The following is a 144,179-nucleotide window of genomic DNA, read 5'->3' on the forward strand; positions in this document are numbered from 1 at the left end:
GAGAATTACAGCTGGTACAAACGGGTGGGAACATTGATACGAGTCAAGTGACCGGTACAAGTAAGTAGAAGAAATGATGGCTCAGCTAGGGTTCCCGTGGTCGTCAATCCACGCTTCTAAGGCGAGAACTTTCCGATTCCCCTTTCATTCACCTCGTATGGCACGCAGGGCATACCGTGGATGCAAAACTACCGCCCCCGCCTATAGGGGGAGCTTCAAATGTCTGTAGAACAATCTTGATCTCCTGGACATAAATGCTTATTTTGACGAATAGTTGACCGAGATTGGAATGGTTCCCGGTCATGATATGTCCAATAAAGAGCATGAGTAAATAAGGTATAATCTCGGATGACAATATTTACTCTTCTTTTTTCTCAAAGCGATGAATAGACTATACATAGTAGGGAGTATATTATTTATCCTTTACCATTCATCCGGGCTTTTCGAAAGAAGAAACTGCTTCGTTGAATATTTGGAGCCAGTAATCATTGACCTGTATTCTGTCCTACCGGGGGAGTAACTGATAAGGTGGGCGTACTCTGTGGTTTAGTGTTACAACCCATGGAGTCGCGCTCTTAATCAGTACGACCATTAGACTACAGTCCATCACCATGTCGCCTGTAACCCTGCTGAGCATTCCGGTTTTACTGCTTTTTATTGCAGGTAAGTCATCCCCATCAAATTCCCACACAGCGCGTAACAGAGGCGTAGCAAATATCTTCACCATTCAGGACTGGCAGAGAAACACTAAGAGGATGTAGCTTGTCAATACAAATAGTAGTGTCTGCTGTCATAATCCTTTCCGAATCACACTCACAGTTACGCAACATTCGCCATTTACATGTGAGTACGGTGGCAAGCGTGTCACGCAAACTACAATACACGGGCACTGTAGTAATATTAATAATAATGCCGGGCTGAGTGGCTCAAACGGTTGAGGCGCTGGCCTTCTGGCCCCAACTTGGCAGGTTCGATCCTGGCTCAGTCCGGTGGTATTTAAAGGTGCTCAAATACGTCAGCCTCGTGACGGTAGATTTACTGGCACGTAAAAGAACTCCTGCGGGACAAAATTCCGGCACCTCGGCGTCTCCGAAAACCGTAAAAGTAGTTAGTGGGACGTAAAGCAAATAGCATTATTATTATTAGTAATGATCACTGTATGGCCTCAGCAACCGTACACAAGCATTTTGATCTGATACCTTGTAGGGTGCTTGGGAGTCAATTTTGATGTGCATAGATAGGGGCATGATCTTTTCCTCATTAATTTAAGTTCGGCTTCGCGAAACAACGTTTCACGTTATTTCGCGAAATACGACTGATCACATCGCTTTAATTTCGCGTTAATCATTTCCTAAAATTATTCATAAAAATTTTAATTCGTGAGATTTGTGAATTATTTATGTGAAAGATAAATTAAGAGAAACAATATTGATAATCATTCATTATTCCTTATGTAATCTTGATTAGAACTATAATATAGCCCTCACCAACATTACGTAACAAATTACCCTTTCACCCTACGTGGCCGTAGCTTTCACCCTATACGGCCAGATTATTAAGGTATTTTATAGAATATTAATACGAAAAGATACTTCTGCAGAAACGAGAAATTCTTATTCTGTCGTATGTTTCCCTTCACACACGTGATATTGGAATACAATTTCAATGAATATTGCGGCGTTTACGCACTTATCGCAAAATAAGTAAATTTTGCTTTAAACTGACTTTGTCGCTTTAATTCGCTGTAATTCGCGAAAACAAAATCACTAATTTATTAACCAGAATCATATGATTCGTTAAGATATCTCAAAATCTCAAAATCGCTTCAAAATATTTCTGTCGCGCTCATCGTTAATGCGAAAAAATCATGCCTCTATCCGTAGGTAATATGAGATAGTACCAAACACAAACCAACACGTCGTAAGTACTGAAAAATAAGTGTACAGAATTTTGACTTCTAAAATATCTTGACAGTGAGCGCCCCAGAATTTATTCATGATACTGCTCCACAGGGAACCTTACGCCGTTAGGCAAACCAACAACACCGTGTCCGGAAACCTTCACGAGGGGGGAGGGGGTAAACCTGATAATCTGGGCAGTCGCGTGTTATCTGTGATGAGGGGCGAAAATAAACTATCCGTGAAAAATAGTCAATCTCGAATCATTGAGCATTGAACTAACCTACAGAATGTATTTACTGTGGTGCTAAACGGCGTCATTGATCAGATTCAGTAAAAGTCATTATGGAAAGTTATTAAATTCAGTTAAACAGAAACATTATTATTATATATAAATATGATTAGCCATGAAAGCCCTTGAAGAAGTGTAAGGTAAAGGCTTCTTACTATTCGTGACTTCGGTGCTATGTGACAGATTAATTCTAGGCCCGATCGACGTTATTGCCAGCAATTGGGGCTAGGTTGGGTGAATCCCAGGGCAAATTACGCCTCAATCAGTGAAAATCTCTCTAAATTGTCTTCTTAATGATGGAGAATCGAGCTAGTTATATTGGAAAGATGTCTTCTGTCATAATCATGTTATGTCATTGGCTGCATATTGAATACTAGCTTCTTCTTCTTCTTCTTCTTCTTCTTCTTCTTCTTCTTTCTTTGCGGCTTTTCCTACACTATAGAGATTCGTAGGCGCGAACTCTGTTGTATATGTCGATTTACCCAATTTTTACGATCAGATTCCCCTTCCGGTGCAAAATCCTACATGAAGGTGTTTATTGGTCTATTATGTGTTTCTGAGATGATCAGAAGTATAGTTTGCAATTTGTGTTGTAAATGAAAAGCTGTGCATTAGAAAAAACGTAAACACCTTTTCCTCAAGCCAGGAAATTGATCCCAGGACTCTTTGAGCCGAAGGTTTCAACGTGATTTTTCAGCCTAGGAGCTGGACAATCAGTTAATTTAGACACATTGCTGATATAAAATTTTTGCTTCCCACTGAGCAACCTTGCATTCTTTATGGAGTGACCCACTGAGTTGGATACGCTATTTGATCAGTTTATCTGTGAGTTTAAATTCGGAAAATGATGCGTTCGAATCCCACTATGGCAGCCCTGAAGATTATTTTCTGTGGTTTCCCATTTTCACACCAGACAAGTTCTGAAGCTGTACATTAGTTAAGGCCATGGACATTCCGTTTCCATTTCCAGCTCTATTCGATCTCATCTTCACCGTAATAATAATAATAAAAAGCAAATAGAAGAAATTTGTAACAAGGAGACCCTACCCGAAGATTGTAAAATAGCTTTGATCCATCCATTACACAAAAAAGGCAGCATGAAGAACATCAACAACTACAGAGGAATATCTTTGCTACCCGTGACTTACAAAATTTTATCACTTGCCATCCTAGAGCGTTTGGAAGCACAAGTCGAACATCAAATAGGTGAATACCAAGGAGGGTTCAGAAAAGGTCGCTCAACAGCTGAACGGATCCAAAATCTCAAAACGATCATCAGATATTGTGCAGTAAGGTTCAAGCAGTATGTGTCTGTCTTTGTGGACTTTAAGAAAGCGTACGACTCCATTGACCGGGAAGTCCTGCTAAACATCTTAAATGAATTTGGAGTTGATTTGAAACTGCTGGCATTAATTAGAGCCACCCTGACCGATACAAAATCCAAGGTGAAGTTCCACGCATGTCTCTTCCTTTAACATCAAAACAGGTGTCCGACAAGGTGATGGGCTATCCCCGATACTCTTCAACTGTGTTCTTGAAAAGATCATCAGAACCTGGCGGGTGAGATTACAGGAAACCAACTACAGTCCATTGAGAATAGGAACCAAATCCAAGGGGATCGCAACAGACTGCTTAGCATTTGCCGATGATATTGCTGTTCTCTCAAACGACATAGAAACCGCTAGAGCTCAAGTTGAAATTTTAAAGGAAATTGCCGAACAAACTGGTTTGCAGATATCGTTTGAGAAAACAGAAGTAATAACTAACATCAAAGAGGCTCCACCAAAACTCCATACAAAATACGGGGACATCACCCGAGTAGACAAATTCAAATACCTGGGTGAGATCATCATGAAAAATGGACTGGACAAAGAAGCACTTCAGGAACGAGTACGCAAACTGGAAATAGCCTACCAAACATCCCGCACAATCTACAACAAAAAATGCCTTTCCCAAAACACCAAGATACGTCACTATGAAACAGTTCTGAAGCCAGTAGTTCTATATGCAGCCGAAACCCTGTCTCTAAATGCCAACAAAGGACTCCTTGAAGAACTGGAGAAAAGAGAACGCAAAATTGTGAGAGGAATCTTAGGATCAAAGTACAGAAATGGAATCCATCAAAAGAGATCCAACAAGGAAGTCTACAGCAAAATAGAGAAAATTACCGACACAATCAGAAAAAACGATTTTACGGTCATCTGAAAACAATGGACGAAAGAAACTTAACTAAAGAAATATTTCACTTTTTTGATTCAAACCCCAAAACCACAATTACCTGGTTCAGAAATACCAAAGAAGACCTGCAAATGCTACATATCTCAGCTGAAGACGCCCTTAACAGAGATCTCTTCCGCAAGAAAATATTGACGAACGGGCTAAACCGAGACGAGCAACTGAAGAAAGACACGGTGCCCCTTGGGCAGAGGAGCGTAAGCAGGCCCACTTTCAAAGAATGAGGGAAATTTGGGCTCTAAAGAAGGCCAAGTTCAGTGTCAAATGCAACAAGACTTAACGTGGTCCTTGATGGCACCAGCGAATTATATATAATAATAATAATAATAATAATAATAATAATAATAATAATAATAATAATAATAATAATAATAATAATAATAATAATAATAATAATCGTATGGCCTCAGCTACCGTTTGCAGACATTTCAATTTGAAGCCATCTGGCTGTCAGCTCATTAATTTTGACGTTCCGTTTTACTCTAGCCCTACTAGATGCCAGACCGAGTAAACCGAAACTCTCTTGGGCGTCTGTGGCTGAGATTTAATTAATTTTGTCAGGTAAACACCAAATGTGTCACCAGAGATCTTTTACATGCGGACATCGTACGACACGGCCGCTTCCTTCCAACTCTACGCTTTTCCTCTCCCATCGTCGCCATAAGACCTACAGTACAGTATGTGTGTCGGTGCGACGTAAAGCCAATTGCAAATAATAATAATAATAATAATAATAATAATAATAATAATAATAATAATAATAATAATAATAACACCGGGCGAGTTGCCCGTGTGGTTAGGGGCGCACAACTTTGAACTTGCATCCGGGAGATAGTGGGTTCGAACCCCACTGTCGGCAGCCCTGAATATGGTTTTCCGTGGTTTTCCATTTTCATACACGCAAATGCTGGGGCTGTATCTTAGTGAAGGTCACGGCCGCTTCTTTCCCATTCCTATCCCATGTCGCCATAAGACCTATCTGTGTCGGTGCGACGTAAAGCAAATAGCAAATAATAATAATAATAATAATAATAATAATAATAATAATAATAATAATAATAATAATAATAATAATAATTTCGTGTGGCTATTTCTAGCCGAGTGCAGCCCTTGTAAGGCAGACCCTCCGCTGAGGGTGGGCGGCATCTGCCATTTGTAGGTAACTGCGTGTTATTGTGGTGGAGGATAGTGTTAGGTGTGGTGATAATAATAATAATAATAATAATAATAATAATAATAATATATTAAGGCCTCAACGCCTGTGTGCAGATATTTTAGTATCACACCATTTAGGCTGCCTGCGTGTCAATTTCGACGTACCGGTTTATTCTACCAGATGGCAGAGATGTAAGAACAGACATTATTGCTATCCACCAACTAGCATGAACAATGGTGGTGCTTGATCCAATGATCCACTTTGAAAGTGACATAATGGAGGCCATGGAAATTGGTAGTTATAAGAAACATTTGAGCTTTGCATTTCATAGTTAAGTACACACATACAGTACATCTTCCTTGTAAACTATTATGCCTTTCAGCATTCAGTCTGCAAGGCTCTATGAATTTATTAGTCGCCCCCACAATCCTCTAGGAATATTGTTAATGATTCTCTACCTTTGTGCCTCGTTTAATTCCATACCTCTTATTTTTAAATCATTAGAAACCGAGTCTAACCATCGTCATCTTGGTCTCTCTCTAATATCTTACCCTCCATGACCGAGTCCATTATTCTCCTAGGTAACCTATCATCCTCTGCTCGCCTCACTTGACCCAACCACCGAAGACGGTTTTGAGTACAGCTTCATCAGTCGAGTTCATTACGAACTTAGCCTTAATCTCCTCATTCCGAGTACCCTCTTGCCATTGTTCCCACTTAATTTGTTCCAGCGATCAATCCACAGCACGAAGTAAACAACTACCGTATCCTAAAGTTTTGAAATTACACGACAGTTCCCGCAAGTACAACGCAACAAACAGAATCCATGTGTAATGCATCGTATAATAACCTCACAAGGGAGTTACAAGACTGATTGTTTTGATTCACAGCACGAGGTGAACTGTAAAATAATATGGCCTCGGCTACCATGGTGCAGACCTTCTGAATTGGTGCCAACTAGGCGGCCTGCCACCCAGTTCCAACGTTCCTATTGTGCTGCAATTTAGTAAAAAAAAAAAGGAGAAATTCTACTGAAACGGATACTACGGGTGAGTTATTTAATTTTGTTGAGTGACACTGAGTGCGCTACGAGAGATCCTTAACATGCCAACAATAGAGATATGACCAGGAGAGTTGGCCGTGCGGTTAGGGGTGCGCAGCTGTGAGCTTGCATCCGGGAGATAGTGAGTTCGAACCCCACTGTCAGCAGCCCTGAAGATAGTTTTCCGTGGTTTCCCATGTTCACACCAGGCAAATGCTAGGGCTGTAGCTTAATTAAGGCCACGACCGTTTCCTTCACACTTCTAGGCCTTTCTACCCCATGGTCGCCACAAGACCTCTCTGTGTCGGTACGACATAAAGCAAAATTTAAAAGAAATAGTGATATGGAGTGCCAAGATTTTTTACACCTTTCTTCAAAAATTGACTTCCTCGCCCGGGATTGAACCCACGAACATGGGATAATGAGTCGGACACTCCACCACAGATTCACTGAGGCTATTCCATAACCTGAAACCTTGGATTACTTGAAGCTACAATCTCAAGGAATTCTGAAATCTCACCAGGGTCACAATATCATAGCTTCAAGTCATTTCTGTAAGTCCAATACTGAAAATAGTTGCAGTAAACTACAGTGAAGAAACACATAGATAAAATTCAGTAACAAATAGGAAAGCACTGTATTTTTAAAAATCGAGCAATAGAAATCCAGAGACACTGACGTTTAAACATGGGAAAGACCAAAGTAATGGTCATAAGCCAATATGTCATTCAACCTGTTGACTTTACAGTAGCCGGCATATCACTGGAGCATGTCCAATGCTTTAAGTATCCCGGAAGCGTACTTGACCACAGCTTGAACAGGCTAGGACTGAATTCAAGAGAATGCAACAGGGACTTAAAAATCAATATCCGTCTCCGTTTACTTCGATATATTGTATTATCTCTCTCACTTTACGGTGCTGAGACTTGGACCCTAACAGAGAACACCATAAGAAAACTTTGATCCTTTGAGATGTGGTGCGACCGACGCCTGTTCATAATACCATGGGTTGACAGAATGAAGTACTCCAACACAGGAACAAAGAGCTAGAGGAAATGGTCGACATCAAAGGGGGAAAAAACGTGAGTACTTGGCCACATCATTCGAAATAATAATAATAATAATAATAATAATAATAATAATAATAATAATAATCGTATGGCCTCAGCTACCGTGTGCAGACATTTCGATTTGACGCCATCTGGCTGTCTGCTCGTCAATTTCGACGTTCCGTTTTACTCTAGGTCCGCTAGATGGCAGACAGAGTAAACCGGATCTCTCTTGGGCGTCTATGGCTGAGATTTAATTAATTTTGTCGGGTAAATACCAAATGTATCACCAGAGATCTTTTACATGCCGACATCGTACGACATGGAGTGTCGAATGGACTTTTTTCCGACCTTCAAAAATCCGACTACCTCTGCCGGGTTTGAACCCGCTATCTTAGGATCCGGAAGCCGACACTCTACCACGGATCCACAGAGGCAGCTTCATTCGAAGTGATAAATATAGACTACTTCAGCTTATCATATAAGGTAAAACTGAAGGAAAGAGAACAAGAATCAGACCGCCTTGATGACAGCCGACGTCCGATGAGGATAAGGTACGAGAAGAAGAAGAAGAAGAAGAAGAAGAAGAAGAGACTCTATAAATAGCAAATACTAAAGGAGTAGAAATTGCCACAACCTTAGCCACATAGCCTAACCTCTCGACGAAATATACATCTGTATGCAAAAGCATGTAACGATTGAACAAAACAAAAAAAAAAAAAATAACCACATACATCGGTTCAGTAGAAACCACACACGAACTGTCCTAACGGCCTTATGCTTTAAACGTGCCTTAGGTGCAGATCTAGATAAAGCGAGTTGGATGGCATTGATGCTACCCGAGATTATCGAGAATTTGGATTATACGGCAATAAGATTTGGCGATTACTGAAAATATTGACTGTTCACTTATTTTTGCGAAGATATTACTGGCATGTGAAAGGAGATAAATAAATGTGTGTTGTGGAAAACTCTGAAATATAGTGCCAAGTTACTAATCAATGAACGTATTCCCCGGAGCACAAATGTTTGAAACCAATATAGTGGCACAAGTATCAGCATTATTCTAGTACAGTGGTTTCCTAACTTCTTTTGTTTCATGTTTTTCCTTGTCCCCCTTCTATTGATTCCTCTTCCGCATGTATCCCCGGGTTGTGACGTTTATTGTTGTTTCAATCATCGGTCGATAGACTGGTTCTATGCAGCTCTCCATGTCATCCTATCCTGTGCTAACTTTTCACTCTACGTTTTTACAATTTGCGTTACATCGCACCGGCAAATAGGTCTTATAGCGACGATGGGATAGGAAAGACCTAGGAGTTGGAAGGAAGTGGCCGTGGCCTTAATTAATTAATTAATTTGCCTGGTGTGAAAATTGGAAACCACGGAAAACCATCTTCAGGGCTGCCGACAGTGGGATTCGAACCCACTATCTCCCGGATGCAAGCTCACAGCTGCGCGCCCCTAACCGCACGGCCAACTCGCCCCGTCATTTCTACGCAACTGCTGCGTCCAACATCTGCTATAATTTTCTTGTCATATTCATATTTTGGTCTACCCTACCGTTCATACTGCCTACACTTCCCTCAAAAACTAACCGAAGAAATCCTGGGTATCTTAAGATGTGTCCTATCATTCTATCCATTCTTCTCGTCAATTTTAGCCAAATCGATCATCTTTCACCAATTCGATTCAGCATCTCTTCATTCCTGATTCGATCTATCCATCTCACTTTCAGCATTCTTCTGTAACACAACATTTCAAAAGCTACTATTCTTTTCCTTTCTGGGCTAGTTATCATCCATGTTTCACTTCCATACAATGCCACGCTCCACACGAAAGTCTTCAAAAAGGATTTCTAATTCGTATATCAGTGTTCGAAATGAGCAAATTTATTTCCTTTAAAAAAGTTCTTCCTTGCGTATACTAGTCTGCATTTTATGTCCTCCTTACTTTTGCCATCGTTAGTTATTTTACTATCCAAGTAACAATATTCATCTAATTCATTTCCTAATCTAATATTACCTGCATCACCTGACTTCGTACTACTGCACTCCATTACTTTTGTTTCGGAATTATTTATTTTCATCTTCTACTTCTTACCCAAGACTGTGCCCATACCATTCAGCAATTTCTCCAGATCTACTGCAGTCACAGATAAAATAACAATATCATCCTTAAAATCTCAGGGTTTTGATTTCCTCTCTTTGGATTGGGATTCCCTTTCCAAATTCATCTTTGATTTCTTTACTGTCTGTTCTATATAAACTTTAAAAAGGAGGGCGAAAAACTACAGCCTCGTCTCACTCCTTTCTGCATCTTTTTCAAAGCCCTCAATTCTTATCACTACAGACTAATTTTTATATAGATTGTATATAATTCTTCATTCTCAGCATATTATCCTGATCACCTTCAGAATCTCAAATAGCTTGGTCCAATCAGCAATATCGAATGCCTTTTCTACATCTACGAACTCCATGTACATGGGCATGTCCCTCTTAATTCGGTCCTCTAAGATCAGACGTAAAGTCAGGATTGCTTCACGTATTCCTACATTTCTTTTGAGGCCAAGTTCATCTCCTCCCAACTCATTTTCAACTGTCTTTCCAATCTTCTGTAAATAATACGCGTTAAAAGTTTGCAGGCATGAGATACTAAACTAATGGTGCGGTAGTTTCCACACTTGTCAGCACCGGCTTTTTTGGGAATAAGTATAACAACATTCTGCCGAAAATCGGATGTCATCTCTCCTGTCTCATACATATTACACACTAAATGGAGTAACCTCTCCATATTGGTTTATTCTATGGCAGTCAGTAATTCAGAGTGAATGTCGTCAATTCCAGATTCCTTGCTCCTATTTAGATCTCCCAAAGCTCTGTCGAATTCTGACCTCAATATTGGGTCTCTTCTTGTTCCAATACCATATCATGCGCGCCTTTACATTGATAAAACTGTTGGATATGTTCCTGCCGTCTTTCTGCCTTGTCTTCTTTCCCCAGAAGTGGTCTTCTATCTGAGCTCCTACTATTCATACACATAGATTTCCTTTCTCCAAAGGTTTCCGCGATTTTCCGGTATGCAGCATCTATCTTTCCTAGAACCATACAACATTCTTCCATAGCTGCCCTGCACTTTCTATCCCCTTCATTCTTTAATCGCTTGTATTCTTTCCTGCCATCCTCACTTTTTTCATTCTTGTGTTTTCGTCGTCCATCAATCAGGTCTAGTATCTCATGAATTATCAATTGATTGTTGCTTTTTCCTTTCTTCCTAATATTTCTTTAGCAGCCCTACTGACCTCATTTCTGACGATTGTCCATTCTTCCTCTATTGTGTTTCCTTCAGTATTTTAATTTCGTCCGTGTGCAACATTTACCTTAAAACAATCACTCACACTCTTTTCTTTCAACTTATCTAGAAGCCATCTCCTAGCATTCCTTCCTTTCTTCAATTTCTTCATCTTCAGGCGGCATTCCGTGACTAACAAGTTGTGGTCGGTATCCACGTCTGCTCCTTGGAAAGTTTTGCAATCCAATACCTGGTTTCTGAATCTCTGCCTATGCATAATGAAGTCTATTTGATACCTTCCAGTGTCTCCAGGTATAGTCCACCTACACAGCCGCCGTTTGTGGTGTTTGAACCAAGTATTAGCAAGGACTAAATTATGATCGGTACAGAATTCAACAAACCGAATTCCTCTTTCGTTTCTTTGTCCCAGTTCGAATTATTCTACTGTATTACCTTCTCTTCCTGGGCCTAGCATTGCATTCCAGTCTCCCTTCACAATTAGATTCTCGTCACCTTTTACATATTGCATTAAATCTTCTATTTTTTCATACTAGCTGATGTACCCGTGCTTCGCTACGGAATTTTATATTGTATACAGAATTCTGGGTTGGGTAGTGTACTCGTTGTGAGCAAGATTACATTAAATTGCATAGCTCTTAACGTTACCCTAGAAACGCGACTGGGAAGTCACCAAACGTCTTTTCTCATATGAAGAATGAGTTAGGGAATTTTCATTGTAATGGTAGTCCCGCTTGCCTACCATAAATCACAATCACTCTCCACCTGCATTTTTAAATCCTCAGAAATACTGTATTAGTGGTTTTCCCAAATGAAATGAACATACGTCATTACAATCACGTCAGTTGGAATGGCGCGATTAAACGCAATGCCTTCATATAAAATACTCGATCAAACGAAAAACCACACATTTTCTCACTTTTAACGAGCAGGACTACGCTGCCGATCTAACAGTCCAAAGTTCCAGGGCTGGAATGACCAAAGCCGCAGACAGCCGTGATCCACTAATCTGATTCCTAAGAGTACTCGATGAGTCGGAATATCTTAATTCTTACTACACTGGCGGCGGAAAAATCTATCTGACTTGGAGGCAAATTCTTCCTCCATGCCAGAGAATAAACCCCCTCTTCACTGCTAATTTGGAATAAAATGAATATATAATTTAATAAAAGTGAAGAAGAAGAAGAAGAAGAACCTTTTCTTAAGAAACGGCTCTTTTCATGGTTGAATTTTGAGTTATTTAGTGAATTGTGGTGCTATAGTTTGAAATAGGCCTAAATTGTTATTCTAGACCAGCCCATACTACCACTACTACTACTACTACTAAGTAAGCTTCTGCCTTAAATGTGCACACTGCTCATTCAAAACAGCATGTCAGAGTAGGGATCGAATAGCTGGAATACTACGATGACCAATGTGTTACGTACCACCAGTATCAGAAAATGTATGAACCAGAGGAATGGCACGCTAAAGAATAAAGTTTCCTAACTCCCCATTTATTTCCCGCCAATATTCAGTCAGACTGTTATACTCGGTACGCAGCAGTAGTCTCATCTATCGGAGTTGAGAGACAGCACAAGGGACAACGAACATCACAACAAACTATGGTCAAAGTCATGTTATTGTTGATCAATGTTATGCGCTTTCGATATTGTAGGCCTTCACATTTAGTTTTCTTCCGACTCTGAAATACCACTCTTAAGATAATCGGTAAGGTAAAACTGAACAAAACATAAATTATCGGAAATTGCATTCTCTATAACTTTTGTTATGTAATACTTTTCGATAGGACCAATAACATACGTATTTAAAAATTACATTTTAAGCGCTTTCTCCTAAACTACAATTTCGTCCAGGGTGAATAAATTTTTTATATCTTAGACTGTTGTTTCTTATTCCCTGACTCTATATACCGATTGTCATTAAATTCTGTTAACCCATTTTCTCGTGGTTCGGCTTTGATATGGACTTAGCAACAAAATTACAAATTCATGAATATCTGTGTTATCATAGCAGGTACGGTAAAATGTATAAGACATAAATGGTCGGAAATTTAATTCTATATAAGTTTAGTTATGCAGTATTTATCGATAGGACCACTAATATCATACATATTTGAGAATTAAATTTTAGGCCTCCCCCTAAACTACCATTTCACTCAGTGTGAATAAAATGATTCATAGCATAGCTTATAGTGGCTCATTCTACGACTATGCATACCAATTTTCATTGAGATAGGATCACCCATAACGTAAATATTTAAGAATTAAATTTGGACCTTCCCCTAAACTAACATTTCACTCAGCGTGAATAAAATTATTTATAATTTAGATTGTAGGGACTTATTTTTCGACTTTGCATACCAATTTTCATTAATATAGGACCACTAATATAATAATTATTTGAAAATTAAATTTTAGGCCTTCCCCTAAACTACCATTTCTATCAGCGTAAATAAAATTATTTATGGCCTAGATTGTAGCAACGTATTTTCTGACTTTACATACCGATTTTCATTAAATTCTCTTTATCCGTTTTCTAGTGATGTGTGTACAGACAGACAGACAGACAGACAGACAGACAGGCAGGCAGACAGACAGATATTACGGGAAAGTAAAAAGCGCATTTCCTTGTTACTGTGGACATGACCGATAGAGAAATAACATTCGTTTCAAATTCTGAGCAATGTACAGACAAAACTCTTATTATATATATAGATGACGGATAAGCATGAGCACGTTGAAAAGTGCAGACCCCCACTTCGAGATTCATACCTCCTAAATGGTGCACGATATTAACAAACGGTTTACACCATCAGACGCATCATTTATCGCTCTACATATTTGTTTCTAAACCATTTCCTCGTATCTCCCATATTTATGGGGTAAATTCAAAAATTTGAATAGGGTGAAATTTGGGTACATTGTTAACGTTTTACATTACATTTGCCTACTTATGTACAAGCTAGAATCATGAAATTTGGTCCACATATGGACCTTGATCGTGTCAATGTGCGTACCCCACTTGATGATCCTATCATTCCTATAAGTCCGTCAAACGGTGAAAAATACTTGAAAACATCAGCAAATTTACGAACAATGCAGAAATACAACCAAATCTAACGTATAAGGGAAAGAGATACGACAAAATATCATAGGACCAAAGTTGTATATCACTCCGAATTGAAGAAAGATTGTGCCATCCGTTTTGTGATACGACTAACCATTTAGCCAACAAATAGCTCAAAAGGAATGTCTGTACAGTCATTAAAATTGTCTGCATATTTCGATATCTTTGGGGGTAAAAAGTGAAAAATTTGAACATCTTGGAATTTTTCCGTCCGTTAGGGACCAAAAGCTGTAATTTCACCAAATTTCAATTTTCTACCTCGTCTGGAAGTTTGTGCCGCCATCTTGATTTGGAGGGACGGGGGATAAAAATTAGGAAATTCCTGAACATTTTTAAGCCCACGAAACCTATAGGTTGTCGCTTTGGACAAATTATACGACTGCATCCTTATGCTCAGCCCAAAATTTGAGGCCCCCCAGCGTGCCCCCTTCAGGGAATTTTGAGAATTTTCGATTTTTCTAGGGATGCTGGGGTCATCAGCTTCTCCCGTACCAAGTTTCAAATTTCTGAGATATCTGGAAGTGCCTCATTAATTCACGTCTTTTTTCATTCTTAAATATTTATATATACATCGCTCCAGACCGACTTGCTTGCATATATATGTTTTCGATTTCATTGTCCGCTGAACTACTAGGCATATAGATCTGCACTAGTATGGTGGGCATTGGTTTGGTGTCTATCTTGACAACAATAATCTTTTCACCATTCTGGTCGTAGTAGCTTACCCGATGCCCTATTTCCTTATTCATTATCAAACCAACTCCTGCATTTCGCTTGTTTGATAATTTGTTGATAATTCTGTAGTCGCCTGACCAAATATCCTGCTCTTCCTCCCAACGTACTTCATTTATACCAACTACATCTAATTTTAGTCTATCAATCTTCCTTTTCTGATTCTCTAACCTACCACAACGATTCAAACTTCTAACATTCCATGCTCCGACTCGCAGAATGTCAGTGTCCATCTTCCTGATGATTGCCCCTTCTCATTTAGTCCCCACCCGGAGAGGGGCTATTTTACCTCCGGAATATCTTACCTGGGACGAAATTATCATCAGTCCATCTTCCATACAGAGAGAGCTGCATGTTTTCGTGAGTTAGTCCCGTTGCTTGCAACCGTATAGCAGTATCAAAGCAGCTAAGCCATATTGAGTATTATTACAAGGCCATATCAGTAAATCATCTAGACTGCCACCCTGGCAACTTCGGAAAGTTTGGTACCCCCGTTTCGATGAAATATTCCTTAGTCTGGTCGCTCGACCGATATCCATCCAATATGGTTGCACCTGCGGTTCGGGACGCGCAAGCCTCCCCCACCGCGGCAAGGCCACATGGTTCACAGGGGAGGGTTAAGATGGCATGTTTTTAAATATTTTCTTTCCTTCCCATCTAATGTAATCATTTACTTAAAGGTTTTGGACAGATGTTTTTGTCGTGACCACAAATATATTATTCTTGTTCAAATCGCCACAAAAATGGATCTAAGGTAATCCAGTGGGTATCAGCGAAGGGGTATAGTGCGCATTGGTATCACCTAAATATCACTATAAATTTTGTCACAAATGGAACATAATTATTACTTTTACACATATCAAGTGAAAAATCCCTGGCAAATTAAGAAATATATGTTTTTTGGAGAATATTAATACGTACTTTACTACTTTACAACTACATTTGGTGTTGCGCTCGCAGCGACACACGTATGTCTTTTGTCTTACACTTTGAACAATTTCGTGTGTGATATCTGTGTTCACTGAAGTTCTTTGCTTTCGTTTCATTCTTCACTTGTCAATGACATCATTTCATGAATTGTATCGCGATATGCAATATTTAATAGGCGACAAAATGATATGGCCAATGTACATAAGAAAAATTCAGTGGACTAGTGATTTATTGGTTCGTTCGAACAGAAATAAAAATATTTATTGGCCCAGGGATCATGCTATTTTTCTTTTGACCTCCATTTTGCTGTTTGTACTGGCCAAAGATAATGAGAATCTACAGACATAGCACTCCCATTCCACGGTGCTAGCCCTGGACCTGAAGAAAGTAACAAAAGACGGCACCAGCAGCGGAGTACGACATAAACCAGTCCTGTCTACAAGCCTTAAGTATGTTTTCATATTTCTCAAATAACGACGGCATTTCTTAATTTGCCAGGGATTTTTCACTTGATATGTGTAAAAGCAATTATTATGTTCCATTTGTGACAAATTTTATAGTGATATTTGGGTGATACCTTTGCGCATCATACCCCAGCGAAGAACTCCCTACCTTAATTTCAAAACACTGGAAATTAAATTAACATAATGACTAAGGCAGGTGTAGGGGATACCTAAAATGGGTGGTAAAGGTGTGCCCGGTTCTCATAGAAGGCCGTAAGTCGAAAAAAGAAAAAATTGAGAACTAAGGCTTCATCTTCAGGAGAGTCACATGCGTTTAGTCAGTCTGCACTAGAGATGGACTGTTGGAAGCCTTTACCTTCCACATCAGTACGTCCTTCCACGGCCTGTATGGAGATGATTTGTTTCAGCTTATCAAAGTAATAGAGTGCATGGTTTTACAGCTCTGGTCTGTGGACAGCAATCCTGTTCAGACAAGTCTCAGGTCATCACGTTGAAGAAAAATTTGCTCTGTGGTTACGACAAATCTACCCGACCAGTCAAGAAACACACTGACAAGATCAACGTATATCTCCAATTACACATCAAGAACTTTAATTTCGTAAGTATCACTTTGTACTCATATTTTAGTGTAAAATTTGAGGCACTTTTATGTTATTGTTTTATGTGTAGCTTTAATTTCCGATTAGAAAAAAAAATCGTTATTCGCAACTAGCTTATAAATAAGGCTGAGTAAAGCGAGACTGAGTTTGAGTGGCTCTATTGTTCGTCAGCGTACTCATATACAGAGTGATTCAAAACGCTGTGTAGAAACTGAAGTTTCCCATAGAGGGGTCGAAGTGCAACAACTTTAGAATAGGAACGAATAGTCTAGCACGTAATCATTAGTCAGGGTGACGCCTGCGTTGAATGTAGTGGGAATCAGCTCGAACAGCTCTTGTAAACAATGTTCAGTCCCCAGTATCTTCACTGTGTACACAATTGACTATGATTATATTGATTGTCAGTTCCCAATAGTGTTGGAAAAATAAAAAATGAAATGTCCATTATGTTGTTCCTGACATTCCCAGTCAGTTTAAATTTGTAGTGTAGTTATTTTATTAGTACCTTGCTTGCCTTATTGTTGTATAATACTTTCGCTATTTTAGCATTTAACTTAACGGGAGTTTTCATCCCTGTTAGAGTGTAGTAGATTACACTAAAAATAAATAATATAATTATCTGTTTACGTAATTAAGGGCCGATGACCGAGATGTTAGGCCCATTTAAACAGCAAGCGTCATATGTATTTAATTAAAATATTTTTGTGTTGTTTCAGCTGCCCAGTTATTCTTACTATTTTATAATTAGGATATGCTTAAATAGTAATATAGTATATTTACTTTATCACTAAATATCTTCCTTTATTGTCGTGCAATCCTTGTGTAATATTCATTTTTTTAAATTCATGGAATGTGTTATTTTTGTTAATTTTTCTCAATATTTCATATTTCGGTGAAGAAGATTAAATGTGGAATGTAGGTGCAGGGACTGTGGATGTGAGCGGGTATTTAAGAGTATAATGGAAATGACGGAGGACAGGAATGAGGATAGGGCCACATCAAAAAACGTGCAGGACCTGAATGGTTGGTAGACAAGGAGGAGAATGATGAGGAGAAGTTGTGGAAGATAGATGGGCAAATGTTTACAGGGAAGAAAATTGAGAGCCACGGAGTCTAGTCGGGGAGGGGGGATTTCAAGACAGACATGAGGAATAGTGAAGTATTTTTGAGGAGGGGAAGGTAAGATTAAAGGGAAATTTAGAGTAGAAGGTAGGAAGAGGTAGGTGGAACAGGGTCATGAGAGGTAGGAAAGGGAAGAGGAAGTAGGTATTGCAGCCATCAGGAAAGATAAGGAAGAACAGAAACGGAGGACATCAAAAGAGGTGGGCGGGGTTGAGGCTCTAATCACATAATCCGTTGTTGGGCACGTACGAAAAGTATGTAGCGGAAAGGGAACCAGAGTGGAGTGTTATGAAGGAATTAGTTTAATGCAGATGTTGAGGAAAGTGGAAAGGAAGGAGAAGGGAAAGGAAAAGGTGATAGTTTTTCATGCCAACAAGATAAAGCAAGCAGGAATAGGTACTACCAGATACGTAGGGCCTGATTATGTCAGCGCAGGAGAAGTTTAAGGGAACAGAGATTGTTATCAGTGGGATCTTCTGTAGGAGGAATGCTAACTGGAGGGTGGTCGGGGATTTTAATGAGACCATGGAGTGAGTCTGTGGGGAAGTGGGAGTGAGATTTGTGGATCATAATGGGCTGGTAGGAGATAGGGATCTGCACTCAGATGACTTTCCCTTGAATCACACAGCTAAGTATAAGTTAGGAGGTTTGATTAGAAGTGTTATCGAAAAGTACATTCAGGGAAGCAGGGTGGACTAGGGAGCGGTGATGAGAGTATAGAGAGCTGGAAGTCAAGAAAGGACAACATAAAGTTGCTCGTGATAAACTGTGGAAGTACTGTAGAAAAAGGATAGAATTAAGCAATATTTACTATATAATGTAATAGGAGTTGAATGGTGGTTAATAAATGATGTTATGGATGCGGGAATTTTCTCCCGGAACTGATTTATCCTAGAGATGGGGTATAATTGAAGGGAAGTGGAGCAATCATACAGGTAAAATAATTAAACTATGAAGACGTTAAGATGAGATACACGAAATTCTAGGTGTAAGGCTTATCTCTAAAGATGATAAGCCTGGAAGAGGTGACGCTGATGCGGAATTATTTCATGTGGGGAACGACACACAAAGAAAGGTGATAGTCGCTGGTGATTTCAATTTACCAAATGTTAACTGGGAATGTAATAAGAATGGTGGAAAACATGGCCAAAAAATGACAAATAATTTAATCTGGGAAGGACAGCTGAATACAGGAAGTGACGGAAACGACTATGGGGAATATTCTTATTCTTGACATGTGTGCTAATGAAACCAAATGAGCTCTGCGGAGAAACGGAAGTGAAAGATGGTATAAGTGACCATGAAGCAGTTTTAGTTGTAACTTAGTTAAAATTTAATGTATATAAAGGAAAGTAATAAAAATAGTACTATTAAGCAGTACCATATGGTTTATAAGACTGGAATGAAAGAAATTTTAAAAATTTATAATGATCCATGATTTTCTTAATAACGTAAATTTCCTTCAGAATATATTTAAAGTAATTTGTGAGGAACCTGATTCAGTTCGATGGTATTTGAAGGTGCTCATATACAACAGCCCCGTGTAGGTCGATTTACTGGCACGTAAAAGAACTCCGGGTAGTTAATGAGACGTAAAACTCGTAACATTATTATTAGTTTTTGATGAGTTGAAAACAGGCACGTGGCTTTAAATGTGCTAAGAAATGGTAAAACGAGGTGCATGTTTAAAAAGAGTTTGGATTAATTATGGATGTAAGGAAAGGTTGAGGACCTTACCTAGAATTTAAATTTAATGAAGAAGACAGCTAAGAATAACAAGATAGCAAGCATATTTGGTGCCTATTCCTGTGAATTTTAGAAAAAAATAGAAGGCTATGTATAGATACATCAAGGTGGAAAAAGATTTCAGGAAGAACATGTGTGTATGCGAAAATTTGCTGGAGGCTGAGGCATTTAGTCAACAGTATGTAAAGATTGTTGGATATAAGGAAGACGATGTCTCTAATATTAGCAAAGTCCTGAAATTTACCTGTAATAACATTTTTTTTAAAGACTCAAACGTTGAAAACTAGAACAGCAGCTGAAACCGATAAAATTTCTGGGAAAATTCTAAAGGCAATGTGTTTGGATATAGTATCATACCTGAACTAATTTGATTACTGTTTGCGTGAAGGAGCTATAACAAATGAATTCAAAGTTGCTATAGTAGGCCTAATATACACAGCAATAGGAGATAAACAAAAAGCTGAATATGCACCTAACCCTATTTTGAAAAAGTGTGGGGTAGACCACTCTGATTCTCAACGACTCATATAAGCTCTGGGAAACAATCCTTCTGTTTATATTAAGCACATATGAAATATTCCCAACTGGTTTCATACATGGCAGCTCGGATTGAGTAAAGATTACTGCAATGAGGATCAACTTGCAGCTAGAGCAAGATGGCGCAGGTATTTCAGATTCGTATGATCAAATGGACAGCATCGCTATTTACAAATGGGAGACTGCTGAGGAACATGATGGCTATTGGACTAGACAAAAGAGTGATTGAATGAGTGGCTAAGCTCCTAGAAAACAGTTCTCAGATAAGCATTATCTGAACCTGTGATGATAAAAATAAACGCTTGTCCTCACACCGAGGTGGTGCAACATTCTTCAGGCACACCCCCAATAGAGGTGAGCTTCATGTACCATTTCAACCTCAAATCAGCCCTCCTGCCATTCTTAAATTTCAGGCACTACCGGGAATCAAGTCCGGGTGTCCGAAGACGGCAGCTAATAGTTCTAACCGTTACGCTACGGAGGTGGACTCCTTAATGGTAGAAAGGTGGGTTTCGCAAGGCAGTATTATTGGAGCATTATGTTTTCCTCCGTCTCTCTCGCTCTCTCACTCTCTCTCTCTCTCTCTCTCTCTCTCTCTCTCTCTCTCCCCCTCAGAGATAATAGGTTGACAAAAAACTACCCTTCAAATTCCCCTTCATCGTACCACTAAATTTAACAAATCTTTTGTTTGCACTGCATCCCGTATCTTCAATGTCTTTAACCTTCACCGTTTCGCAAATGACAGGAACTGCACCCAACTAAAGCAGTCCTTAACATCTATCTTCCTGGAGGAGTACGCAAGGGGCTGAGATCAGGTATTCTTGTGTCCAATAATAAGAAATATGTATATTTCTAAGAAAATTGTTTCTGTTTTTTATATTCCTGAGATTCTTGTAGCCTAAAATATTAAAAAATCGAATGATATGCTTTATTACTTCTTATATGATTTATGTTTTAACTTTGTTGGAATTGGTATCTGTATTTTAATTTTAAGTTTAATTTTAAGTTTAATGTTTAATTTGATATTTTAATATTATAAAATGTAGTTAGTATATTCATAAACTTGTATTGTGTTATAAGTAGACGCTACATAAAGGGGCTTTTCAGCCTCAGTGGCATGTATATCATCATTATCAATAAATTCAATTCATATTCAATTCAATTCTCTCTCTCTCTGTGTGTCACAGATAAGGCTTGTTGCGGACGATGTTATACTGCATACAGCAATAAATAAGGTGCAGGAGTGTGAGCGACTGCAAAAAGACCTCCACAAATTTGTGAGACGGACAGCAGTAAATGGGATGAGAAGGTCTTATCGCGACGATGATATAGGAAAGGGATGGGAGTGAGAAGAAAGCGGCGGTGGCCTTAATGAAGATACAGCGGAAAACCATCTTCAGGGCTGCCGACAGTGGGGTTGGAAACCACTGTCACCCGACCGCAAGCTTACAGCTGCGCGAAGCTAACCGCACGGCCACTTGCTTGGTGGTTGTATCACCAAAAGGAAAAGTCCTGTGTGTTAATTAGTGGGGAAAAACTCATGGGGATCCCTTGAAGTACCCAGGTGTTAATATAAGGAAATATTTTCATAGTGCTATTTACATTAACGAGATAGTAAACAAAGGTTACGAATCTCTTCATATGGTTATGAGATGAAGCTATTTAAGGGTTCTATAAAGGATTTGAAAGAAAGGACGTAAAAGTCCGCAGGTCTGAGTGGCTCACTCGGTTGAGCCGCTGGTCTTCTCACCCCAGCTTGGCAGGTTCGATCCTGACTCAGTTCGGTGATATTTGGAGGTGCTCAAATACGTCAGCCTTGTGGCAGTAGATTAACTGGCACGTAAAAGACCTCCTGCGAGACAAAATTCCAGCACCTCAGAGTCTCCGAAAACTGCCAAAAGTAGTTAGCTGAACGTTAAAACAATAACAATATTATTATACAGGGTGATTATTTTAGAAGTTCAGAGCGGAGTGCCGAGGATTAGGCGCGCTGGGAAGCGGAGACAGCGAGCCCAGTGCCCGCAATGACAAGCAGGCATAGTAGGCTCAAAGAAGCGGCATGATTACGCTTATAGAAACTAAACGAAACTGAGCTCCCCGGCTTTATAGATGCTCTGGACAAATAAGTAAATGAATAAATAAATAAATCAACTAGGAAATTAAACTGAACGCACCAAGCAATAAATAAATGAATAAGTAAACAAATGAATAAATCAACTAGGAAATTAAACTGAACTCACCAGTATTTACAGACGATGCTGAAAGTGATCTCCTTCAGTTGCAATGCAAGCTTCACATCTTGTAATGAGATTTCGAAACACAGTGTGTAGTTCATGGACACCGATAGAACGCACAATGTTCCTAGTTTCAATTTTTAATTCTTCTGCAGTTCGAGGATTATCGAACACTTCCCGTAACCGTCGCATAGAGCTACGCGCCGTATGGGCCGTTGCACTATCTTGCTGGAAATAGCCGTGCCTTTTCTCTTCTTCAGTCAGTTCAGCAAAAATGGTTCCAGAATGTTGTGAATATAACTGTCAGAAGTAATCGTGTCTTGAAAAAATACCGGACCGATAATTCGACGGCCACTGATAGCGCACCACACACCCTCGTTCACATCGTGCAGATGTCACGGCTGTAAAATGTGGGGGGTTGTCTGTATCCCAGATTCTATTGTTCTGTGAATGGACATATCCACTCAAACGAAACCAGGCTTCGTCGCTCATAAAAAGAAAGTTCGGATACACAATACCGTCGCGGACACTATTCGTTAGCCAATTGCAAAATCGTATTCTTGCATTGAAATCTGTAGGCAGTATGTTATGGACTGAATGAGTCCGAAAAGATCGTAAATGTAACAATTTTGTTGCATTGCGTTCTGAAGAAGGTGAAATACCATTTTCCTGAGCGACCTATGAGGACTGACCTGGAGTCTTGCCTGTATATCTTCTAACCTCTCCCGTGAGAGAGCTGTTCTCCTTCGCTTCTTTTTCTTATTGCTTACGGAACAAGTACTACGCCACTTGTAAACGCGCTGATGCACGTAACGTTTTGATGGTACTGTCGCACCGGGAAATTGTCTATGGAATTTTAACCTTTTAACTGGTTTCTTCTTCTTGTGCAAATAACACTCGACCAAAAATATTCTTTGCTCTATAGTACATTTAACCATCTTGATAATAACCTCACAACACACCAGTAGTTTCTAGAAAACTGAGGGACAGAGTGCTAAACAGCTGCGCGCTAGCAGTGAACACTTCTTATCTCGCCAGTGTTGACAGAAGCCATATGGCGCTCGCTCGGAACTTCCCACGGCATGCGAGAAGAAGTCTGAACACTTAAATTATTCTCCCTGTATTAAGTCACTGGCAACACACTGATTATAGTACGGTTCCAGTGAATGGGACACTGACCTAGATTACTTGATTCGGGAACTAGAAAAGATCCAAAGGAAAGCAGCACTATTCGTTCTGAGTGATATGCGACAAAAGAGTAGGGTTACGAAATGTTCCGAGCTCTCTGCGGAGAGATAGCGTAGAATGATATCAGTAGGAAATAAGACTTAAAGAAGTTTTTAAAGTAGAGAAGATCATAATATGAAGATTTTTTTTTAATTGGCTTTACGTCCCACCGACACAGATAGGTCTTAAGGCGACGATGCGATAAGAAAGTGCTAGGAGTGGGAAAAAAACTGCCGTGTCCTTAATTAAGGTAAAGCCCCAGCATTTTCCTGGTGTTAAAATGGGAAACCACAGAAAACATCTTCAGGTCTCCCGACAATGAGTTTCGAACCCACTATCTTTTTTTTTTGCTAGGGGCTTTACGTCGCACCGACACAGATAGGTCTTATGGCGACGATGGGATAGGAAAGGCCTAGGAGTTGGAAGAAAGCGGCCGTGGCCTTAATTAAGGTACAGCCCCAGCATTTGTCTGGTGTGAAAATGGGAAACCACGGAAAACCATCTTCAGGAACCCACTATCTTCCGAATGCACGATCACAGCTGCGTGCCCATAACCGCACGGCAAGCTCGCTGGGTAATATGAATATCAAGTTGTACTTCAAGAGGACAAATCGGCGAAATACCCTTTTATGAAAATGGGAATTAGGGACTGAAATTAATTACCAAGTAAGACATTACATAAATTTCCAGCTTCTTGAAAATCTTTTAAGAGAATATTAGGTAAACAAATGATAGAAAGTCTGCAACTTGGGTGACAGCCCTACATGGAGGTCAAAAGTAAGTAAGTGATTGATTGATTGATTGATTGATCGATTGATTGATTGATTGATTGATTGATTGATTGATTGATTGATTGATTGATTGATTGATTGATTGATTGATTGATTGAATGATTGATTGATTGATTGATTGATTGATTGATTGATTGATTGATTGATTGATTGATTGATTGATTGATTGATTGATTGATTGATTGATTGATTGATTGATTGATTGATTGATTGATTGATTCTTTCTTTCTTTCTTTCTTTCTTTCTTTCTTTCTTTCTTTCTTTCTTTCTTTCTTTCTTTCTTTCTTTCTTTCAACTTTCTTTCAACTTTCTTTGTCTTTATACCAATTATCTTGGTTTGATACTGATGTGGATTAGGCCCAGTTTAACAGCCTGGAGGGCGGATCCTTCCTGACAATCAAAGTTCCAGTTCCTGTGGTGTTCTGTAGTGTTATGCACCGCATGTAAATGGAGATGTGTGTACTATCACAGAGCTACAAGAATTAACCAAACGCGGCTAAAATGTTTGGCCCAACCGTGATAGGACATGGGTCTCCCTGAATCGAAAGCCGCTACGCTGACCATTCAGCAAAGCAGTCAGACTTCATACGTGAGCTAATTCTGTAGTTTTATTTTAAATAAGAGGAGATTTTTTTGCTAGTTGCTTTACGTCGCACCGACACAGATAGGTCTTATGGCGACAATGGGATAGGAAAGGGCTAGGAGTGGGAAGAAATCGGCCATGGCCTTAATTAAGGTACAGCCCCAGCATTTGCCTGGTGTGAGAATGGGAAACCTCGGAAAACCACCTTCATGGCTGCCAACAGTGGGGTTCGAACCCACTATCTCCCGGATGCACGGCCAACTCGTCCGGTAGGATTATTATTATTATTATTATTATTATTATTATTATTATTATTATTATTATTATTATTATTGGCTGCCTGGCCGAGGCAGTAAAGGCGTGCTCGTTTCGCCGGGAAGGACATGGTTTCGAATCCCCGTCAGGAAGTCGTAAAAATTTAAGAAACGAGATTTCCACTTCCGGAGGTGCACATGCCCCTGAGGTTCACTCAGTTTACATCAAAAATGAGTACCAGGTTAATTCCTGGGAGCAAAGGGGGCCGGGCGTAGAGCTAATCACTACCGCATCAAGTGCTGAGGCCATCCAAGGGCCTTCATTGCCTGTACGGAGATGACTTTGCTTTTGCTATTATTATTATTATTATTATTATTATTATTATTATTATTATTATTATTATTATTATTATTATTATTATTATTATTATTATTATTATACAGTCTTTTACACCTGTGGGGTCGCCGGTGGGAACTGTGTAGCACATGTTGATTTGGCCCTGTATTAGACCGGATACCCTTCCTGACGCCAACCCTACGTGAATTGATGTAACCACTGTTGTATGTTTCTGTGGTGGTGGTGGTGGTGGTGGCGGTGGCGGTGGTGGTGGTGGTGGTTAGTGTAGTGTAGTGTGTTGTGCTGTGTGAATATGAAGAGGACAGTGTTGGGACAAAAATGAGCACCCAATCCTCGAGACAAAAATATTAATCAACGGGGTTAAAATCCCCGACCTTGCCGGGAATCGAAGGCACCCTCGAGCCGAAGGCCTCAACGTTGACCATTCGGCCAAGATGTAGGTCTAGTGATATTGCTACTTGGGATAGTTTAAGAATTAATATCTTGAAACTCTCCCGTCCAGTTAGCAAGAAGAGTTCGTGTTTAAATACGCGACATTAGATTCCCTGTCTATATACTGTACATATGCTGTTATTAAAGTGTTATCTCCTCCATGGCTAAATGGTTAGCGTGCTGACCTTTGGTTACAGGGGTCCCGGGTTCGGTTCCCGGCAGGGTCGGGAATTTTAACCTTAATTGGTTAATTTCGCTGGCACGGGGCTGGGTGTAAGTGTCGTCTTCACCATCATTTCATCCTCATCACGACGCGCAGGTCACCTACGGGAGTCAAATAAAAAGACCTACATCTGGCGAGCCGAACTTTTCCTCGGACAGTCCCGGCACTAAAAGCCATACGCCATTTCATTTTTCCTCAATAGAGTTTCGCCATGTGAACGTTTCACTGACCATTCATTCACCCAATATAATATTTCCAAACGTACATTCTGTACTATTTCTTATTATTGTAAGTTCACTTTGTGATCGAGATTCTTAACGAACTTAATTTACTGTTTCAGGAAGAATACAAAAGCACTTTAAGACTGAACACATGGACATATTGGGTAAGTAAAATTCTTAATACTCTTCTCATAATCAATTACAATATTTTTTGTATTCAGTAGGCTCTACTAGAAGCTTCCCCGTTGTCCCCGTTTTTACCATCAAGGTAATTTGCCCCAGACTAGTCAGCCGATCCCAGGTGTGCTCAGTCCGAAATATGATTTTAAAAATGCCCTAAAAGTATTATCTGCGCACTTTTTATCGATAGATTTGTGTACGGGTTTGAGGAGTAAGGAGGGAGCAATTCCGGTTCCGTAAGTACTACCAACTGAATGGAAATGAAATCTGAATTGAATTGATAATACGATCGATCGATATGAATTTTGCTAAACCTTTGTTGTCTTAAGCCAACAACTGTGTCACACACACATTATATAACATTATATAACATTTCTCGATTCGAATCTTATTCCTATAGTTTGGCTTTGCTGTGTAAATAACAACAGTACTAGTACGTAAAGTGTATGCCAGATGTCGCACAGCGATTCATAAGCGATTCATAGTTTGTGTTTCAAAGGCTGCCAGTACGAATCTCGAAGATTGCCGAGGTCGACCAATTCAGCACTAGGGTGTAAATCTATCCAGAAAAGGTGCGCAGATAATGCATACACCCTGGATCTTGATGGGGGAACATATAACTAAATACGGACACGGTGAGGTCAATCAAAACCACAAATAAAGCAAGGCGAAGCATGACGTCAGTTTTGGAGGAAAATCTGTTTATTAAAACTAATAAGATAAATATATAAAAAATAGCAAAAGTATCAAATAATCCAGATTTACATCACTCAGATTATTGTTTTCAAATGGATAAAGTCCATCTTGAGAATCAGAATATATTACAGTGTATGCCGACACACATACTGAATATATCAAATCAATTTTTAAAGTGTTTTTATTTATTTTAACACATGGGCTTGCGTGCTCGCACCACGCTCCTGGCTTTACTTTTTGTTAACACTTTTAACTGTAGATGAGTACTTTCCCCATTTCTGCACACTTGAAATTGCAGTGGGGTTCCTAACCTTAAGAAAATACGTGATCTAATGCGCAAAAGGGGGGGACAAAACTAACCTAACTGTACAATATATAAAACACGCTGAGTGCTAAAACATCCTACGCACAAAATATATACATCCTGGAGTCATGAGCAATCTCATGAGGACAACAAACAATGTGGAAAGGAACCACACCAAACAAAACATGTAAATGGCAATATATACATTCAAAGAAACAAAAACATGATATCATATTTTCCAGGGTTCACCAAGGAAAGCATGCGGCATTCACGCAACTCGCATTCACTTAAAGCCTCTACGAAAATAAAAGGAAACATAATTACACGTTAAGCAATACTTCCTATTCAACGCAGGTTCCTGTAAAATGATACATGGCACAAAATAAATAAACAGGTGGACTTTACAGTATCACGCACACAATCAACGTGGATTCCTGAAATGAAATTTTGTGATACAAATACACAAAAATGATCTAATTCAACGTTGTACCCCGGAAAAGATGACATGACACAAAATATTCCTCACCGCGGTTCTATCGTAAAAGAAAAACCGGAACAAACGTCGCGATTTAAAACTCTCGTCAACTACAACAACCGTAGAGACATGGACAGAAACAGTACAGACCTCTCAAATAAAACTCTCCTCGGTAGACAAACATATCATCCTCGCCAACACAGGACGGAATGACTCAAAGTGGACATCCACGTTTCCCAAAAATAAAGCAGCAAATAACAAAACCACAGGGCCCAAACCTTTACACACGCTGCTCAACAGTCTACCCGAGGCAAGTCTCACAATCAAGAAAATGCAGGCCCTTCAAATGAGGAACGCGCCCTCTTATGCAAAATCACAAAATAACATCTCATGTCCTTAAGTTGCGTAAAACTAAAGGAATATCAAGGACGTCGTCTAACATTCGCTCCTATGAAAGAAACACGACCGCGCTGGTCACAAATACAAGCACTCACGCACAAAGTAAACATGAATAATAAAGTGGCCAACTCTGTAATAAATATGATAAACTGAAACTAAAAAATTGCCACATTGACAATCGATCATATTTGAACATCGGAAAGTTACTGAAATACCTCAATCCAACATCGCGAGAAACTCATATTGATAATAATAATAAAAAATAATAAATTGATAATAATAATAATAATAATAATAATAATAATAATACATTTTACAGAAATTTTATTCTAATATTCTGAACTCGAAATACGAAACAGCGTTCGTGGAACTCGTGAATTAATTACTAATTTACAACCTAGATATACAAATAGTGGTGAAGATGACGCTAACAACTTCGTGGATACACACTCCACCGTTTACACACTCTCATTCACACATCATGCAATAAATCCCAGAAAACGTGACGGCATGTTTCCGTACACTTTGAGCTCCCATTAATAATACTTTAATCTAGTCCTTCCTGACTTTAATTTGAATCCTTACTTACATTTACAACTACGCCCCGAGACGTACACTGCGTCTCAAACATCAAAGCACACAAATAAAAAAATATACAAGGCTAAAATAAGAAACTGACTCGTAAAGAAATGACGCTAACCACTCAGCTAAATAAATTAGAGTAAAATGTTGAAAGCAAACTGCGACATCTTGCAAACGGGCCACATTTATGTTACAATTATATTTACATTAACAAGCTTCCTATCATTTACCGTAAATAGGACGTAGTCCTACCAAACCAAGCTACATCTACAGAAATTAAATATCAAACTAACCCATCCCCTTTTTGCAACATTAAACACGTTCACACTCGCATAATTACATTAAAACTCTGTACTCATCTGTTATGTTGACTTATGGCCGCTCGTCTTCAGGAGACAGCCGACCCCATCTTGTTTTTAGCCAGTCATTTCGATGATGATGCTGCCTTCAGGAAAGACTTGGATCAGTCCTTTTGTCTCCATCGAGGGGTAGAAAGGTGATGTCGTATTTTCCGTTGCTGCTTCTGCTTCTGGATGTCGTCCAAAACATCCCCTCGTTCACGATGTAGAAACCAGGTCAAGATCAACCGGCCAGTTACTAGAATACTACAGCCGGGGGCAAATTCCACCGACCGTGAAACCAGTTCCCATTCAGTAGCGGAACCGCTTCTCCCGTAACTAGGTCAAATATTTCCCATTTTATAAACGGCTGGACTGAAAATTGTAAAGTTTATGCCCTCGGAAAACTATTTACACAGGCAGGCTACTATGCATTTTGAAATGATTAAATGGAACTGTTCTCTCCCTTTGGTAATCGCAAGTTAAATACCACCCTCCCAGTATTAGAAAACTTGAGTATATCAAATGTAGACTGAGCGTCTTCCAACAAAATCTTACGAGTCCCCACACGATCACTCGCGTAAATAACAACTTTTTCTTACGATGTTACCTGCACAAAATCTCGCCGAATAATAGGTAACTAACTGACGCTGTATTCGTTTTTATTAACTCGTCCTCGAAGACGCCGTCGTATCCTCGATTAGGGCCACCTCTTCCCTAGACCAATGCCTAACCATATCGACGGTGGCTCTATCGTTTCATTGGCTCAACACATCGCGTACCTGACGCTAACTTCAAACATCTCAAATAGGCGACCCTAGCCTCTCGCCCGGGCATCCGAATTGTTGTCCGTTGGAATTCTATTGTTCCCTTGTTCGGCTTTGTGTGTGTCATGTCGAAATTCCACCTTCCAAACTTAGCTGGTGAGCAAACAAATCCGAGCTCCAAGCTCATTACAGAAATTTCGACATGTGCTGCTCAGTGTAAATGTTTCCTGCCAGTTACTAGTATTTAATAAAAATGGAATATTCTCCGTACATTCGAATAAATGACTGATTAATTAAATGAGCACTTCAATAAGGGTTCACCGTATCTCAGGCGGCAGCCCGTCGGCCTCTCACCGCTGTGTTCCGTGGTTCAAATTCTGGTCACTCCATGTTTGATTTGTGCTAAACAAAGTGGAGACGGGACAGGTTTTTCGCCGGGTACTCCGGTCTTCCATGTCATTTTTCATTCGAGCACATTGGCTGTGAGCTTTTATCCGGGAGATAGTGCGTTCGAATCCCACTGTCGACAGCCCTGAAGATGGTTTTCCGCGGTTTACCGTTTTCACACCAGGCAAATGCTGGGGCTGTACCTTAATTAAGGCCACGGCTGCTTCCTTCCAACTCCTAGGCCTTTCCTATCCCTTCGTCGCCATAAGACCTATCTGTGCGACGTAAAGCCACCAGCAAATTAAAAATAATTATTGCCCCAGAGGAGAGCGCCTAGATGGGGACTTTATTTTTTCATTCCTGACCCGGTAGAATTATTGGAAACAGGCTGTGGTTTTTCATTTTCAGCTGGCCCCACTACATATATTTATCAAAAATAGTTTACATTTTCCCTAAAGTAGGGTCAGTGGGTTGCTATCTTGAAGATCCGTGCACAAACCGAAGAAATGCCCGTTAGTTATTTGTAAACATCCTTGTTGTTTTAAGGGGCTATTTGTAAACATAACTACATCTATATGATACATAAAATAAGAATTTTATCTGTACATTGTTCACAATTTGAAAGCAACGGTATTTCTGTATCGGTCGTGTCCACAGTAAAAAGGAAATGTACTTTCTAACTTCCGTAATGTCTGTCTGTCTGTCTGTCTGTCGTGTACACTCATCACGAGGAAACGCCTGAAGAGAATTTAATGAAAATTGGTATGTAAAGTCGGGGAATAAATCGCTACAATCTAGGATATAAGTAATTTTATTCACGCTGAGTGAAATGATAGTTTAGGGGAAGGTCTAAAATTTAACTCAAATATTTATTTGATTAGTTGTCCAGTCGATAAATACTACATAAATAAAGTTATACAGAATTAAATTCCCGAGCATTTATGTCTGATACATTTTTACCGTACCGGTTATGATAACAGTGATATTCATAAATTTTGATTCTTTGTTTACTAAGTCCATATCAGCGCCGAGTCACGAGAAAATGGTAAACAAAATATAATGAAAATCGGTATGTAAAGTCGGGGAATAAGAAACTACAGACTACAATATAAATAAATTATTTTAGAAGACGCCCTAATATCACAGATTCGAAACAAAACTAAATGTGAAGGCCTACAATACAGAAAGCTCATAAAATTGATCAACAATAACATTACATTGACCATTGTATGTTGTAATGTTCTTTGTGTCTTCTGTTGCCACTCATCTCCGATAGATGGGATTACTGCTGCGTACCGAGTATAACAGCCTGCCTGTATATTGGCGGGAAGTAGATGGAGAGTTAGATCTTTCTCTTCTTTATCATGCCATTCCTCTGGTTCATAAATTTTTCTAACACACTGGTTCATCATAGTATTCAAGCTATTCAGTCCCTACCCTGAGGCGCTGATTAGAATGAACAGTGTGCCCATTTAACGAAATAATGGCAGAGGAGTGTTCACGGCTGTCTGCAGCCTGGTCATTCCAGCTCTGGAACTTTGGACTGTTCGTTAAAAGTGAAAAAATGTGCGATTTTTCATTTGGTCGAATATTTTATATAACATTGCTTTAAATCGCTACATTTCTACTGACTTCATTGTAATGATCTATGTTGACTTCAGGTGGGGAAAACCACAAAGACAGTCTATCTGAGAATTCCGTAGTGAAGCACGGGTACATCAGCTAGTTTACATATAAACAGAATGACAGGCAGGCAGAGTGGATCTCGGCCCACAAATAGCCACAGCTAGCCCATGGTCCGACAGCTCTGCACACCGGCCAGCTAACCGAGCAGAGGAGGGGTGCCCACGGCTCGACGCCTCTGTATTCGGGAGACGGAGACGGGCTGGCCCCCACCGTAGGCTGTCCTGAGAATGGTTTTCCATTCTGCTGAACTAAGGCGAATGCCGGGGCAATTCCTAGTATAGGTCACGGCCTCTAACCCTCTCACCTTCTCCGATACAAATCTCCTAGCCTGAGTGACGGCGTCTCCATCTAGGAGGCCTGCCTCCCCCATCAGGGGAGGAATGAAAACATTTGGTAGTATAAGTAGAATTCAGATGAAGTTGTAGCACCAGTAAAGAAGCAGTAGTGTAGTTCATGATGACAATGACAGCATTCGATCGAGTTCGCGTAACCTGTTTACGTCAAGAACTGTTTCGGAATAACTAGCAGTGTTGATGAGTTATCACATGTAACTTCAACTCAAGAATAAGTGGGTAGAGCACATTCTATGCTAGCGAGTGGGTATCGAGACACAGTTGTTTACTAGAGTGCGGTGTCGGCTTCTGTATTGTATTACGAAAGAATGAGATGGAATTCTAAAATATATTCATTCACTATATTCATTTTTCTTTTCCCCTTAATGTTAAGAATAAAAGGTAGATCGCTAGAATAATTTTAAGAATAAGAGTAGTTACAGTAAGTTACACTACAGTATATATATTATTGTTATAGTAACAATAAGTAGTTATAGAGTTTAATAAGAGGTAATGATTTTGAACTGTTGACGATGAAAACATTAATTTGTATATTTATAAATATTGTTGAATAGGTTTTAAATATAACTACACCAAGAATGTTTTGTTTCCAATCAATTGATTTTGTATACCTCTGATATAGCGTGCGTTTATTTCAAAAGTTCCCGCCTTCAATTTATTTTACAATTGGCTTTACGTCGCACCGACACAAATAGGTGTTATGGCGACGATTGGATAGGAAAGGGCTAGGAGTGCGAAGGAAGCGGCCGTGGTCTTAATGAAGGTACAGCCCCAGAATTTGCCTGGTGTGAAAATGGGAAGCCACGGAAAAACATCTTCAGGGCTGCCGACAGTGAGGTTAGAACCCACTATTTCCCGAGTACAAGTTCACAGCTGCGCACGCCTAACCGCACCGTCAAATTACTGGGTCCGCCTTGAATAAGTGTAATGGTTCTTATTTTGGTTTTTATTCTTACAGAAGAAACACATCAATTTAGTTTTCAAGAGAGACGCTCGAAACCATTGCTGATTGAATGTTATGTACCACCCCCTGAATTGACGTGCTTTTCCTCAAAAAGAACCCAATAACCAAAATAACACACATTACATTTATTCAAGGAGCAAAATTTTAAAATGAACGCATGGTATATAAAGTGTTAAAATTAGTATAAGTTTGATTTGCCTATGTGTGAAGAAATATGTTATCTTTCTTATTATACGAAAAATACATTGATAATTCGATCGATATTACAAATGTGCATTTAAACATAAAACAGAAAATTAAACAGTACGCCATTTTCACAGTTATTCAAAGTCTACTGAGTTTAAGCAACGAAAGAACAGTTGAAATATATTTTTCCTTCCTGGCCATGTAACTGATCTTGAGATACTTTTAATTAATTTTCAAGTACGTCCATAGCAATAATATAATATAATATAATATAATATAATATAATATAATATAATATAATATAATATAATATAATATAATATAATATAATATAATATAATATAGTAGTAGTAGTAGTAGTAGTAGTAGTAGAAGTAGTAGTAGACATTACTTGGCCATACTGGACGATCTGCAACCTTCAAACCTTCAAACGATTCTATATATTACCTTAAGATATTAAACTGTAGATAATTTAGTGTATATTTAACTCTTCATGTAGGTGTATGTATGGTCGGACAGAATAGCAGGCTTCATAGCCAGAGTCCCGCCATATGAAACAAGACAACAATAAATAAATAAATAAATAAATAAATAAATAAATAAATAAATAAATAAATAAATAAATAAATAAATAAATAAATAAATCTACTTTTATGCATCGCCGCTTTAACTACAATTCTGAAATACATCGGTCCCTCTCCCTAAATCTAATGAGATGCGTGATTATGGCCAGAAAATAACAGGAATCGTGAACGCCACTATTAATTAATTACTTATGGGTATCTCGAAAGAACCAGTAAAACGAACGCAGCTACGAAGAACTCGTTCCTAACAACAGGAGGAGCACACACGGACAAGGAGCAGGTATTCTTTATGCTGGGAACGCGTTGAATGCCAAGCCTCGTGGTAGCTCACATGGAAAGGATACGGTAGGAGACGTGATAGTGGACAGTAATCGAATGTTCGTATCTAAGGCAAATATTATTATCGCCATTGGCTGGGATATGGTAAGTGTGTATACTTGTTAGGTTTCACAGACTTGGCCCGTATGTATCGTGGCATAGGGTAAGGAGCTAAGATGGACGAGAATAAAGAGGTGATGGTCTGTGGCGAGGATACAGGCAACAAGATAGCTACGTCGTACATGTTCCAAGCTTCGTAGGCCACACGTAGGACAAAATGTGCCCCATTGGAACGACAAAAACCTGCGATGGCAGGTAGGTATGTAGCTGCGTGATCCATCAGATCACCCGATCATACATCCCTGGATTTTTTCTGTGGGGCCATGTAAAACGGCCAATCCTTGTCACCATAGAGATCCATCAGATCGCCCGATAATACATCCCTGGATTTTTTCTGTGGGGCAATTTAAAACGGCCAGTCCTTGTCACCATAGACAGCTCATCAACGAGACATGCTGATTCGTTACGTCGGAAATGTTACAACATGCCAGACGGTCCTTACAACATCGCGCGCAAACTCTGTGTCGACAACGGAGGTCGTCAGTTCGAGCAGGTGCTGCGTTAAACGACGTAGGTAACTTTATCCTGTCACATATTTCACAGCATCCTACAACCCATCTCCGGAACATATATCACCTTACCAACGGCCCTCTTCAGGGATAAATAAACAAATCAGTCTGTGGAAACTATTTAGTATGCAACCTTCCCACATCCCATGCAACGGGTAAAAACAACACTTGCGTTAGATTAGAACCTTCTAACCCTCGAGCACTGTCCACTTTCAGATCTCCGACCGCACTCCTGCCAAGTGAGCTATCGCGAGGCTTAGCATGCAGCGGGCAGTTCCCAGCCTATACAATACCTCTTCCTGGTCTGTGTGTGGGTTCCTGCGGGTTGCTTATAAGGAATTAATAGTGGCCCACACGATACCTGCTGTTCTCTAGCCCGTAACCACACATCTCGTTAAATCACCCCGGTTTACGAAGAGAGGCCGATGTATTTCAGAACTGTAATAAACGCGGTGGGAAGCATAAAACTAGATCACAAGGGACGGGTAAACCACCTGGTATATACCACGGGGCCCACCAGCCCCGTATTTTTTACTTATAAGTGTCCCACATTTACTAATGATAAATGGGATGCCTAATCGCTGGTTTACGAAGGAGCGCTACAATGTGCTATATTTCGGTTGTCAAACAAATTGCAGTCATTTTACTACACGTTTTCAAAAAGGGTGCTTTTGTAAATACGACAAAGATGCACAAAATAAAGTGTAATAACTCATTCATTTTTATACGTACAGACATTCCACTCTATCAAAATGTTATTTATATGTACCTTGAACGATCCATTAGATATATTTGAAGAAATATGTGTATCAGTTAGGCGGTTATTTGGAAAATCCTGCGCATACCGTCTGCGAGCTTCGGCTGAATTCCGACCAGATTCTCCATAGTTTAAGATTATACCCGTGTGTTCGTTGTTGCTGAACACAACAGCCATTACCGATATGTTGACAACAGGTGCAGTGTTACTGTGCTATTATGTGTTCGAAAATAAGGCTTACTAACGCAAGGGGGCACATTGGGTGGGTAGCACTGAGAAACATGCAGTGAGCGGCCGTCCGGTTGTTGTCTCTTCGTGTTCTCACTTAACCTACCTACAGACAGTAGCACCTCTGTGAAAATTAGTTATTAAATATCCCGCGAATCACTAGTGGATGCAGTACATTTATAAGTAGAAAGTACGGCGCTGGTGGCCACCTGGTAGATATGCAACAAGATACATGAACACTTACTTGAGTGACTTTATAAAATCTGAGAACAATCGAATTTACAACGTGTATGTTCTAGAGATGGAACGATGACCTGCTGACATGGGATCCAAAGGCGTATGGTGGCTTGACTGAAATTCGACTAGAAAGTGACAGCATATGGGTGCCCGATATCATCATGCATTCCACGTAAGTATTCCCTTCTAATTTTTGCCATAAATACTGGCCAAATTCAAGTAGAACCAATTTAACCTACGATAGTATTATTTCTTAGTCTTTCCAATGGTGGTAATATCGTTCGAGGTTGAATGAGTTGGTCACGCGGTTGAGTCACTTTCCTATCAGTTTGAATTCTGAAGATAGTGAGTTCGAGTCCTATTGTCGGCATCCCTGAAGGTGGTTTAACGGAGTTTCCTATTTTCACGCCAGGAAAATTCTTGGGCTGTGCCTTAATTAACTCCACGTTCACTTCCTTCCAAGTCCTACTCGATAGTAATAAAACAAGTCTGAAACGGTGGGACATAAAACAACTTGCATATCGAGAATTTAAACTAAGTGATACCTACTGAGAGAAACAACTGTATTCAACAACAAAAGTGAGTCTGTTCCATTCAGGAAATGCAATGTTGAATAGCTTGCTGATCACTTAAAATCTAGAACCGAAAATAAAAATTAAATGTACTTATGTTACAGTTTGTAACTACAGATAGGTAAATATTTGGTCTCAAGTCCCGTATATATGGTGATAGATGATTTTGATAGAATCTGTTACGATAGTTTCACAAATGCCTAATAGTTCCTGTTCACCTAGTTTAGACTCTTTGAAAAAAATGAGAACAGCATCTTAGACCGTTCCTCTTGCTGCAAAAAGAAGACCATAAACTTCAAACTTTTCAAATCATGTCAACGTTTTCCGGGCTTGTAGGCCGTGGTCCAGGAGCGAGTGAATGTCCCGACGTTTCACCGAAGACTGCGTTGGGCATTGTCAAGGGTTCCGACTGACTTCGATAGCAGCGAAGCTCTCAGTGGAATGAAAACGCTGACATGATTTGTAACGCCGGCCGTGAAAGCCTCAATTGCTTCAAACTTTCCATTTCCATAAAAGTGAGAGAATCTTTTGTTGTAATAATCTTCACATTTCCTGTATATTGCTGGTTTGTCTCTTTCAACTCAAGTAGACTGTTCAGGATCATCGTTTTCGAAACGCATAGTCGGGTTCACAGAGCCATTTTTTGAAAAGATATCCATCACAATCCACTGCGAAGTCTCCTTCATAGCAATCAAATCCTTTATTAGTCAGTAGTTCCTTAAGTTTATTTTTTATCTGGTGGTGGCGAGAGTTAATAAGTAAACCATTATGCAACTCATCTGCATCTGTAGCAGAGAGTAATTTCACTGCCCTCACTACGAAAGACACAGATTTAGCTCTTACATTAATTTAGACCGAAACATAAAACCTCTATTGTCTTATTTTTCTAACACCCAAGAAACATAGACTACATTTAATACCTGTCATTCTCAATCCCTCTCCATATGACAGTTTTGTTCCTCGAAATATCTCTACTGGCTAACGATATGTCGATGTCCCCTTCTCTAAAGAGGGGCGGTTTGTCTGACAAACTTGTCTGACTTACAAACAGTTCAACAAAACTATTGTTGTATGGTTCAAAAAGGCTGAAAAGCCCTTGTTCTATAATATCAGAAGAGATATTGAACACCTTGTCCATTCTTCACATCGAAATCGACCTTCTGATGTGATTTGATGTGATGTGATGGTCTTCTGACGACCACATTCTTCTCTGCTCCGACGAATACAGTTCCTTTACATATTCGGCACTGCCTCTATAGAAATCTTTGCAGTCTCCGATGACCGAGAAAATGGCTATGCAGTTTGGGTCAGGTAGGTATAACCTTGCATTTGGGTGGTACTGGGTTCGCACCCCACTGTCGACAGCCCTGAATATAGTTTCCCATGGTTTCACACTAGGCAAATTCTGGGGCTGTATCTCAGTTAAGATTAGGGTCGCTTCTTTCCCAGTTTTAGCTCTTTTATATCTCTTCGCTGTCATAAAACCTATCCGTGTTGGTGCGACGTAAAGCAAAATGGTAAATTAAAAAAGTCTCTCATGCTAATAATGTAACCTCTGGAACGTTTCTGTGCGGCTTCATCACATGAACACGTGGTATTATCACTGTCTGTTGATTATCAGCTCATCTTTCCTCAGAGCCACGCGATAGTTTTGGAAGTGTCTCATTTGACAGATATCTCTGTTGAAAGATTCTTTGTGAAACCTGGAATGTAACAGGGCTCTTAAAGGCACCCACAATAAGTGAATCAACAGATGGTTATAGTTTTAATATTATGAAGAAGGGGAATGATTCATTGGCTTTCACAAAGTACGTAGTACGGTGTCACGATTACACTAGGCCATGTATTGAGAAATTAGTTGCGTTCGTGGGTTGTTCGAGAGGCCCTGTCGCGTATGTGCATCAAGACAATTAGGAAAAACTACAATCTGTGGAGTATTCCATTGAGTTTTGGTGCAAGACAAAATGTTGAAATGCTTGCCGTATGTTTCCAAGTATGGGTTGCGGCAGCCGACGTCCATTACATCATTACGCCCGTTAGCGCAAACTACTTATTGACACAGCCATAAGATGTACCCACGTTATTTTAAGTAATCCTCCCATTTATTGATTTATACAACACCAACTCCCAATTAGTCCAGATTAATAATGTTTCAGTGTATAGTATCTGGCCAGAGATTTTCACTGCTACACTAATAGAGTTACTCAACACTGAGTGCTGGGGAGCGGGAAATAACCTGACAACCCAAGGGTGCCGACTGCTTCGGGCAGATGAACTGCCTTGTGAGGGTGATAGCCTCTCAGTGGAGGAAATGCCACTGGAACACATCAGGCAGCGTCGTTCTCCAGGTCAGGAGCAGCTACAAAGGGTGACTGTTTTGTACGTTAATGGGAGGCCTATATTTACAGTGAGAAATGACACGGGAACCCCCTCATTCATCTTTTCCCAAGATAAACCAATAGCTTTTCTTAATTCTAAATATTCCGGAGCTTCAAGTCCCCCAGATGGATCTTCGAGATAGGAGACTCTGTGAGACACACTGGAAAGGCGGTGGATATTTCACTACAGCGAATTGTAAAACAATTTATTTATATGAATATAGCCACAAGAGCTTTAATAGTGTGGCAATCATAATTCCAGAAGAACGCAACAGGACAGTCATCGGACACAATTCAGTTAATGACAGAATTATTGCCATTAAATTAAATTCAACACCCCGCAGGCTGAACACCATTCAGGTATATAGGCTAAAATGCGGTGGTTTTGAAGATGAGATGATTTTTTATGGATATCTGTAAAAATGCTCTCACCGATAATCCTCAGATGGGAGTTCTTATCATTCAAAGTCATTTCAGTGCCAAAATTGGTCATTCATCAGCCAACACCTACAACAGCACACATGTTGACCGCTTTGGCCTCGGAGAGCGGATAATTGTTTTAGTTCTGTGTCGACAATGGCATGATTGTTACCAACACACTCTTTCACATCATCCAAAACGCCGAAACATACATGGATATTCCCAGGTTACATAGTACGAAACCGAATTGATTTCATCTTTATAAAAGATCGTTGGAAGTCCTGAGTTTTTTTAAGAGTAGAAGGTACCATGGTGCTGAATGTGGTTCGGTCCATGTCCTCGTGGTCATGAAGTTAAGATTGAAGCTCACAGTTACTACTAACAAAATGGTATTTAAGCTTAACGATACAGTTTTACCTTATTCTAGTGATGGTGTCCGAAACAAACTACAAAATTTGGAAGCTAATCTCGAAGTCTCTGCAGAATTGACCTGGAACAACATTAAGACCGCAGTGAACAATGCAGTTCATGAAGCAGGTGGGAAATTTTCAGTATCTAGAAATTGGCTTAGCAGTGAAACTTGAGGAAAGAAATCAATTAAAATGTAATAAAGGTGAAATAACTGAATATCCAGAAATGTTCGTGACACTTAGTCAAAAATTCAAAGACAGCGCAGAATAGATAAAGCAAATCAGACACATGAAATATGTGAAGAAACTGGAATTCATCAGCAACGTGGCCAACCACATGATCTCTTCATGGAAATCAAGGAAATCATTCGTACATTTAAACCTCCTTCGTCGATTGTGGTAAAAGAAGGCGCTCTTACCATCGAGAAGAGACTCAATTGAAAGATGGAAGAAATAATGCGAGAAATTGTATGCAGAAATGTACAGAGAAATAGATAAGAATGTCGTCATGGAATACTCGACACACGATGACTATTCGTTGGTTCGATTCCACAGACAGTCCAGTAATTCACATAGTCACATGCAGTGAACAACTAAACAGCTCAACAGTATTCAATAGCAGGACGACACAACAGCGATCATTAACACAGGTCCATTTACCTTCACACTCGCGATAGCGGCTTCCCTCGCTGAGCCTCAGTCCCCAGAAATACACGAACACAAAGTAAAGTCTTCAGTTCTGTCGTCTCCACCCACTGACTGGTCTATCCGACACCACAACAACTCCTGGTTCAGACCTCGGCGGGACACTAGCGACAGCCAACACCTCCGTCGCCCTCAGCCCAGCCACCGAACCCCAACACACTGAGTCTCACACTGACCCCGAGTCCAGCACTGACTGTGACTCCACCGCGGAGCCCAATTATGACTGACTGTCCGCGGCTATCCTCTCTTTTTATAGCTCGAGTGATTTCAGCTAGAATTTTCTCAAGTTAGCTAGAGGCAGAAAATTCCCGTTGAATCTCCAAGAAACTCACAGGTAACCCGGCCGACGAGAACAATACACGGAAAGGCCGGCCCCACCCCGCAAGCCGGCTGGGAGACTCCAGTTCGTCTGAGTCACCAGCCCCTTCCTGGAAGTACCGAAAGGGGTTATCACGTGGCTGGCACGTAACGATATCATATGCAAGTAAAACCTTATTGCATACCATAAATTAACGATTGAAGTCCTACACCAGCTATCAGATTTCACCAGAATAGGCTAGTTTTGCTAAAGCAAGAGGAACTAGGAAGCAAATCCCCAATCTCTGCCAGTTGATTGAAAAGGCACATGAGTTCAATGTTCCATTATTTCTCAGTTTTGTAGATTACAAGAAGATCTTCGACTGTGTACTATGGGCAAAGTCCCCAGAAATACACGGGAGTTCTACGCTATCTTATCTTACTGACAAAAAGCCTTTACAATAACAACACTAACAAAATAAAAATTGACGGTGACTTGTCATCAGGCTTTAGTGTTTTATAAGGCATACGACAAGGCTGCATTACATCACCACCTTTTTATAACATCTGTGGCGAATGCAACATGCCTTAAGCTCTGGATTATTATGAAGGAGGAATTTTCGTTGGTGGAGAGAAAATCAGTGATCTACAATTTGCGGATGACACCACAGTTGTTGCAAGCAGTGTACAACAGCTTGATAAAATAATGGAACTTACAGAGCACGAAAGGAGAAAGCATGGCATGGAGACTGTTTTACTGAACTAAAACCAAACCAATGATCGTGAACAAAGGTGAAATATTCATCTGACAGACAAGTCAAAACATCTCCAGAAGGATCATCAGTTCACTTACCTGGATTCAGCAACACGTGACATTGGGAACTGTCAAAATGAAAAGAAGAGGCGCATGGTACTGAGACGCACAGTAATGAAAAAAGTGCGGAAGATATCGCAAAAGATCTAGGAGGCCAAGAATAACGACCGAGAGGATTCGTTGTGCTGACCACACGACACCTCATAATCTGCAGGCCTTCAGGTTGACCAGCGGTACTTCGGGGCTGTTGCGTCATGGGTGTTTTTGATACAGCAAAAAGGTAAGAAGCAATTGCTACAACACGAAAAGGAGACTAATCTTCACTCATCTTTTTCATGCTCCTTTATTAATGTGAAGCCTGGACCATAAAGGCTATGGACAGAAAATGCACTGAAGAGTTTGGAGTGTGCTGCTGGCGCAGGATACTGAGAATACCGCAGACAGCCAGGTAGGCAAAAGTTTCCATCCTCCATGAAACTGGAATGAAATCCCATCTCTCCACCATTGTTTACCAGAGAAACAGTTCCTTGTCACATTATGTGGAGGGAAGATAGAAACCTGGAGAAATTAATCGTCCAAGGGAAAGTTAATAGGAAAATGTCATGAGGATGTGAGGCAAAAGGATGGGTTGACGAGATTAAGGGCGTAACTAATTTGCCATGGAGAGTAACTATCCATAAAGTACAAGATCGAATGGAGTGCCGCCAGCTGATAGAATCTGAGCGAAGCGCTTGATTCACGATGCTGTCTCATGAGCAGGTTGACTGAAGAGAAAGAATGTATGCTGTCCACTCGCCTACTACCAACCAAAGAGACAGTTTCGATGGAGCTACCTTTATGATCTTTCTTACAATTGGTTTTATGTCGCACCGACACAGATCTTACAGCGACGGCGGGACAGGAAAGGGCTAGGAGTGGGAAGGAAGCAGCCGTGGCCTTAATTAAGGTACAGCCCCAGCATTTTCCTGGTGTGAAAATGGGAAACCACGGGAAAACCATCTTCAAGGCTGCCGACAGTGGGGTTCCAACCCACTATCTCCCGAATGCAGCCTCACAACTATGCGCCCCGAATCGCACGGCCAATTCGCTCTGTCCTTGATGATCTGTTAGAGTATGTACTTTACCACCTTAACATCTGGAGATATCCAACAACATGTTCTCGGGGTATGTTGTTAAATATTAATTTGGACTTGCACGAAATTCTCTAAGCTCAAGAATACTACAGGTCATCGTTTTGGAATTCCGACTCGTTGGCTGAACGGTCAGCGTACTGGCCTTCGGTTCAGAGGGTCCCGGGTTCGATTCCCGGCCGGGTCGGGGATTTTAAGCTTAAATGGTTAATTCCAATGGCACGGGGGCTGGGTGTATGTGTTGTCTTCATCATCATTTCATCCTCATCACGACGCGCAGGTCGCCTACGGAAGTCAAATAGAAAGACCTGCACTTGGCGAGCCGAACCCGTCCTGGGATATCCCGGCACCAAAAGCCATACGACATTTCATTATCGCTTTGGAAAAATTATTCCCACCTAGGTGGAGAAAGATGCTTACGCTGTTTCACTTCTGAGTACCAACTCAGAAACGCTAGCTCGTCCCCTCGCGATGCTTGGGCAATTTTCGATTTTTCTAAGGGTCTTGGGGCATCATCTTCTATAGTACCAAGTGTTTTTAAGTTTCCAGGGTACCTCGAAATTCCTCATTAATTCATGTCTATATTTATTTGTACCAACTTTAACCCTAGATGGACCAAGGGGTGTTAAAGATATCCCCTTTTCTTAATATTCTTGGCATTTTCGTGATATTGTAACTAGAGATCTTTAATGTCTGTTATGTCTGTTTAAATGAGTATATTTCGTTATTTGGTTGGAAACATGCTTTGATGTGCCATGGAAAATATATATACTGTATATTCCTATCAGAATCGTAATGGACATAAAATACCCCCCCCCCCACCCCCCGGTTCACAGAGTTACCCACACTTCTATAATGGTATTTAGTCATTTCAGGGATTAGTTTGAAGCAATATATGTACAACATCCGATATTGTTTGTTGTAAAGTGGGCAAATGGGAGAATGGTTGGTTTATCAACTGTGGAGAGTTAATACGCATTCATATCATGTGCTTATCTATAGTTTTCCATACAAAATGAGTAACATTCCCCCCCCCCCCCCAAGGAAAATTGTTGTATAACTTAAGGAAGTCATTCATTGTTGAATACGTTAATTCTCATCATTTATGTGTTACAGAATACTTTATATAGAAAATATAAAATAATTCCTTTACTTATTTTTATGAGTAGGTACTGGACATCTTGACCTCCTAACACTTGGTCCTACATGTTACGGATTATAGTTTGGTCATGCGAGGGTTATACATTGCTACGCGTCATCTTCCAGTACGTCTCCTTAATACTTCAAACTTCCCTCAACACTCCCTCGAGATTCGATATAAAAATGACTTTGTACTTTCAAAATACTTTAGATACTATAGCTCATCGCTCTGGAAACAAAGTTTCTCATTTGAGTGAAACATTTTTATGGTTGCTTATTTATGATCTCCTGAGTCCCAATTTCGAATGCCCCCTACTCAAGACACATGAGCGATTTGAGCACTTTCTATTTTTTTATTTTTATTTTATGGATCTTGTGTGTGAGATTCGCAGTTAAGTTTCTAGGGTGACTCGAAATGCCTCATTAACTTATGTCTATTTCCATGTTTATACCTACGTCTACACATCGCTACACTTCGATTTCCTTTCACTTGTATAGAGAGATATATTTTATTTATGGTGCCCGGATTATTATTCAGTGATATGGTAGAGACAGTGCAAAACCACTGTAGATGATAGGTAGCAAGTGATGTCCAGCCAACTCTGCGTCGGTAGATCAGAGGTACAGTAGGGTGGTCCGTCTCTTCTTCCCAAGTTCACTGGTTCGATCTCGGCCGACAGGTGCGTGTCGTAATTGTTGGCATGAATAAAGGCCCCATGCATTCTCAAACAAACTTAGTGATTTAACTATGTGAAATCATGTTTGAATGTAAAACTCTATGATGTGTGCAGTTAACATAGTTAATTATGTAGTTATTTAATTGTAAAAATGGGACCTCTTCTGCACCGTTAACGCAAACGGGGCTCGAACCCCACCGTCAGCTGTTCTGTGAATGGTTTTCTGTCGTTTCTTATTTTCACTTCCAGAAAAATGCCGGAACAGTTCCTATTCATAGGCACAAACGATTCCTTTCACCTCCTTACCTAATTTCATTTGCCATCATTCATTTCATGTCCGTTATCTCCTGAAATGAGTTTGTTGCGGGCATCCGGCCGCGAAAACATGCCATGTTAATTCACCTCACCTCAACCCCAACCCCATATCAAGAAGACAAATTGGTACACATAGAAACTCTTCAACAGTGTTCAACAGTACATATTTTAGCAGCACAAATTCAATTGTGTTTGCGTATACTGTTCACAAACATGTGGAAAGGAGGTGAATAATTCACTCCAAACCAACATAAAATGTCCCTATGGACATATGCCCTATGGTCAATCGTTTACGAGTTACAGTCTTCCAACTTTATTCAGGAAGTACTGGTAATAGCCTTATTTGGCACAATGCACGTCGTGTAGTAGTCTCCAGGATGATTTACCAGCTGGGATACTAAATTATAATAGAAGAAGTGCTCAAAATGTCCACCATGCTCCTGAATGCACACCTGAGCACGCCGATTCAGTGATTGTCGCGCAAGTTCGAACACTTCATCTAGGCGCTGACGAAGTTCTTCAATGTCCGTAACGACATGCGTGATTCTAAACTGCACCCTAAATACTAACCCTACTCTAGTGGAGTTAATAACTAAAACAGGCTTATCTTGTAAAAGATCGACCATAGGGCGTACGTTTTGGGGCGTACTATCCATCGATTTCTTCCCACATATTTGGGAACATTTTGTATACACTTCCATAAAGAGAATGATTTTTGCTTCCAGAGATGAACAATAATATCTTCTTACATTCCGTTATGGGTAAAAATTGATACACTTTTAAATACTGAGTAAAATGCATACTGCTCCTCCTTAAAGTATGACGCCCTATTTAAGGACACTCATATCACCTGAACTATCTTTGCACAAAATTGTTTATATTTTTTGTATTTTTAAATGATACTTTCCCACTGCCAACGGCCGTAGCCGTGTTGAAACATCGGATCCCGTGAGATCTCCAAAGTTAAACAACATTGGGCGTGGTCAAGATTTGGATGGGTTGCCACGCGCTGTTGCTGGGGCTAAGAGAATGGAGGAGCGGAAAGGAACTGGCCACCCTACCGTACGTAAACTCCGGCTCAGGCACACCTCTGCGGAGGTTCGGACCTGCCTTCGGGCAGAATACACCCTTACCTTACCTTTCTCACAATAAATTCAATGCTTGTTAAAATATTTTGACTTTAATGGGTGTAAGATGTCCCGCCAAGGTCATCTACACCATTACGTAAGATGTTACTAGAACGGTGGTTTGATTACAGTCATACCACACAAGATTGTAGAATTTAGATCAGTGAACACTCAGAATTCTGTGACTATGCAATATATATAGCTTTGATTAATCAACTAGGAACGTAGAGCTAGGTTGGATATTTCCTCAAATTTACCATAACCTCCATTGCTCCAGTAGTTCTAACCCGTCGGAGTTGGACACAATTGAAGTGTGAGGGAAGTCGTATTTTCCAAGACGTGAAGCCCACGATCACTAACAGATCAGAAGATTGTGTATCCGTATGTGGAACCTAGATCGTCTCTGCCACCATCCATAAAACACACAGCGGCATCATAGATAACCCTTTGTCGAATTTCACATTTCAAAGACGAATTACAGTAGAAATCCTGCATTCTTGACGCGCTTTGTACCATCTACTGTTAACATTCTACCATCAGCAACTGCGTGTCCAGTTAGGCCGTGAACAGGTGACATTTACTGTGGAGAACTACCGACATATGACATTTAGTAACGAACTCAGGTGCGACGAATCTGAAGCAGCGTATGAATCCAGTCTTGTGAAGTATCACACCTCAAGGACTGGTGGCGGTGTGATCTTTTATAAATTCAGGTCGTCTTTGATAATCATCTCGCGAACACTGAATATACAGTAGCACCTACAGAACAGTCTACGCCCTTATGTCTTACCATTAATGGCTGAGCTACAACGATCAATTTTCCAGCAAATACTTTACTAACTTCATTTTAACCCTGTAATGCCTAAACCAACTCTATGATGATACAAAAATTATGTTTCCAGTAAAACTATTTCCTATAGCCTCAACTTACTCTATTATATGCATTTTGTACCATTTCAAATTTTTGACCCTTTTATTTTTAATGTGATATATTTGTCGCACTGGGCATTTACTAGTACACGATATATTTCATTTAAAAATATTTTATTGTTAACTAACTTCTTATGTGTGTCTGTACAGTTATTGTCTTCCTAAATAGTTGCTTGATATTAATTATTTACCTTTTAACAGAAATAGGCCTTAAAATTAGAATAGTCGAGCATATAAAAATAAAAAAGCATATAAAAATGAGCATAAAGAGGAGCATTTTAGTTCAATTTCAGTTCAATTTACACTGTGATTATAATTTTCTAGCGCTATCTACACTTGGAACCTTCTGAAGCAATTCCGGTCTTTGTTCAAATAGAGATATACACTACACTTTTCACGCCAAATGTGGGAGGCGATCTTGATGCATCCTCTTGTGTCTTTCCATATTGGCCAGTGCTCGTACTTGTCTTTCTGGCAATCAATAACTGGAAGAACTGTTGTAGCTGCTTTCTTCCTAGATTGTGACACATCGTTTCTGCTCCCTAGGTCATCCTCACTTTGTTTTACCTTTGCCAGCTGAAACAAGGGCACATGCTATTTCAGCCTGAAACTTTCTCAATGGCATGTGTTGCTTTTGAAGACTTTTGCAATTCTCCCTGTACTTGATCCAACTATTGACAACTGCAATGCATATCAAATGCCAAAAGATGTACGGATACCATCTGCTACTCGTTCTAGGGAAAACCTGAAAATAATAGCAAATTATTATTATTATTATTATTATTATTATTATTATTATTATTATTATTATTATTATTACTATTATTATTATTATTATTACCCCATATTTCACTCGTATATGGCATACGTGATGGTCAATAATCACTCAATTTCAACAGGACAGACAACGAACAACAGCAATACATAACACACGCCATTCATTGGAAACACCCTCCAATGTCCAATGCCCAGTGTTACATATTTGTAACATCAGATTCTGAAATGTCTCTGCAGCTACACATATTGAGCTAGTGCATTCCCAAAGTACATTTTCTCTTCAATGAACATTATACTTTCATAATACAACTTTATAAGTTTGGAAAACACTAAATTATAGAAACAGTAAGAATAACAAACTTACCTTGCGTGTCATCTTCCTTCACAGCAGCGAGCGGTTGACTTCAACAAAATGGCGCGAACTTCCTGGACCACAGTTGAAGAAAATATCCACCAGAGTGTGTTCACGACTGTGTGACAAATGTGCTACGTGCTAGATGTATTCTAGCTTCTGATAGCATCTGAAAGTCGTGTGACAAATTTGTCACGCCGGGCATTATAGGGTTATGGAATTAACGTCTCTAAACTACTTCTAGGCTATCTGCATGCTTCCCTGAACGCGCTGTCTCCAGATTTGCCAAGTATCAACCACGTATGGGATCACTTGGGATGACAGTTACGTCCGTCGTGAAATCTTGGGGATATGGAATGACAATTTCCAGTCATTGTAGGATCTTCCGCCCTAGCGTTTACGATGTCTCTATTGCACAATACCTGACTGTATTGTTGCATGTGTCAACACCATGGACATCATGCTATTTGATTAGGCTATCTGATGTTTTAGGTAGACACGGCCGGCTTGATATTGAATAATCAGACAATGTTCCCCTGTTCTTATTGTCTTTACCAAATGGTATTTTATCCCATTGATCCTCTCTGATGTGCAATTTTTAGCTGTAAATACTGTATATACGGTACTAACATACAAAACCAATATTGTCCAATTTTTCTTTTAAAAATGAAGCCATGTTTTCCAGTGTTGACTTAGTTAAATGTAGCAAAGGCTTTTCAGTCTGTCAAGCACATAGCAAATACAATGTAAATTAAAACACTAAAAGCATATCTGTAAAACACACACTAACATACAAAGAATGACATGTTTCGTTCTACAAGAACATCCTCAGATTCTATCAAATCACTTAAAATAAGCTTATATATGTACAGTATTGTTTACGTAGCGTAAACTTGTCAATGATAGAGAGATAAGTGATAACATGAAACAGTAATGACAAAAATAAATTATATACAATTATAATATAGTGAAAAACTTACGTATTTATCTAGACTGCCGATGTAAAGTCTGTTGTCACCAAACACTATTTCAGGACTGTGGTCATGGAAAGTTTGTGGTGAGCCACGCTGTGCGTGGAGAGGGGAGGGCAGGACAGGGAGGGGCCTAGTAGATCGATGTGGATCTCTCCTATTGGATGATAAAATCGGGTAGACTATAGAGTGGAGAGGGGGGGGGGAGAGATGTAGGGCGGAGCGGCTGGAGAGCTGTGGAACTTTCCATCAACATTGGAGGGGGGGGGGGAGATATGTTATTGACCTATTTCATGTTAATTGTACCTGTATGTAATATGGATGAATGTAATTATTATAATTTTTATTATTTATAATAGGTGAATGAAGTACGGAACGGTATTATTATTATTATTATTATGAAAAAAGCAATTCACCTTCCGTCAACATTGGAGAGGGGAGAGAAGTTATTGACCTTTTCCATGCGAATGTACCTTTATGTAATATGGATGAATGCAAATTAATAATTTTTAGGTGAATAAAGTAAGGGACGTTATTATTATTATTATTATTATTACTATTATTATTATTATTATTATTATTATTATTATTATTATTATTATTATTATTATTATTATTATTATTATTATTATTTATTTACGATAGAAGCAATTTAAGGAGTAGGTGTTGTTAGATATTATGTGAGTAGAGCGAATAGGGGGAATTATTTAAATGTGTATGCTCATTCAGGTTATTGGCATTAGTATTTTTTGCGACGTAAATTTCTATTGCTTCTTTTATATTCAAAGATTTACTTTTATTTTCGAAGTGTAAAATTTTTAGATCAGTGTTGATGTCTGTGAAATGGTGTGAACAGTCGTAGATGTGCTCCCCGAAGGCTGAATGCCGATTATATCTGATCGCGTTTTTGTGTTCTTTGTATCTTGTATGGAAATAACGTTTTGTTTGACCTATGTATGTGGCGTTGCAGTTAGGTTCTTGGCACTTGAGTTCATACACTCCTGACTTTGAGAAAGGGTCCTTTTTGTTTAAGTTGTGTGCCAAACCCCTCCCTTACGGATAGCATATGACGAAAATGAAACAAACGTAACGGGAGAATGAGGTGCGGACCGCGATTAGGGAAGGCAGAAAACGGCCCTGAGCTCAAGATGGGCCTCGTTATTAACCAACGAGGACGATTATAGAACACTACCATAAATGAAACGTAGAATAAACATAAGGACAAGGTTTATTAGTAAATTAATAATAGAATCCAAACATGGAAAAAGAAGCCAATCGCATAACAGAGAAAACAAAAAACAAGACATAAACATACCTTCACAAGCGTTTCTGCCGAGGTCGTGGGGTGAGCTCAACATAAATAATTATAACACACACCAAATATTTCGTTATCAGCTCACTGATACAGTAATGACCTCATTACCATTAATATTTCAATTAAATTTGCCGTGCGCACGGTAGTACAGCCAATATATATTTTTTTATTTTTTTTTAACTTCAGATTAAATTATTCACAGCGCATATCTTTCCATTCTCCATTCGCACGACAATAATAGAAGCCTCCTACTACAAAAACATTTTAACCCACGTCACCACAGAGATCAACATAAGACGCAAGGAGTAAAGGAATGAACCAGCCAAAGGCGCTGAGTACAGCATCTTTGGTCCAGCAAAATAAAACAGGCATGCGCAGAGATACGAAAAATAAGAATACCAACATGGCCGACCGGCGGTTAGGCCGAGCCCCAACCAACACATGGCCAAGTAAATGACAAATCTGTACCAAGATAAGGAAATGAGGTACCCAAACAAAATCGAAATGAAACCGAAATAAAACATGAATGAACCAATCGATAGCCCATCTTCTACTTGCTTCAGACACCAGCATTCACTCATAACATTCACATGAGGTACAAATACACGCCACATGACTCACCTTAACACAGTTCCAGATCTCGCATATTGAACTAATAACGTGCACTATGGGAGCACAATATAAGATTATACGTAATTTGTATAATCGGGCAAAACAGGCAGGATCGTGCACCAAATCACATTAAGCTTGAGTTTCGTACGACTTCAAATTAAACTTTGTCGACACGAAAGTCGTTACTTCGAAGGCGGCCAGGTACAAACAAAACAAATGGACCCGAACAAGTGCACCAAAAACGTGATGGATTCGAGACCAAATTCCCAAATTAGCAGTAATCATAATATTAACCTCTCACAGTCACACACACCATTTACACGAACCGAAATAGAAGATGCACATCGACCGGCCCATCAGGGATCGTAAAAAGGTAATGCAAACGTAGTAATAATAAAGAGATAACAGAAAGCACATACCTGTTAAATCAAGACATTAATTATGGCATGAATGGTGGTAAACCCACGTTTAAATAAGGTAAAAATCCACCTAAAGCAAAGGAAGGCGATTTCACATCGTCTAGCCTCCATTGTTAAAAAAAAAATCACGAGTGAGGAAGGCAAAGATATGCGTCAAAAGATGAAAACAGTAGTCTAGTACGGCAAAAGATCGTCAATACACACCACGCAGAGTGCTGCGCTCTGTGGCCTATCAAGGGATATACTCAGGTTTTTCCTCGAACTGAGGTCAACAAAACTTGTATGAGTAGTAAACATAACATATGAGAAACATGCAAAAGGAGCATGGTTCAGTTGCACCTGCTGAAGTGTCTCTGTAGTGTGTTATTCGTTCGAAAAGCTACTTTTAAACCTTGTTTCTTGAAAATGTTAGCTACTTTGTATGTGTTATTGTTAACATAGTTGAGAACCACGTAGTTTTCTTTGTCGTGTGTGGTGCTTTCCCGGCGACTTTTCTTATGTTTATTTAAAAGTTTATCCACTGTGCCTGGAGGATGGTTGTTTTCTTTCGCGATTTGTTTAATTATTTGCATTTCTTCATTGAGATCTGTTGTGCTCATTGGTATGGAAATAGCTCTATGTATCATTGTATTCAGTCCTGCTATTTTGTGTGTGTATGGGTGGTTCGAGTTGTTGTCAATAGTGTGTGACGTCTGAGTGGGCTTTCTGTATACCTTGTAAGATAGGTTGCCATTATTCCTGTTGATTGTGATGTCTAAATAGTTTATTTTCTTGTTATTTTCCGGTTCCATTGTGAAGCTGATGGATTTGTGTAAAGAATTTAGAGTGTTTAATAACTGGTCTGCATTAGTGACGTCATTATCATATATGCATATGACGTCATCCACAAATCTGCTCCAATGTAAGATTCTTTTTGAAAGCTGGCCCATTAAAAACATGTTTTCGAAGTTATTGAGAAAAATGTTTGCTATTATACCTGATAACGGTGAGCCCATGGCTAGCCCTTCTGTTTGGCAATAGATTTTGTCGTTAAATGCAAAGCAATTTTGGTGTAGTGTTGTTCTAAGAAGGTTAATAATTTCTTTGGTTTCTTGTAGAGAGGTGTTTTCCTTAAGAAGGTTTTCGATAATTTTAATGGATTCATCTATTGGTATATTGGTGTACATGTTAGTGATGTCAAAGGATATCATACGTGTGCTCTCTGTTATTTTAAGTTTATTTAATTCTTTAATTAGGTCTAGGCTGTTTTTAATTGATCTGTCTCCTTTAAGTGAAATTTTCTCTTTTAGAATGATGTTCAGTTGTTTGCTTACATTGTAACTTGGCGCACCTTTAAAATTTACTATTGGTCTAATGGGACAAAGCTCTTTGTGTATTTTGGGCAGGGCTCTTAGTGTGGGGAGTTTAGGATTTTTGATTATGAGGCTTTCTTTTTCTTGTTTTGTGAAAATTAAGTCTGTTTCCTTGATAGCTTGCTTTATTTGGTTTTGAAATTTATTTGTAGGGTCGCGTTGCAATTCTTGAATACCGTTGTTGTTGATGAATTCTATTGTTTTTTCTATGTATTCGTCTTTCTTCTTTATGACTGTTGTGTTACCTTTATCCGCTTTCGTGATGATAAGGTTGTCGTTTTTAATTTTGTTCTTAACTGTTTTCATTGCCGAGTATTGAGTGGCGTAATTCGGTTGCTTAGTGGAATTTTCATGTGCGTTTTTTTTTAGGGCTTCGTTGGTGGCTACGTTTTTTATTATTTCTCTTTGTGGAGAGGGTATTTTGTCGCAGGCAATTTCTACGTCAGTGATGAGCTGTTTTATGTTGTTTTCGTTATGACGTTCCTGGCAGTTGAATTTGAGACCTTTCTCTAGCAGATCTATTTCATTCTTTGAAAAGGTAGTGTCTGATCTGTTAATTAATCTAGGGTGAAAATTCGCGAGTTTGTTGTGCTTAGCGTTTTCTGGACATTTCTGTTTAATCATTAGTTTACGTATTTTATTGTCAATAACCTTCTGTTTCCGGATTGCTTCCTTTTTAATGTAATCGTGTAAAAAGTTGGAATAGGATGTCCATTGTGTGCGGTGCCAGAAGTTGCTTAGGTTTAAATGGATGCGTAGAATTTGTTTATTGATTTGCTGTTTCTTTATGTACGCGAATTTGATTTCGTTTCTGATCCATAGTAACTGTGATTGAGATGTTGATATTTTAGCCGAAGTTGTTGTGGGTTTAGCTTTTATGCGTATGTACTTAGGAACGAGCTCTAATTCTAGACATTTCTTATTAAATGTGATTGACTTGTCAATGTTCATGATTTTAATTTTAAGTGATTTGAGCTTTTTGGCTTCGTAATTTGCCTGACTGGCCGAATAATTTGTTAAAAATGAAGCCATGTTTTCCAGTGTTGACTTAGTTAAATGTAGCAAAGGCTTTTCAGTCTGTCAAGCACATAGCATAGTGTGTGTTTTACAGATATGTTTTTAGTGTTTTAATTTACATTGTATTTGCTATGTGCTTGACAGACTGAAAAGCCTTTGCTACATTTAAGTTTTTATGTACACTGACTGACAGAGCAAATGCAACACCAAGAAGGAGTGGTTCGAAAGGGATGAAAGTTGGGGAAAAAACAGAGACGGCGCGGACGAATAATTGATGTTTATTTCAAACCGATATGCAGGTTACACAATGCGCACGGCATCGACTCAGTAGGATGTAGGACCACCGCGAGCGGCGATGCACGCAGAAACACGTCGAGGTACAGAGCCAATAAGAGTGCGGATGGTGTCCTGAGGGATTGTTCTCCATTCTCTGTCAACCATTTGCCACAGTTGGTCGTCTGTACGAGGCTGGGGCAGAGTTTGCAAACGGCGTCCAATGAGATCCCACACGTGTCGATTGGTGAGAGATCCGGAGAGTACGCTGGCCACGGAAGCATCTGTACACCTCGTTGAGCCTGTTGGGAGATGCGAGCAGTGTGTGGGCGGGCATTATCCTGCTGAAACAGAGCATTGGGCAGCCCCTGAAGGTACGGGAGTGCCACCGGCCGCAGCACATGCTGCACGTAGCGGTGGGCATTTAACGTGCCTTGAATACGCACTAGAGGTGACGTGGAATCATACGCAATAGCGCCCCAAACCATGATGCTGCGTTGTCTAGCGGTAGGGCGCTCCACAGTTACTGCCGGATTTGACCTTTCTCCACGCCGACGCCACACTCGTCTGCGGTGACTATCACTGACAGAACAGAAGCGTGACTCATCGGAGAACACGACGTTCCGCCATTCCCTCATCCAAGTCGCTCTAGCCCGGCACCATGCCAGGCGTGCACGTCTATGCTGTGGAGTCAATGGTAGTCTTCTGAGCGGACGCCGGGAGTGCAGGCCTCCTTCAACCAATCGACGGGAAATTGTTCTGGTCGATATTGCAACAGCCAGGGTGTCTTGCACATGCTGGAGAATGGCGGTTGACGTGGCGTGCGGGGCTGCCACCGCTTGGCGGCGGATGCACCGATCCTCGCGTGCTGACGTCACTCGGGCTGCGCCTGGACCCCTCGCACGTGCCACATGTCCCTGCGCCAACCATCTTCGCCACAGGCGCTGCACCGTGGACACATCCCTATGGGTATCGGCTGCGATTTGACGAAGCGACCAACCTGCCCTTCTCAGCCCGATCATCATACCCCTCGTAAAGTCGTCTGTCTGCTGGAAATGCCTCCGTTGACGGCGGCCTGGCATTCTTAGCTATACACGTGTCCTGTGGCACACGACAACACGTTCTACAATGACTGTCGGCTGAGAAATCACGGTACGAAGTGGGCCATTCGCCAACGCCGTGTCCCATTTATCGTTCGCTACGTGCGCAACACAGCGGCGCATTTCACATCATGAGCATACCTCAGTGACGTCAGTCTACCCTGCAATTGGCATAAAGTTCTGACCACTCCTTCTTGGTGTTGCATTTGCTCTGTCAGTCAGTGTATATTTGCAAGGTAATTTTTTAAACTCCTACCTATTTACTTAGGCTATTGATAAGACACAATAAAATTATTTTTTATTGAAATTCGGGATGAAATTACACTGCCCGAAAAAGATATACGACATCCATAAGGACAAGGTCATTTTATTCACAAGCGATGTGGCAGGTAGTTCTTCATTGCAGGAGTATACACACAAATTCAGACCATATGAAACAAATATGTCACAGTAAAGGATGCCCAAACAGTCGCATCAATACACAGTGTACCCCCTCCGGCGGCAATGTAGGCGTGTATTCGCGCATATAAATGATCATAAAGGTGACGAATGTCATCCTGCGATAGATTGTCGCAAGCATCTTGCACCTTTTGATGCAATTTGGCAATTGTTCTTGCAGCTCTGGAGAACGCGTAAGATCGCGCTTCATCATGTCCCATACGTGTTCAATTGACGAGAGATCCGGTGATCTTGATGGCAAGGGCAGTTGTTGTACACCATTTAGAGCACGTTGCATTGCAGCAACGTGCATTGTCCTGCTGAAAAAGCACATCACCTTCCTGTCAAAGAAATGGCAGTAGCACGAGACAACAACCTGTGCTATGTAGCGGGCACTGGTTACGTTACCCTGCAGAAACGCCAACTGTGGCCGTGACTTTTAACTGATGTCCCCCAGAATATGAAATCTGGGGTGGCACCAGCTGGGTGCCGTAGGTGAACACACCCTGGAATAGATGGCTCACCAGGTCTGCGCCGTATACGTGTACGTCCATCACCTGCATACAGACAGAACCTATATCGTCACTGAAGACAACACATCACCATTCCCCTCTCCAGTCGACACTTTCACGACCTCAGAGTAGCCGTGCTTGGTTTCAGTGGTAGCCTGGCCAGAGGCACGTGTGATCATAATCCTGCTGCAAGTAGACGGTTCCCAGTGGCCCTTGGTGACACAGCAGGTGCAACATGTGACCGGATTTCGTTCCCGGATAATGTTCGGTCGGCTGCCGCTGCTTGCACAATACGTCGATCTTGACGTGCGTTTGCACTACACGGACGTCCGGAGCCTGGTCGACGGGTGTGGGAATGTACCACAGACCACTGCTGAAAGCAACGACACACCATAGATATATTGTGCATAACATGTGCAGCAATCCGCCGATACGACCAACCATCTTCCCACAGGCCCAAAATGCGACCTCGTTCAAATGTCTGCAGTTGTTCAACAGAAGCACGTACTCGCCGGCGGGGCATGGTTGTACCCGAGAATAAATGTTACAAACCCTTTTTACATCTAACCTCAGCACAGTTACTGTCTGCAGAGTCAAAACAGAGTGCGCACGGACAGACCTCCTCCGCGCCATCAGTTTGCCGATGTCCGTGACAAATGAATCGCTAACACAACAACCACTCAGTATGCACATATCCTGGTGCCACTGAACACAGCCCTTTGGGATGTTGAATGTTTTTTTCCGGCAGTGTACAACTCATGATCATCCGACTATTTTTATCACATTATCCGCAAATTCTAAATTTCTAACAATGTCCATGGTTTATTTTTCTCCTAAAATGCTACGTATTTCTTGTCACAGAGGTGAGTACACTGGAGCGCATCATCGTATGCCCAGTACGAGTTGTGTTCTGAGATACGTTGGTGAAATCATCTGTGTTCCACCTACATCGTACGCAGCACTATGTTCTCCAGATCTTACAAAATGGCCTTTTGACGTCCAGCAATGTTTAGCAGAGATGGCATCGTGGACCCACAGTGGCAATGAAATTGCCTTGAGTGAGCAAGACAGATGGGTGAGAAATATTAAATATTCCGTTATAGTATGTGTCAAATGGGACGCTGTTTCCTTTGCAGTTACTTTTATGAAGTAAAGGTATTTTGGTCTGACACAATTAATATTTAACACAGTGAAATATTCCGCGCAATGCAGAGCAAATGGTTGGGTGGGAAAAATCGACAACATATCAGCCACTAGGTTGGACAATTCTGAGTTGCCTCTCGATGTCAAACTACTTCTCATTTGACACACACTGCAGCTCTTTTAGTTATAAGTGACTAGAATTACACATATGTAAATTACGAGAAGCTCTGAGCTATTTCCAGTGTTGATAAGGCACCAGCATCCATTTGTGAGTGAATATTTTCTTCGAATACATATATCCACCTTGAGTAGACTATGATTAATTGGACAAACGAAAGAGAAATATATGTTAATATTTGAAGGGCTCTCCAGAAAAGTATTACAAGCGACAAATTTTTCATTAGTGATGTTTTGATCGAAAAACCTTGACACACATATCGCACCTTATTACAAGCAACTTTTCATCCTCAAATTTGAAGAACTCAGAAATCTTCATGCAGCCGTCTTGGTGTTCAGATTCCTAACTGAGACATCTCCCCCAAATGTAAATTAAAAGCAGCTCTGATCTGTTTCCTTCCTTTTCATTAGCACAATAAACACTCTATTACCACCCTTGCCATTCCCTTTAACAGGTCAATGGCCCATAATCGCTCATTCATTGCGACGGGAACTAGATTATGGAAGTCTGTTCGAAATGATATCCTCCGCATGAATTCAGCATTCAGCATTCAAGTCTTCATACAAAAAGTAACTCTTAGATGTTTAAACTAAAGGTGAAAATCGTGATGATCGAGTGATCGTGTGTGTGTGTGTGTGTGAATTAGATTATAATTTTTCATTAATCTGTGTACATTAGTTTAAAGTAGTTCTTGTGTTCGATATATTTTGTTTTACTATCCAAATGAGTTTTTATTATTTATTATATTTTATTTTTATTTAATCCGTTCATCCCCCAGGATTGGTTTTTTCCCTCAGATTCAGCGAGGGATCCCATCTCTACCGCCTCAAGGACAGCGTCTTGGAGTGTGAGATTTTGGGTCGGGGAATACAACTGGGGAGAAGGAACCGTACCTCGTCCAGGCGGCCTCACCTGCTATGCTGAACAGGAGCCTTGTGGGGGGATCGGAAGATTGAAGGAAGTGGCCGTAGTTTTAAGTTAGATACCATCCCAGAATTTTCCTGGAGGAGAAGTGGGAAACAATTGAAAACCATTCCCAGGATGGCTGAGGTGGCAATCGAACTCCCGTTTACCCAGCTGAACTCCCAAGTCTGAGTTGAACCCGTTCCAGCCCTCGTACCACTTTTCAAATTTCGTGGCAGTTCTCACCGGGACGACAAATAGATAATGAAATGTTATTTGATAAGTCACCGGAGTTACACTTAAATTGGTCAAATGTAACCCCAACAGTTCTCTTACCACTAAGGTGATGATGTACCTATCGGAGAGCAGTTTTGCTATGCTCAAGTATAGTGGAGGCTCGTGATCAATTCCGCCAGTGGGGCTCGATATATAGTTTCTGACCATGAATATGGGATTGAGGCTGGCGCTTTTGAAACAAGTTTCTATACTGTACTGTACTATATCAAATTATACATTACTGCACCACAAAACTCCAAAAGACAATACATATAGCAAAATACATAGGCCTAAATATGTGTATGTATGTTCAGTCCTCAGCCCTATGGCTGGGTGGATCCTCAACAGCTCTGCCATCAGCTGTCATAGATGCCTAGGCATCACTGAAGAGGCGTACTAGGGAAATGGGGAGTGAGGTAGTTTCTCGTCGCTTTCCTCACCAAGTCAGAAGTTGTTATTACATTTACATATCAGTCTGCCAAGCCCACTGAAATGCACGCATCAACCGACCCTATAAGCAACGATTTCACACAATTCATACAGGGGACTGACTGCATAAGGAATGGCATTACATTTTCTTTTGCTAGTGGCTTTACGTCGCACCGATACAGATAGGTCTTATGGCGACGATGGAATACGAAAGGCCTAGGAGTTGGAAGGAAGCGGCGGTGGCCTTAATTAAGGTACAGCCCCAGCATTTGCCTGATGTGAAAATGGGAAACCACGGAGAACCATCTTCACGGCTGCCGACAGTGGGATTCAAACCCACCATCTCCCGGATGCAAGCTCACAGCCGCGCGCTCCTAACCTCACGGCCAACTCGCCCGGTAATGGCATTACTAGCATTGTTCATACTTCAGTCACTTTCACATTATCAATGCCAAGGATAAGACTGAGACAGGCCAATGAAAGTAACAAAATTGCACTAGCCTGTACCAGAAGACTTAGTGGACTGTAAACACTAGGTCCCGCCAACAAAGGCATGGCCTAAATATATACACTAAATAGTTAAAATAAATAGAATTGAATTCACCAAATGACACATTACTTATACAGCAGTTGAACATGCCTATCCTTCTGACTGGCAAACATTTCAATGACTCTGTTGTTGAAGTTAGGAATTTCACCAATTTCCTCCTTATGAACTGAACAAACAGCGAGTGAATTCAGTCTGTTTGACCCATACTATTCCTAAGGTAATTCTTTCCTATTTTAATGTGCTGCAACTTCGCTCTGCTTCCGTTGTTGAAACTGGAGTAGTAAGTGAAATTTGTAGAGTTTTGTGCACCTCATTTTTTCCGTAAAGAATGGCTAAGGAGCGCGAGTGTACGAACTGTGGGTGTGGCGAGGCATTGAGGGGTATGAGGGAGGAGTTGGAGAGTTTGAGGGAGATAATTAGGAATCTCACAGAAGGCAGGAAGGAAGATAGGACTCCCTCAAACAATGTACAGGTTGCAGTAGGTGTACAAGAGGGAGGGGAAGGAAAGGGGGGATTGTAGAAGACAGGTGGTCAAATGTTCTAAGGGAAAGGAGATTGCAGGCTAAAGGCTCTATTCAGGATCAGAATTCAGGACAGGTGTCTGTGTGAAATCGGTACGAGTCACTCCAGGTAGAACAACAGAGGGAAGATGAGGGACAGCGAACTGTTGCTGAGATGCGTGGAAGTAGGAGGAAGGGAAAAGGTAGGAAAGGGAAATGTAGAGTAGAGGATAGGAAAAGACAGGTGGAACAGGGTCATGGGAAGGAGAAAAGGGAGGAGGAAGTAGCTTCTACAGCTATCAGGAAAGATAGGGCTGACCAGGAGGGGAGGGGATCAAATGAGGTGGGTAGGGTTGAGGCTCTGGCCATGGGGGATTCCATCGTTAGACACGTGGGGAAAGTGTGTGGAGGAAAGAGAACCAGGATATAATGTTATCCAGGATTTAGGTTGAGGTAGATGTTGAGGAAAGTAGAAGAGAGGGAGGAGGAGAAGGAGAAGGTGGTAGTGTTTCACGTTGGTACCAACAACGTAAGGCAAGCTGATATAAGTACCAACATAGCCGGAGATGTGTGGGATCTGGTAAATGCAGCACGGGTGAAGTTTAAAAAAGCGGAGGTTGTTATTAGTGGAATGCTGTGTAGGAGGGATCCTGACTGGAGGGTGATTGGGGATTTAAATGAGACTATGGGGTGGGTATGTGGGAAACTGGGAGTGAAATTTCTAGATCCTAATGGGTGGGTAGGAGGTAGGGATCTGCGCTCAGATGGCCTTCACTTAAACCGCAGTGGTACGTATAAGGAAATTTGTTTGGAAGGGTAATAGGGAGGTACATTCAGGGAAACGGGGTGGCCTAGGGAGCGGTGACAAGGGAACAGGGAACTAGAAATCAAGTAGGGATGACATAAAGTTGTTAGTGTTGAACTGTAGAAGTATTGTAAAGAAAGGATTATAATTGAGTAATTTAATAGATATATATTTACCAGATATTGTAACAGGAGTTGAATCATGGCTGAGAAATTATATAATGGATGCAGAAATGTTCTCACGGAACTGGAGTGTGTATCGTAGAGACAGGATAGGTGGGAGGTGGAGTATTAATTCTGGTGAAAGAAAAATTTGTAAGCTACGAAAAAGTTAAAGATGAGACACATGAAATTCTAGGTGTAAGGCTAATTTCTAAAGATAATAGGCAACTTGATATATTTGGAGTGTACAGGCCGCGAAAGGGTAGCACTGACACGTATTCAGAATTATTTGATAAGATAATCAGCTATGTAGGAAACGACAAGGAAAGAAATGTGATTGTAACGGAAGATCTGAATTTACCAGACGTCAATTGGGAAGGAAATGCGAACGACAGGAAGCATGACCAAAAAATGGCAAATAAGTTAATATGGGAAGGACAGCTGATTCGGAAAGTGATGGAACCAACCAGAGAGAAAAATATCTTGGATGTGGTGCTGATAAAACCAGATGAGCTCTATAGAGAAACTAAAGTAATAGATGGTATTAGGGATCATGAAGCTGTTTTTGTCGTAGTTAAAAATAAATGTGACAGAAAGATATTAAAAGTAGGACTATTAAGCAGTACCATATGGCTGATAAAGCAGGCATGAGGCAGTTTCTAAGAAGTAACTATGATCGGTGGAAAACGGTAAATAAAAATGTAAAAAAAATCTGGGATGGGTTTAAAGAAATTGTTGAGGAATGCGAAAACAGTTTGTACGTTTAAGGGAGGTAAGGACTGGTAAAGACCCACCTTATTATAATAGAGAAATAAAGAGACTAAGAAGGGGGTGCAGACTGGAAAGAAATAGAGTTAGAAATGGTTGTGGAAGCAAGGAGAAGTTGAAGGAACTTACTAGAAAATTGAATTTAGCAAAGAAGGCATGATGGCAAGCATAATTGGCAGTCATACAAATTTTAGTGAAAATGGAAGGGTATGTATAGGTATTTTAAGGCAGAAACAGGTTCCAAGAAGGACATTCCAGGAATAATTAATGAACAAGGGGAGTGTGTATGTGAGGATCTTCAAAAGGCAGAAGTATTCAGTCAGCAGTATGTAAAGATTGTTGGTTCCAAGGAAAATGTCGAGATAGAGGAGGAGACTAAGGCCAATGAAGTATTAAAATTTACATATGATAACAATGACATTTACAATAAGATACAAAAGTTGAAAACAAGAAAAGCGGCTGTAATTGATTAGATTTCTGGGGATATACTAAAGACAATGGGTTGGGATATAGTACCATACCTGAGGTACTTATTTGATTATTGTTTGGTCGGAGGAGCTATACCAGATGAATGGAGAGTTGCTATTGTAGCCCCTGTGTATAAAGGAAAGGGTGATAGACATAAAGCTGAAAATTACAGGCCAGTAAGTTTGACATGCGTTGTATGTAAGCTTTGGGAAGGCATTCTTTCTGATGATATTAGACATGTTTGTGAAATTAATAACTGGTTCGATAGAAGGCAGTTCAGTTTTGAGAAAGGTTATTCCACTGAAGCTCAACTTGTAGGATTCCAGCAAGATATAGCAGATATCTTGGATTCTGGAGGTCAAATGGACTGTATCGCGATTGACCTGTCTAAAGCATTTGATAGGGTGGATCGTGGGAGACTACTGGCAAAAATGAGTGCAATTGGTCTAGACAAAAGAGTGACTGAATGGGTTGCTATATTTCTAGAAAATAGATCTCAGAGAATTAGAGTAGGTGAAGCTTTATCTGACCCTGTAATAATTAAGAGGGGAATTCGTCAAGGCAGTATTATCGGGCCTTTATGGTTTCTTATATATATAAATTATATGAGTAAAGGAGTGGAATCGGAGGTAAGGCTTTTTGCGGATGATGTTATTCTGTATAAAGTAATAAATAATTTACAGGATTCTGAGCAACTGCAACGTGACCTCGATAATGTTGTGAGATGGACAGCAGGCGATGGTATGTTGATATACGGGGTTAAAAGTCAGGTTGTGAGTTTCACAAATAGAAAAAGTCCTCTCAATTTTAATTACTGCGTTGATGGGGTGAAAGTTCCTGTTGGGGATCATTGTAAGTATCTAGGTGTTAATATAAGGAAAGACCTTCATTGGGGTAATCACATAAATGGGATTGTAAATAAAGGGTACAGATCTCTGCACATGGTTATGAGGGTGTTTAGGGGTTGTAGTAAGGATGTAAAGGAGAGGGCATATAAGTCTCTGGTAAGACCCCAACTAGAGTATGGTTCCAGTGTATGGGACCCTCACCAGGATTACCTGATCCAAGAATTGGAAAAAATCCAAAGAAAAGCAGCTCGATTTGTTCTGGGTGATTTCCGACAAAAGAGTAGCGTTACAAAAATGTTGCAAAGTTTGGGTTGGGGAAAATTGAGAGAAAGAAGAAGAGCTGCTCGACTAAGTGGTATGTTCCGAGCTGTCAGCGGAGAGATGGCGTGGAATGACATTAGTAGACGAATAAGTTTGAATGGCATTTATAAAAGTAGGAAAGATCACAATATGAAGATAAAGTTGGAATTCAAGAGGACAAACTGGGGCAAATATTCATTTATAGGAAGGGAAGTTAGGGACTGGAATAACCAAGGGAGACGTTCAATAAATTTCCAATTTCTTTGAAATCATTCGGGAAAAGGCTAGAAAAACAACAGATAGGGAATCTGCCACCTGGGCGACGGCCCTAAATGCAGATCAGGATTGATTGATTGATTGATTGATTGATTGATTGATTGATTGATTGATTGATTGATTGATTGATTGATTGATTGATTGATTGATTGATTGATTGATTGATTGATTGATTGATTGATTGATTGATTGATTGATTGATTGATTGATTGATTGATTGATTGATTGATTGATTGATTGATTGATTGATTGATTGATTGATTGATTGATTGATTGATTGATTGATTGATTGATTGATTGATTGATTGATTGATTGATTGATTGATTGATTGATTGATTGATTGATTGATTGATTGATTGATTGATTGATTGATTGAACACTTCGCAGAGAACTTTACTCTGCGTCTTCAGAAGAAAATTTCGACTGTTCACGAGGAAGACTTCTCCAAGAATAAAAGTTTGAATTTGGACGTTACTAATAGAAGTGTAAGTGATAAGTTCATTCCTCACCAGATGGTTTACCGTACGCGGAAAATAACTAGCATTGGGAGATGTTCTGGGTATAATTGATTTTACAATACATCTTCTTGGCGTTGGCGGGTAATCACTAAAGACGCTGGGCACCGCATCAGGCTTTAACCGCTTTTGGTTTGTAGTCACATTCCATAAAGTGATTAGTACACACGTCGGAGTGGTCACAATAGTTCCATAACTTATCCTTGGCAAAACCTACACAAAAGAATAATGAATCATCAGAACAGAAGAAATAATAATAAGTAAAAGATCTACATGTATCGACGCCCCGAACAAATAGCATTTTAAAAAACTTAATTGTTGCCGTCACATGGTCTGCGTATTGTACCATTGCTTTAATGCATAATTTCCTAGTTGGCTCTTGGCAAAGGAATTCATGGAAACTAGTTCCAGGAACTTTATTTCTAGAGCCTTGTTTATAAAACGATACGCAACAGTACACCATCGTAATATAATTGACGTATTTTAACAACACGGCGTCACCCGTAAGCATACAACGTCTAGAAACTAGAAATACCGCCAACCGAGGTGTTCATGTGAGGTTGAATTACAGCGCCTCTAGCGGCAAATATAGCATCCACAGGGCGGACAGCTATGAGTGGCTATTGGGCTATTACTTGTAGGCTAAGCTCAGAGAAGCGGTCATTGGTAACCTAGAGCTCACGTGCTACAATAATACTCAGGTAGTCAATAATGTATTTGCAACGTCAACCTCAGAATTCTCCGAGATTGTAGACAGCGCACAGAAATCGCTTGAAAGAGCTCAAAAGAGATACTGCATTTTCTATTATGAAACGGTAAATAATTTGATAGAATTCTTTAAAATAAACCACTAATTGAACAGTAGAAACGATCCAGAATTTACTTTATTGGTTAAGCTCTTCCGCTCTTTATCAAGCTTAAAGGTACCGCGAAACTATGCATCTTGGATATACTGTAAGCATAGCATTGAAAGGAGTTGTAAATCTATCAGTAACGTTGCTCTGATCCCAGAATAATTACATGTATCACTAGATCAGTAATATTAAAATCTAAGCCCAGTAAAATTGACCCGCTGGATTAGTGACACTGTTGCAAAGGTCCAGAGATATATATTGATTTTCACATTTAAATGTGTTAATTCACAAGCCCAGTATTATTGATTCCCAGGCCAAGTTACAATGATGCTGAAACTGCGGTTTCTTCTGAGCTCTAAGACCATAAACATTCTTCAGGCACAGTTTCGTTGATTTCCAAGTTCATAAATATTTCCCGAGCCCTGTTATATTGTCCTCCATATTTACTGAAATACATTTCCAAGAAACATTGTTTTCCAGATGCATTAACTTTGATTTCGAAGTCCAGTGTTATTTATTGCTCTGTGCGTCCAGTAACATTGTTTCCTCACGTCTGTCATATTGATCTGCTAGTCCAGTAACATTGATTCCTAAGCTCAGTTATGTTGATCTCCAACTCCACTAGCAATGATCCTTAAGCACAGTTACATTGATCTCCAAACTAGAAATATTGATCTGTGTGCTCAGTTACATTGAGCTCAATTGCATTGATCTTCAAACTACTAATTTTGATCCGTAAATTCAATTTCATTGATCACCAAGTCTAGTAATATTGAACCCTAAGCTCAATTTATGCCCAGTTATGTTATATTGATGTCCAAATCTATGAATTTTGATCCCTAGGCTCAGTTACATTGAGTCCCAAATTCAGTTACCGGTACACAGATTTCCGAGTGTAGTAATGCTGATCTCTATGCTCATTTACGTTGTTCCCAAAGCTCGGTTGCGTTGACCTCCAAGTCTAGTAGTGCTGATCCCTATGCTCACTTACATTGATCCCTAAGCTCAGTTACATCGAACTCCAAGTCCAGCAATATTGATCCCTAAGCTCAGTTGCATAGATCTCTGAACTCAGTTACATTGATCCCTAACACTAGCAATGCTGATCCTTAAGCTCAGTTACATAGATCTCTGAACTCAGTCACATTGATCCCTAACACTAGCAATGCTGATCCTCCCTGAGCTCAGTTACATAGATCCCTGAGCTCAGTCACATTAATCTCTAATTCTAGCATTGTTAGTCGCTAAGCTCAATTACATTAATCTCTAACTCTAGCCGAGTTGATCCCTAAGATCAGCTACATTGATCCCGCAACTCAGTTACGTTGATTTCCAAATCAAGCAGTCTTGATCCATAAGCTCAATTGCAATGGTCTATTCTTCTTCTTCTTCTTTGCATACCGCTTCTTCCACACCTGTGGGGTCGCGGATGCGAACTGCACCTCACATGTGAATTTGGTCCTGTTTTACGGCCGATTGCCCTTCTTGACGCCAACCGTATATGGAGGGAGTTATACTGGTCTCTTATTTTAGTAATATTGATCACTAAGCTCAGATACATGGATCCTTATGTCCAGTAACATTGATCCGCAAGGTCAGTTACATTGATCTCCAAGTCTTGTAACATCGATGCTTGAGCTTATTTTAACTATAATAGTACATTGATCTGCAAATCTCGTATTATTGATACCCAGGCTCAATTACATTGATTTCCAAACCTAGTAATAGTGATCCATAGGTGCAGATTCGTTGATACAAGTTGACTGACGTCCGGCTTCTTAGCGGCTTTCAGTTCAGAGGGCTGGAGATTTTAACATCTAGTTAATTTCTCTAGCTCGGGGCTGGGTGTTCGTGTTCGTCTTAATACACGCCTTCATTTCCATATAAGGCTTCACATTATAAGCAACCCCGAAAACACGCAATAAATACATCTATTCACATGGGTGTTGGCGTCAGGAGAGGCATCTGGCGTAAAACTGGGCTAATTCCATACAAAATGCTGTCACCGGATCGTTGGGAAAAGGCCAGAAAGGAGAGGATGCAAGTCCACTTACAGTGATTTCCAAGCCCAGATGCATTCCCTGATCTGCATGGCCAATTGCACGGATCTCCAGGTTCAGATACCTACATTGACCATCTTACAGTAATATTCAACGATTTCGAAATCCAGGGAAGATGATCCCACAAGTTCACTTACATGAATCTCTAAGTCCAGTTAAATTTATCTCCATATTACATTTGTTCTCCAAGCCCAAATCATGGTGATGAATGATCATTCTTGGATGTTGACGTCCTATCCGTAGAGATGTTAAAATTACACAAGATTGTACTGACTTCACTAATCTCTTTTAGCGGTCTATAAAACACTTCGTGATTTCATTATTCTGTCTGTCTGTCTGTCTGTCTGTCTGTCTGTCTGTCTGTCTGTCTGTCTGTCTGTCTGTCTGTCTGTCTGTCTGTCTGTCTGTCTGTCTGTCTGTCTGTCTGTCTGTCTGTCTGTCTGTCTGTCTGGGTGGCTGACAAATCGTCACCTGGAGGCTGGATGGATCCTCATATATCACCTCCAAAAGTCATGCCGTTGCGAATTAACACAAAGAACCGATGGCGGTACCATAATGAGACTTATTAGACGTGATGAGTGAGGTTGTTTGTCATTGCTTTCCTCTCTGAGTCAGAAAGTGCTTTTAGTGCCGAGAGTGTATGAGGATATGTTCGGCTTACCTGGTACAGGTCTTTCTATTTGACGCCTATGAGAGACCTGCGTGTCTGGATGTGAGATGGTAATGAGATAAAGATAAGGTAAAGCCCGATGTTGGCACACAGCCTCCTTCGCAACAGGCCAATATTCTGTGCAATTCACCGGTAAAGTCGGTTTAAACTCTGATCTCCAAAGTAAGAGGCATTACCAGGTCAGTCAACAATAATCAAATGTATTGTTGTTGTTTTTGTTTAAGTCATCAGTCCATAGATTGGTTTGCTGCAGCCCTTCATGCTCCCTATCTTGTGCTAACCTTTTCATTTCTACGTAACTACAGCTTGTCATAGCCATACCTTGGTCCACCCATACCGTTCTTACCGCCTGCAATTCCCTCAAAAACCAACTGATTATTATTATTATTATTATTATTATTATTATTATTATTATTATTATTATTATTATTATTATTATTATTATTATTATTATGCTCCTTTAACAATAAGTGCAGGCATACGACGAGAAAGAATCCTACGAGAATAATTTAGCTGCATTTTCAGTTTGACCTAATATAATCTATTGTATCTTTCAGGTGTCCTGGGTCAATGGTGTTCGCGGATGGAACCTGGAAACTGCGAAAGGGAGGCGTCAAGTTTTCCATTATAGCAATAACGATAGCTACCAATACCTACAATTCGGCTTCCTATTACGGAGACACTCTGCAAGCTACGCAGCTACAGTTGTCACCCCTGCTCTCGGTCAGTTATTATCTACTATCATTTTGTCAAAACTGTTCTATTTTCCAACAACATAAGTAGGCTAATATCTTATCGGCGAAAGACTTAGAATTTACAATACTAACCGTGATGAATGCATATTTAGTTTAAAAGTATAGATATTTTCTTAATCGTTTGGAAGCATCACAGGATGATAGGGAAAATAAGGAATAATATCTAAATCAATATCAGTATTTGTGAAAAAATACGATCCTTTTGTTATGTATAAGCTACAGTACTGCACCTTTCCGACGTCCCACATGGCCCAGCTCAGCGAAGACGCTGCGTGATTAATGCTCCAAAAGGCTAAAAAATTCTAATAAAATTTGTCATATCAGTTTGGGACAGAATCTAGAACACATAATCGTGAATGAGTACTCATTAATATATAGGAGGTAAAATCATAATTTAGTATATCAAAACACAAAGATTAAATCAAACAAAGAGGAAACTATATCCCCATAGAATTCCAAATTACGTTACACGCAAATATACCATGGGAAATTTTCCAGTAAAGGTCATTCAAAAGCCTACGGGTTGAGAACCCGGGCATATCTATTTCAATAACTTTTGAAACGTGAATCTATTTATCGGTGACGGAGATCGAAGTAAGTTGACTGTTAATAGCCCGCAGGCTGCGATTTAAGGAAACCGTCCCTTGCATGAATATGTAATGATCGACTCCAGTTTGGCCTAATTACACTAATTCCGAAATTTTCGGATACTTACACAAATAATAGAATACTATGTTTGGGACTTCCCTATATTTAACCCATCAAAAGAACACAGATTGTAACACACGAAATTCGTATCGTGGACAAAAGGCAGAGGTTTAGAATCCTCCCAACCCAACTACAACCAACGGGCTATGGAACACTGATCACTACTATCACATACATGCAACACATAAACAATATAACACAAATAACGCACATCTGAAAACAAAATACATAAACGATACATGTTCAACATCACATTGAGCGGGAACCGCTCGGACGATCGGCGTATATTATCGTGACATGCCTGGTCACATACTTGGCTACCTTTGTTTACTTGCTCCAAGCAAGTTCTCAGCTGTTTGACGAGGGAAAAATTCAAACATTCTCTGTGTGGTTGGGGCACCCTTCTCAACACTTTCACTTCGGCCTTCGCCGTATAGGCCTACTTAGCTCGCTGTCTACCTGGGACCCATTGCTCTCAGCGAGCGGAACTAATCTCGGCTAAATAAGCCGTTAAATGATTCATTAATTATAACATCTAGTATGGAACACGCACCCTCACAAAGAAGATACAACTCATTAATTCACCCTCTAAGACAATCTCCAATTTATAGGCCTCAATACAATCCTCACGGCACACCATAGCCTCATATTGCATAGCCCCCCGTTCAATTCTGGAGAACAGTTAGGGATGCCTGCGACTTTCCATAAATGACCCTCACTAAATACAACACGCCAACAGCTCAAATACATGCAACACTACAACATAATACATTACCTGTCTAACGATTAGGAGCGGAGAGGAACTTACCACCCTACTGTACGTAAACTCCGGGTCAGGCACACCTCTGCGGAGGTTCGGACCTGCCTTCGGGCAGAATACACCCTTACCCCCCTTTATATATAACCCTCCAATCTGAATAGATGAACTTGACATCGCTTATACCTGAGTGTCCGTATGGCACAAGTGAAATATATTTAAACACAAACCAAAAACAATATTCAACCTAACATATCCCTCGTGTCCCAATTCGAAAATATCCTAAAATAAAACTAGATTATAGCATGCATTCAGCCCCAAACACTATTTACAATACAAATGAACAACAAATCACTGCCACTCTGGCTTACGTTACAATTACTATTTACATTTAACGAAAGGGCCACATATGACTCTGATCACTACATATCATGCTTAAAAGAAACCATTTCATCTCATCTTTATCTCCATTACTGCCATCCGCGGCGTCCTTAGGACCACCTGATTTGTACGAGTTAGTACATGACAGCGGCGCTGCCTACAGGTCTAGAAGTCTGCCGGTTCGGTCCTCGTCGGTCGATAGTTTGATATCTTCATTGTCGCACTGCTGTTGGTGCCTGCAACCTGGTAACTTTCGTCAACACCTATCATCTTCCCCGCTTCGATTCTGCACGACTTCACAGTCGTAACCTTGGCAAGGATACAATTGACCATACCATCTATCGAGACATTAATCTGGTCAAAGATAGTAGCGAAATTAAGGGATAGTTTCCGGTTCTGATCGAGTCTTTAATAGCGGTACGTCGTCATTATGCGCACTCAATTTATTTCATCACGCGAACTCGCACTAAATATTTGTAAACTACTCAAAGAGTGAGCTTAAACAAACAGTTATTAAGCCTCGTCTATCACGGATACAAGTACTGTATACTTTTATAGATTACAGAATATCACTTTGCTATCGTGACGCTGACGTACTGAGAATGAGATTCTTGTAGAATCCGAATGAGTGCAGAATGAGAATCAAAATGAGCTTCTACTGATGCTGTCGGTCTTTTATAGAAGGAGGGCAGGGCCGCACCCGCTAGTACTCCCTCGAGATACAACAGCCTTCCTTTTGTTACGGTCAGCCACCTCACAACGGATTTTTCAAAGAAGTCAGAAATAAACAAAACAGGTGGAGGTACATCATTTTAATAGCTCACGGTACTACGAAAATATAACAAAGAATTGTCCTTATCTTGTATCTGTGGGATATGGCTCTGCGACTAAAATACGGGATCGAATTCAAATGATTCCCGTCTTAGATATTTCGTGTTTGCTGGCAGACTGGCGTTGTTTAGTAGTTCCCCGCTTTCAAATCACTATCCCTGTCTCTTGCATGCCATGTGCTTTCTCTCTCTTCCTTTCGCGTACCCACGCCGTCTACGGGGTTCACACCAATAAAATCACGTCAACCTGTCTTGGTTCGTCTGAGGGAAAAGTATCGCACCTTGGTTGCTATGGATTCGACACGTACAACCACACGGTCACGCAATGTTCCTAAGCTCGTTCCTCAGCGGTAAATGTAAAATGCTCTACAGTGTCAAATTAAATCATTTGGGCCGTGATCTGATATGGTTCAGTACATCCAGAGTAATCACTTTATTATATCTCTGACTAGCTGAGTGCATATTATATTTATCCACTTCACAAATTAACTTACAATATAGCATCCCTGTGACTGTGAAAAGAAACTGGAAATATTGTAAGGATACAATCAAACTATGAGAAATCAGTGAGATCATTCCTTAGTATTTTTTAAATTGTCAGAAAAATACAGATTCCAAGTTTTATATTTGGTAGTTTTAGATAGTCCACGTCTCCTTTGCTACAAATAAGTCCCTTCCTCCTGCACTATCTTGTTTATTCTTGAATAGTCTTACATTGCCTAACTTAAGGTCACCTCCACTTCCTTTTCTCTTGTTTGCCTATCCTTTCCGATGTTCCGATTCCCCCACAAGGCCCCTGTTCAACATAGCAGGGGAGGATGTTGTTGAAATGTCATCTCCTTTTCCTGCACTATCTTGTTTATTCTTGAACAGCCTAACATTGTTATAACTGAAGGGTGGATGTTGTTGAAATGTAATCTTCTTTTCCTTTAGATTAGGATGTTGTTCAGTAGTGTAGAAATTCCTTCTGCTATATAACAAACGACAATAACGCTTTTTTTATTTTGCATTATTTTTCATTTCTCGAAAATTTCGGATGATTAGTCATTATTTCAACTTTGAAGAAGATTTTAGGTTAATATGTAGCATTTTGAAGACTTTGTAGATCATTTTAACATAATATATTAAAATGTATGCATTCATTCTTCACTGTCAGACTGATTCCACAAGCGACAACATAAAAAAATTTAATTTTTCTTTCTTATGGTTAAATTTGATAAATACCTTTCTTGACAAAACAAACTGACCAGTTACTGTTGCTTATTAAGAAAGGGTTTATACCTATGAGTGTTGTGTTTCCAAGATAATTATAGGAACACAAAACCGCTCAAAACTATGATTTGGACAAAGTATTTCCTAACGTGTCAGGGAACGAGGAATGTACCAGCCTATGCACCCGCCCCTACAGCCAGTTATTTATCCCCTGCATACGTCAAGGCCAAACACAAATGGAAATGAGAAGTGCTTGGAAACAACAGTTATATAACTTTTCGCTTCAGTACAGAATTGTCCTCCAGTTCTGTCCAAGAAAAACTCCAAAAATGAACCGACCACAGAGTTTGTTTTTAAATCAGCTAGTGAATGAATTTGGAAAATACGTTCTATGACAGATGGGGGTGATTTATTTTGTAAATTGTGCAGTGTCAAAGGGAGTGGGGAAGAAAATGCAGTGATTTAGTTGGACCGGAACGGGCCGGAACGGCGTTCCGGAAAATATTCTCCCGCTTTAGAACGTAACATTTTTCCATTCAGTAAGAAAATCTTATAATCTATACATAGCGCTGAAACGTCATGGGTGTACTCTAGCGGACTAATATCGAACCTTACGATTTGATGTTCATAAGATAGGTCGCTGTTACACTCCTGGGCGGTTTTCTGGTTCTCTAAGGTTGGCTAGAGCGCTATTGGATTCGGAGAGCGGGAAGTGAGCACAACAACTTTCTTCCACTTGTTATGTTTGTGTGAATCCAAGTTTTATTTTATGTTTTGCTCAATGTGTTGCTGTGAAGCAGATATTATGGAATCTCTCTGCAGTTAATGAACATCAGTAGCCCGATAGTACCTTCCAAGATTTCCAGTGGCTGTGAAAGTGAGTTGTGAGTGTGACCATGAGTTTACTGAAGTGGCTGGGTTCAAAAAAAGTGCTGGGGATGAAGATGAAGAATCAAAGAATACTAAAACGGTGTGTGATGGCTCAAGTAAAAACGAAACCAAATGGAGTTCCGAGAACATTAGTTTCATTAAAGAAATAAAGACAGAGCCTGGGTTAAATGTTGCTGAAACTTGTGATGCAGATTCAAGGGAGAATCTAAATTCAAGGATCCAGCTACCGAAAACAAGATTTTCCAGACTGTTGGAACGAGTCTCAGTACCGTTATTTCTTGTCAGAGAACAAGTGGTTATTTGCAGAAAATAAATTTTAGGCTGCAATATATGTAAAGAGGAAAGTAAATTAGGATTAGGAGTTTTTAAAGGGGCAGGACTTAAGCTAATGAAAGTATGGGTAGAATGCAAGGTTCATCCCAACGGAAATAATATTAATCAACTTTGGATTTCTTAAAAATAAAGGTAGGTAACTAACCCCATAAGTTCTAATAAAAGGTATAAATCATATTGATCCTAAGAAATTAGATATCATGAATCTCTTTAGTGATAATAAATTATAAGATAAAGAAAATTTAGAAATCTCGTATCCTAATCAACCCACTAATACTCTTACAATCAATGCCAATAATTTTAAAGTAGTTGGTAAACAAATTATTAAAGGCGATGGAAATATAACTCAGCTTAAATCAAATTCAAAATTGGCTCCTAAACCTGCTATAAATATAGTAAGACCAGCTATAAGCAGTAAAAATTTAGACAATCAAATATCAACAAATGCTCTATTAAACCGAATCAATAGATAAACCCCCGCTATAACCAATGTTGACGAATGTACTAAAGCGGCTAGACGAACAGCTAACGTTCCTGGGCGAATGATATGTCTAATGGTTTCAATACAAACTATAAAAGGCATGAGGACTGGTGGCGTTCCTTGAGGGACTATATGAGCGAATATATGAGTTGTATCGGAAAAAATATTTGAACACAAGAATTCAGAATCTCGCAAAAAAGCTATGTTACAAAAATCAGAATCTAATAAAAGATATTTGAAAGTTTCTTGGACACTATGAGTGTCAACCACCTAAAAACCACCGTTCGAGTATTTCGAATAGCATACTCAATTGCGAAAAGAAATAGACCGTTCGTAGACCTACAGGCTTATGTTGAACTTCAACAATTAAATAGTTTATATATGGGACAAGTTCTTCATACAAATTTTAGTTGTTTTAATATTATTCAACACATTTCACAGGAAATGGGAAATAAAATAGAAAAATCTATAACAGAAAATCAGAGGAGAATCAGTATTATGATGGACGAATCAACAACAGTTAGTGTAAAATCTGTTTTAGTATTATGTTCGAGATGGGCTCTTTCAGATAATTCTGAAGTTGTGTCCTTTCTCTTGGACTTGATAGAACTTGAATCAACTACAGCAGATGTTATTACTCGAGAGATATTGAAGAATATTTCTTCGTATGGGATGAATGAAAACTTTCTGGCAGAACATCCAGTTGGTCTAGCATGTGATGGGGCCTCTGTAATATTGGGTAGAAAAAATTGAGTTGGAACACAGTTTTTAAAGTTATTTTCAGATATAGTAATCTGGCACTATTTAAACCATCGCTTGGAATTGGCCGTTTCTGATACAAGAAATGAAGTTACAGGTGTTAACAATTTCCATTCTTTCTTGGACAAATTGTATTCTTTATACAGCATGTCTCCCAAAAATCAAAGGGAACTCAACATTTGTGCTGCTTCACTGGAACAAAGAGTTAAGAAGATTGGGAAAATATTTACGATAAGATGGGTAGCATCAAGCCAGAGAACTGTAAAAGCTGTCTGGGAAAACTATAGTGCACTAGTAAAACATTTTAGTGACGCCAAAAGTGACCGCCAGAGAGACTCCAAAGAAAGGGCAATATTCCAAGGTCTAGAAAATATGTTAACATGTGTAGAATTTCTAGAAAATACTGCAATTATGTATGATGCTCTTGTTGAGTTAGCTGATTTGTCATTAGAGTCGCAGAAAAGAGAGACAAGTCTGACAAAGGCTCAAAATGCAATCAAGCGCACTATAAAAGTGTTTGAATCTATGTGTAACTCAGCTTCTGGAGAATACTACAGAACAGTTCTTAAAGAAGCAGAAAACAAAAAGTTTAGAAGCATAGGATTACATGATTTTAAAAAGTTGTAAAAATTGACAAAAAGCAGTTTTTCAGAAGTCTTGTGAACAATTGAAAAAACAGGCTTATGGAAAATGTGTCCACATCATCTCATCTTGGTTCCAGCTCTAGTCAGCAAAGACATGAGAGAATGAGAAATGTTATCAATGATTCAAAGGTACTATTACAAAAATAATTGGCCCTCCACTTTTACTTTGGATATCTGCTATGGTGATGAGAGTGTTGGCAACCTTTGTGATTTTTTCCACATGTCAGACAAGAGGAGGTACATTAATGATTTTAGAAAGTATGTCGAGACCAAGGAAATTCCAGTGGAGCTTATGCATTTAATCAAGACTGTACAGACCATTCCCATCTCTTCAGCAGAAGCTGAAAGAGCTTTCAGTACCATGAATGAGATCCACACCGAAAAGAGAAATTGGCTGCTGGTTGCAAGATCAAGCGGACTTATTTTCATAAGCAGCGTCGGACCTCCTGTGCATTTATTTAACCTACAACCATATGTCAAGTCATGGCTACGAAAGGGGAGACGTTCAGTTGATGAAACAACTTGTCGGAAACATGAGGCCGCTGATTTTGACACCCAATATGAGTCCATTTGGAAATTGCTGAATTAATAAGGTGAGTTCCTGTAAATATTTTGTTCCAACTAAATCACTGAGAAAATGTATTGTACAGCTGAAAATTAATTGATGGAAACATCTGAAATCTGTAACAAGTGCAAGGAGTAAAAGTTTTCCCAAATTTTTCGGGGACAGAATGCTAGAACTACATCCAACAAATCACTGTGTCCACATTACATACCGTATACTTTCAAGCAAATTAGGAGATAATTATCTCTTCAAAAACACAAGAACTGTGCAGTAAACCTACCGACACGAGGCAGACGTATTTGAATACCTTCAAATACTACCGAACTGAGCCAGAATCGAACCTGCCAAGGTGGGGTCAGAAGGTCAGCGCCTCAAACGTCTGAGTCATTCAGCCCGGCAGCGATATTTTGCTTGTGAAACCATTGTTATAGTCACTAGAATTTAGTTTGGTAAAGGTTTTTAAGTCATATTTTACTTATTTCATCTCTGCACATGGTTATGAGGGTGTTTAGGGGTTGTAGTAAGGATGTAAAAGAGAGTGCATATAAGTCTCTGGTAAGACCCCAACTAGAGTATGGTTCCAGTGTATGGGACCCTCACCAGGATTACCTGATTCAAGAACTGGAAAAAATCCAAAGAAAAGCAGCTCGATTTGTTCTGGGTGATTTCCGACAAAAGAGTAGCGTTACAAAAATGTTGCAATGTTTGGGTTGGGAAGAATTGAGAGAAAGAAGAAGAGCTGCTCGACTAAGTGGTATGTTCCGAGCTGTCAGCGGAGAGATGGCGTGGAATGACATTAGTAGACGAATAGGTTTGAATGGCGTCTATAAAAGTAGGAAAGATCACAATATGAAGATAAAGTTGGAATTCAAGAGGACAAACTGGGGCAAATATTCATTTATAGGAAGGGGAGTTAGGGATTGGAATAACTTACCAAGGGAGATGTTCAATAAATTTCCAATTTCTTTGAAATCATTTCGGAAAGGGCTAGGAAAGCAACAGATAGGGAATCTGCCACCTGGGCGACTGCCCTAAATGCAGATCAGTATTGATTGATTGATTGATTGATTGATTGATTGATTGATTGATTGATTGATTGATTGATTGATTGATTGATTGATTGATTGATTGATTGATTGATTGATTGATTGATTGATTGATTGATTGATTGATTGATTGATTGATTGATTGATTGATTGATTGACATTTTATTGATCATTTTCAGTGATTTTTAGGTCAACAAAATCCGCCCACTAGTTATGACAATAAACGATTGCCGGTACGGTGTGTAATCATTTGTCCATGGATAAAAACAATGAAGAGCTCTTGAGCCTAATTCTTTGGCACTCTTGATACACAATAAAAATACAGCACTAAGAATAATACTAATAAAGATATTACAAAATTAGCAAACACTGTTTGGTAAATGAAATATGCATATTGAATGACTAGCTGGTGTAACCGTGCTTCGCTACGGAATTCTACAATGTATACATAATTCTAGGTTAGGTAGTGTACAAGTTGTAAGATTGTATTAAATTGCATAGCTCTTAACGTTACCCCAGAAACGCGATGGGGAATTCACTATACGTCTTTTCTCATGTGAAGACTGGGTTAGGAAATTTTCACTGTAATGGTAGGCCTTCTTGCCTACTATCAATCACAATGAAGTTGGGGAGTTTGCATTATAATGGCAGACACTCACTCTCAACCTGCCTTTTTACATCCACAGTGGTTTTCCCAACTGAAATGAACATAGGTCATTACAATGACATCAGTAGGAATGTCGCGATTAAAAGCAATGCTATCATATGAAATACACGATCAAATAAAAACCACACAATTTCTCACTTTTAACGAACAGAACTATGCTGCAGAGCTCGAATGACCAGGGCGCAGACAGCCGTTAAGTGTGCACACTTCTCATTCCAATCAGTGCCTCAGAGCAGGGATCGAATAACTGGAATACTATGATGGACCAGTGTGTTACGTACCAGTAGTGTCAGAAAATGTATGAACCAGAGGAATGACATGCTAAAGAAGAAAGTTATCGAACTCCCCAGCTCTTTATCGTCAATATTGAGGCAGGCTGTTATATTCGGTACGCAGCAGTAATCCCATCTATCGGAGAGGAGTGGCAGCAAAAGAGACAAAGAACATCACAACAAGCAGTGGTCAATGTAATGTTATTGTTGATCAATTTTGAGCTTCCGATACCGTAGGCCTTCACATTCAGTTTTTTTAATTCTGACTCTGAAATACCACTCTTATCACAGTCGGTAAGGTTAAACTGAATAAAACATAAATTATCGGAAATTGTGCTTTCTATAAATTTTGTAATGTACAAAGTAGTACCCTTCGATAGGACCAATAACGTAGGTATTTCAATATTAAATTTCATGCATCTTCCCCCAAACTACCATTTCATCCAGGGTGAAGAAAATTATTTATATCCTACTCCATAGTTTCTTATTCCCCGACTCTACACACCGATTCTCATTAAATTCTGCTACCCCTTTTCTCGTGGCTCGCCGTTAGCAAAAAAGTACAAATTTATGAGTAGTCGGTACAGTAAAAATGTATAAGACATAAATGATCGGAAATGAAATTCTATATTAGTTATGTAGTATTTATCGATAGGACCACTAATAACATAAATATTTGAGAATTAAATTTTAGGTGTTCCCCTAAACTACCATTTTACCCAGCGTGAATAAAATTATTTATAGCCTAGATTGTAGCGGCTCATTCCCCGACGTCACGTACCGATTTTCATTAAATTCTCTTCTGCTATTTTCTCGTCCTGCGCGTACATACAGACAAACAGAGATGACGGAAAATTTAAAAGTGCATTTCCTTGCTACTGTAGACATGTCCGATACATAAATACAATTATTTTTAAATTCAGAGAAATGTACAGACAAAACTCGATTAAACGTCCTCTTGTACCTTTATAACTTGGCTCTATAGTAATTGCGCTACTGAACATTGCTGCACAACAGTTATGATGACAATAATAAAAATAAATAAAACTAGCGACAATGTGCTTCTTTTGACATTACAGGGACAGTAAACAGAAATTTGAGAGAATTACAAATGACAGATTAAAGTAACATAAAGATTTTTCTTATTTATTCGCATTGTTGTCAATGTAAATATATTCCATTAATGAGTACAATAACGGGTTATTTTTCCCAACATATTTAGCTTTTGGTGACGAAAAACTTAACTAGTACCGTCTTGGATATCCGGACACAAAATGGTGTCGATAGTTCGATGTTCCATGAGCTTTTAACATTGTCGACACGTGGACTGCAATCACTAACACTAGGAGGATGGATGTTAAACGAGCTAAATTCATCCAACAAGTGGGGCGTGCAATCCATTCCGTCGTACTTGAAAATGGCGAGATCGAGCAGTCCGTTTGCTGATGTACAAAGGGCACTAGTTTTGCAATGTGAGTGAACGCTTTAGACTTTCTCAAAATAATTTCCACCACACTCAATACATTTCTCCATACGTCGAAACCAGTCACTGAACCAAATCTGCCACTTTTCTTCGGTTACATTTTCACACTCTTGATCCCATGCTGCCAGAAGCTCCTAGTCGGATGTAAAATGCCGCCCTTTCAGCTTCAGCTTCACTTCTGGGAAGAGTGCGAAGTCACATGGGGCAAGATCAGGACTGTATGGGGGGTGATCAAGCACAGTCAACCCTGATCTGGCAAAAAAGTTCATTGTTACATTAGCACGATGTGCTGGAGTATTGTCGTGATGCAAGAGCCAAGTGTTGAGGCGTGACTTTGGACGGAGCTGCTTGAGAGCCTGGATGACCTGAGGCAGACAAGTCTCACTGTACCACTTCGCAGTAACTGTCCTTTGTGTTTCTAGCTCAACCCGGGTCAGGATATCCCGTTTAGTGAAGAATACTGCAATCATCCTTTTCTTCACTGACCTTGACTTTCGCACAGTCACAGGAGTACCCTCATCTTAAAACAGCCACACCTTGTTCTGGAATTTTGTTGGGACATCGTAATAATAAAGCCAAGTTTCGTCACCTGTAACGATGCTATTGAAGTTACGCGAAGTCCCATTTTCAAACTGTTTTAACATTTTTCGGCTCCATTTTACTCGTTGTGCCCTTTCCTCCTCTGAAAGTGAATAGGGCACCCAAAGGAAAGCCTTTCTAAAATGGAGATGGTCGTGTAGAACTGAATGAATAGCTGATACAGGGATGTGTAGGGTCTCTTCTACCTGCCGATATTTCAACCGCCTCTCTTGCTGCAACATTTTCCTCACAGCTTCAATGTTTTCCTCAGTCACTGATTCAGACGGTCGCCCAGAACGAGGATCATCTTCAACCCCAAAATTTCCCCTCTGGAACTCTTTGTTCCAGCGGATAATTGTTATCCGATGTGGACAGTCTTTCCCCAGCACAGGAGTCATTTCCTCCAGGCACTGGTCAACAGTTAGTCCACGAGAAAAATTGTAGCGGATAATTGCGCGATATTCACCTTTATACCACACTGACATCTTAACTTGCTTTCAATCCCACTGCTTGGTAACAACTGGTGTGAAGGTCGCGTCTTGCTGTCTTCTAGACCGGTTTTTACCCCTTTTCATCCCTCACCATAACAGGGGTGTCCAGCCAACCGTTTTTGCGTATTGCAAAACTTTCCTAGTGCCCTTTGTACGTCACCTATCGCCAAGCGTGTAACACAGGTACAGCCATGTAGATGGTGAAGAAGAGTGTCTTCTGCTCTGTGACACACGGTACATAGTGAACTTTCTGCCATATGAATATTATAGAGGTTACTAATATTTTGTCGGCACAATATCATGAACAAAAATATATTTCTTTGCTCGAAGTTCAGGAGAAAGAACCTTATATATAATATACAGTACCTCCAGATGCGCTTCCAGATGCATACGAGAATAGGCTGCCGATTCCTGGGAGCTACATATCGGCTTCACTTTGTCTATACAACAAGGAGTAACCTAGGAAAAGTAAGAAATTTACACAAGTTTTGAAGCAAAATACCTCAGTTGGTATCTAGAAAAATAGCAAGAAATAAAAGTTCGTTACCTGGGCTTAACTTGAGACAGGCGAAACCTGAAATTGTTCTGAGTCTCTGGTTCAGTTATAAGCAAAGTAACTGGGGTGAGAATCTCAAGAATGGCGCAGAGGCCGCGTTATCTAGCGACAATTATAGCTGAAAACTGAAATGCACCTCCGCTCGCAGGGAAATATTTGACGAAGTTCTTGTCACCCACAGCTAGTTTAGTGTGCCTCCGTCCATGGTCGTACCTTCTTTCAACTCTACTATGAGGGACGCTAAGGTTTTCTCTAGCTTTTTTCCGCAGTTTTCGGGTTTTGTCTGGTTCTATTGCCTCTGGTAACAAATTAATGGACCATAAGTTAGACAATGGGGAGTTACGGATAAAAGAGAACATCAAAGACATAGGAGTGAGTTTATGAGACTAATAAACAGCGGAGATAAATACGTACGATAACCAATGTACATATATATAACTAGTGAATGAGAACGCAGGTATTCGTGTAAGATAGATGTATTAATCTAAAAACATAAATTGAGCTCGTACTAATCAACTAACAAATCAAATAAACGTAAAATCGACCATAAAATTGGTCAGAAACGTGATACGTACATATAAATAATTGACACATTAGCAATAGTTTATACATACGAAACACGGGTAAAGGCCCGAAAATTACGATTAGAAATTTACATGGAAATTGGAATGTGTTACAATGTTTGGATTGTTTGACTGCTTCGTTAAATCTCTGAGTCCTTTGCCCGTAGGCTCGATCTAAAACCATCCATTAGATGCAAAAGTAATACTCGATACACTAGTAATAGGTGTAACTGACATATGTACATTCCGAATACTCGGACACAAATATATAAAAAACACTTGTTCTGGACTGCGCCTAAATTACCCCTCCAAAATAGCACAGGCTCTAATCATATGGGTCGGTACCCATGATCAATCGGGGCAAAACCTGCTTCCCTCAAATTAGCCGACGGACTAATGTATCCCCATTACACAACAAAGGACATCACATGGCAAAAACAATAAATACACAGGACAATAATAAACAACACAAGGTGGGTCCTGGGAATCAACCCGGGAGGAGTCATTATGACTCTGGCAAATGGGAGTGAAATGCGTTGTTGCCAATCATCTGCAACATGAAGATATTGGATTCAGCCAGAGAATCCAACTAGCCTCTTTCACTCTAACTCCAGCACATAACCTGCGAGAGGTGCCCCTGCTAAGCCGAGCAACCCAGTGGAAGGTTGGGTACCAATCCCAGCGGGAAGTTGGGTCGGCGAACAGATCAGTGCTGGGGGCTTCAAGGCTTACAACCTTGACAGTTAACAAATTGTTACCTGCGGGTAACCACCCTAAACGTTTTTCTTAACTCTCGCAACATGGAGAAAACGACCAACGGAAAACCTACCCCAGGTGGTATAAAATCCATCCCCAGTTTTGTTGGGGCAAGCAAGCCTTTGGATTCTGGGGAGCTTGCACCTTCATGTGAGACGAAGAAACGTTTTAAGTTCTTGGCGACCATCAACATCAACTCCCTCCTAGAGACAGGAAAACTAAAACATACGCTAGATGTTTTAACTGAACACAACATCCTGATAACAGCCGTGCAAGAGACCAGATTCCTCGATCAAGAAGTGATAGAATCACAAGGTTATCGGATCTTCAAAGGGCAACCCAGTGAAAGAGTGATGAAGAATGTGCCTCACTTGGGGACAGGCTTCATAGTCAGCAGCAAAATGATCAACTCCATCATCTCCTTTTCATCTCCAAGTGGAAGAACATCCACTATAGCTTTTAAAACTCTCAACAAAGCATACACAGTTGTTAACTTCCATGCACCTACTAATGACACCAACAGGAAAGATATTGAAAATGTGGAAACCTTTTGGAGGGTACTCGAAAGAGACAATGGACCGGATCCCAAAGCACCACATAACTATTTTAATGGGGGACTTTAACGCCCAGATTGGCAAAGAGAGAAAATTCAAGAACATAGTTGGAGATTACCCAGCCCACAAGAGGACCAACAGGAATGGAGATAGGCTGATTGACCTGTGCAGAAATTACAACTTAGTCCTCAAATCTACAGCCTTCAAACGCCTTCCTAGGAAAGCCATGACTTGAAGATGCCCTAACCCAATGCTTGGGGAATTCCAGCTGGACCACGTAGCCATCAGTAGAAGAAACAGCAAAGAAGTGCTGAATGTCAAAGTATTGAGAAGTGCAAACATTGATTCAGACCACTATCTTTCTTTGATCAAAACCAATTTCATCCCTCTTAAAAGAAGCAGAGAAAACCACTGCATCAAGTCGCGAATTCCAAGGTTCAATCCAGCCAAGCTGAAAGATAACAATAACTTCACCGAGACCCTGGCTAAAAACAAAGACAAAAAAGATTGGCCCCAACTACAGAAGGCACTAATAGATGCAGCGACAACCACCATCCCGGCGGTCAGAAAGAACAAACATCCATGGTGGACAACTACTTGTGACAAAGCAATAGAAGAGAGAAAGCAAGCATGGCTAAAATGGAACCGTAACAAAAGTCTGGAAAACCATAAAAACTTCTTAGAAGTTAGGAAAACTGCCACTAAAATTATCAGGAACACCAAGAGGAAGTACAATAAAAATATCATTGAACAAGCAGAGAGGGATTTTCAAAGAAACAACACTAGAGACTTCTACCAAACTTTTAAATCTCAAATAACACCCTACTCAGCCCCTACACTTCACCTTCGGGGAGCTGACGGAAAGCTGAAAATGAACAATGAAGAGTGCACCACAGTTCTAGCAGAGTATTTCAACAACCTTCTAAATTCAAGGGAACCCAAGGAGAAACTGCATTTCGAACCTCAGAATGTTACTAAGTCGGACTCTCTCCCACCAACAAAGGGGGAGATCCAGAAAGCCATTTCAGAATTGAAATGTAACAAAGCAGCGGGTGAGGATGGAATCATAGCAGAGCTCTGGAAATACGCTGATGAGGAATCAATCCAAAGTATCCATGAAATCATATCAAACATCTGGGTGACAAAAGCGTTACCTAGCGACTGGACCTCAGCTATCATCCCCCCGTTACACAAAAAAGGCGACAAATCAGATCAAAACAACTACAGAGGGATTTCCCTTGTATCAGTGACGTACAAGATACTCTCCAAAGTATTACTCACAAGAGTAGAGGCTCAACTCGACTCCTGCATCGGAGAGTACCAGGCTGGGTTTCGCAAGTCAAGGTCATGCGCCGAACAAATCATGAACCTCAAAACCATCATCACTTACAAAAACCTAAGTGCCTCACCCTACGTGGCAACATTTGTTGACTTTCAGAAGGCCTACGATTCAGTAGATAGAGAGTCACTCTTCCAGGCACTTGCTGAACTGGGACTAGATAAGAAAACCTTGAATCTAGTGAAAGCAACTCTTACCAACACTACAGCCAGAATCAAATTCAGAGGGGAACTGTCCCAGAGCTTTGAGATCAAAACAGGTGTTAGACAAGGGGATGGCCTATCTCCAATCCTCTTTAATTGCCTACTTGAGAAAGTCATTCGTGAGTGGACGAAAATGCTAAAGGATGGCTCTGAATTGAGAATTGGCTACAAGAAAGACAAGTTAACAGTTAACTGTTTAGCCTTCGCAGACGACCTTACACTCCTGGCATCCAGTGTGGAGGAAGCTATCCATTAACTATCCTCTCTCGACCACATAGCAGCTGAAGTAGAGTCGAAGATCGCCATCAACAAAACACAGTTTATCACCAACATCAAAGATGCACCCAAATCAATCCCACTGGGGGACAAAACAGTACAAAGGACTAACTCCTTCAAATACCTAGGAGAATGGATAACCCCAAACATGAATGAAGATCAGGCCATGAACAGCAGATGCATCAAATTGGAAAATGCCTACCACCTATGTAAGAGTATGTACAAATCCAAATCCCTCTCACTTAACCTCAAAATCAGGCATTACACTACTGTAGTGAGACCATCAGTACTATACGTCTCAGAATGCCTAAACATGGTAAGAAAAGGGCAACTTAGAAAACTGGAGCTGAAGGAAAGGAAGATCCTGAGAAAAATCATGGGCCCTATTAAAGAAGAAGGCAAGTACAGAATCAGGCACAACAACGAACTGTACCAAAAATTGGAGAGCATTACAACATCTATGAGGAAGAGGAGATTGAACTTCTATGGTCATATCATGAGAATGGACAATCAGAGGCTCACCTCCAGAATCTTCCATACCATCTCTAGAGGGAAAGTGACTAATGCCAAGTGGGCAAGACTCGTCAGAAAAGACCTTCAAGAATTGGACATTGCTCCCAGTGAAATTTATGACAGTAATAGGTACAGAACGTTGATCAGAATATCAAACTCTCTCCAGTCACTAACAGAAAAAACAGTACGTCCGGGAGGAGGTATGAAATGGACCCAGGAGCGAAAAGACTTTCACAGTGCAAGGATGAAGGAGTACTGGCCAAGGAAGAAAGCTGCTAGAGATAAGAACCGCGTGGTCCATAGCAGGCCCAAACGGAACTAAAAAAAAACAACACAAGGTACACATACAAAATCACACTTACAAAATAAAACACATACAAATATGCACTGAAGTTGATATAGGCGTCGGGATTAGATTGCTACATATTCAGGCTCCGAAGTTTTATGCCTCAAGAAGACACAGCACCTCCGCCTTTCTCCACACGGCATGGAAGATCAGCTGGAGAGCAAAAAAACATTTAAATAACTGGGGCAGGTTCGTTGAACTAACAGGATCTCTCTTAAGTATACTTCCACCTACAGTGGGCTCACAGGATACAGCTGACTTGGGGATTTCTACCTGGGAGCTAGCAATTGGTCGGGACCACGCATTCTCCTTATCTATGCACCATGACACAGATTCTCTCTGACAAAATTAATGCACAGCCAACACATTCACGTGCATAATCACAGGCTGGCTTACTAACACACAGAAATCAGTGCTCCCAGTAAACACGATCGCTTGATCGCCTTTCTCTCATTATTTCAGCCCCGTCAACATCTCATGGCAATTCTTGCATCTCACATAACATATCCTTGGTTCGATACCCTTTACATTCCTGAACTTCCCTGCTTCCAAAGTTGAAGACCCTGCTCTGTATTCAACGGTGAATATAACTCTACCATACAACTCCTCGCAGCTGAAAAATTCATGCTTCATGCGTAGAAAATATCCTGATCTAATGCTGTCTCTAATGTACTCTATAAAATATCGCGACGCCGACGTCTTCAGCCCATTTTGATACTGTGAAGTGTCTGCCCAACATCTCTATCAAAATCAACGCATACGGGAATAAAACACTATTAAAACAATAGAAACACACACCTATAACTAACCTCTTTTACCATTTGTTCCCATCTGATTAAAATAAAATCACTAAGCTCGGGGCTTAAACATGCATTGCAGTCCTGAACGTATTGAATCTTCCAAAAACTGAGCAAAACAAGTGCCGCACTGGCTTACATTTAACCAGTAATTAACTGACTTTAAACCCTATACTAGTGTATGGATATCACTTTGCATGCTTATAGAACTTAAGGACTTAACTTAGCAGCCATCTCTCCATCAGCGACGAATCACATGACAGCTATGGCATGCGTGCCTAGCCCATAGCACTGCCTTCGTAATATACAGGTCGTAGTGTAGCTCGGATGATGACACGCAAAGAGGCGAACAGTTTCCTCCGTCCGACCCGCGTATTACAAGCATTCCATACGACTGTGTATTGTAGTTAAGAAACAGTCTCAAATATTGTATTAATACAACAGGTTAGATAATTAACACCTGTACTTGTTTGATATCTCGTAAGTTAGGTCTGCCGGTACCAGGAGAAGTGATCTAAATGGTCAATGCATAACGACTGGTGTAGGCCTACTCAACTAGGTATCCAACAAATCATAATAAAGTGTGCATTAATAAAAATACGGACACGACGGACGTACACAAATAATAATAATAATAATAATAATAATAATAATAATAATAATAATAATAATAATAATAATAATAATATGGCTGTGCGCCATAACTCTAGACGATCATAAATACAGTGCAGCTTTCATGGGTTCCTTTTCTTGGAACTTTTGGCTCTTGGAGTTCTTGGAACTATCCTAGAAGGAATTAAGTTGCATTGCTTGTAATACCGAAATATTGTCTACAAGCAATGTTCAGCGTGTATTTATAACAATGCCAAAATCATTTAATACAAGGTTGGGTTTTATAAACTGCACTTAGCTCTGTATTTTAAACTTGATTCCACCTTTATTGCACGTTTTCAATATTACCTAACCCAAGAAATAACAATAATATACTGGTTATGTTACTTTTAGGATTGTACTTTATTAACAATAAAACGCACTGTCATAAATTTACATAACGGGAAGAAAGTCAAAAGCAAAACTCACCCTCAAACTCGGGAAAATGATTGAAACATACTCCTGTATTCTTCGTAATAGTTATATTTGCGGTTAGGATTTTCATCTTCCATAAGTTTCTCCTACCCTCATTTTAAAGATATTAGAATACTGGTGTATAGTCACTTGTATAGTTGGATATTCGTCGTGATGTGCACAACTTTCTGGCAATGTGGCAATTTATTTAACTTATTAACATAATACTTTCCATAAAAATGTACCATGCGGTAACAATCCAGTGACTAAATTCCACTAAAAGCATTACGTTTCTTGAATTTGCATTACTCACCACACGAAAATAACATACCTAACCTAAACTACCAGGTGTCATTATCTCAGTAAGAGCTGTTTATTTAAATCTTGATGTGATAAATTTAGAGTACAGGCATGCAATATACTTTAAAATGAATTATCTGTCTTTCAATAGTCACAATTATCTAACGAATTCTCTCAATGACTATGTTTTACATTTACAAGTACCATTCATAACATTCATGCAGGCCGCCCTAATCGATCAGCTGATCGGCTTGGCGCGCTTCCTACAGTACGGCCTGTACATCAAGATGGCAGTGCCCATAGCAACAGCAGTCATTACGGAGCCTAATGGTCCTCACCTCGAGACCTGGATACACCATGGTTGGCGTTTGCCTATCCTGGAATCGTCTGGAATGGTGACATATTTCAGAACATCTGCTTCACGGCTTGGCGTGATCGTACACAATATCTCAACCTTAGTGATAGACTACCATTGACTATAGCCTACGCACAAATTTTAGTCCTGATATGTGCGTCACTAATTTACGGGAACTAGCCCGGTTGAAATCAGTCTCTCACAGCGGTTGTATCTGCACGGTTCGCACACGTTACCATCGTGATCCGCGAACGCGTTATAAATGTTTCATGCTACTTGATAGCGTTATTGGCTCTTGTGAGCTAACTCACAGCGATCGAATAATAGTCTTACAAAGCTCACAAATAAGTGTATCCAATAAGTTTGTGAATTACACCATGCCGCATTTGGCGTTTCATAACAGTGAATAAAAATCAAGTGGGAACGAACAATCACTGATTACTGAGGGTCACAAAGCACTGAGAATTAATAAGTTTCTGTAATACGACTGAGCAATTGTCATACACTGAGCGAGCAAATGATACTGAACACAATAAGCGAAGGAATGAGTTCGATTGAGCAAATACGTACAAAACGAGCGACTAAGTTCGAATGTGTACACACTAAGCGACTGAGATCGAATAAGAGGGACACAATGAGCACATACGTACACAGCGAGCGACTGAATTCGAATGAGCAAGCTTTTATAGTCTTGAGAAGGTGCCGAGCTGGAGGTAAACCCCCGGCTAACATATGTCAACGGCCTCTCCTGTAAATACGCAATTCTCTCAATTGAGCACAAGTGCTATTGAGCACAATAATCACAAGAAAAAACATGCAGTCCATTCATACTGCGGAGCGAACGACACATATCAATCAGCTATAAATAGTAGAACAAATATTACGAAAGAATAGCCATACCTGAAGTATATTAATCAGCAAGGAAAAGAGAAGGATGGTGGTATAGGCTAAGTTTGAATCGTTTAAAGACTTTTCGGTAAGTCAAAAAAGCAACTCCGATTTGCGTGGGGTCCATTTTATTCTTCTCTCAAAACCAAAACAAAGATTCGAGTCAAAGAGATAGAATTCACATCTCGTCGGAAAGATACGACCATCCGTGTCCAACATCGAGGGAGCTGCCCTCTCTAGTACAATCACGGAAGTTGTTAAGTCATTCAAGGTGAAGCCAGAAGAGGCCACTAACAATAACACAAAAGTAATATTTATGAAATTGACAGGCAGATATGGCTCAGGTGAGAGAATCTCATCGAAAACACTGTCAGTGCGTAGGTGTTAATATAAGGAATGGGATAATCATATAAACGAGGTTGTTAAGGAAGGTTACAGATCTCTTCTCATAGTTAAGAGAGTATTTAAAGGTTGTAGTAAGGATATCAAGGAGAGTGCGTATAAGTCTCTGGAAATACCCCAATAAGGAGACGAGGTGTTCGACCATGTGGTATGTTTCGAACTGTCAGTGGAGAGGTGGCGTGGAGTGTCATCAGTAGAGTAATAAGCTTGAGCGCAGATTTAAAAGGTATGACAGATCGTAAAATGAAGATAACGTTGGAATTTAAGAGGACAAATTGGGACGAATATTAATTTATAGGTCGAGGAGTAAGGGACTGGAATAAATTATCAAGGAAAACGTTCGATAAATTTCCAAGTTCTTTGAAAAAGTTTAAGATAAAGCAAGGTAAACAACTGATAGAGTATCTGCCACCAGGGCGACAGCCTTAAATGCAGATCACTGATCTCTGATTGATTGAAACATGTATTGCTGACGTTCAAGTGTGCAGTTCCGAGAGTGTGAACGGTCAATGAGGCACAATGTTCCTTTTATAACCGTTACTGAAGGAAGACATGCCTCGCAGAAAGAACACTCTTCACATCTGATATTGAAAACCTATGATAGGGAGTCGTCATCTTATCATGATATCAATGAGTGACCGTTTTACATCATCTGTTAGGTACATTGGTACGGCTGTGATGAACATAAAATGTTTATCTAGTGTCTTTAGCAATAATTATTCATCACTATTATGCATTATTATTCATTATTCATTATTATTGTTCACGGATTTTTTCAGCATAGGATTCAATGTACCTAAGGTTATATTTTATTTCTTCTTGATGTCACAGTGCTAGCATTGATGACGTTGCTCATGTTCTTCCTGGATCCCATCAGCCCCCAGAGACTCAACTTGGGCTGCATGAACGTTCTGGCACAGTATGAATTACGTACTTATTGTCAGCAGTGTTGATGAAATTAATAGGAGGTGAATGATGTGTGAGTTAGTATTCCTCAAGACACCACTAAGATGTTAATTAATTTGATGTTCAGTCGAGTTCAACAGATTATGCAAGTCAGTCTGCATATTGCGAACGTACAACACTGGAAACGTATTGCTTAGTAGTGAATAATCGACTCATCTTACGAAATTCATACATCTATCAAATTGCTTCACGATTTTGGAATATTTATAAACAGTGGTCTCTTTCCTCCTAAGTTTTCAAAATTGGTTAAATACTCCATGGCAGAGTCAAAGATGGACCTGTTCAAACCAGGAGAGAAGTGAGTATTCTGCTGACAGCGGTGGTAGAGAGAAAAGGGTTGTATTAATATTCACGCTCTAATGATTCTTTTAAATAATGTTATCTAATGTGGTACAATGATGTTTTATGATATTTTATTTATCTTATATGTCAGAATTATTTACAGTGCAATGCTATTTTTATTATTTCATTATTACTATTTTTTTCACGGAATTGTTCAGCATAGGATTCAATGTACCTAAGGTTATGTTTTATTTCTTCTTGATGTCACAGTGCTAGCATTGATGACGTTGCTCATGTTCTTCCTGGACCCCATCAGCCCCCAGAGACTCAACCTGGGCTGCATGAACGTTCTGGCACATTGCTTGTACCTTCAATATTTGGGCATGAAGCTTCCTTCTAACGGTGCCAGCACGCCTTTAATAGGTAAGTATTATCATCATCGTCTACATCGGCATCAACAACATCATAATCAGAGTTCCAAAATACAAAATGTCATATAATTCTAGCCACACAGAATATATAACATCTAATGATCATTAACAGAAGCCAGTTAACGATCGGCACATCCTTTTATGACAAGCAAATTCAGGGGAGCACCGATGGGGTGATCAATTGTGTTCGAAACCACCCCAGACAGAAATTTTATAAAAATGATCATCCTTTTAATATGAGTAAACAAGAAATAGACGACAATTAGGATTTTAATATTTCAGTGCATTTAATTCCGGATTAACAGCACGTATAGTTTACACTATGCAGAACATACTCACTCTCTTATACTGGTACCAGTGTAACAATTAAACAATGAATATGCAGCAAACTAAATACATACTTATTTCAAAACAGAAAATACTTCACTCAAGTAGTGATAAATTACTCATAAACGATGCGGAAATAGAAATAGTAAACAAAGTGAAATATCTTGAATTCATTACTGATGAGAACCTGACCTGGAATGATCATGTTGAATACTTAACTAAGAAAATCGCCCCAGTTGCTGTGTGACTAAAATATTTAGATATTTAATCCCTAAACACCTCCTCCAACAAATGTATTATTCACTAGTATATAGCCACTTGCATTACTTATGTGTGATTTGGTCACATTGTAAGAAGTCTTCTTTGAATGAACTAATGGTAATACAAAACAGGGCAATAAGGAACATATTTAACTGACTATTATACACCCCAGTAAAATACCTGTACATTCAGACCAAAATTCTACCTCTCATCATAATTACAGAGCTTAATTCTGTCATACTAATTTATGAAATAAAAATAAACATAATATTTCAGAACACTACTTTAATAAATAATTCAGACAACCACAGGTATCAAACTAGACATGCAGATGATTTGGCCTTGTATCACATCCACTCTTCAAAATATGGGAAGAATAGTTGTAAATTTCAGCAATTCAAGCATACAACAAACTTACCGCTGACGTAAAAATTGCCCCTACTTTGAAAACTTTCAATCGAAAGGCACAGGAAAATTTATGGAATAGATACATCATAGGTCAATGTATATAAATAGGTAATGTTTAAAATAACCACCCCTTCTGTCAATCATCCTGTGCATTGTTACTCACTTTTAGTACTAAGTAGTTTAAGCATCTTAGTATAATTAAGGGAACTACAGAATATTTTTAATACCTTCCTCTGTATGAGCCTTTGGCTCGTTGGAATTAATTATTGAAATAATATCTATCTATCTAATATGAAGTTAAAAAGACGTAATTGATCAATTTTCCACCTCCTGTAAGGAGTATTCAATCTGTTTCACACCATAATAATTCTAATCAACATAGTCATAGTAATCAACGTAAATGTTTCAATTGTGGTTCGAGCAAATCAATTGAAAAGAAATTGTCGCAAAATGAATCATGTTAGAAAAATAAGTTGGATAGATGGCTTTCATTGAAATTTGCCTGTAATGCCACGTATGTTATTTCTGAGGAGGTATGTGGACATGAGTGTTGGAAAAAGAATAATTAATAAGAAAAATTCCAGGTAAGTACAATGAAGAGATGCCAGTGTTCGTCAGGTAATGATTAAGATAAAATATACTCACTGGTGAATGGTAAAGGACTGCGCCATATCGAAAATGTATACTGATCGCCAGTTACTAGTACCAACAATTGTTAGAGCAGACATATCAGAACAGCATGACAACGTGGCGGATCGTTTACGCCTGTGTGTTTGAAAGTTATTTCTATTCACTACCTTAAGAATGGCGAATGAGGCAGAAAATCACACTGAAAGTGCCCTCAAAAGCCTAGTGAATATTTTGGTGGAATTATTTGGTTACTTGAAGGAAGATACAAAAGAAGACACACAGCAAGCGCTAAGAAATGTCAAAAAATGTTTCAATAAAATGAAAAATAAAGGAAATGCAAATTCCCAAAGAGAAGTAGAGGAAGTTCGAATTGAGATCATTCAACTAAAAGACTACAGTAGCCCAAAGGACAAAAAAAACCTATCAGCCCAAAACATGAAACTTCAAACAGCAGCCAGCATACATTAAACCGAAACCTAACGGATGAAATCAAAATAGTTTGAACAATCGCCCAGTGAATCATGTAGTGAACATCTACCGGCCAACAGTACGAAACGTCAAGCAGCAGCCAGCATTTATCGGTACCTTGCGGAGAAGAACAGAACAATTATGACAACCACGAGGAGTAAATGGAAGAAGATTAATGGAAGAAATCAACAGCCAGATTCAAGTAATGATGGGAATTTTTTCACTCATCCTCAAAAAGTTTATAAAAGACGAAATATTGAAGGAGATCCAACAGGATCACAAACCTACGGAGCTGGTAGGACGAAATGTAATGGGAGTGAAAATACAGATGGTATCACACAGGATAAACACGTTCGGAAGGAAACGACACACAGAACGACACCCAACTTAAACGTTACAAAACAGAGGCGAGGTATGGACAGCAGTCGTACCACGGAGAAGCGGTCCTAAATGATCACTTATTCAGACCCTTACAACCGTGGGCACAAATCACGCGCAGGAAACAGCCACAACAGCGTTCGATAATGATACCCAAGCCGTCGGTCACAGGGCACCATTATAAGTAACCTGCACCAAAACATGACCCACGAAATGTTAGTAAACCATCTACAGAAACTAAAGAAGGTGACAGAAATACTGGAGTGTGAAGAAATTCAAACCAAAGGTTCACTAAAATCTTTCAAGGGAGTAATACAACTCAGAGACCTACGTAACATCACCTCTCCGAAATTATGGTCTGAGGAAGCCATAGTCAGACGAATTCGCTTTTTAATATTCCCAGACCCAGAGAACAATATTCGATAATTAACCGTCTGGAGCTAAGAAGCTCTATCCAAGTAGTCACTAGCAAATGGCTTGACAGATACGATATCCTAATCTTAAACGATATCTTAGCAACAAACAACACTGCCATACCAGGATTTTACTCAGAACAAATATTTGACAGAAAAGCATCAAGCATCAAGAGAAAGACGGTCACAAGGATTAGCATGCTACTATAAAATGCGATATGAAGATTACCTAATTCTCGCCACTGAAATACTCACCATAATAAGAATATACACTGACTGACAGTGACAATGCAACACCAAGGAGGAGTGGTTCGAAAGGGATGAAAGTTGGGGAAAAAACAGAGACGGCACGGATGAATAATTGATGTTTATTTCAAACCGATATGCAGGTTACACAATGCGCACGGCATCGACTCAGTAGGATGTAGGACCACCGCGAGCGGCGATGCACGCAGAAACACGTCGAGGTACAGAGTCAATAAGAGTGCGGATGGTGTCCTGAGGGATGGTTCTCCATTCTCTGTCAACCATTTGCCACAGTTGGTCGTCCGTACGAGGCTGGGGCAGAGTTTGCAAACGGCGTCCAATGAGATCCCACACGTGTTCGATTGGTGAGAGATCCGGAGAGTACGCTGGCCACGGAAGCATCTGTACACCTCGTAGAGCCTGTTGGGAGATGCGAGCAGTGTGTGGGCGGGCATTATCCTGCTGAAACAGAGCATTGGGCAGCCCCTGAAGGTACGGGAGTGCCACCGGCCGCAGCACATGCTGCACGTAGCGGTGGGCATTTAACGTGCCTTGAATACGCACTAGAGGTGACGTGGAATCATACGCAATAGCGCCCCAAACCATGATGCCGCGTTGTCTAGCGGTAGGGCGCTCCACAGTTACTGCCGGATTTGACCTTTCTCCACGCCGACGCCACACTCGTCTGCGGTGACTATCACTGACAGAACAGAAGCGTGACTCATCGGAGAACACGACGTTCCGCCATTCCCTCATCCAAGTCGCTCTAGCCCGGCACCATGCCAGGCGTGCACGTCTATGCTGTGGAGTCAATGGTAGTCTTCTGAGCGGACGCCGCGAGTGCAGGCCTCCTTCAACCAATCGACGGGAAATTGTTCTGGTCGATATTGGAACAGCCAGGGTGTCTTGCACATGCTGAAGAATGGCGGTTGACGTGGCGTGCGGGGCTGCCACCGCTTGGCGGCGGATGCGCCGATCCTCGCGTGCTGACGTCAATCGGGCTGCGCCTGGACCCCTCGCACGTGCCACATGTCCCTGCGCCAACCATCTTCGCCACAGGCGCTGCACCGTGGACACATCCCTATGGGTATCGGCTGCGATTTGACGAAGCGACCAACCTGCCCTTCTCAGCCCGATCACTATACCCCTCGTAAAGTCGTCTGTCTGCTGGAAATGCCTCCGTTGACGGCGGCCTGGCATTCTTAGCTATGCACGTGTCCTGTGACACACGACAACACGTTCTACAATGACTGTCGGCTGAGAAATCACGGTACGAAGTGGGCCATTCGCCAACGCCGTGTCCCATTTATCTTTGGCTACGTGCGCAGCACAGCGGCGCATTTCACATCATGAGCATACCTCAGTGACGTCAGTCTACCCTGCAATTGGCATAAAGTTCTGACCACTCCTTCTTGGTGTTGCATTTGCTCTGTCAGTCAGTGTACATAACTCCCCACACTCTATAGAAGAAATAGTGGCCACGATCATGACATCTCTCACAAAGACAACTACTAGATAATTTTTTTAAATCTCTCCTATGGATCTGCATGTGTCAGGACCTAAGCCTGGTCCCTTTACATGTATGTATCAAAGCCAGGAACTTTTTAAGGAAAGAGAAACTCACCTAAGGTAAGTCTCTACCTACCTTAAAGATATTCTCTATCGGGGATAAATTCGTATCCGTTTATGTCTGAAATACATAATCGGAATGAAGAAACCTTACTTTAACACACATTAGTTTATCATTTATATAAAAGCCACGGTCCTCGGGTTTTTCACCTGGTGGGCAAGTTTGAAGTTTGAAAATGTCATCTAATTAATGTAATGTCGCTATCGTGAGGACCGGCAGGGATACGATCTAACCTAGAGGTAACTAATGTAGCAGCGTATCGTCAGTAACTGTAGAAATGTGTACAGTTTTCGTAAGATTGTGAATCGGAGGGCGTTTTCAATTATGGATATGACTCTGTTCTGAACCACTTGTAGCGCTTTCACATAGGTTTTAGGGATATATCTCCAGGCTTCGCAGCCGTACATCAGGACAGGTCTAATGTAGGCTAAGTATTACCTCTTTTTGAGTCGAACAGGCAAATGCCAGTCTCTCAACAGAGAATACAGGGCGCATCTACGAACTTTGGCTCTGGCTATAGCCTGTGCAATGTGATCGCACCACAGCAACTTTCTGTCCAGAGTCACACCCAGATAATTAGTCCTGAGTTGCCATGGTAGTGGGGTATCAGCTAAAGTCAGGGGTGGTATGTCCAGCATTCTTCTAGTGAATATCATGGCAACCGTTTTAGTCGCATTAACCTCCATACGGTTAACGTTGCACTAGTTCACAAAGAGCTTGAAATTCTCAGATACCGTAAATATTTAAAGCTTAGGTGCTCTCTAGCCATAGCGTACAGCGCAACATCATTAGCATATTGCGCTATACGCACATGTGGTAATCTCGGAAGATCGTTCACCATGAGACTGTATAGCACCGGTGAAAGAGAACTGTCTTGGGGTACTCCCGCTGGTATTCCGCGAATAAAGGAACGCTCTCCACCTACGCACATGAAGAACGATCTTCTGCTCCGAAAGCTGGCTACCATCCGAGTCAGGTATGGCAGCACATGAGCATCGAAGTGCATTTTGTATAATAACAGTGGGCGCCACACTGTATCAAACGCATGTTCAATGTCCATACCAAATACAGTAGAGACAATATGCGATACTTCCGGATTTAGCCTTGTTAAAACGGGAGACAATTCGCAAGTGGCGTTCCTAGCGGCGTGACCTAGAAATTCGCACCAAATTCAAATACAAATATAAATGGAAATGCATATACGCAAATGGATAAATAAATTACGTCTAGAAAGAAAGTGTTATTAAGATATTAACTTCAAAGTTGGTAAAGCAATTCTGGACAAATGAATGAAGAATTATTTAACAGGTTAATATTTAAAGACCGAAAATAGATATATAATCAATATGTGATATGAACTACTGTGAAAGGGCTTGATCTTTCATTTATGCATTACTTTTTTAGATTTAGCATTTATGCCTGAACTTTTACGGCTAGATTTGTCTCTTTTCTCATTTAAAAACATTGTATCATCACATTGATAAACGGGGTTAAAAGTCAGGTTGTGAGTTTCACAAATAGGAAAAGTCCTCTCAGTTTTAATTACTGCGTTTATGGGGTGAAAGTTTCTTTTGGGGATCATTGTAAGTATCTAGATGTTAATATAAGGAGAGATCTTCATTGGGGTAATCACATAAATGGGATTGTAAATAAAGGGTACAGATCTCTGCACATGGTTATGAGGGTGTTTAGGGGTTGTAGTAAGGATGTAAAGGAGAGGGCATGTAAGTCTCTGGTAAGACCCCAACTAGAGTATGGTTCCAGTGTGTGGGACCCTCACCAGGATTACCTGATTCAAGAACTGGAAAAAATCCAAAGAAAAGCAGCTCGATTTGTTCTGGGTGATTTCTGACAAAAGAGTAGCGTTACAAAAATGTTGCAAAGTTTGGGTTGGGAAGAATTGAGAGAAAGAAGAATAGCTGCTCGACTAAGTGGTATGTTCCGGGCTGTCAGCGGAGAGATGGCGTGGAATGACATTAGTAGACGAATAAGTTTGAGTGGCGTTTATAAAAGTAGGAAAGATCACAATATGAAGATAAAGTTGGAATTCAAGAGGACAAACTGGGGCAAATATTAAATTATAGGAAGGGGAGTTAGGGATTGGAATAACTTACCAAGGGAAACGTTCAATAAATTTCCAATTTCTTTTGAAATCATTTAGGAAAAGGCTAGGAAAGCAACAGATAGGGAATCTGCCACTTGGGCGACTGCCCTAAATGCAGATCAAGATTGATTGATTGATTGATTGATTGATTGATTGATTGATTGATTGATTGATTGATTGATTGATTGATTGATTGATTGATTGATTGATTGATTGATTGATTGATTATATTATGAAGATAAAGTTGGAATTCAAGAGAAGAAATTAGGACATTATTTATAGGACGAGGAGTAGGGATAGGATTTTTTAAAAGGAAATGTTCGATAAATTGCCAACTTCTTTTAAAAGGTTTAAGAAAAGGCCGCGTAAAAAATTTAAAGCAAATCTGCCACCTGAGCGCCATCTCTAAATGCAGATTGATTGATTGATTGATTGATTGATTGATTGATTGATTGATTGATTGATTGATTGATTGATTGATTGATTGATTGATTGATTGATTGATTGATTGATTGATTGATTGATTGATTGATTGATTGATTGATTGATTGATTGATTGATTGATTGATTGATTGATTGATTGAAACTGAGTTCACCCTCTACAATCACGTCCCTTACTATGTCGTTCCCCATATACTGTACTTCATTATCTTATCCAATAATATATTAGGAAACGAATTTCAAACCACAATCAATCAATATTGATATGCATTTAGGGCAGTCGCCCAGGTGGCAGATTCCCTATCTGTTGTTTTCCTAGCCTTTTCCTAAATGATTTCAAAGAAATTGGAAATTTATTGAACGTCTCCCTTGGTAAGTTATTCCAACCCCTAACTCCCCTTCCTATAAATTAATATTTGCCCCAGTTTGTCCTCTTGAATTCAAACTTTATCTTCATATTGTGATCTTTCCTACTTTTATAAACGCCACTCAAACTTATTCGTTTATTAATGTCATTCCACGCCAACTCTCCGCTGACAGCTCGAAACATACCACTTAGTCGAGCAGCTTTTCTTCTTTCTCTCAATTCTTCCCAACCCAAACTTTGCAACATTTTTGTAACGCTACTCTTTTGTCGGAAATCACCCAGAACATATCAAGCTGCTCTTCTTTAGATTTTCCAGTTCTTGAATCAGGTAATCCTGGTGAGGGTCCCATACACTGGAACCATACTCTGGTTGGGGTCTTACCAGAGACTTACATGCCCTCTCCTTTACATCCTTACTACAACCCCTAAACACCCTCATAACCATGTGCAGAGATCTGTACCCTTTATTTACAATCCCATTTATGTGATTACCCCAATGAAGATCTTTCCTTATATTAACACCTAGATACTTACAATGATCCCCAAAAGGAACTTTCACCCCATCAACGTAGTAATTAAAACTGAGAGGACTTTTCCTATTTGTGAAACTCACAACCTGACTTTTAACCCCGTGTATCAACATACCATTGCCTGCTGTCCATCTCACAACATTTTCGAGGTCACATTGCAGTTGCTCACAATCTTGTAACTTATTTTTCACTCTATAGAGAATAACATCATCCGCAAAAAGCCTTACCTCCGATTCCACTCCTTTACTCATATCATTTATACATATAAGAAAACATAAAGGTCCGATAATACTGCCTTGACGAATTCCCCTCTTAATTATTACAGGGTCAGATAAAGCTTCACCTACTCTAATTCTCTGAGATCTATTTTCTAGAAATATAGCAACCCATTCAGTCACTCTTATGTCTAGTCCGATTGCACTCATTTTTGCCAGTAGTCTCCCATGATCCACCCTATCAAATGCTTTAGACAGGTCAATCACGATACAGTCCATTTGACCTCCTGAATCCAAAATATCTGCTATATCTTGCTGGAATCATACAAGTTGAGCTTCAGTGGAATAACCCTTCCTAAAACCAAACTGCCTTCTATCGAACCAGTTATTAATTTCACAAACATATCTAATATAATCAGAAAGAATGCCTTCCCAAAGCGTACATATAATGCATGTCAAACATACTGGCCTGTAATTTTCAGCTTTATGTCTATCGCCCTTTCCTTTATACACAAGGGCTACTATAACAAACTCTCCATTCATCTGGTATAGCTCCTCCGACAAAACAATAATCAAATAAGTACTTCAGATATGGTACTATATCCCAACCCATTATCTTTAGCATATCTGAAGAAATCTAATCAATTCCAGCCGCTTTTCTAGTTTTCAACTTTTGTATCTTATTGTAAATGTCATTTGTATCATATATAAATAATATTACTTCTTTGGCCTTAGTCTCCTCCTCTATCTCGACATTATCCTTGTAACCAACAATCTGTACATACTGCTGACTGAATACTTCTGCCTTTTGAAGTTCCTCATAAACACACTCCCCTTGTTCATTAATTATTCCTGGAATGTCCTTCTTGGAACCTGTTTCTGCCTCAAAATACCTATGCATACCATTCCATCCTTGAACGCGCGCAGTTGCAGGATGACACATACTCCCGTCGGATGTTCTTCTAATGAAACGCTGAAGAAATATTGTAGTGAGAAGTATAAATCAAATTACAACAAAGATCTATAGCCAAATTAAATAAATTGAGTCTCATGGAGCACAAAAACAAGAAACTTTACAATAATAGAATATTTGTGATCATTATAGCTCTCTCTCAAACATTATCGTTTAGTTTTCTTTCATCTCGTATTTCCAGTGATATTCTTCCGGGACTCCCTGTTTTTGGTTGGAATGTCCCTGTTTACCACAATCATCCTTAGAGGAATGCTGACTGCAGAACGAGCTCCACCGGCCTGGATCAGTTCCATTATCACATGGATCCTTGAGTCAAGACCTGGGCAGTTGCTTATCCTCAGCCAGCTAAATCCTCGGGTAAGTAGTGTGTATCGAGTTAACAAATTCGAATTTTGTACCAATCCCGTTTCCATTACTGTGATTGTCTTCAACAGCCGTGAAGTTTGTATTCGATAAATATCATACTGAATAGTTTTATTGCGATAATGTGAGTCAACTTGATGACAAGTGCGACGCAGAGGCTACAAAGAGGAGGCATACTATCAATATTACCGTATTCTATAATAGTAACTTGTACGAAGTTCCAGAATATCCTGTTTCTAAGGCTCTTTTTATTTTATCAAAGACAATTTTATGCATTGGCCTTTCTAATATTTTGTTCCTTTGGTATAAAATAGTGGAGTATGTTCCATCGCATTCTACAAATCTGTAGAGCTGAGTTTATACCGTACCACTTTCTGATACGAGCAACATGTCTCTAAGGGCTATGAAAAGCCATCTCTTGAAGGTCTTTGAAATAATGGAATCGGATAGCCTTGATACCGTAAGCAATTTGAGTTAACTCGTAGAATCACATTAGTGACAGATCTTGCCACCAGACTCTTGTACTTGTAAGCAGAGATTTTTTAAACTTGGGTCCTTATCAGTTAGTTGATACATAGTGTGGTGACGGTGGTGGTGGTAGTTGAATCAATAGATCACCAACGTACTCAGATAGTATGAATACCAGCCCGAAAACTGTAAGTTTTCAGATTCCGCGAAACTAATTGTCATCTCTTCAGTGTGAAATTCCATTTGTAATTTCCACTCTCATTTTTTTAGAAGTGAGATTTTATTGCCAGTATTCGATTTATTATTGTACGGGGAGGTACATCTCAACGCCGCGCATTCAAAACTAGCGCCTAAATGAACTTCTCTAGGGGTAAACCAGTGAAACTGAAACTACACCAACTTAGGACTTTACTCAGAAGATATCACCACAGAAATATGATGTAATTTTGCTATTGTGCAGTTGCCTAAACTGAGTGATTTTATCCTCGTTTTGTTTGCCATTCATCAAGAAGTTTGGACATTCTTCTACAGATGGCACTACTAAAAATTATGGTCATACACCCTGGTGCAACGTGGAAGAACTTATCATTTAAAGAAGTTTTGTATTTCTACTTCTTTTTTAACTGATTGATGTTCATTTATTTTTGGGTTGGCAATATTTCATTTTGATATCCGTCAGTTTTGAATCTAGCCTATCCCTAATTTCTGTAATTAATTTTCCACCTATCACAGGTTTCTTGTTCTATTTTGAGTGTTACCTTTTGAATTGACCAATTAAATTGAGAGGGTGTGGCTGGTGTAGTCTTGAATGATCTCTAACCTTCCCTGAGCGTTTATAAACTGCAGCTTTTCACGTTTCTTGGCCAATTGATCAACGTCCATCTGAGTGTGTGTGCTTAGCAGGAGGCGGGCGGCCTCTTTCGTCGGCAGCTAGTACATCTACAAGGTAATGGCCACATAACATATTTCTTTCTTGCTAACTCCGCAGTTTAACCCGAGGGAAAGGTCCGACTCTTTAGTTATGTAACCAGCTTTTCTAAAATGTAACTTCTTCCGGCTAATGTAAAAACTTCATAAAATCTGTAACTGTAAATCGGGTATAGAGAGTGAATTACCCTCTCAACCTACCCTTCATCTTGATTTGAGGTGACTACGTTTTGTAACTGTTTTTCTTCCTTTTCGTAATGAATTAATTTAACCTTATACCAGTCACCTCAGTAGTTTGGGAATAGCCCCTGTTTCATCGGCCTAGAGCCCTTTAGGTTCTTTAGGTGTTCATTATCTCGGAGCGCAGTTCGCCTCTATTCAGTTCGTGTTTCGGGTCGTTTACTTAACCTATTCTTTTCCGCAAAGGCCATATAGGTTGGGTATGAGATACCCCTGTTTCAAATTGTAAGTTGGCCCATGGAAGGCCGGAGAGTGTAAGATTTTTGAGATTGCCTCGAGGAGGCTGAAAGAAACGGAGAGCCTGTTAGCTCTTTCGCAAGTTTTGTAACTGTAAAGTGTGCCTCTAGGAGGCTAGATATTGTGATTTAGGGAGCAAGTGCTCTTGAATTAGGGGACTTATGCCCCTCATTCAATAATACCTTTTCCTCTTGTAAAATTGTTAAGCTTCTGAATCGTGGAATTTTCCCAATCTCGTTTAATAATTGCTATTTGCACCTGTAAAATTGTTATGAAAAATTGTTAAGTTGAAGTTCTAAAAGAAATATAACTTTTGTTAAAGTTTTAAATCTATTCTTGACAACGTAGTTAGACCCATTCACCCCAGCACCTTCTTTCACCTCTGCTTTCCACGGATGCCCCAGAACAATTATCATTATTATCATTTTTCATTTGTATATTTTATTCTTAATATCTTATGCTGGAAGGTCTCCATATATGATGTGAGTAATTTGTTTTGTACAAACTGATTGGAAAACATTGCTATTTTGAACTTGGAAAATTTGGATGAGTCATGTGTATAGCCCAGAATTTGATGAGGTGGACTTGTTGATGTAGTCGGAAACTTCCGATGACTAATGTGAAACATCCGAATCCGTTGGTGGTGTTATTGTCTTGGGCCCAGGAAGAGATTCAGGGCGTGGTCTTGACATGAGGATCTACTCATGATTGGCTGGCCAGGATCAATCTAGGCGGATCATGTGAGAGGAAGGGGAAAGCTGATGTCTATTTAGGCATGTGATGATACGGCGAGGAGAGGATGGTACACGGACAACTTCTGATACGATACTGAAGTGGCACTGCCACACTATACTGGACTGGGCTTCAAAAGTTTGTGGAACATAGTCTATTTATGTTCGTAGAACGTGGCTGACCTACAAACCGTGGAGTGCTTAGACACTGGGTATTGTATTACTTTGTGGAGGCCTGGTATTATATGTTGGTGAAAGCTATCTCAGACTTTCCATAATTCATGTTCAAGAACGACAAGCGTGTGTTGCTCAAGTGAATATATCTTTAAAACAAGTGTTAGAGCCAGTGAACACAGTATCATGAGGTACAGTATCTGTGTGATATAATAAGTGCCAATTATGAGAATCGGCAAGTCGTGTTGATACAGACATAGTGAAGGGTACCTATCTACATATATGTATATTGTTCAACGGACTAACTGCAAATGGTGGCTTAGTTCGCGCTTTCGTTTTCCCACTGTTTGCATTGTTGTTGTTGTTGTTGTAAATATGGAGTCTTCCAGTAATATTTTGTGTGTGTATTATATGTATGTTTTAGTGTGTTGATGAGGTGTTCATGCACGGATTTTATTGAGAATATAGTTAGTTATTTTAGAATCAGTGGAGTTATTGATGAACCTAGGTGCAGTTCCTAACTATTTAGTCGTTTAGAGAAGGTTAGATAAGGCCTGAAGCAGATGTACCAGTACACAGCATTATGTACACGCCCTGGGAGATAAAGAATTATCATGTTCTATCTAAATTCCAGGGATCCATTCTGGTGAACTCTGGCGCTCATACTACGGACATTTCAATTATTTTTATTTATTTTATTATTTTATTAAGTTTTGAGCAATTTTCTTTATGATAATTTATTATTATTCACAAAGAGTTACAACAATTCTCCATAACACTAGACTAAGGAAAAATATAAAAATGTAATAATAATGATAATAATAATACCCTGGGATGAAATTATCGTGTAAATTCAACTTATCAGGTACTACAGAAGTCGACGCATACACCTAAATAACACACATCACAGTTCATTGGTGAATAAGAACAGAAAACATAATTATCATCGGTACACGGACGAAAGAATTTCTAATTCACAACACTTGATAATATCAGTGATGACTAAGTCGAATGTACCGTAAGTCTATGGCTGGCCTCACACGGGAGAAATTATTTCTCGAAGAACACAAATATCAGTCTTTTAACAGCCTCCGAATGCACCTCAAAAATATAAATATCATATCCGTAGAAAATCAACTTCGTCCTACTAATCAACATAATTATTTATGCAAATTTGAAGACGCTGACATATTGCATACAGCCCATATCTATGAATTAATTAACAAGCGTTATTTCTTTTTTGCTATTGGTTTTACGTCGCACCGACACAGATGGGTCTTATGGCGACGATGGGATAGGAAAGAACTAGGAGTGGGAAGGAAGCGGCCGTGGCCTTAATTAAGGTACATCCCCAGCATTTGCCTGGTGTGAAATGGGAAACCACGGAAAACCATCTTCAGGGTTGCCGACAGTGGGGTTGGAACCCACTATCTCCCGCATGCAAGCTCACAGCTGCGCGCCCCTAACCGCACGGCCAACTGACCCGGTAAGCGTCATTTCACTGATATCGTAACGCATATTCAAAGAAGACGTTCTATTATTTATCATACTAAATACTTTCACCCAAGACATGTCAAATCTGATTAAAATAAGAATTAGATATCAAATCCGTCATTATTATTCATTAGAATGTATTAGATATTCCAGTATAGTCCGGTTACAACTTCCTCCTGAAAGTTATCCATCCATCAACGAAATATGTCAGCTCGTAATAATAATAACATAAATAATAATAATAATAATAATAATAATAATAATAATAATAATAATAATAATAATAATAATAATAATAATAATAATAATAATAATAATAATAAGATATCTGAATATTAACTTGACTCAAACCATGCGGACAATGTTCTATCAACTAACACATGTGGTTACAAAAGGTTATGAGCTATAAATGCCTATGATTCAATTGCAAAGAGTTTCACTTCAAGTTAGCTAGGAGTGAGGTTAATGTGTCACTGCCGGCATAACACAAAGAGTTAACAGCAACTTGTAGTGACATGCTTAAGTTCCTAAACAAGTTTAACTAACTGAAATACACAGCTATTCCTTATTTGGATCTAAATCTAGTAACTACCTGATTTTACACTAATATTCCCAAGGCTTTTCTTGGTGCTACATGTACAATAACTTAAATAATATTATAGTGGTATCAATCTGGGTCTTTCCACGTCATCCTCCAGTCGGCTCGGATGACGACTGCATTTTCGTTGTTCATCTTGGGCTCCAATATCCTGCAGCTGATCTCCATGTCACGACAAGTCTGGGTTCCTATTTCCTGGTCCATCACCGCGTCCACAGATTTCCGCGTTGACTGTAGATAATTGAATGATCTGGAAACTGCTATCCTTACTGTTATTATAGTCCTTGCCGACCTCAAATCTCAATCTCATATGCCACTCCTATGATTTTTCTTTACCATATACTTATACCAAAGCATACTGTAGATGTAAACGCTTGACTGGGGCAATTTGTGTACACGAGAACTCAGTTCAGTTTAATTAATTTTTCCTATGTCAATTGTTCTATCAACTAACACATGTGGTTACAAAAGGTTATGAGCTATAAATGCCTATGATTCAATTGCAAAGAGTTTCACTTCAAGTTAGCTAGGAGTGAGGTTAATGTGTCACTGCCGGCATAACTTATCACAGTTCACTTGCCCGAGGCGAGAGACGAACACATTCATACTTCAGTCGGATCGTCTGAAAAACACGTTCACTGTTTGCGGCATGTCAGAATAGGATACGTCTGACTTCAGTGAATGCAGGGAAACGTGTCGAGCCAACTCTGCTATCCCGGTCACACAAGCGGACTTCATTTCTCCTAAAACCGACCCGCACCGTCCGCAGGAAAAGAAAAGATAGAACTGCGTTCGTGAATTCACTAGATATTTCGCTCGGCCCAGCGGTTATCGCGTCACCTCGTACGACACTACTGACTAGTCACATGAACAACGTAACAGACCGAATCATGAGATCACCCGTATTAATCGCAGACTAGCTCCTACAAATACGAATACATATTTAGCACCGGAGGAAGCGAATCATATGTTGTTGCATACGATTTCAGTATGTAAAGGGTTATCGATTCACAGTCATTTCAATTACAATGGATTGAATAAATTAAAGGTTGCCATTACAATGGATTGAATAAATTAAAGGTTGTTTTACAGTGCATTTCAAAGTTAGGTTACGGTATGTTTCAAAGATTTTCTTACTTTTATTTCATGTTATTGTTATGAGGCATGATATCCAAGTGGCGGATCACTGGTTCCTAATCAAGGTGGCTGCAGTTCTAATTCTGGCCACTGCATATGAGATTATTGAAATGAAAAATCACGTCTCTGTAGTAAATATTCTACGTAAAACTGGAGATCCCCATGTATATGATCACGGTATCGACAATCGCGTAAACCAACAAAGCTTGTTTGCTCCCTATTTTATTAAGTAATAACAAGCACTGAGGGAATATGAACGTGAAATATGAATGAAAAAATCTGTATATCCTGCCGAAGACAAGAGATATGTGTGTGAGGAGGCATACCATTCTTAATTATATCAATATATCTTTGGACTTTAACCTCGACAGATGTTAGGAGGGACCAGGGGAGTGTGTAGTACACGAATGAACGTGGCAGCAAAAATTGGTGCCGTAGTTGTAAGAGTAGAATGTGACAATCAATTAAGTTCATTTATCTTTCTGAAGAACACCTAACACATCACTTTATCGATTGTTCTGAATGGAGAAATTTTAAAATTATATCAGGAAGTTCAAATGAATACAAGAAACAATATTGCTGCAATGTTCCATTTAAAATTATTTCCTTGAAGAAAATCGTTAACTTTCTTTTAAAACATTTTGAGTATACACGTTCGCAACATGAAGCAAACTGAAGTTAGTTTACCAGTAAAAGTGTTTGGCAAATACTCGGCGTATCTTATTCGCCATATTATATATCTCTCTCTCTCTATATATATATATTGCGCCCTGGTGGGGGTGTGATAAGCGTCATGCAATTATAATTATTTATGGAGGAATATATATTTCATTTTCAGAAGCGAGAAGATCGTACTGTACATACAGTAAGAGCAGGCCAGGCCGAGATGGTATGGTGAAACATGCACAGAATATTGTCTCCGCTGAGATTAACAAACACAATGAACGGCAGAATTAGAATTCTCAGAAATTGTGACGAAGGGGGGAAGAGAAAGGCACGAGTTGTTGACAAGTTGCGGAAAGTTTTCATAGCCCCGAGCAGAATAGGTAGTGGCGACAGCGCAGAGAGCTGGGTGCAAATTTCTGAGAAATGACGTAGGGGTATCTCCATGTACTAGCGGGAGTTGAACGCAGGGTTGGCACTGGAAGAAAAAAATATGAGCCTTCCCGGTCACGTGGTTTAGGTGGACCAATGGAAAAATTCACTTGACCAAAGCAAGGCGACAACTTCGTATTGTAAGAAGCACTAGCGTAGCTAACTCCGTGGATTAAACTGATAGAAGGGAGTGAGTTATCAATTCAGAATAAGGTGGAATTTAGGAGCCTTACTATATCATAAAACTTATAAAAAGTTAATAATTGCGGGAGATTGCATGGTGTAAATCTGAGAATTCATGGACGCTATTCGCTGATTGGCTGGAGTCATAGGACGCCACAATAGAGCGCGAAATCCCAGGCCGGGATACGGCAGCTAAATTCGCAAATATATCACTTACCAGCGAACGATAATAGTTGAGAATTGGTATAGAGCCTTTGAGAACATAATTACATCATTGGATATCATATTTCAGCCACGGGCCAAACCGCAAATTGTCCTATGAGGGTATCGGAACTGCGCGTCCTAAGATGACCTCCCTTGAACTCGGAAGAGAGGGGATACGAGTATAAATATGAGGTCGTGGACAAGGACTGACAACTACTTTTGACAAAGCGGTCGGAGCTGATACCACGCCTGGGGTGCGTAACTACTTTTGTCAAAGCGGTCGAAGCTGATACCACGCCTGGGGTGCGTAACTACTTTTGACAAAGCGTTCGAGCGGATACCACGCCTGGGGTGCGTGACAACTTCTGATATTTTGTTCGAGCCGTGATTACGCCAGGGGTGCGTGTGTGTACTTACTCGTGGAGTAGGGTTCGAAGTATTATATTGTTAGATAGTACAGTGATCCATGACGTGATGTAGCTCATATTACAGTCTTGATCAGTATACTAGTATGAAGTGTTTCAAATAGACAGGACTCGGTAAAGCATAACTTACGGAGTGTGAGATTCTATCAACAGATTAGGAAGTACGTTACGTGAGAACGATCACGAGTGTTTGATGTATTTCACCTAGTAAACAGTCGATTATAAACTGATACCTGGTCAGCTGTGTTAACGCGTGACGGAAATTCAAGTGCGCGCACGGGCCGTCGTAAAGTGGATCCCGAGGTATCCCATGTTCCTAGTGTCAGGGAAATGAATGAAGAATGTATATCTACATTAAGTGGGCTAGATACAAAGCCGAGAGTGTAAAATTTGTGAGTAGAATTTAGGGTGGAAATTATTCCAAAGTGCAACAGTTATTTTATTTGTTTTTATTCAAAATGTGTAAAGTTGAAAAGGGTCAAGGATTAATTCTTCAAGCTGGCATGAATACAAGTGGAATGCAGTGCTAAAAACCGGAGGGGCTAGGCTCCATGTCCGGTTTTAGCAGACTACAATGGCAGAGATGAGTAACCTTTTCAAATATTTGTAGATTGCTATCGTTAGGGGGAGGAAATCATATTATTTTATCATGGCAACTTGATTGTGAAACGAGCCGTTTCCGGCTCGTATAAATTCAAAGATAGATAGACAAAGGGACAAATTAATATGTACATGATTAGATCGAGCACTCATCATAATTTTGATTATTAAATAGAGTATAGTAGGGTTGAGTTGTTCATTCAAGTGCTTGAGTTGTTTGATATGATATGGAGCACGTTTCACGTAAAGATAATGTTAATATTCATTTAGAAGTGCTCCCAAAGTGTTTTTCCAGTATCGGAACTTTTATAGATATTAAGGCCTGTTGTTAAGATAATCCAGAGGTAGGGTTGCCAAGTGATTTAAATTATTGTGGGACGGAATGAAGTCCATTGATTTGTTTGTAAATATCGCGAAGTTCGCCAGTGGGCAAAATAATAATAATAATCTGTACAAGTGTCGAAGTAGTTACATTAATATTGGGTAATGTGTAAAGGCGTGTTTAATAATAATCTTTGAGAATAAAGGCACGGGCCTAGTTGGGTAGAATGATTGCAAATCAAAGGAATTTAAATGTGGAGATATTATGTGGCATGAATATTTTATTTGGGCATTGAATCCGATTTTAACACTAATTGTTGATTTAACGTTTTTGGACTCTATAATAAACATAAATAATTTTGGTAGAAACGAGATAGGCATTTTGATAATATGGTCACGCTATGTTTGAGGCCCAGAGTGATTTGAGCCAAAAGTTGAGATTTGGAGTTTGTGGGACAGAAATCCGGCCCGAAATGAAAGTGAATTGTACTGATGTTGATGAAGAAATAGATGGATCTTAAGGCCCACATAGAGGTTGTATTTATATACCGGTGTATTGAGTGGCAGAATAGAGTCCACACACCGAGGCTTAATTAGTGAAAAAGTTTTGAAGAGTTCCGATGGATAAATGGACTTCCAAATGGAAAAGGAAGGAATAATTTAAGACTTGCAGAGATTGGAGGTATTTGCCCAACTGCGAGGTGTTATGGGATTTGAGAATTGTCTTAGGAGCATATGGTCTCCATGAATTAACGACAGTACGAAAATAAGGGTGCGGGTTCGAACACTACTATGTCCTGACCGATGTGAATTCGGATCTTGGTGATTTCTGTTTGGGAGAGAACGTATGTGACTAAATTATAAAGATGGGAAATATAAATAAAGATTCTAGAAAGAATAAGAATATTAATAATATTAATAATAATAATAATAATAATAATATTCCAAGTAAATCATATCTGGATTGATTGTGCCAAAATAAATCGGAATTGTAAAAGGGGTTATGCGTTAAACATATTAAGAGTGGACTACCGTGTAACAAGCGAAATTATTTTTTTAATAATAATAATAATAATAATAATAATAATAATAATAATAATAATAATAATAATAATAAATATTTGAAGAAGAAGAAGATTTTTATTTATGAACACAATAATGATGGTTGATGGTGGGAATTGAATAGAAAATAAAAATTTTCAAACCACTTTAATGATGATAATATTTGAAGTATAAAAAAAGAAGCTACTTTTTTAGAAGAAGAATTTACTTTTTTATATTTTGGACATAATAATGATGTTGGAAGTTGAAATGAAAAATTTGAGATTTTTAACTAATAATAATAATAATAATGAGAATATTTGAAGAAGGAGAAGAAGAATAAAAAAGGAAGCTACTTTTTTTATGAGAATAATAAGAGCGAGAAGTTGAAGTATTATAGCGAGGATGATTACGGGTTACAATAATCACGATTTCCACTATTAATAATAATGTTGATAATAATAATAATAATAATAGTTTTTATTATTTTTTATTTTATTTTATTATTTCGGATGTTGATGATGAATGATACTAGGGAAGTCAGCTGGCGAATTAACGTAATAATGTCAAGTTGTTGTGAATAATAAGTTAAGTTAATATTGTAAAATGAAGGCAAATCCCTACATCTGGACCATTAGGTTAGAGTCTCTTTGTCGTTTTCTTCAACTAAAGATTAGCATATCTTGGTTAGGAACCCAGGGGAGAGTTTGTAGTTTCCCGGGTTGGTCTCATCTCAATCAAAGTGGAGGCGATAACATAGTTCATGTGATCGTGCCCACTTAGCCAACAGGTAATTTGTCCATGACCAAATATGGTCATGGTGTTAACGAAGGTAAATCTGATACCTTCAGATATCAACGGTTCCACCACCCAAATGGAAGGGTGGTCAAAAGTGATAAATATTATGTAATCATTTTTCAGGAATAATTTGCCAAATTACCGGCAAATCGAAGGTCAACAGATTTTGGGTTGTGTGTAAAAATTATTTTGTTTACTTAAATAAAATGCTCCTTTAGCATTTGCAAGGAAACAGTTCCAGGTTCTTGTTCTTGTAGAATAGTAAACCCTTGGTGACCGTTTAAATATCCGTCCCCATCCCTAGGATGGAGCCTTCATAATTTCCCTTTGATCTGAATAGATATATAATGTGTGTGTTTTATGATGAGCCTTAAGGTTAAAGATTAGAGTGTCCCGTTCAACCCTGTAGTACTGATTGGATGGCGCCCTTACATTTAGTTTGAGATCTTATATCTCAAAATGTAATTTTTTTATTGTTTATTAGTTGCGATAGATTCGGACCGTAACACTCCCTGAGATAAATGCTGGTTGGGACTCAGGCAATGAGCGGGTACAATATATATATATACAGCAAGATGTCCTGACTGACTGACTGACTGACTGACTGACTGACTGACTGACTGACTGACTGATAATCAACACACAGCAAAACCTACTGGAGATAATTGCATGAAAATTTGAGAACATGTTCCTACCGTAGCTTAGATGCGCACTAAGAAAGGATTTTTTAAAATTCCTATTTTAAAGGAGTGAAAAGGGGTGAAATGTGATTTTACTTTTTGTTGAATTTCTCCGTTTCAGTGAAAAATATTGTACTTATATTCATTCAGATATTTATTTTCATATATCATAAATTACTATTTTAAAAGAAATTTTTAAAAATCCGATTTTAAAGGGGTGATATGTGGTTTTACATTTGTGTTCAATATCTCCGTTTTTTTAACAATATTTTACATATCTATTCATTCAGTCTTCCAAATCGTCCAAATAGTGCAGCAAAAATATTGCATTTCTTGAAAAGTCAACGGAAATATATTTATTTTCAAGATTTTCCAGATGAAATACTTCCCTTGCGCGCATGAATCTTTGGCTTTTGCCAATTAAAAACGGCCGCGGCACTTTCCAACATATAAGTGTACGCGCCAATTCACTCCGCTTCAGTGTATTTTAAGACTGTAATAAACCAAATCCTTAAAGAATACAATTAACGGTATATAGGCCTACATCTACGAATGTTTGTGAGTGAATTCATGAGAAGTCGTTTTACGCTGCGCTGATAGCCAGTTTTATATTTTGTTAGTGAGTTATGCAGCCACTTACAGTTTAAATGAATTGTTTCATTCGTACAACTGGTAAAACCGTTGCCTAGTTATAATACAAGGCCTGGAAATAGAGCCCGTAAAACGCTATGAAAGTGGTTACACTGAAGTTCAATGCCGGGCCGCTAGGATCGCTATCTTGCCCCCTGTCTTCCAGGCTCGCGCCTTTAAACGTGTTCATTAACTGAGTTGGTTGTGAATGTATTATGTATTTGTCTGATGTTAAGCATTCGCAGTTCCAGTCATGGTTTATTCACGAGAAATTAAAGGTAATGGAATTTCGTTTCACAAGTTTCCAGTGAATGTTCAATGTTCGAAACATTATACAGAGGAAGTATTACGCATGAGATACGACTTCAAGCTGATCGAAGTAGGCCTCTGTTCCTAAGTTTTGATCCGAGTTACGTCATAAGAATCGGGCGATCCCAAAATTTGTCACTGGACTTTTTTTAGACTATACTACCGTGACCGGCAATCATTTGAGAGGCATCTTCAAACTCAGAAATCTTAAATTAGAAAACCAACGAGGAAAATAATTTGCCCAACAAATTTCACGAAAATGAATGTAGCAAGAGCTAAAAATATTGTATTTTCCCCTGAAACAATCTCTGGTTTGTACAGTATGGAGGTGGTTTTGTCCCGAGAACATAAAATACAGTTTAAAATTTGTTTTATGGAGCATTTTATTAAATTGTTCAATGCGCATAACGTCTGCAACACCTCACATGGGGCATATTCAGGAACGAGAACAAACGAGCATCTTTTAACCGGGCGAGTTGGTCGTACGGTTAGGGGCGCGCGGCTGTGAGCTTGCATTCGGGAGATAGTGGGTTCGAATCTCACTGTCGGCAGCCCTGAAGATGGTTTTCCGTGGTTTCCCATTTTGACACCAGGCAAATGCTGGGGCTGTACCTTAATTGAGGCCACGGCCGGTTCTTTCCAACTCCTAGGCCTTTCCTATCCCATCGTCGCCATAATACCTATCTGTGTTGGTGCGATGTAAAGTCACTAGCAAAAAAAAGCACCTTTTAGTACTGAAGATGAACTCCTCAGTTGGTTAATTAATGATTTCCTGTCATATATTAAGAAACTTAAAATAATGCATTCAGAGAAAGTAAAAAAGAATCATGAGAGAAATGTATCAGGCATAGATCTTGACTACCCAGTCCACTGTGGCCTGCGTAAAATACCTCATAAGTATACATTTGCATTATGCATTTTTTCATTTTTTTGCTATTTGTTTTACGTCGCACCGACACAGATAGGTCTTATGGCGACGATGGGATAGGATAGGCCTAGGAATGGGAAGGAAGCGGCCGTGGCCTTAATTAATGTACAGCCCCAGCATTTGACTGGTGTGAAAATGGGAAACCACGGAAAACCATCTTCAGGGCTGCCGGGAACCTAACGAGCTATGGCATCGAGCTCTTCTTCAGCTACCTAAGACGCCAAGCGGAATACAATGACATTATGGTTCATGTGGCAAAAGAAAAAACAGGCTGTAAAGGCTGTTTAGAACATATCTGTTCTCCAGCTACTCAAAGTCCAACATTGTGTCTTATTCGTTTTCAAGACTGAGGAGCCGTCAGATACCGAAAATCGTCTGTGGCACTTCTGCAGTGAACGACGGAATTTGTCACTTTCGCTACGCAGTACTTGTCCCGAAGAGAGTTACTAAAAGGTGTACGTTTATTTTTTCGAAAGACATGTTCAACAGTGAAATTAAGTGTGGAAAGTGTAAACACGACAAACCAACTGTTTTTCTACAATGAAAATGTCTGATACCTCTGTTAGACAACATTGCTTCGAGCCACTCAAGTAGAAGAGAGAAAGTTTTGAAACTTGATAAGAAGTCCCTCAGAAGGAAAGTTTTGAAACTTCAATGACATATCCAAGCCAATGCAGCACCGCTCTATAAATAAAGTACTGTCAATACTCGCAAAAACATTCATTTCTTTTTTTTACGATATACTTTACTTATTGACATATACGCCCATGCGAATACAAGGGGGCAAGAACACGATCCTAGCGGCTGAATGGTGAACTAGGAAGCAACCCGTTTCCACGAGTGCATTTCAAGGCCTTGTATTATAACGCAGGCAACGGGTAAAACAGGCTAGACAAAAGCAGTACCAGTTCGGCGCGCGCATGCGTCATTAGCAAAGTGTCTATAGTTCGAAGATATGTCACTCATATTGACGAAGGCAACTTGCATAATATTGTCGACCAGTAATGAAGTGAGTGGATAGAACTCTTGAGCAATAAGGGTTTGAACCTTGGCCATCCTTGCTAATAACTCTTCCTCCTCAGAAGAGTACCAACATTTCATATCAGAAGATTCAACGTACTGGTGTGTGATATTTCAAAGAGACAGCTAAATAACAGATTGCAGCGCGATAACGTCTTCTTCACTCATACAGCATAATGGCAGTAGCTTATCTAAACATTAATGGTGAAGTGTTGCCACATAACATTGTTTCTATTGTAGGTGACGGTGCGAGTTTATTTAGACCTCTTTCTTTCTTTCTTTCTTTCTTTCTTTCTTTCTTTCTTTCTTTCTTTCTTTCTTAATCTGCTTACCCTCCAGGGTTGGCTTTTCCCTCTGACGAAGCGAGGGATTCCACCTCTACCGCCTCAAGGGCAGTGTCCTGGAGCTTCAGACTCTTGGTCTGGGATACAACTGGGGAGGATGACCAGTACCTCCCCCAGGCGGCCTCACCTGCTATGCTGAACAGGGGCCTTGGTGGAGGATGGGAGGACTGGAAAGGATAGACAAGGAAGAGGGAAGGAAGCGGCCGTGGCCTTAAGTTAGGTACCATCCCGGCATTTGCCTGGAGGAGAAGTGGGAAACCACGGCAAACCACTTCCAGGATGGCTGAGGTGGGAATCGAAATCCCCTCTACTCGTTTGACCTCCCGAGGCTGAGTGGACCCCGCTCCAGCCCTCGTACCACATTTCAAATTTCGTGGTAGAGCCAGGAATCGAACCCGGGCCTCCGGGGGTGGCAGCTAATCACACTAACCACTACAGCACAGAGGCGGACTAGATCTCTTTCTTACATTTTATATTCTACTCAGTTACGGCATAAAGAAGTTCGTGAAGCTATTGTTTCGTAAGTTGTCTCCATTTTGTCCGAAAATCATCTTGGTAATAACCATTCCTCCTCAGAAGAGTGCCGACTTTTCGTGTCAGAAGATTCAACTTATGGTGGAACATGTGAGTTGACGGCAGCAGGCAAAATATTTCCATTCCGCTTTGAAGTTTATCGTGATCTAAAGTTATACTGGACATATAATGATGAAGTTAATACCGCAAAAAGATTGCGATTTACTGGTAATCTCTCGAACGGACATTTTGAAGTACTGTATATGAATGTCTGTGCGAAGAAACAAGTGCTTCATTCGTTGTTACAAAAGTTTTTGAAAAACGTCGTACTCGATACTCAAATGCTACGAGAAAATACAATTTAAAAATGCAGCAGCCACATTTTACGTAATAATACTTCCGCACATACCATTGCTGCAAGTAAATACCAAAAGAAAAATCCCGAAGTCCATAGAGCAGCAGCGGACACGTACCAGAATAATCTCAAGGTTCATAGAGCGGCGGCAGTCACGTATCAGAAGAATAACCCCAAGGTTCATAGAGCAGCGGCACCGACATACCCGAAAAATAATTCCGAGTTTCATAGAGCAGCTGCAGCTACACACCAGCAAAATAATCGCGAATATCACAGGATAATTCAAACGCAATATGAGCAACATCACCCTGGGGTCCGAGAAGGAAGACGATTGCGTCCATGTAAATTTAGTTTCATTTCGGGATGTCTTATGATCCAGAAATTAATTAGGAAGATAACAGCTTGATAACCACTGGTACAATGATCCCCAAATACCAATTCTGCAATTCTCTCAAGTGGAAAGATGAAACACCAAGCATGTTTTGCGATTCTGGCAAGGTTCAGCTGTCACCACTCTAATCTCCACCTGAACCATTGTACAGTTACTAATGGGTGCCCATCCAGATCATTGTCATTTTTTTATCGAATTAGAAAATATAGCAGCTGTTTTCAAATGACATCTTTTGGTGCTAAGCAAGTCATCCAACCTGGATTTATGCCAACTTTCAAAGTACAAGGTCAAATTTAGCATTCCATAGCAGTCTATTGCCAAATGCTCATCAAGATACTGGTTTTTTGCATATTTACTTTAATGAGATGGCTAATGCAATAAATGAAGCATTGCTTACACATTTTGATGCAGAAGAAATAGAGTATAAATCGGTCTACACGGTATTACAAACGGACGATGCTGTCAATTATCCAGTAGAATTCCTAAATACTCTTAATCCTACAGGATTCCCATCTCAAAAACTTCGTTTGAAAGTAGGAACACCTGTAATGTTGTTACGTAACCTCAAACCACATTTTGTTGTGGCACTAGATTACGTGTGACGGGGTTAAAAAAATTATAGAAGCTACTGTTATTACAGGGTGTTCTCCAGGAGAATTTCATTTAACAGCGAACTCGGAAACGGGACGGGAAAACACATCATTTACGTTCATGTCTTACATTTCTTACGAAAGTCGATGAACGCATAAGGTTGGTTCGGTGGAGTTCAAAAGAAAATGGGAAATAAAATAATATAATGGGACATAACTCAACTACGACGCGAGTGAAGCCGCGGGCAAAGCGCTAGTATATGTATATATAGGCTACACTAGCGGAAATGGAAAGTGTTACACCGTGAATACCTTGACCGAATGCCATCAAACTGATACCCCACTATTTCCATGCCTGTGAGATATGTTGAATAAAATTTCATCCTCATACGAAGTAATTATTAGTACAGGAAAACGCCATTCCTGAAGATGGCGGCTGATGTGTGTACGTGATGGCTGTTGGGTGTGTCTAACGTTACTGTCTCTTTTAAAGTAGAGATATCAACACAGCATGCCTAGAGGACGTGCACGGGCAGTTTATCGCCATCTTTCGGACTTTGTGAAAGCTCAAATCATTGGCATGAGGGATATGGGAGCATCATACCGACAGATTGCGCAGACAGTTGGCTGTAATGCAATGATTGCAGAACGAGTAGTGACGAAATGCACTCAGGACAACAGTGTGGCACGAAGAGCAGGCACGGATCCTTCCAGAAGGACTACACGACCAGAAGATCGTAGGATTCGTCGGCTGGCTCTGACGAACAGACGGATGACAACAGCTGAAATCCGGGCAGAGGTTACAGGTAGGGTGTCACCACGGACAGTCGGGAACAGATTACTGGAAGCTAGGTTCAGATCTCGAGTTGCCATGCGTTGTTTACCCCTGACACCAAACAACAGACAACGGAGACTTGAATGGTATAGATCCAGATTCAACTAGGATATCAAGTGGAGCTCTGTGGTGTTCAGCGATGAGTATCGCTTCTGTTTGTGGAGGTCAGGCTGACAGGAGTATGTCCGTAGACGACCTGGTGATAGGTCACGGGAAGAAGCGACTATCGAGGCGCATACCCCTCCAACTCTTGGAATTATGGTGTGGGGAGCAATTTGATATGACAACAGGGCGGATTTGGTACTTGTTGAAGGGGGACTAAATGCTCGCCAGTATGTGGAAAGAATCGTAAACCCTGATGTCATACCCTTCATGACGAGGGCCCCAAATGGCATATTCCCGCAGAATAATGCAAGAGCCCACACTGCAGACCACGCCAGAAACGCCTTGATGAATGTACGGATCCTTGACTGATCTGCCCGGTTCCCTGATTTGTCACCCATAGAGCATCTCCTGGATGTGATGGGAAGACGTATACGTCATACCAGCTTCCAGCCGGCAATCAACATGAACTGACACAGCATGTGATTCAGGCATGGTAAGAAATCCCTCAAGATGACATTCGGGGGCTGTTTGCTTCCATGCCACACAGAATACAAGAGTGTATTCGTGCTCGTACTTATGATGATGGCGACGGACGGTTCCGAATGGGCTGAAAGTTTAATCATTTAATACGTGCTATGTGGTGAACATCTCAACAAAGTTTGATGAATATCGGAGTGGTACTTCATGGTGTAATACTTTCCATTTCCGCTAGTGTGTATATATGTGTATATATATACGCGATATTGGGTTTTATGAACTCACGAGTATAATAGAACCCAAATATCACAAGAAAATAATTATAAGAAAAGAAATATATGTGGCTGTGTCTACTTAAATTTCAAGATTTGCAAAAATGCTCGGTGAACAAAAAGTGTATTATTTCCACAAATTATGATGTATTAATTTAATGATATGATAGTTCAACTAACTGAACTAGATGTACCTAGGTATACAATTATTAAGAATTAATTAGCTTTGACTGCCTTGGAGGGTACCGATATACGGAAGGAGCCATTAACAATTGCACTGCATGAACACCGTACCTTAATATCTTATGCTACCAGACAATAAAAACTAGGAAAGTACGGTACACAGAATGAAATACAAGTCCGAATTCAAACATTACGATCTCCACTATTGCAACGCTCCTGGTCTTCTGATACTGATACTATGTATTATTTGTTACAGGGTGCGGCTGCTGCCTCCGCCGATGACGGTGCAGTGTTGATGGACAGTACAACAGACAAACCTAAGAACAATCTATGGGGTTTTACTGCTGTTCTCCTAGACCGTGTGTGCCTCGTCGTGTTCACCGTCACATTGTTCATTATGCTATTAGCATTTGTGCCATAGAAATATCGCAAATACTTTAAAGAACTCTTCGTCGCTATGCTGCCGAAGCAATAGTCTCTGACTCAGTTCGAGTGCGATGAACACCATTAATTCCTAAAATGAGCCTTTACTGCCAGCCTTGAAGTCGCAATGCATTTGCTAATTTAAATGTCTTTGTAAACTTCTCGATTTCTTGAATAGTGATATCTTTACTGCACAGTAAAGAGTAGTCTGATTAATTTGTATCAAAGATATTGCGAATTTATGAAGCCGTATAATTCTTATTTATCTAATCGAAAATAATTATTTGTTGAAATCCAATCAGAAGCTAATTCAAGACAGCGAGAAGTTATGGCCAACTTAGGCGGTATAAAAAGACCTAAAACGATGAGGCAATGTTATCGACACACTAATCATATTCTCCAGGAGCTAAATAACATTCGTTGATATAACAGTAACTGAAGGACGTAGAAAAAAGCTCCTCGTCCACGCTGATATCTGTTCTGTACAATTAATAATACTATAATTAATGAGGGATAAAGAATTCACTACAATTATTTACAAGATTAACAAGTTATCTCTTTGGAGCGCTTTCAACCGATCATGATCTGCTATCTTTAGAACTCTGTTTAAAGCTCCACAGGGAGGTACTTTGTTTAACATAAAACCTGGAGTTACGTAATAATTCTCTGTGAAGACCTTTTCTTAACTTTCTTAACGGAACATGATCTCATGATGAAATCAATGATGGAAGTCCGAGAAATAAGTGCTCAAGACCCACTTGGGGACAGTTTCCTTGATATTCATTAATTAGTAACTGTTTCAGAACAACATCTTCCATAAAGTAACAAATCAACAGAAATAAAACAATACCCAATTTATAGTTTTTTTATAGAATATGAAATCCCCGACTGCAAGGTATATGAGCATCTGGCTAGACGAGAATAGATAACAGAGACATATATTTCAAAGACTGGTTATTGCACGGCACTGCCTGCTCGATCTGCATCCGTGCTCGATCTGCATCCGATGGCTGCTTAAACTGCCTGCTCATTCCATACTCAAACGTGTAACACGCCTTACAAACAATCTGCCGCTAGATGGCAGCACCAAACGTACCCATTTACCGCGTGAATACAACTAGATAAGCATACCAGCAAAATTTAAAATCTGAAAGTAAGATAAATATTAAAGAATTTTACGTATAAAGTGGTGCTCTAGAGAGTTATAGCTTCAGCACTTTTCGAGAAAGAGGTTTCGACGAACAAGAAAACCTGGAAACTTTGTCTGTATGGTACTTCCCTACATTACTAAGTAGAGGTTTCACGACTTTGGCCAGCACAGTTTCTGACACAAGTTCCTGGTGCTTATTGTTACTAAAACACTTTAAAAAATTACATTGGCACAAAGAAGGTAGAACATAGTTTTTTATAATCTGGAGCAGACTTGCAGATTTCTTGCAGTACGGTAGAGCCGCCTCAACAAATTTCTGAAGCCTCATAATTAGGCCAATAAATCGTTGCTAGGGCTAGCGCAGCTATCAATGGGGATGAATTAAATGAGGTAGAAACGTTATTCAAGCACGTGCTGCATTCTGTTTTTTCTTCGATTGCACGCACTAAATAACCACACACTAATCCCTGGTAAGCAGTTTCCGAAGTGATACACACTGACTCAGGGGGCTCACGAAAATCTTCCAGTAAATCAAGTATAGTACGTGCACCTTTTCTTGAGCCCTGGTTCCCATTCGTTACTATGGAGATTCGGGCTCAAGAAAAGGTGCGCGTACTATACATACTCGGGGAATAATAATAATAATAATAGACGATCTATTAGGCGACTTGCATATCTGTGAAGATGAAAGCCCTACCTAGGATGATTTCTAATGCTGAAGATGCCATACACACCCCATCCCCGAACCACTGGAATTAACCAATTAACTAAATAGGCCCTACTTACGTAAATAATAATAGTAATTAAAAGAGCAGTATATTGACACGATATTATACTGCTAGCAAAAGACTCGTAATGGAATCTTAATCTGCTTACCCTCCAGGGTTGGCTTTTCCCTCGGACTCAGCGAAGGATCCCACCTCTACCGCCTCAAGGGCAGTGTCCTGGAGCTTCAGACTCTGGGTCGGGCGGATGAAACTGGGGAGGATGACCAGTACCTCGCCCAGGCGGCCTCACCTGCTATGCTGAACAGGGGCCTTGGAAGGGATAGACAAGGAAGGGTGAAGGAAGCTGGAGGAGAAATGGGAAACCACGGAAAACCACTTCCAGGTTGGCTGAGGTGGGAATCGAACCCACCTCTACTGACCTCCCGAGGCTGAGTGGACCCCGTTCCAGCCCTCGTACCACTTTTCAAATTTCGTAGCAGAGTCGGGAATCGAACCCGGGCCTCCGGCGTTAGCAGCTAATCACACTAACCACTACACCACAGAGGCGGACAATGGAATCTATGACAGCATATTATTCTGTTTTGTACCTTCACATTAACAGTACAGTGTCCCCAGATATTATATTACTTAGTATGTAATACTTCAAACCTTACGCTTACCATTTTCTGCAATGGTGTTTGAAGAGCTCTTGTTAGACGTCTCTGTGCTTGAATCCCTTCTCTTAATCATCGCTGAAATTAGCGGTTGTTTATAAGCTGGATAATCAGGGAAAGGGCTGGGTACAGATCCTGTTTTTAATTTTCGCGTTTTGCTGGTCACTTTGAAATCGTCATTTACGAAATGAAGACTGCAAACCACGGAATAATCAGGAACCCATTTACTTCCCTTGCTGTTTCCTTCCCTGGATATAATACTTAACCACTTTCGACGCAATTGTGTACTTGAAGGTATATCATGGAATGAAATATCACGGCATTCTGGTTTCCCATTCTTTGATTTGCAGAAAGGCACGCAGCAGTACACCATTTTCACTGAAAACAAGTACAGTCTATCCTATTTCCCGCTATTTCATTCCGACAGGTCTGGAGCCGGTTAGTGCTGCCACCTGCTGTGGGTATTTGTAAACGGAGTGTTTCATTTAGTGCTATGTTAAAATGTTGTAATGAGCAGGCAGTATAAGCAGCCATCGGATGCAGATCGAGCAGGCAGTGTTGCACGGCTACAGTGAACAAGGTAAACCTTTGCATAACTCTCACCAGCATAAATAACATAATAATTATGGCTGGCGGTGGCGCGAATGGACTCTGCCATTGGTTGAAGATTAGGCCAATGAAACGTCGCTCCCATAATTCAAGACAGCGAGAAGTTATGGCCAACTTAGGCGGTATAAAAAGACCTAAAACGATGAGGCAATGTTATCGACACACTAATCATCGTTGTAGTCGGGAGGAAGAATGGTAAGAATAAGCATATAAAATAAATAAGAACAGTAACTTCTCGCTGTCATGAATTATGGGATTGGCGTTTCATGGGGCAAATCTTCACCCAATGGCAGATTCCATTCGTGCGACCGCCAGCCATGATTTAATATCAGTAACAAAGACAAATAATAACATGTTTAAATTGTTCAGACATAGCGATACAGTAATTACATATCTCGCCGCTGTAAAGCATGTATTGCGCTGTTGACACTCATGGAATACCTCCACTCATGATTTCATATCAGTGACAAAAACAAATAATAACCTGTTTAAATGGTTCAGAACTAGCGATACAGTAATTGCATATCTCGCCGCTGTAAAATGCGTATGTAATAAAAACAACTCTCTCCAAAAATTGAAAATACATGTTGACAAAGCATGAGAAGCCATGGACATCACTTTGCCCTATTAAAGAGAATCCATTTCCATATGCCCCCTAACATATTCTGTTCAGTTGTTTCGGGACACAAATACAAATCTTCTTGTTCATTAATTGTTTGTATCCAAGTACCTAAGACATGCAGACATGCAGATTGTTACGAATAAAACACCGACTGATTTATTACTCAAATATATTTCAGGATGACCCAATAAAAGCACACACACATATGCACACAATTCTATTAAAACATGACTGACCACACACTAATTGCTATCTATTTACAAGTTTCTCAAAAAAGAACTCCAGATGGACAGTTTTTACCTGGAGGAAGCTATAATCCTGATTGACAGATCTTGCACTTGCTCTGGTAAGTCTAGTCACGCCAGTCCGCAGGTGCGTACAGACAGCTAGGTTTGAACAAAGGCTACTGGCTGCACAACACACGATGACTGTTCCTTTGTTCGACTCCAGTGATTTACACAGTCACATGCAATGATCAGCTAAACAGCAACAATTCAACAGGGCTAAACAGCAGCACCGTACTCCTCACCACACTACCATTAACACTGTTCCAATTATACTCACGATAGCTGCTCCACTCGCTGACTCTGCGTCGGTCCTCAGTTCACAGTAGTACACACACACAGCACACTAAGGGAGTACACAGTCTTCAGTCCAGATACTCACTCGACATCCGACCTAACGACAACCCAAATCGTTCGCGGCGGCCTTGTATTTATACCTCGATGATGGGTTACTAGAATATTCAAGCTTCGGCTATAAATGGAACATTCTCGTTGTACCTTCCAGAAAGCGCATGGAGAAACTAGATGACTACAAACTGAGACTGTAATGAACAGCATTAGACTAGTGAGAGCCTTCTCATCGCTTGTGTGTAAAAAAACATCCGTCAATCAGGCACTGTTAACCTGCAGGCAGATAATTTCCTGAGAGTGATTCATCCTCCAGCAATCGACGTACGTCTGACGACAGAAGAGATTAAATACCGTACCCACAAAGGCACGTGTTAAATACAGAAGAGAACTATACAACTAGCCACTGATTAAAAAAGGAAGTACGGGTATCAATTATTAGAAGAATACGTTGTTGATGAAATCAGGACAATTTATAATGCATGAAAGAGCACCTAATAGTGACAATGACGACAAAGGGCGTGATTTCGGTGATGATTAGGTTCAGGAAAATGACACAGTAAATTGCACAATGAATTTGCAGAAAGTCGTTGAACACATACTCTGTCGCCACTTTTGAAGTTGGTTGTCGCTCTCTGGTAGGTTATTCGTCGGTTATTTGTGGGCCAATTAGGCAGGCAAACACAGAAATGTTCATTTTCAAATCTCTTTGACCCTAGCAAATCAACTGAAAGTCAATGACTGCGCATTAATATTAGAAAAGATGCCATATGAAGAACAGACGATAATCAAGATCAATAGATACTGTACAAATATGAACTTTACTTAACATTTTAACTGCGGGTATACTAGAAGCTTTGGGTTGGGAGACAGTACCATATATCAAATATATACTACTACCGGCCCCGTGGTGTAGGGGTTTGCGTGCTTGCCTCTTACGCGGTGGCCCCGGGTTCAATTCCCGGCCAGGTCAGGGATTTTTACCTGGACCTGAGGGCTGGTTCGAGGTCCACTCAGCCTACGTGATAAAAATTGAGGAGCTATCTGACGGTGAGATAGCGGCCCCGATCTAGCTTTGTAGAAAGCGAAGAATAACGGCCGAGAGGATTCGTCGTGCTGATTTATTTTATTTATTCGTATCAGAAGCATTAATACTATAAGTACATATACATATATACTCTTACTGAATTATATACACTGACTGACAGAGCAAATGCAACACCAAGGAGGAGTGGTTCGAAAGGGATGAAAGTTGGGGAAAAAACAGAGTCGGCACGGAAGAATAATTGATGTTTATTTCAAACCGATATGCAGGTTACACAATGCGCACGGCATCGACTCAGTAGGATGTAGGACCACCGCGAGCGGCGATGCACGCAGAAACACGTCGAGGTACAGAGTCAATAAGAGTGCGGCTGGTGTCCTGAGGGATGGTTCTCCATTCTCTGTCAATCATTTGCCACAGTTGGTCGTCCGTACGAGGCTGGGGCAGAGTTTGCAAACGGCGTCCAATGAGATCCCACACGTGTTCGATTGGTGAGAGATCCGGAGAGTACGCTGGCCACGGAAGCATCTGTACACCTCGTAGAGCCTGTTGGGAGATGCGAGCAGTGTGTGGGCGGGCATTATCCTGCTGAAACAGAGCATTGGGCAGCCCCTGAAGGTACGGGAGTGCCACCGGCCGCAGCACATGCTGCACGTAGCGGTGGGCATTTAACGTGCCTTGAATACGCACTAGAGGTGACGTGGAATCATACGCAATAGCGCCCCAAACCATGATGCCGCGTTGTCTAGCGGTAGGGCGCTCCACAGTTACTGCCGGATTTGACCTTTCTCCACGCCGACGCCACACTCGTCTGCGGTGACTATCACTGACAGAACAGAAGCGTGACTCATCGGAGAACACGACGTTCCGCCATTCCCTCATCCAAGTCGCTCTAGCCCGGCACCATGCCAGGCGTGCACGTCTATGCTATGGAGTCAATGGTAGTCTTCTGAGCGGACGCCGTGAGTGCAGGCCTCCTTCAACCAATCGACGGGAAATTGTTCTGGTCGATATTGGAACAGCCAGGGTGTCTTGCAGATGCTGAAGAATGGCGGTTGACGTGGCGTGCGGGGCTGCCACCGCTTGGCGGCGGATGCGCCGATCCTCGCGTGCTGACGTCACTCGGGCTGCGCCTGGACCCCTCGCACGTGCCACATGTCCCTGCGCCAACCATCTTCGCCACAGGCGCTGCACCGTGGACACATCCCTATGGGTATCGGCTGCGATTTGACGAAGCGACCAACCTGCCCTTCTCAGCCCGATCACCATACCCCTCGTAAAGTCGTCTGTCTGCTGGAAATGCCTCCGTTGACGGTGGCCTGGCATTCTTAGCTATACACGTGTCCTGTGGCACACGACAACACGTTCTACAATGACTGTCGGCTGAGAAATCACGGTACGAAGTGGTCCATTCGCCAACGCCGTGTCCCATTTATCGTTCGCTACGTGCGCAGCACAGCGGCGCATTTCACATCATGAGCATACCTCAGTGACGTCAGTCTACCCTGCAATTGGCATAAAGTTCTGACCACTCCTTCTTGGTGTTGCATTTGCTCTGTCAGTCAGTGTACATTATAGACAAAGTCACACTTATCAAAAAAAAGGTCTATAAGTTATATAAGTCTCTGGTAAGACACCAATTAGAATATGGTTCTAGTGTATTGAACACAAACTGGGACTACTTGATACGAGAACTGGAAAATGTCCAAAAGAAAGCAGCACGATTAGTTCTGGGTGATTTTAGACAGACGAGTAGTGTTACGAATATGTTGTAATCTTTGAGTTGAGAAGAGTTGGGAGTAAGGGGACGAGATAGTGGACTAAGTGCTATGTTCCGAACTGTCACTAGAGAGATGGCGTAGAATGACATCAGTATACAAATAAGCTTAAGCGGAACGTTTAAAAGTAGGCAATGGATGAAGCTAAAGCTGAATTCAAGAGGGTTAATTGGGGAAAATATGAATTTATAGGATGAAGGATAAGGAATTGGAATAAATTATCGAGGGAAATGTTTGATAAATATTCACGTTCTCTGAAAATGTTTAAGAAAATGCTCGGTAAACAATTGATAGGAAATCTATCACATGGTCTGTAGCCCTAGGTGTAGATGATTGATTGATTGATTGATTGATTGATTGATTGATTGATTGATTGATTGATTGATTGATTGATTGATTGATTGATTGATTGATTGATTGATTGATTGATTGATTGATTGATTGATTGATTGATTGATTGATTGATTGATTGATTGATTGATTGATTGATTGATTGATTGATTGATTGATTGATTGATTGATTGATTGATTGATGAGTATGTTAAGACAGTTAAACATAATTATCATGTTCAGGTAGAGGACGTGACTTATACCAATGAAGTTCTTAAAATTTACCTATGATCTTAAAGTTAGTTACGAAAGGACAATGAATTTGAAACCGAGTTGAAAGCTAGAAAAGGAAACGGAATTAATAACAGGCTAATATTTGTCAAGGCAATGGGTTGGGATACATTTCAGTCGAATCTAAACCATAAAGGAACATGGATTAATCTGAGCAATATCTTTATTGGAATTATTTATGGGTCCGAAGAAATTCCGTTAAAATTCATGTCAATTGACCTAGATTAAACGTAAATTGCCCCACGCAGAAACGAAAACGAAAATGGGATATATAACGAAAATTACTGTGAGGGTGGCATTTAAATAACAATAAATATAAATTACGAATGAGTGGGAGAACCCCGACAAATAATATTTTAAGTTACGCAATAGTATAGACACACCCGAATGAATTAACAAATAAATTGTAACACTGTGTGACTGACACAAATCAACAAACATACGTACTAAATGAACTCCACAACGAAATAGTACGGAGACAGAAAACAGTAAAACCGATAAGAAATCGCATACACAGATAAAACTTCAAACATAGATAAATTAAGGAGAAACAACTGATTAACTATTCACTTTATCGAGGACAATATGTGGAAGCAAGACCGACTCCAATCCTCAGACACATAGGATTAATTAATTATTAATTAATTATACACAGTAATGTGAGAATGTGCTTGTTTTGATCGTGTTTTTATCCATTAAAGAACATGAGTGCACTAGGTGGATCAGGTTTTAGTCTAACCATGGCAATGCCTCTCATACAACTATTCTTGAGTTTCGTAAGGAATAGAACATTAAGAGAAAAATGGATTAGGAATATACATCGTGATTATTTTGAAGTCCATGAGAAAACTGTAGCGTGCATACATCCTTTTGAGAATAAGTCTGAGGTTAGGGAAGCCATTTCTCTACTTCCAAACTATTCGTGTTCCTCGAAAAATATTAATTTAGGTAGAATGTAACTGATATTGTGTTACTCCGTCAGTGTCTATGTGCTCCAAATGTCGAGTTATTTAGATGCAAGTTTATTTTTCAATAATCTGTGCTTTCCCTGCAGAAATTTTTGGCTGGATCTTGGAGTAGGCCTATAACGAAACTTCTAATTGTGACAGATGGAGCAATCTGTATACTGTTACACAGAAGAAATAGTGACTTGAGGGATTAGCTGGGTTTGTAACGTAGGGTTTTACACTACCAACACCTTCAGATTCATGCTGTGGTTATCTGTTATCAAACAGACAGCGCCGAACTGAAGCTCGCCCATGTGGTTAAATATCAATGTTTAGTCAATAGAGATTTTGCACTCATGTTTCTTAATGGGTAAAGACCTATTATATCATTTTTTGCTATTTGCTTTACGTCGCACCGACACAGACAGGTCTTAAGGCGACGATGGGATAGGAAAGGCCTAGGAATTGGAAGGAAGCGGACGTGGCCTTTATTAAGGTACAGCCCCGGAATTTGCCTGGTGTAAAAATGGGAAACCGCGGAAAACCCTCTTCAGGGCTGCCGACAGTGGGGCTTGAACGCACTATCTCCCGATTACTGGATACTGGTCGCACATAAGCCACTGCAACTATCGAGCTCGGTGAATTATATCTTTAGTGTTTGAATGTTTCATTACTAAAGTTACTATCATTGTGTGAAGTGCTGTTATGCCATATGTCAACATTATGTTAACATTGTCAGGACCAGGGCCGTTCATTGGGTTAACATTATCATTTCTGGTGTACTTGTGCTGAGTGACTCAGACAGTTAAGGCGCTGTCCTCCTCACCCCAAGTTGGCAGATTCGATCCTGGCTCAGTCCGGTGGTATTTGAAGGTGCTCAAATACGTCAGACTTGCGTCGGTAGATTTACTGACATGTAAAGGAACTACTGCAGGACTAAATTTTGGCACTTCGACGTCTCCGAAAACCGTGAAAAATGTAGTTAGTGGAACGTAAAGCCAATGACATTATTATTATTTCGGGTATACTTCCCATTCATTGGGTGCTGAACATAAGAAATTGTCCGCCACTTCAAAACTAAGGTTACAAATTTTGTTTCACAGTTCTCATGAGAGCGAATAAAACGAGGAATTTCGCACCTTAATTTATTTTGAAATATTCAAAGTGATGTTAGAAATATCAGTTTAACAGTTTTATCATGTATTTTCATCTATACAGCGAGTTGAAATCTAAGAGAAAACGATATTTGACGAATTGAAATTTCTAAATAATCACCTTTTTGGTCTCTTTCTAGTAGAACATTTGTGATTCTAGTTGATTATATGTGGTGTGTACTTGTTGGCGAAGCGTTTTCATTCGTGTAAAAGTGATTTTCCCTATGATGTTACATTTATCATGTTAAATTACCGCCGTTTATATAATATGTAAGTGATATTTTCGTGTTAGCCAATACCAGCAATCCGGCTACTTCGGCCGCCATGTTTCTTTTATATTACGGTCTGAGGATTGGAGTCGTCTTGGTGGAAAGTAAGGTCAGAGCTTTAGTGCGATTATGACGTTCGAGGTCCTGAGTGATGACTTTTAATTATAAAATTACCAATTAAGTTAACTTCCACAGTCATAAAACAGATAAGGTCACAATAGCTTCCCGAAGAATTAGCAAAATTTGAATTATTAATTAATGAATTGTTTTGAACTTACGGTACAGTATAATACTCCATAATTTACATTTGAAGGATACCACCTAGTTTAGACTCGATAAATTTAATTCACAACAGTAAATTACAATATTTAAGATCAACAAGAATAAAGTAAATTACAGACGAATAGCCAAAATAAAAGAAATGAAGACGTGGTTGCATTAATAATAAGACAGAAGGTTAAATGGAGGACAATTATATTAATATCCTCGTTACGGTAACAACCGTAATAATATAAGTAAAATAGAGAGGTACACGGAGGATATAACTGAAGATAAAGTACGAAACAGGAATAATGTAATTGAAATCGGTATCGACTAAATTAAGTTTTTACAGTAAGACACACCATGAAGGAATTAATACATTTCAATGAATTAAAGGATATTACCAAGGATAATTAAAATAAATAATAAATACCCTCGCAGAAGAAAGGTACAGTTCACATCAGAACCAACCGGTCACGACCATTCAGAATCAAGTCCTTTCTTAAGGATACGCGAAGAAATAAATATTTTCAGATTATATTTTCGAGATTAATTCGAATTAATTAATATTCACAAGAAACATGGTACAGTTCATATCAGAACCCAATCGATCAAGATCATTTTCAACAAGTCCTTTCGCAAGGACACGCCACGAAAGATTTAATTATTCGCATGTAAATACAAGGATATCACTAATATTAATTCAAATTAATTGATTAATATCCCAACGAAACAAGGCACAGTTCATATCAGAACCCAACCTGTCAAAAACATTTCCATTTACAAGGTTACACGACGAAAGAATTAATCAGTCACATGTAAATTCAAAGATATCACCAATATTAATTCAAATTAATTAATTAATATTTCCACGAAATACGGTACAGTTCATATCAGAATTCAACCGGTCAAGACTTTTCTATAAAATCCTTTCATAAGGGAATTACACCCTAAACGCGTCCGTTGCTGTTCAAGTCCCAAGCAGAATTTCCAAAATCATACTTAATCAGGAAAACAAAAACAATTCAGAATTAATAAATGTAACCAAGACGACAAGAAAATGAAGTCGTTCGACGAAACATATGAAAATGCACCGTAACAAAGCAAACGAATTTCATTTTTCTCAGTTCTGGATTTACATCAGAACAATCTTTCGTAGTTAAGTAATTATTTGGATAACATGGTATTCCACAATAAGCAATAATAAATGATACAGATCTACGTGTGGTTATATGCAAAATGTTACCCCTAAAATCTGAGAGACATTAATTAAGGTTACTGGCCACCGATAATTAAACAGAACAAGTGGTGGTAGGTAGCCCTATTGTAAAACGGAAAGTCTAGCTTGAACACGCTTAAGCTGATTGATAGAAGGGTCACTTACTTCAAAGAAACTTACAATGGACGCTAGCCCAGTGGCATTGTCAGTGATGGTGGACAGAGCCTCATCAATACATTTCTCCCCAAATGTCGGGATACAGATGGGAAATTCTAAAGATTCTTTAAGTTTTGCAATATCTGCCGCAACCGTGCCTCCTGACTGGACATTCCTAATTAACAGTTCATAGATTAATTCCGCCTTGCGCAGGTATTCCAGTTCAAGGACTTCTCGAGAACCAGACATCATGAGTGGAAAGCGTACAAAATTTTGTAAATCCCCAAAACAGAAAAAAATTACAGTTCGGTATCAAATCCTATGAGTAGCCGTAAAAAGGGGCTTCATCCAGGCCCAATCAGCCATGCTCTGCTACCATTTGTTTACGTGTTTTGTGGAGCAGAAAGGTGAAAGAAGGTGCGAGCATGAATGGGCGGATACACAAAAGTCGAAATATTAATTTAAACTTAAAAATTAGAGGTATATTTCTTTTTCTGTTTTCAATTCTTTTTAAACTTTACACTTTTGCTAAGCAAATAACAAATCAGGTACAAAACCTAGCTCCTGAGCTTGAGTGACAATGTTAGAAGGTCAGATAATAACAAATTAACAACCTGAGCATGAAGCTCCCTATTTACAAATTTTATATGAGCACTACTGCTCCTTTCAGCCAACAGTCAAGGAGACAGATCTTCCAATTTTTACATCAGTGGAAAAGCGTCTTTGCTCTACAAATTTACACTTCACAAGTTCCAGGCCTATTAAAGGCACAACGTGCATTTAACAAAATTACACAGTATTCTCTATCTAAACTGCTCGGCAGTCTTATTGTCTTAAATTGAAGTGAACGAAATTGAGTTTAACAGGGGTAACAAGTACCCATTCTACTGTACGTGGCCTTTGGTAAAAACGAAAAGTTAACGTTACTGGCCGAAAAGAAAAATGGTAGAAGGCGAACTGTTGACTTCCTTGAAATTCACATGAAAATACTTATACCGTAGATGGCCTGATGACCCGACGTTACAGAGGCTAAGCCTATACTAAGGAGGTGACTAGATGTAGAGAAAGTTTACAAAATTAAGAGATGAATTTAAAGGTTACAAAATCATAGTCATCTCAATATCAAGTTGAGAGGGAATACAAGAGGGTTCCTCACTCTTTATACCTTAAGTTCGAGTAAGTTATTTAGACTTGTGTGAATATTTACATTAAGAAATAAAAGTTACATGGTAAAAGAAAATTGAAATCTTCCCCTCGAGCTAGCTTTCAAAGACGATCACATTGTTAAGCAGAATCTGTCATTACCTTAAGCTACTGGACTTCCCGAAGATGGACTAGGGAGTCCTTTCTCCCTAACTCCGCTACGAACACACTCTAAACTGGAGCGATCTCAAAGACAACATGGCCTGAAATGTCGTAGCTTTTTAGCGGAGAGGAAGGTTCCAGATTTCTCTGGGTCGAAACCCTCACACACAAGCAATTTTCATTGGACAATAAAATAAATACCAAAAACCGTGATTGAATACTTAAATAAATGTACACATTTTCTCACTGGCAGAAATTTTAAGTTGGCGGTAACTTTTGAACATCAGAAACGAACTAGCCTATAAACAATTCAGTTTAGAAATCCTTGATATACAAGATTACTTTGAAAATTAATAGTCCATCTTCACTTCAGAGGGCGCAACATAAGTTGATAGTAGCGATATCTGTCGAGAAATGTCCAAACTTCTTATATAAAACAGTTTGACGACCAAGTTCTAGATGGGCTTATCAAAGGCGCTTAATTTAAATGCACGGGGCATGTGTACCTCCGGTATTATTATTATTATTATTATTATTATTATTATTATTATTATTATTATTATTATTATTATTATTATTATTATTATTATTATTATTATTATTATTATTATTATTATTATTATTATTACACTGATATATATCTACTGGTGTAATTACCGTGCGAGAAGTCTCAGCGTTTGGGGTTGTGTTGGAATTCACACGACTACCGCTAAGCTCCATTACTCGTTTCCCGTTCGGAGGCTGTCTGCTACTCTTTTTAATAGCCTGTCGAAATCTGAAGATCCCCTTCTCTTGAAATACAGACCGTCTCTTCCAATGTCCCTGTCTTCTATCCGTGAATTACCATTAATTAATAGCAAGTCATCTCCTCATAAATCCAGTCAAGGCACTAATTAATCGCAAGAATGTATCTGTAGTCAACATCACGTCTGTATACCACTAAACGTATGCACACTTTCGCACCTACGAATTTATGCTTCACTTGGTGGTGTCGGAGAGGTGTTAATATTATTCGCACCTGCATGAATCACTACAATATCCAGTCCTTCTTTTACATCATCAACTTTATATCAACTTCTAGAGTAAGTTTAGTAACCTGGATCGCTGAATAACAGTACACAATTGAATTCTTCATATTCTTACTCACATTCCTGACTATAGAGTCTCGAAGTTCAATAACACGATTTTCTGCTTAACCACCTTTGGTTTACTCTGTTTATTAAGAATTTCTCCCGTACATTCAACTACAATGTCTTCTTCCGAATTAGCAAGACTTTCGAAACGATCTGCTGTTGTAATGGTCAATGGGTAACTTATGTCACGTGTATTCGCTGGGGCTGCTTTCAATTTTTGTACTTAATGAACTGTCCTGTATTCTTCTTTCTTCTCATCTATGATGATATCGCGATCCCGAATATAATGGTATTTTTTCCTGTGCTTTTTTATGTCTTTTCTTAAAACTAATAATTTCCTCGTTAGTAGCGAACTTCGACTTGATTTGGCGAAGTATAGTAGTCACTGTATCGAAGGTCATATGTCCATAATGTTTTTATTTGTTCGACCTCGTAATTATCACAATCTCATTATTTTTATCGACACTGCATGAATAACACATGTCTACATCACAAACTTGCCTCTTTTTACACTCTACACCATGGGTGACGGGTTTTGAAAATAAGTGAGGGTGCTCTAACTCACAGACAAACCGAGTAAGTGGCTGTGTGATTTAGGACACGTAACTATCAGCCTGCATTCGGGAGTTAGTGGTTCTAACCACAGGTCAGCAGCCCTGAAGATGGTTTTCCATGGTTTCCTTATTTTCACACCAGGTAAGTGCTAGGTCTTAACCACAAGTAAGGTGGCTGTCGTACCCTTCCCACTCCTAGACGTTTCCTCTGCCATCTTTGTCATAAAACATATCTGCAACAGTCCAAAAAAGGAGAAGGTCCTCGAAATGTTGAAATTTAACCGTCATACAAATGCCGTTATAGGTGTTCTTGAATAAGCAATACTTGATGGAAAGCATAAACTATCGTTTAATCAAAATTTCAAATTTTATATATACTGGTACCTAATACAGGAGCAAGTGACAAAGGTAGTGGTGGATCAATTGCAGGAGTCTATAGACTACAATACTAAGGTAATTGAAGACTTGCGGAGTGCTCTCAAAGATAGGGACAAAATCAAAAAAGAGACTAGAGTCCCAGTTACAGGAGAAGACCGACGATCTGGAACAGTACAAGAGGCGCCAGTGCTGGCGAGTGTTCGGTGTAGCAGAGTCCACACATGAGAAAACGGACGACATAATTTTAAATATCGCCGAGGAAATTGGGGTCGATCACAGTCTAGAAGACATTGATAGGTCACACAGGGTAGGAAAAGAGAAGGTGGTCGTCCGAGAGCAATAATAGTGAAGTTTGTGACCTATCGGAAAAGGAACGCAATGTCACACACAAGAAAAACTGAAGGGCACAAACAAAACTATCCGAGAAGATCTCATCACTCCCCTAACACTACGGCTTCTCCAGGATGCAATTTCGAAGTACGGCGTGAAAAATACGTGGTCGAAGGACGGGACAGTGATAGTGAAACGAGGTAACAGGAAAATTCGGGTCACAAATCGCCAAGAACTAAACAGCATTAGTTAATCATGAGCCTAAGCGAAAACTGTAATTCAATAGGAAAATATCTAGATTTATAAATGTATCAGTTAAATTTAATTGATAACTTAGATTAGGCTTAACTAAATCCCAGGCAACTATTTCAGTTAGCATTTAGAAACTGTTAAGTTGGCTTTTCTTAGGTTAAAGGAAACAAATGTCTCTGATTACAACCTTTAAATCTCCCCTCCCCAAACGCAGACCGGTCAAACTACACTCACTCCTTCCCAAACCACTGCTGGCTGCCCCAGCGACATTCCTCCTGTACCTCCAGGCTCTCTGCAGGTGGGCCACGTGAACACACAGAGCCTTCTTTTCCATTTCACTGAATTCTCAGACACAATATCTAACAACTTCCATGCCATTTTAATATCTGAGTCGTGGTTGAAACTAAGTATCCCGTCTTCACTAGTACATATCGAGGGTTACACGGTGACAAGAAACGACAGAGTAGGAAAAGGTGGAGAAGGTGTAGGGATATATCTGCGCAAGGATATGAAATTCAAAGAAACGCGCAAAACACCAAGTGAATTTCACAACGGGCCGGAGTTTCTATTTATTGAATTACAAATTCGCAGTGTTAAGTGTTTACTGGGTGTTGTGTATCGTGCACCGAAGACGAGATATATCGAAGACCTGGAGGAAGCACTACAGGACCTATTACCCAGGTACGAGCATGTTATTTTAATGGGTGACTTCAATACTGACGTGATAAAATGTGACTCTGCTGAATCTAGACGACTCAAAAGCATGCTTACCTCACTCATTATGACGATCCTTCCCCTAAATCCTACACACCACACAGCTACTTCCATGCACTAATGGATTTAGCCTAGTTATTACAAAAAATATTGATAGAATGCAGACTTACGGACAACAGCCATCTCCCGGACTTTCCCAACATGACTTTATCTACGCAACTTACTCACTGAAATGCCCCAAATATGAGCTTTAATTTCTTATCGAGACTTCAAAAGCCTAAACGAAGAGGCATTCATTGAGGACGCATTCAAAACACCGTGGCACAACATACAGCACGTACATGACATTAACGACAAAATAACCTTGTTTAACGAACTACTTTTAGGACTGTATGATAAACATGCCCCCATACGGACAGCACGAGTGAAACGAAAACCATCACCTTTGGCTGACGCAAGAGCAGGAAAGAAATGCAGCTTACAAATATTATAGAAAAAATCCAACCACAGACAATTTTGAAAAGTACAAAAATTGCGTAACATAACAACTCAGATCATCAGGAATGCTAAGATACGCCATACACATCAAATTTCAAAAAATAACAATTCTGACAATGTTTGGAAAATTCTTCGGAACATTGGTTTGACAAAAAAATAAAACCCACGAAAACAACACTGACTTGCCATTAGACGAATTAAATACATATGTCTGTTGACAAAACTCACAAACAGACGAACGAACTAAAAGAGAAACAATCGACAGACTATATACGAAAAGAAAACACAACGAAGAAGAGTTTTATTTTTCACATGTAACTCTTAAGACGCCAAAGAAGCAATTCATGAAATAAAGTCAGAGGCTACTGGATGTGACGGAATAAATTTGACATTACTTAAAAGACTCTCTGAAATTGTTCTCCAACGAAACCTGAAGACTTTCGACCAATTTGCATACTTCCTTGTCTTAGTGAAATATTAGAAAAGGTCGTTCACAAGCAGATAACAAATTACCTTAACAAACACAATTTACTCGACAAATACCAGTCAGGATTTACACCTAACCACAGCACTACTACAAGTTACAAATGACATTCAAGTAGGAATGGACAGCGGGCAAATGGCTATCCTTGTACTTTTAGACCTAAGTAAAGCACTTTACTGTGTGGACAGGGAAATATTATTAGCTAAGCTACAAGCACAAAAATCTTCTTCAAGCGCACTGGCGTGGCTACACTCTTATTTAATTGGGCGGCAGCAGTGCGTGTCAGCAGGTATGAAAGTATCATACTGGCAACAAACTGAAGTTGGCGTAGTTCAGGGCAGTATTCTAGCGCCACTGCTATTTCCATTGTACTTAAATGACCTACCAGAACATATACAAACGTGTAAATACCATTTCTACGCAAATGACATTCAACTATATATACATACAAACCCGAAAGACATCCAACTAGACATTAACAAACTAAACAATGACCTGAAAAATATAAAAGACTGGACTAAAAATAATAATCTTAAAGTCAATCCATTCAAATCGCAACCAATCATAATAGGATCCAAAAATTATTATACCAAACTGAAAAGTGTTAAAATTCCTCTAATCCTATTCCACGCAACACCAGTACCAATAAACGAAACTGTAAAAACCTTGGCCTCATTTCTGATAAGTGCTTAAACTGGACGGAGCACACGGCGAAAATTTGTCAACGAGTATCCTTTTTTTTGCACTCCTTTAAACATTTACGGGATCTCCTTCCACTAAATACGAGAAAGTTACTTGTTCAAAGTTTAATTCTACCTATCTTCGATTATGGTGACTGTAATATACAACAACCTAAACGCCACACAACGCTAAACTTCAGCGGGCTTATCATACGTGCGTCCGTTTTGTATTAAATATGCCCAGGTACTGTCATATATCACCTCGTCTTGAACAGCTGTCGTGGTTATATTTGGCGGAGAGATGAAACCTTCACTCTGTTTCGTTTGTTCACAACATTCTCCGTACAGACACACCAAGTTATCTGAGACTTGTGTGAAAATTTCCATTAAGAAATGAAAGTTACATGGCGAAATAAAATTGAAATCTTCCCCTCCAGCTAGCTAGGCATAATCTGCCATTACGTTGAGCTGGTGGACCTCCCGAAGATGGACGAGGGAGCCCTTTCCCCCTGCCTCCGCTACGAACACACTCTAGACTGGAGTGATCTCAAAGACAACATGGCCTGAAATGTCCCAGCTTTTATAGCGGAGAGGAATGTTCCAGATTTCTCTGGGTCGAAAACCTGACACACCCACAATTCCTATCGGTTAATTTAATAAATATCAAAACTTTCGAATTGGTTACTTAAAGAAATGTACAAAATTTATAACTGGCTAACATAATAGGTTGGTAGGAAGAGATAGAAATTAATAGTTCATCTTCACCCTAGAGGGCGCAACATAAGTTTATAGTAGCGATATCTGTCGAGAAATGTTCAAACTATTTCCGAAATGAATTTCAGATTTCCTGAGTCTCCTTGGCTCAGGCGGCAGCGCGCCGGCCGCTCGTCGCTAGATAACGTGGTTCAAATGCCAGTCACTCCATGTGAGATTTGTGCTGGTTAAAGCGGAGGCGGGACAGGTTTCTCTCCGGGTGCTCCGGTTTTCCCTGTCATCTTTCATTCCAGTAGCACTCTCCTATATCATTTCATTTCATCAGTCAGTCATTCATTATTGCCCCAGAGGAGTGCGACGGGCTTCGGCAGCCGGCACAATTTCTATCCTCGCCGCAAGTTGGGGGATTCATTAATCCTATCCATGACCGGTCGTTGACTGTAAAACAGGTTGTAGGTTTAAAAGAAGATTCAGATTTCCTGTTCTAGATGGCCTTCTACAAGGCGCTAGCTTTAATTGCACGGGGCGGGTCTACCTCCGGTACAGACCTCTACCCCCTAAAGTCCTTACACAGGTGACACAGTTTTGAAATTATACCCTTTAGAAAAATTTGAAGTTGAAGTTTGCACTCAGAAAATTACTTGATGGAGAGTTTACTTGCAAGTTATTATGCAGTATATAAGTCTGAAAGTATTTATGAAGCCGTAGAAATCCGGTAAGTACTGTCCAAGTTTGACGGCAAGTGCGGCCGCCACTGCCGATGCCAGGGTGGGGTCCCCCGGACCCTCCAAGTACCCTCAGATCTCTCCCACTACCTTGAGAGGTGTAGACATGGTAATGGTCGCTACGGATCAAAGATAAAACTTCTGCCCAATGATGAATTGGGCGGTTGTAGAACCGCAACTCAGCCCTCGCCGATAAGGATGGTGCTCAAGTTTTCCGTAGTGAAGGAGACTGGACCAGAGTGGGGTGGACCCTACCCCGCGCTAGCATCACTCGGCAATTGCTGTGACCCGGCCCCAGATGACAATTAGGGCACTGAAACAATAATTTTCTGGGCGACAGTGACTGTTTTATGGAGAGTTTCTTTATATTTGTATTAAAGGTGCAGATAAGGCGGGCGGCATCGAAGATGAGTGTGTGAAATGCAGGCTCGGTTTTTTAAGCGGGGGACAGGTAATGGCAGACGGGAAACGGAAGAAAAGCAATCTTTCTAGAGGTGAAGGTTTGTACACAGGTAGTACAAGGTCACAAAACATATCTTATTTATATTATAATTTTAACAGTGCAGAAGGCCTCAACATTCTACTTATATAAATTAATATTTCAAGCTGTAAAGGAAAGAAATATAACTACTTTCTCACTGCCATTACTTAACAGCCTACACAGAAAAACAAAGATTTCGTACGACTTTTACTTGTGACAAATGAACCATAAAAGTTCTTTCGGTCGCTGGATTGCTCACCAAAAGGGTGACCGGTGTTAAGAAATCCAAGATGGTACTCGGTCCATGTAATCTGGGGGCAAGCATGCCCACAGATACAACATTTTTCTACATGGCCTGATCTCGTCTCCGTCCACGATCGTATCTCTCTTTAACTTTTTCATGCGAAGCATTAAAGTTACCCTTAGCCTTCTTCCACAGGTCCCTGATATTATCTGGATCTATTGTCTCTGGCAATATCTCATTGATGGACCATAGATTAGACAACGGCGTGCTAGGTACAAGCTTAAACATGAGAGAGGCAGGAGAAAACTCGAGTGAACAGCCACATTTAACGCAAAATATAACCAATGCAGAGAAGTATCCCACCTAGAATGATTTTCATTATGAAAGACTATCAAAGCAGAGAGAAGATTACGATAAACGCGGTCATCCAGATATGGTTGAGGGTAATAAGCATAAGTAGTGACATGGGATATGGATAAGTCAAAATGTTCGGAATAAATTAGATGTGAATGCCTTAGCGTTATCGGAGACTATATACTGACAAGGGATGAAACAAGCAAAAATAGTATTAAGGCATGAAATAGTAGACGGAACGTTAGCCAGCTTAGTTGGAAATAACTATGATAATCTGGTGAAACCATCTACGCACACAACGAAAAATTTGTTCCCGTTCCCCTTAGAATGAGGGAAGGGTACGACGTAATCTATATACAAACGCTCCATAGGGCGAGATGCTTGATGAGATGACAATAGCCCTAGCATAGTAGACAAGGTGGGATTACTAAGCAAGCAATATTTACAGGCTTTAACCATTTCCCTGATTTCGACGTCAATACTCTTCCAGACTAACATTTCTCTAATTTTTATCTGGTTTCGAAGATGTCTAAATGTCCCCCTAATGGGGTCTCGAGACAGTACGTGAAGATCATGGGCGCAAGAACAGCTGGAACTGCTACTTTCATTCTCTGATCATGCCTCGAAGGACAACACAGAATCCCATTCCTCAGCACATAAGGAACAACATGTTCCCCAGAAGAAAGGGTTTCCATTATAGGAGCCAGCACTGGATCTCCCCGTTGATATTTTTCGGTATCACGAAATAACATAGGAACATCAGTCAAGATAACACTAACACAAGAAGGTACGGAAATGGCAGGGGAACAACTTTCCTCCTGCTCAATGGAATCAATGTCACCAGAAAACATGCGATAACCCATCTGCGACCACAATCTCTGATCCCCTAATATGTGGCACATCGAATTGAAATGCTGAAATACGAATAGCCCAACGGGCAATATGTCCTGCACAATGAGGCCTAGCTAAAACCCAACTTAAAGCCTGATTCCGTTTCTAACTCAAATTTAACATGCTCCATATACAGGCGGAACTTCTCCAAGACAAACATGACAGCGAGTCATTCTAATTCATAGATGGAGTACTTGGCTTCTTGAGCAAATAAGGTCCTACACGCATAGACAATAGGCCGCCTTCCAAGTTCGGTTTCTTGAAGAAGGACAGCAGGAACATCAGGTAATGGGGCTTCGGTTTGAACTAAGAATCTCTTAAAGAAATCTGGCATAGCCTATACTGGGGCGTTACAGAGAGCTAACTTAAGATCTTTAAACGTAGCTTAATGTGATGGCCACCATTCGAACATGATACCCTTCCCTACCTATTAGCAATGTTGGGAATAAATTTCCTGAAGTAATTCACCATGCCAATGAACCCTGCGATTCCTGTAACGACGTTAAGGGCCTTAAAGTCACGAATAGCCTGAGTTCTAGAATGATCGACAGAAACTCCATCGGACGGCACAATATACCTTAAGAAAGACATAGAAGGCTTAGCAAAAGCTACCTTGGATAATTGAACTATCAACCCAGTCTTACAAAGGCGATATAGAACTTCCTTAAGATGATCTAAGTGTTCTTCAAATGTTTCAGAAAATACAACGACATCGCCAAGATAATGGTACAGATAATAAAATATGATGTCGGAGAAGACCCTATCCAGCAGTCTAATAAGCACAGAAGCGCCCGGGGGGAGCACGAAAGGAACGCGGTTGTATTCGTACAAACTCCAATCAGTAGCGAAAGCCGTCAAGATGTTTGGATTCTTCCGCCAGAGGAATCTGATTATACGCTTGGTTAAGATCTAAGATGGTGAAGAACCATGAGAAACAAGAATGAAGATCAGGAAGGGGCACAGACTGTAACACGACCTTACGGTTAAAGCCATGTAATCAATGACAGGCCTGAAACCATCTTGGGGTTTCGGTACAAGAAAAATGGGCGATGAATACACCGACTTTGAAGGTCGAATAATGCCAACCTTCAATATTTGGTCGATAATCTCCTGAAGAGTCTTCATTTTAGGTGGACATAGCCTATATGAAGGAAATTTTACGTGAATATAACCCGTTACCACAATCTTATACTCAATTAGGTCAGTAATACCAAGGGTTTCCGAAAATATATCACGAAAAGACTGACACAACCTTCGAATACTCTCAGCCCGGTGCTCAGGTAAATCCCAAAGATCTGACGACATCTCACGCTGGGTAGGCGAAATAGATTAAAATGACACAGAATTACATTTTAAAAGAGGAATGGCTCTGAAGATCGAGTACAAGACTAGAATGAAACATGAAATCGGCCCCCAATATCACAGGGCAAGACAACTGTTTAGCAACAAACAACTTAATTTTCCAAGTAAATTTGGAAATACGAACTTTGGCAAAAATGAAGCCTAAAATTTCTAAAGGTGGAGAATTTGAGGAAATGCATTTAATAGAGGACAAACAATAATCTGGGAATTTACAACAGGCTTTCCATTTGAAGTACCATTGCCCAAAAATGATAGAGCTTACGCTTCCTGAATCTAATAGCGCAGTGACGGGTTCATTATTTTTCTCAATTTTAATAAATGGCACGAATCCTGGGGTCTCAGAATCAATTCTAAGGCATTACCTTGGGCCTTCAAAGTATAAATTAGAGAGGGTATCTTCCTCAAAGGGTTCGATGTACGACTTAGCGTAGGCTGAGCCACGTGAAGCTGAACTAGTCACTTCCTATCGCCTAAATTAGTGGAGGCAGCACCAGAAGTAGAACAGGAAGGTGTGCTGTTTAGTGAAGTACAATTTTTGGGCAGATGGGCGAACGACCCGCACTTAAAACAACCCTGGGAAGGGCCTGCTCCATTCCTAGTTCCACAAGGTTTTTTCAAGGGACACAAATTCCGAAGGCGTTCTGCCGATCTGCATGAATAACACTTGCGTGGAGGGAAAGTCCGGCGAGGTGGCGGCCGAGAACTGTTGGATGACGGAGGGGGCTCCCTGGTGAATCGTAAAGTGTCAGCGTACCTCACTCCCTCGGCTGACACTGCCATTGCCAGTTCAGATAAAGTTTGAGGTCGAGAAGGAAAACAAAAGTACGACCTGTATGAAGGAGAATTCCTTCGACAATGGTCTATACCATTTGATCTTCGGGAAAATGAAGAGCGAATATCCTCGTATAGAACTTCAT

At 39.9% G+C, this 144,179-nt stretch overlaps 1 protein-coding gene across 1 annotated transcript; it reads left to right on the forward strand.

Moving 5' to 3' along the window:
- The first annotated feature begins 599 nt into the window (after positions 1–599).
- On the forward strand, positions 600–121,117 carry LOC136874835 (neuronal acetylcholine receptor subunit non-alpha-2). The gene is made up of 9 exons (XM_067148515.2): positions 600–663; positions 16,677–16,834; positions 26,683–26,727; positions 36,696–36,805; positions 57,548–57,761; positions 68,949–69,114; positions 91,677–91,829; positions 101,410–101,585; positions 120,153–121,117. Exons 1-9 carry the CDS (start codon positions 612–614, stop codon positions 120,315–120,317), a joined length of 1,239 nt encoding a protein of 412 aa, XP_067004616.2. The 5' UTR covers positions 600–611; the 3' UTR covers positions 120,318–121,117.
- The last annotated feature ends 23,062 nt before the right edge of the window (positions 121,118–144,179 follow it).

The sequence above is a fragment of the Anabrus simplex genome, chromosome 5 (genome assembly GCF_040414725.1).
Source record: "Anabrus simplex isolate iqAnaSimp1 chromosome 5, ASM4041472v1, whole genome shotgun sequence".
Classification (NCBI taxonomy): Eukaryota; Metazoa; Arthropoda; class Insecta; order Orthoptera; family Tettigoniidae; genus Anabrus; species Anabrus simplex.

Coding starts and splice junctions, on each gene's coding strand:
- LOC136874835 (XM_067148515.2), top strand. CDS start 612: ATGTCGCCTGTAACCCTGCTGAGCATTCCGGTTTTACTGCTTTTTATT. Junction 91,830..101,409: donor TGCCAGCACGCCTTTAATAG/GTAAGTATTATC, acceptor TCGTATTTCCAG/TGATATTCTTCCGGGACTCC. Junction 101,586..120,152: donor TCAGCCAGCTAAATCCTCGG/GTAAGTAGTGTG, acceptor TATTTGTTACAG/GGTGCGGCTGCTGCCTCCGC.